Source organism: Calonectris borealis, chromosome 13 (genome assembly GCF_964195595.1).
Source record: "Calonectris borealis chromosome 13, bCalBor7.hap1.2, whole genome shotgun sequence".
Classification (NCBI taxonomy): Eukaryota; Metazoa; Chordata; class Aves; order Procellariiformes; family Procellariidae; genus Calonectris; species Calonectris borealis.
In genome coordinates, this window is record NC_134324.1 from 23,153,202 (window position 1) to 23,293,020 (window position 139,819).

General features: G+C 54.4%; 2 protein-coding genes across 5 annotated transcripts; both read left to right on the top strand.

Moving 5' to 3' along the window:
- Window positions 1-5,951: 5,951 nt before the first annotated feature.
- KLF8 (KLF transcription factor 8) lies at window positions 5,952-15,624 on the top strand. Of its 3 annotated transcripts, none has more exons than XM_075162562.1 (5): window positions 5,952-6,035; window positions 10,604-11,150; window positions 11,790-11,892; window positions 12,009-12,142; window positions 13,277-15,624. In XM_075162562.1, exons 1-5 carry the CDS (start codon window positions 6,009-6,011, stop codon window positions 13,456-13,458), a joined length of 993 nt encoding a protein of 330 aa, XP_075018663.1. In that variant the 5' UTR covers window positions 5,952-6,008; the 3' UTR covers window positions 13,459-15,624. The 3 variants fall into 3 exon arrangements, with proteins under 3 accessions (XP_075018663.1, XP_075018662.1, XP_075018664.1); XM_075162561.1 differs by having other exon boundaries at window positions 5,954-6,035; window positions 11,766-11,892; XM_075162563.1 differs by lacking the exon at window positions 5,952-6,035 and adding an exon at window positions 9,937-10,111 and having other exon boundaries at window positions 11,766-11,892.
- Window positions 15,625-24,770: 9,146 nt separating this feature from the next.
- LOC142087849 (Krueppel-like factor 5) lies at window positions 24,771-51,419 on the top strand. 2 transcript variants are annotated; one of them, XM_075162558.1, is made up of 5 exons: window positions 24,771-25,749; window positions 40,430-40,477; window positions 43,538-44,441; window positions 47,821-47,880; window positions 51,241-51,419. In XM_075162558.1, the coding sequence occupies exons 1-5, from the start codon at window positions 25,585-25,587 to the stop codon at window positions 51,417-51,419; spliced, it is 1,356 nt and encodes a 451-aa protein (XP_075018659.1). In that variant the 5' UTR covers window positions 24,771-25,584. The 2 variants fall into 2 exon arrangements, with proteins under 2 accessions (XP_075018659.1, XP_075018660.1); XM_075162559.1 differs by lacking the exon at window positions 40,430-40,477.
- Window positions 51,420-139,819: the final 88,400 nt, after the last annotated feature.

Below are 139,819 nucleotides of genomic sequence, written 5' to 3' on the forward strand. Positions count from 1 at the left end.
AACTGACCAAGCAGCGAGACAGTCCTGGCGCGCCGGGGCTTCGTCCTGGTGAGGCAGGAGGGGCTGGCGCGGGCACGGAGGAGCCCTGGAGCGTGGTGGTTGCGGGTGGTGCGTGAGCTATATTAGCTATGTTTGCGACGGGCCAGTCAGGCAGTGTTTGGCACCGATGTTACTTGATGTTACTGTCTATTTTTTAATGAATTTTTTGTGTGCATTTCCATTAAACATAGGAGGAACAAAAGCACTGTGAGTTAGGGGAATCTCTGGCTTGCTGGGTGGGAGCTGATGCTTGTCAGCATCTCTTTTCCCTTTTTCTCTCTTGCTGCATCAAATTACTGTATAAAAAAGGGTGTGGTGACTCTGAGCCTGGCTCTCTGCTTTGTATTCTCGAAATCATCCCTGTATCCCTGCCCAGACATGCACTGGGGGGGGAGGTCTGACAGGGTGGGTCTGTTATGTGAGATCGGGGAGCTGAAGGGCACATCTCGGCTGGAGAGCCGAGGGTGGGCTCCGCACAAAATCTTCCATCGATTCTCAATCTTTATGGGTGTTAAACACCCGCGTCTTGCACCGCCTGCTCGGCAGATGCGTTGGTGCTCTGTTGGGCTGGGTGCGTTTTCAGTGAGAATCAAGTCGGCATCCCTGTGGGAGAGGAACTTGGCGAGATTCCTATTGACAGCTCAGGTGTCTGAGTTTCTGGAGAGCTTGCGAATGGGCTGGAGATGCAGCGGAGGGTTTCCGTTTGTCTTCGGTGCTTGCAGGTGTGGAATACTGTGCCGGTCCTGGAGCGGGAACGGCAAATCTCATCCACAGTCGCTTTTGCCTGATGTCGGGCTGGAGCAAGCCGAAACGCGACTGCAGTTCCCTCTTGCGGGTGCTGCCCCACCGCTTGGACGAGGTCAGTCCCTGCTTTTGCTCCGGTCGGTGGAGAAACTTCACGGCTTTCTGCGCCAAACCCTGCCCTCAGCACTGTTCAGCAGAGCAAGAGGGTGAGTCGCGGCTGATCCGAACGTTGTCGGAGCCTCGGGAACATCACCTCCAAGGGATTACCGGGAAGGGCTCTGCTTGCAGGAGACAGGCAGCTGTCACGGCTTCAGGAGAGGAGAAGATGGCTTACGGCTGCAATTCCAGTGTAGATTGAAGCACCTTCTGCTGAGAGTTCCTTCTCATGGCAGGCAGCTCTTCCTGCTGGAGACGGAGGAAAGGACAGTGGGAAATGCTGCCTTATTTCCATGGTTACAAGGAGTTGCCGTTGGGTTTCCGTAGGGGATAAACTGTTCAGCATGTGAAAGTGGGATAACGTTAAGGGGGGGAAATGTAGGGTGGGGAAGCAGGTAACAAACGGCTCCGATAGCTGAGCAGGAGCAAACCCAGCGTGCAGGTACCCTGGCTTGCAGAAGCCTCTCCAGGGCCAGCGATATGGTGGTGGTAGCTAAAGTTCTGCTCTTCTCTTACTGCAAGTCTATTTTCCTAAAGTAGACGTATTTTGGGAGCTCTTCTGAAATCAACATTTTCCTTTTGCCCTCCGGCGGAGGCGCTGCTCTGTGTGCACGCTGTCCAGCGACCACCCGGCGTGGCTGAAAATACGCGGCTGCGTTTCAAGGCAACTGCCTTACCTTTTTTGACAGTACGCAGTTGTATTTTGTTTGTCTCTCTCCCAAACACAAACCTCGGGGCCTTTTTCGGAGCCCCGGGTCGGTCACTGCCTGCATTGGACCAGGCATGGATGACTCAAGTAGGGTTGACTTGAGGGTGAACAAGCGGCTGTTACCCCCGTGATGAGCTGTGTTCAGATCAGCTTAACTTTCGGAGCTCTCCCAAAGGGTGCTGCACTCCATTTTACCTCCGTAGCGGCACGTAGTAGCAGTAGCGTCACATCTCCAGGAGACGAGAAGTGGCTGGGTGGGAGGGACACAGGTCTGTGGTGCCCATCAGCAGCCAGGTACCGCTCTCCAGCTGGAGCCAGCTCCCGTCAGTGGGTGCCATGGCTTCTGCAGGGTGAGTTCAAGTTCCCTGACGACGGCCTTGCTCTGCTTCGTCGTAGCTTGTAGGCACCTCAGGAGTAGCATCCGCGCCATCCCCAAGGGCCTGGAGTTCAGAAGATCTTGTGTCCAAATCACGTACGGCCTCTGTGACCCTCTGGGCCAGATGAGGGATCTTCCCCGTACGTGGGATGGGGAAGGGATAATTTTGGATGGTTAAGATCATACGGTGCCACATCTCAAACAGTTGCAGCTTGGCAGAGAGTTATGTAGGCAAGGCCCCATCTCCATGTCTGTTGTCCTGCTCGTGGCTCAGGGACTGGCCTAGCTGAGACCCGAGCATCTCCAGGGACGGGGTTTCCTATCCAAGAGCCCTGTTCCATTGTGTGATCGCCCTTGTGATTTTAAAATTATTAATAAAAATCCATGTGTCAGAGCTTCCCATGTTGCACCTTGGGCTGTTGCCTCTTGTCCTATCACCACCCATCACCACGTCCCTGTACCTCCTGGTAGGCTCTTGCAGGCAGCGGCGAGAGGCCATGGGCTGACCCAGCGCCCTCGGCCTCTCCTTGCACCTCCTGGCCGTGCTCCAGTACCTCCTGCCGGCTTTCCTTGTGCGAGGGAGCCCCAAACTGGACACAGGGTCCAGCTGTGGTCTCAAAAGTGCTGAAGGGAGAGGAACAGTCACCTCCTCCATAAACAGTGGCCGTTGGGACTTCCTAATGCTCATCACAACCCTTTGAATCCAATAGTTCCTTCAGCTTTCCACCTTATCATCCATTTTTCCGTATGTTTCTCAAGACCTTGTTGATGTTTGGGGCTCCTCAAGTGTTCAGCACATGAAGAACAAAGTGGGGTGCACTTAGTCGGGCTGGAAGGGGTTGAGACCTGCGCTTGGAGGGACGCAACTGAGCCCACCCGAAGCATTTGATCAAACCACAGCTACGGGAAGCTGGTGCTGCGGCTGCGTTGGAGGGACTCGGCTCTCCCGGCAGAGCGGTGGGAATGGACCATCTCCCTACGGAGCCAAAGCCGTTTGTGTGAACAGCTCAGTACGGTTGGACCTCAAGATGCCAAGGGCGGTGGATCAGGCTCTTCGGGGAGGAGAGAGGCGGATGGTGCGTTGCCAAGGTCCTGCGGGTTTTACTTTGCGTGACCGATGATTGCATCTGTGGTTAACCTTGAAAGCGGAGGCATGGAGCTACTGCGCTGGGTTTAATGACTGAATGGAGGAGGGATCTGGTCTTATTCAACATACAGCTCCTCACCTCGGGGTGGCGGGTGAACAGCAAAACACACCCTTTTCTGGAGTGCTTTGATTTTTCGTCTGCTCCCAGGGTGGGCAAGAACAACACCCACCATTTCTGCAGCTGGGCAGATGTTTCTGGCCCGCGTTCTGCTGCATAAAAGACTTGAGGGCCGCTGGTGGCCTTTAGCACCCATCAGCACATCCATCACACCTCCTCGCTTGTTCTTTCGCTTTTCCTTCTCTGCGACCAGCCCTCCTCTTTCCTGGTGGGTTGCGGAGCGCGGTGTTAAAGCATCGAGCCGAGCTCGGCAGCGGAGGGCTACGTCCCCCGCCTCCAGCCCGGCCGGGGAGCCGTCCCCACGGACCTGGATTCAGTCTTGGTGCCGAAACCAAGGGTGCTGCTTCTTGGAGCCGAAAGGCCAGCGGTGTTGGACCTTCCCCCGGGGGCTTAATGTGCCAGTTGCTGCGGCAAAGCTCAAGGGACCACTGGGAGCGCGGACACGGGGGGGCTGTCCCCGTCCGTCCCTCCTCTGCTGAGAGAACCGCGCGCGCCTCCCCTGCGTCCTCCGGCCCGAGCTGGGGCGAGCGCGGATGAAAACTTTGGCTCTTCTCACGGCAGATAAATGATTTTTGGATCCAACGCCCTTCCTCTTCGAAGAAGAAAAGGACAGGCCCGTGCCCCGCGTCTCGCAGGTGCGGCGAAAGCGCGACTTCATTTTTTTGCCTTTTTATTCAACCGCCTGTGGAAACTTGGCGGGAGGCCGAGGAAAGGGGTCGACTCAGTAAATAAATGTGGGGTGGACCCCGGCCCCAGGGCCAGGGCGGGGGCAGAGCCGCCGGCGGAGGCACCGATGCTGTGGGGCCAGGACCCCCCAGGAGCTGCAGACCCCCCCCGGCACCAGCACGGCCCCCTGCCCGGGGCTCCTTGTCCGACCCCTCCTGCCTGAAGTCGTCCTCGCAGACACGGAGCTGCCAGGGAGAGTGGGAGGGGGTGCACCCCGGCCCCCTGCACCCCGAACCGCCGGCAGGCAGCTGCCTGCTCCCCACCCCGCACCGGGCTGGCGTTTTCCCGAGGGCCGTGTTTCGGCGTGGGCGGTGGGAGCGATGGGGAGGGGGACCCGCCGCCTTTTCCCCCCCTTTTTTCTGCCCTTTTTTGGGGGGGTTACCTGGCATTTCAGGAATTGCAGTGGATGATGTCGAGGTGGGGGTCAGAGTGGGGGTCCTTCCAGGCGAGCACCCGCTCGCACCGCCCAACTCCCCAAAAAGCTTTTTTGGTCCCCAAAAGCATCACAGCTTTGGGGAAGGCGAGAGGCGGAGGTTGGCCAAGGAGAGCCCGTACCCGTGGAGGCGGGGGGGGGGTCCCCATGCGGGCGCCTCCCCCCTCCACATTTTCTGGGGGGGCTGTTGCATTGTTTTTTGCAGAAAAGGGGTAGATCCGAGCGGTTGATGCGCGGCAGCTCCGCGTTGGCGTTGAGCAGCCGCAGCTTCTCCTCGTCGGCCGAGGTGGCTGTGACCGGCTCCTCCGAGTCGTGCCCGGAGGGGACAGCCGCGTGCCCGCTGTCCCCAGCCGTCCCACCCCACGGGGACACTGGTGGCGGTGCCCTCCGCGCGGGGTGGAATTGCTCAGAGGGGTTTGGCCGGGGAAGGGGGGTGGGTGGGCTGCAGACGGGGCACCAGGAGCCCAAACCGGGGGCGATGGGACCGCTGCACCCCCAAAAAGGGCAGGGAACGACACTACCGGGGCTGGACCCGCGGTGGGGTGGGGAGAAGCCATCACCTCAGGAGCAGGGGAATTTTGGGAGGGGATCACTGGGTGACGAACCCCAGCCTGGGTCTGGGGGTGGGCTTGGCAAACTCAGCGCAGGGTGGGGGACCCGTGGGGCCACCCCGAGGCTGGGGGCCACCCCGCCAGGAGCTGGACGAGAGGCCCGAAGGCCGGCGCTGAGGGCAGCCGTGCCCATCTCCGTCCCTGCCCCAGCAGCTCGGCCCCGGGGCTGGGGGGCTCACCGAGACCCCCAGGAAGGAGCTGGGGCTGCCCCAACCTCCCCCCCCCGGTGAACCCCTTGGAGGGGCTCCCCCAGCTCTGCCCCCAACCCCCCCAGCAGACCCAACCTGCTGCCCCCGAGCTGGAGGGCTGGGGCTGGGGGGGGGTGCTCCGGGGACCCCAAATATTTGGGGGGGGGACTTAGGTGGACCCTCGGGGGGCAGAGATGGGCATAGGCAGTGTCCGCCCCCCTGCGGGAACGTCCCGCGGGGGCCACGTCCTGCCTCTGCCCTCCCGTGGGTGCTCGGCCAGGGGTTTTAGGGGTGCTCCATGCCCCTGGGGGGGTGGGGAGGGCGTGGGTGCAGGGGGATGCTCCCCTTCCCGTCACCCGTGGGTGGGGAGGTGTGGCCCCCAAATGGGGGGCTTTGCCCCCGCCATCACTGACACGAGTTCGCCAGGTCTCAGCCCCTCCCGCCCCCCGCCCCGATTTGGGGGGGGCCCTGCGTGGGGTGGGGGGAGATGGGAGCAGGTAGGGGAGCCCCCCTCCCCAAAACCTGCATCCGTTTCCACGGCAACGCGGGATGCGAGGGGAGCCGCCCATTGGCTGCTGCTGATGTCACCGCAGGGCGGGGCACCCCTGGATGATTTTTTTTTTTTGGGGGGGGTGCCCCCACCCATTTTTGGGTGGGGGAGGGGAGCTCCGCCCAACACGGCCCCGCCCCTCCCCGCCCGTGGGGCCCCACCCGCCCCACCCGGCACCGCCCCGGGGGCAGCGGCGGCGGCGGCGGCGGGGATGCACTCGGAGGAGGTGCGGGGGAAAGTGAGTGGGGGCCTCGACCGGGACGAACACGGGTGGGGAGGGCGGCGGGCGCGGCCGCTTCCATCTTGCGTGGGTTCTTAAAGGGGCAGCGCTCACGGGTGGGAACCTGCTGGGCGAGGGGGGAGGGGGGAATTTTGGCAGTACGGGGCCCGGCGGGGGGGGGGGGAGGGGGAGGGAAGGGCGGGGGGGGCGGGAACCGCCCCCCCCGCCCTTCCCTCCCCCTCCCCCCCCCCCCGCCGGGCCCCGCGTGGGCCCCCCCCCGCCGTGGCCGCTTCCGGGGCGGGCGCATCCGCGCGCTTGGGAGGTCACGGCGGGGGGGGGTGGGGGTGGGGGGGGCGTGGGAGGAGGGAGGGGGGGCGAGGGGCGACGTCGCGGCGCGCCCCGCCCTTCCCTCCCTCCCCCACCTCCCACGCCCTTTGCTCTTAAAGGGCCCGGCCACCCCGGGCATGCGTGGGGCTGGGCACGGGCAGCAGGCGGGGGAGCAGGCAGGGCCTCCCCGCGGGCGGTGGCTGGGCGCGGTGGCCCCGGAGCAGATGGCGTTGGCGGGACACGGTGCCCTTCCCCCCCCCCCAACCTCCCCCCCCTTCCCGGGCTATAAAAAGATGGTATCGAGGTGACACGGCCGCGTCCCCGGTTCCCCATCGGCGCCCGGAGCCGGCTGCCCCGCACCGCCCTGCCCGCAGGCGGGCACCCTGCCCGCACCCAGGGCCGAGCTTCGGGACCAGACACGCTCCCAAATCCCCTCCCCCCTCCGCCTCGGAGGAGCCGCCCCGCACCCCCCAAAATGTGGGGCGAGGGGGTGATCCACGGGGAAACCTCCCCCCCCCCGGGGTTGGGCTGTACTTTTTTTTCGGGGGGGGGGGGTGTGTCCCAAAACTCACCCATTGCCGTGGAAAGCGGGGCTGAGCCCCCCCACGACCCCACGGGGATCCCCCGTGCTCGATCCCCACGAGCCCCCCCTCCCCAACCCCCCCCCCCCCCCCCCAGCATCCCGGGCGGCCGCTGCCAGAGGGTGGAGCGGGGAGGAAATTCCTCGGGGAGGTGTGACGGCGGCGGGGTGTGCCCCCCCCCACGCCCACGGGTGGGGGACACGGGGGGTTGGGGGGGGACACACACAGGGACCAGGCAGGAAGGGATAGAAGGCAGCTGCCTGCATTTTCCCACGCCTGTCCCCCCCCCCCATGGTTTGGGGGTGTCCCACGTCCCTCCCTGAGCTATTTTAGGGCAAGAAAAAAGGGGGGGGGTGTCGCTATTTATTCCCGGGGGGGGGTAAAATAGGGGGGGTGGGGAGGGGGGCACAGCGGCCCCCCCCGACATGGGGCTTTGCGGGGGGGCTGGTGGATCCCCCTCAGCCCCCCCCTCCCCACGCCTGGGTGGGTCTTGGGTGCGGCCGGGCTGAGGACGGAGGAATTCAGCTCACCGATGAAAGCCCGTTTGGGGTGCGGGGGGTCCCCGGGGGGACAGCGAGGCCCCCGGCCCACCCAGCTGCCACATCTCTCACCCTCCAGCCCCGTGGGGCTTTGGGGTGCAAGGCCCCCCCCCTCAAAAGCGAGGCTGGGGAGGGTGCCCAGAGCGGGGGTCGCCCCTTTGTGGCCCCCCCCTTCAAAATGAGTCTGGTTGTGGGGACCCTCCCCCCGGGGATGAGGGTGTGGGTGTGGGTCTGGGAGTCCTGGGGGGGCTCTGTGAGGGTGTGCTGGGATTGGGGGTCCCCAGCTGGTGGGTGGGTGGGGGGAGGCAGTTGTGTGGCCGTCTGGGGGGTGTCCCCCGGGGGGAGGGTACCTGGATGTGGGTGTGTTTGGGGGGGGCCTGGCTGGGGGGGGGTGTTTTGGGGGTCCTGGTGATGTGTGAGTGTGTGGGGGTGTGTTGCGGGGTCCCTGGCTGAGTGTGGGGGTCTTGGGGGGTCCCTGACTGAGAGTGGGGGTATTTGGGGGGTCCCTGGCTGAGTGTGGGGGTCTTGGGGGGTCGTTGACTGAGTGTGGGGGTGTTTTGGGGGTCCTGGTGATTTGTGAGTGGGGGTGTGTTTTGGGGGTCCCTGGCTTTGTGGGGGTGGGTATTGAGGGGGGGTTCTTGGCTGGGAGTGGGGGTATTTGGGGGGGGTCCCTGGCTGAGTGTGTGTGTGTTGGGGGGTCCCCAGTTGAATATGTGGGTACTGAGGGGGGGGTCTCTGGCTCTGTGTGTGGGTGTCTGGGGGTGTCCCTGGCTGAATGTGAGTGTTGGGGGGTCCCCAGCTGAGTCGGTGGGTACTGCGGGGGTCCCTGGCTGTGTATGGGGGAGTCTGGGGGGGGGTCCCTGGCTGAGTGTGAGTGTTGAGGGGTCCTCAGCTGAGTATGTGGGTACTGGAGGGGGTCCCTGGCTGAGCATGGGGGTGTCTGGGGGGGATCCCTGGCTGAGTGTGAGTGTTGGGGGGTCCCCAGCTGAGTATGTGAGTACTGGAGGGGGTCCCTGGCTGTGTATGAGTGTTGGGGGGTCCCCAGCTGAATATGTGGGTACTGGGGGGGTCCCTGGCTGAGCGTGGAGGTGCTTTGGGGATCCCTGGCTGAGTGTGAGTGTTGGGGGGCCCCAGCTGAATATGTGGGTACTGGGGGGGTCCCTGGCTGAGCGTGGAGGTGCTTTGGGGATCCCTGGCTGAGTGTGAGTGTTGGGGGGCCCCAGCTGAATATGTGGGTACTGGGGGGGGTCCCTGGCTGAGCGTGGAGGTGCTTTGGGGATCCCTGGCTGAGTGTGAGTGTTGGGGGGCCCCAGCTGAATATGTGGGTACTGGGGGGGTCCCTGGCTGAGCGTGGAGATGCTTTGGGGATCCCTGGCTGAGTGTGAGTGTTGGGGGGCCCCAGCTGAATATGTGGGTACTGGGGGGGTCCCTGGCTGAGCGTGGAGGTGCTTTGGGGATCCCTGGCTGAGTGTGAGTGTTGGGGGGCCCCAGCTGAATATGTGGGTACTGGGGGGGGTCCCTGGCTGAGCGTGGAGGTGCTTTGGGGATCCCTGGCTGAGTGTGAGTGTTGGGGGGCCCCAGCTGAATATGTGGGTACTGGGGGGGTCCCTGGCTGAGCGTGGAGGTGCTTTGGGGATCCCTGGCTGAGTGTGAGTGTTGGGGGGCCCCAGCTGAATATGTGGGTACTGGGGGGGGTCCCCGGCTGAGCGTGGAGGTGCTTTGGGGGTCCCGGTCATGTGAGTGTGGGACGCTGTGTGTTTTGGGGGTCCCTGGCTGACTGTGGGTCTGTCTTGATTTTGGAGGGGGGGTGTCCCCGGTCGTGCGTGTGTGTTTTAGCCCCCCCCCCCCCCCAAAATCTGCGTGAGAGGGCTGGGAGGCTCCCGGCTGCGTGTGTGTGTGCGGGGGGTGTGTGTGCAGGGTGTGTGCGCTGGGTGTGCCCCGGGGAGGGGCCGGGCCGGGCCGCGCGTGTGTCTGTGTGTGTGTGTGAGTGTGCGTGGGGGGCTCGGTGTGCCTGTCTCGGGGGGGGAAGGTCTCTGCTTGCAGTCAGGTACGTGCTGGGGGGCTCTGGCCGTGGGGGGGGGGTGTGGGGGGGTGCTGGGGAGGGGTGTCAGTGCTGGGGTGATGAAGTCAGTGCTGGGGTGACGAAGTGCTGCTTTGGGGGGGGTGGGTCCCCCCGCGGCGTCTGCGTGCTGGGCACCCCCACGCGTGCCCACGTACCGGAGGGACCCTAGCAAGGAGGGGTGGTGCTGGGGGTCCCTGTCGCCGCGTGTGTGTTTATGGGGGCGGGGGGGGGGGGGGTTCCGCGCGTGTTGGGGTACGGCGTGTGCGCAGCGTTTCGGGGTGAGGGGTGTCCCGGGTGGGGCCCTGCCCGGGTGCCTCCCGCGGGGGCCGGGCCGGGCCGTGCCCGCAGCCCCTCCCTGCCGCGGCCGGGCCCTTTTAAGGAGCTCCACCCCGGGCCGAGCCAGGGTGGAGCCGCGGGGCCGTTCACACCTCTCGCTCGGCTCGGCCCGGCTCGGCCCGGCCCGGCCCGGCTCGGCTCGGCTCGGCTCGGCCCGGCCCGGCCCGGCCCGGCCGGTGAAGCGCGGCGGGGAGCATGATCCTGCCCGCGGAGGGGATGAGGAGGAGCCCCCCCCGCGCCGCCTGGGCGGTGAGTGACCCGCCGCCGCCTTGGGGGGGGGGGGGGGGTTGCTCGCAGCGGTGGCGCGGCCCCTTTAAGGCGCGGGGGAGGGGAGCGTGGCGGGGCCCGCCACCGCCCCGCGGGGGCCCCGCCCACTCCTCCGCCCCGCCCGGCCCTGAGGGGCGCGCGGGGGGGGCGAGGGGGGCCTGGCGCCGCGGGGCGGGGCCGGACAGCGGCACAAAGGCGCGCGGGGCGGCTGTGGGCGGGGCGTGCGGGGTGGGGGGGGCGGGCTCTCCCCTTCCCGCCTTCGGCTCGCGCCGCAGCCGTCGTGAGGGGCGGCCGGCCCGGGGCTGGGGGGGAGGCGGCTCAGCCCGCCCCGCGCCCCGGCCCGGGGACCTCTGGGCTCCCCTCACCCAGCCGGAGGCTGCGTCCCCGCCCGCTGGTTGGGGGGAGGCCGGCAGAAGCCCTTCGCCCCCCTGCCTCAGTTTCCCCCTCTCCTCACGGGCTGTGGGTCTCCCGCAGGGCCAGGGGAAGGCGACGCCCGCCATGAGCTCGTCGGCGCTGCTGGCTGAGGGCCCCCTCGACCCGCCGGTGCTGCTGGCTGACATCAAGACGGAGCCCCCCGAGGAGCTGCTGGCCAGCGACTGCGGCCAGCCCCAGGCCGAGCCCGTTGATCTCTCCCTCAACAAGTCCAAGGCGGTGGCGACTTCGGCCCCACCGCCACCGCCCCCCGCCTCGGTCCAGTCCTCCCCCTTGCTGGTGGCTCCCCCCCTGCCTGCTCCCGCCACCGTCTCCATCTCACCCTCCGGCCTCAGCTCCACCTCGGCCATCCCGGCCGTCCTCTCGCCCGGCTCCATCCTGGCCTCCACGCAGGGCAGCGGCGGGCAGCAGATCCTCCACGTCATCCACACCATCCCCTCCGTCAACCTGCCCAGCAAGATGGGCAACCTCCAGACCATCCCCGTGGTGGTCCAGTCCCTCCCTGTCGTCTACACCACCATGCCCACCGATGGCGTCACCGCCATCACCGTACCCCTCATCGGGGGGGACGGCAAGAACGCCGGGTCTGGTAAGGGCGTGTGGGGGGAACCCTGAAATATTGGGAGCGAGGGGTCCCACCTCGTGGAGCAGCACCCCTGAAGGGGATCCCATTTTTCCACCCTGGGGTGTCGCCCCACGCACCATCGGCCTCCCCACATCTGCCACCTTCACCCAAAGGCCCCCTGGGGCCCTCAGCCCCCAGCCTCTGCCCCCAAGGGGACACGGAGAGGGCAGGGGACACACAGGGCATGGTGCTGCCTGCCTGCCACCCATCCTGCTGCCAGTGGCTCTGCTTTCAGTTCAGCTGCCCCCCCTCCGGATTCCCCCCCATCCCCTTCCCCAGGACTTTCCCAGCTTCCCACCTTATCCAGGGTGGGGGGCCTGGATCTCCCCTCCTCCAGGCGGGAGTAGGCAGCTGAAAGGGGTGTCCCCCCAAGTCATGCCAGCCCATCTCTGCGCTCTCCAGCACGGGGGCTTCTCCGTCTCCCCAGCTTGATTTTATTTTTTAGGGGGGGAGCAGCATTTGGGGTGCTGCGGGAGCAGGGGGAGGGTTGTCCCTCTGGTGCGGGGGTGTTTTTTTTGGGGGGGATGTCTCTGTTTCCTGCTCACGAGCCTCACCCCCTCCCTCCTTGTTTCTCAATAGCTTTTCTTTCCCGCCCCCCACCAGTGAAAATTGACCCGGGCTCCATGTACCCCATGGACATGAACAGCGACAGCGAGGACAGCGCCTCCGAGAGCGGCCCGGCCCCTTTCCAGGACCTCCAGAGAGAGTGAGTCTCCTCATATGTGTGTCCCCCTCCTTGCTGTCCCCTGCCGTGTCCCCGGGCGCCCTGTGGGGGCCGTAGGTGCGGGGGCCGTGCCCTCCATCCCTCCCTCCTCCCGGCAGGCCTGCAGCGCGGGGGCAGCGAGCCGATTCCCCCGACCTGAAGAAGCGACGCATCCACCAGTGCGACTTCGAAGGCTGCAATAAGGTCTACACCAAAAGCTCCCACCTCAAAGCTCACCGGCGGATACACACGGGTAGGGGCCAGCGCCGCACAGCCCCCTGCCCAGCAGGGTCAGGATCCGTGCCCCCAGCTCCCGATGGGTTGGGGGCACCCGTGGATGGGCTGGAAGGGCGATGATGGTCCGTCCCTGGGCTTGGGGCAGGGGGTCTTTGGGGGTGCCGGCACCCTATGCCAGGGCTGGGGGGCACTTTGGGGGCTCGGGGAGGCTCTTTGGGGGTGCTGGCACCCTCTGCAACAAACAGAGGGGGCCCTTTGCGGGCTCAGCAGTGTCCTTTGGGGTGCTGGCACCCTCTGCCAGAGACTGGGGAGTCCCTTTGGGGGCTCAGGGTGCTGGCATCATATGCCAGGGCTGGGGGGGCCCTTTGGGGCTGGGGGGCACTTTGGGGATGCTGGCACCCTCTGCCAGGGTTCGGGGCGGCCCCCTTTGGGGGGCATGTGAGCTCTGTGCTGGCCCTTTGGGGGTGCTGGTACCCAAGGCCATGCCCTGGGGACCCTCCTGACCTCATCCCCAGCTCTGGTTATGGGGTGCTCCCTTGGGGGGCCCTGCTGGGGCTCCCCCTTCCTCGCCACCCCCCAGCGCCCTGGGGTCCCTCTGCCAGGGAGGGCTCCCAGTGCCCCCATCGCGTGCTCGGCACCCCCCTGCGCTGGCACCCCAGGGCCCCACGGGACCCCAGGCTCTGCCGGGGGTGCCGCTGCGGCAGGCTCTGGGGAGGACGGCGGGGTGCTGCCTCTACAGGCGCACGCTACCTGTGGGAGGGTGCCACAGGCGGAGGGCACCCCCTCCCACCCACGCAGGGGGGTGCCGTAGTGAACCCAGTGGGGTGCCCTTCGCTGTCCCCTGAGGCGTGACCGGGCGACGCTGCAGGCAGGGGGGTGCGCACCCCAAAATACTGTCTCAGGTCTTGCTGGCAGCGTGGGCGCGGTGCTGCGTTACGCCTGAAAGCAACACTCGTGCAGCCGGTGGCGCCAGCGGACCGCGCTGGGTGAGCGCAGAGGTGGGCGAGGGCTTGCGCAGAGATGCCGAGGGGTTCGCGTGGCCGTGGCCACCCCGCTGCGGCCAAGAAACCCTGCCTTTTTTTTTTTTTGTTGTTTTTCTGTAAGGCGGTAGTTTTTGCGGTGCTGACCCCTCTCTGCTCCCCTCGCGCAGGCGAGAAGCCCTACAAATGCACCTGGGAAGGCTGCACCTGGAAGTTCGCCCGCTCCGACGAGCTGACCCGGCACTTCCGCAAGCACACGGGCATCAAGCCCTTCCGCTGCTCGGACTGCGACCGCAGCTTCTCCCGCTCCGATCACCTGGCCCTTCACCGCCGGCGGCACATCATGATGTGAGGAGCCGAAGTCCCTGGGGCACCTGGCTGGGATGGGGGGGACGGCGGTGGAAAACGGGGGGCGCGCCCCCCCCTCGCTCCTCCGGCTGCGGTGGAGGGACTGCGGGAGCGGAGAGGCTGAGCCCTGCCCGGCAGCGAGCGAACTGCGGCCGCTCCAGGAGCCCCACCGGCACAAGATGTAAACAGATGGTTTCCGGACTGGTCCTCCTTCTCCCTTGCTCCCCTTTCTTGTTTTTCCTGGGCTTTTTCGCCCCACTCGCACCATCCGGAGGCTCCTCCTCGACTCCTCACCCGGGATTCACCCACAGCAGCCTCCAGACCTGCGCGTCTGCCTCTTCAGCCTCTTGCCCATCTCGCTGTCCCCTGCCCCCCTCCCAGTCGGCAAAATCTGGGAGCCGTGGCAAGGACGGAGGCAGGGGTGCTCTGCCATCGCTGTCGGCCTCTTTCCTCTCCAGAAAGCCGCCGCCTCTCCGTCCCCAGCCCACGGCGTGTCCCCGTCCCCGCGGGAGAAGGGACCCTGGCACGTCACCTCTCTCTGCATCCCTCGGCATCGCGGGAGGTGCCGGGGGCACGCAGGAGGGCCAGGAAGAAAAGAAAAAGCAAGAAGCGGGGGGGGAAACAACAGCCCAACAGCAACCCACAAACAAGACCACCACCACCAAAAAAAAAGGGAAACTTTGCGGAACGTGGAACTGTGATTTTACGGAGTTTTAAGGGGGGTGGGACAGGGTGGGGGGGCCGGGGGCCGCCAGCTCTCCTTGTTTTTTGAAGACTATGGGACAGTTGAACCGTTTCTAAGTTAAAAAGGCAGACTGTGGCCGCCCGCTTTTCTTCTTAATTGTAATTATTATTTTTGTGGGGTGCCCCACCCCCAGCCAGACCCCCCCAATTTCTGTAGGGGCAGTCCTGCTCTCGTGCCAGGAGGGTGGCAGGATTCAGGGTGGGAGCCTTGGGGCTGTTGGGTGGTGGGAAGGGTGAGGGGGGCCTGTGACACCCCCCTCCTCCCCAACCAGTACCTGTCGGGGGGGAGCTTCCCGAAAGCTCTCTTTGAGCCCGTGCCTTTGGCTCAGGGGATGCTGGGCTGCTTGGGGAGGGGGGAACCGGTGTGGGGAAGGCCTGGGGGGGCGGGCAGAGACCCCCGTCCCCTGAAAATGACTCTGACAGAGTGTTGATCTGCTGGAGGGTAGGAAGGCTCTGCAGAGGGACCTGGACAGGCTGGATCGATGGCCGAGGCCAATGTATGAGGTTCAACAAGGCCAAGTGCCAGGTCCTGCACTTGGGCCACAACAACCCCAGGCAACGCTACAGGCTTGGGGAAGAGCGGCTGGAAAGGACCAGAGGAAAAGGACCTGGGGTGCTGGTTGACAGCTGAACATGAGCCGGCAGTGTGCCCAGGTGGCCAAGGAGGCCAACGGCATCCTGGCCTGTATCAGAAATGGTGTGGCCAGCAGGAGCAGGGAGGTGATTGTCCCCTGGCACTGGTGAGGCCGCACCTCAAATCCTGTGTTCGGTTCTGGGCCCCTCACGACAAGAAGGACATGGAGGGGCTGGAGCGTGTCCAGAGAAGGACAGCGAAGCTGGTGGAGCCCAAGTCTGATGGGGAGCGGCTGAGGGAGGACCTGGGATGTGGTGCTTTAGTGGTGGACTTGGCAGTGCTGGGTTAACGGTTGGACTCTGATCTTAAAGGTCTTTTCCAGCCTAAGTGATTCTATGATTTTGGCGTGTGTGTGTGCGTCCCCGTCCCGCCGCGTGTCCCCTCTCCCGAAGCCGTGCTCGCCAGCTGATTCGGCTTCTCCCGGGGCTGCACCCCCGTGTCCTTCCTTCACCCAGCACGGCCCCAAATCCTCCCGGGAAGCATTGGCCTAAACAAAGCGAGAAACCCCAAAAGGGGAGGCTGTGAAAACCCTCAGGGTTTGGGGGCCGCTCTCTTCCTCCGAGCCTTTGGGGTCCCCACGGGACCCCCGCAGCCAGGGACTCCATCTTGCCCCCCTGCTGTTTTCCAAGCCCTGGGGTGTGGGGGGGTGCGTTTCTGTTTTCCTTTTTGTTGTTAAAAAAAAAAAAAAACAAACAAAAACAACATGCAATTTTAAACTCTTGAGCTGTGATATTTATATAAAACTGTTTGACGTTTTTTCTACACAGGAATAATATTGAAAGTAGATGAGTTTCCTCCGTGTGTGTCTTGCTTTGCCGCAGCGGCGGGGCAGGGAGAGGGACCGGGACCAGGGCGAAGCGTGGGCAGCGGGAGCTCTCCTGCCTCCTCCATGCCAGGAGGAGAGGGGCTGAGCTGGGCAAAACGACATCGTTTGGTTTAATAAGAAAATAAGAAATTTCAGAGCTGTGGAAAAGCGTGGCTTTTCCTTCCTTTTAAACATCTCCAGCGGGATACTCGCCGGCACCTTGGCCTGCCTTCGGATGCAGCAGCGACCTGTGCGATGGAGGGGGGCTCCCCTCAAGGCGAGCCCCTCGTCCACCGCTGCGGCACCCCCAACCCGCCTGCCCGGACCCCCGAGGCGGAGAAGGGGGATGAAAAACTCCTCCGAGATCCCCCCCTCCGGGCGGGGAGAGGTGCTAAAACCCCCCTGATGTCCTCCCCTGCTGCCGTGGCTCCTGCTGCCACCCATTGGCTCAGTGGCTTGTTAAAATGACTTTTTAAAGGGAAAAATGACTTTAAAGGTGGAAATTACTTTTAAAGCAGCTTGGCCGAATATCCCCCAAGCGCAGGCGACGGTTTTCCCGGGAGACACGTTGCTCCAGAGCCGCCGTGGAAGCGGCTGGGGCAGACGAGCTGCTCTCCTGCCGGCTGCTTTGCGTTGGAGGAGCAAACTGCAAGCGGCCAGAAGAAGAGGCGCTTTCCCGGCCAAGAAAAAGCCCCAGGCGATGGTGTTGCATGAGGTTTTACCCTTCGCATACCGAATCCCGAGCTGTTTGTGCCCAAAACTTGAACTGGACCCCCGGGAGGAGGCTTTGCAAGGGGAGAGAAGGGAATCCTCGCACGCAGGCGGCAGAGCGCTGGCGGCCCCGCGGCGCTGTTTCCCCAGGGAAAGCGCCTTCGTCTGGGCAAAAACCCTCCGCCGAGAAGGCGGCCTGGAAGCGCTCGGCTTCGGCTCCGCAGCATCCGGCATGGCGAGACCACCGGGCTGAGAATGGCCCCCAGCCCCGGCAGGGCTCAGCCTCGGCGTCCCCTGAACCCATCCGCAAAAGCGCTTTGTTTTTTCTCCCAAATTAACAAGGAAAACCAGAGGAACCGCTGTGTCCCCGTGCCGGGGTGGTGACGGTGGCTGGGACAGAGCTGGGGTTGCACCCAGAAGGGTTGCTGAGACCTGGTCAGGGAGCAACTCGCTGCACCTATGACAGAGACACCTCCGGCTGCAACCGGGCGGCACGCAGCACCCGTGTGTCCCCATGTCACCCCTCCCGGCTGCCGGCCACGGCTTTGTCATTCCCCCAGAGAGGAAAACTGTCGGCCGCTTTTCTCAGGTGCCAGCATGCTGGCAAAGTGCCTTTTTCCCTGTTTTTCCCCTGCCGGCCCCGTTCCCCCTGTTTTCCCGACAGTGGGTGCGGTGCCAGGGGCCCCGTGGGGTGGTGGATGCTCGCTGGGGGCTGGGAGGAGGAGGAGGAGGAGGAGGAGGAGGGGGGGGGGGAGCCCAGACCTGCTACAGCTCCGCACGAACGTGCTCTGGGTTTTGCAACGTCCCCGTGCCGAGGAGCTGCCGCCGCAGGGCCCCGGCGGCTGTAAATATTTACCCTGGTGACGGGGGGGGCGCAGGATGGGATGGGGGTACCCGGTGTGTCTGGGCAGGCAGCACCCTCCGCCGCTCCCCAATTCACGCAGAGCCCCTTCCCCCAGCCCGTCGTGGCCCGGGGACACCCCGCAACATCTGGGGCGATGCTCTTGGGCCCCGCCAAGCCAGCCCTGCCCTTGCACCGCCAGCTGCCCGTCCGTCTGTCCGTCCGTCCCGCTTTGCCTCTCCCGCGTGTGGCCGGGGCCGGGCGGTCGGCTGGAGCGTGACGTCCCGAGTGTCATTATCGAGGCGAGGCAAACACTCCAGCCCCTGAGCAAACACCCCTCCTGCCCGGCCCCGCTCGCCTCGCCGCCGCTGAGGGATGAGCTCAGGAAGCCCTCGGACCACCCGCCCCCACGCTGGCACCCCTTCGTGGGACCCCCGTGCTCCGACCAGCTCCGATTTCACTCCCTTCATCCTTTCTCCTGCCTCTCGGAGACCTTTCGCAGCGCTGGACCTCGGTGTCCCCTGGTCCCGGGGGCAGGGCACAGCCGTGGGTGTAGGCTGGGGTGGGTGGTGGGAAGCTGGGGTGAAGCCCCCAGGTCTTGGGAGGAGGCACAGAGTCGTGGGGTCGTGCGTGTAGGGGCCACGCAGGGTCCTCTGGCAAAGGGACATCAGTCCTCTCTCCAGCACAGGCATCGCCCTGTGGTTGGAGAAGACACTGAGGTCCTGCCAAAAAGGCAGCAGGGTGCTAAGCCCTCCCCAGGCGTTGATAGAATCATCTCATGAGGTCCAGGCTCTGCTCTTCCTCTCTCTTCCTCCCAGCCTGCTCTCCTGTGTAAAGCCCTCAGGGCACTAATTGGCCTTAATTACTCTAAGCAGCCTCACCTGAGACCTCCACCCCACACCCGTGGGCCCAGGAGCCCATTTAGGCTCAGCCTGGGGCCTCCAGCTCCTCCCTGAGCTGTGTTGTAGCTGTCTCAGCTCCACCATGGCCATGGACCCTGCTGGCTCCCCAGCTTGACCTTGGACCTGCCTCATCCCTGTGAACCTGGCCACTGTCCTGTCCTGGGCTGGGCTGGGCTGTCACTCCCATGGGAGCTGCTGGTCCTCACCATGACCCACCCGTGGGGCCGTGCATCTCGTGACCTCCACGGTGAGGCTGCAGGCAGCAGTTGGCAAAGCTTCTTGACCCTGAAGCCATCCAGGACCTGTTTTGGAGACAGCAGGGCTGAATCTTGACCCTGTGACATCCCCAGATGACTTTCTTAGATGGCTGTGAGCCTCCGATACCTTCTTGATGTCCAACCAACACCATCAAGAAGTTTCCTTCAGCCTCTGCTTGTGCCCAGGCCAAGAGCAAGGTGAATCCCAGGAGAGTCTGTGCCACCCCCTCTCTTGGGTGGTCCTTGAGCTTCAGCCAAGCCTCTCAGTGGCCCCAGGCCCACAAGACCCCATGGCATGAGGGGGGCATCCAGCACCACGTCCTCTGGGTGGATTCTCCAGTGGCTGGGTGGGGTTGTGCCCATAGCTTGGCTTTTCCTCGGTGGGTGGGTGGGGGGGTTTCCCTGTGCTGTTGGGGCAGGCCTGGGCTTTGCTACAGCTCTTACCGTTGCCTTTATGTTTTGGGCACCGCTCTTCCAGGTGGGGCTCGGGGAGGGCGGGTGGTTAAAGCCCCTCTGTATATCGTGTCTCCCTCGATCTGGGTTTATTCGTGCTTTGGGTGGGGCTGGTGAGACAGACCCTGTTGCAGGACCCCCAGGTCCATCCCTGCAGCCCAGGTGGGAGCACGGAGAAACCCCCTTGGGTTGTTTCCTGGGTTTGGCAAAGGTCCAAGGCTGGGTTTTTGGGGGGAAGAAGGCAGATATCTTCCCCTTCCTTCCACCCTGCCATTTGTCCTGGAAACACAGTCTCAGGCCCTTCTGCTTCCTCACCGCCCTCCTCCTCTCCCAGGAAAGCCTGGGGTAGCTGCTGAATTTCCCTGCCTGGGGGTGTGATACCTCCCAGTGCTCCAGCACCGCCCGGCTGGGGACACTGGGGTCCTCCCCGGCTCCTCGGGGCTCTTTCCCCATCACCCAGCTGCCCTTTTCCCTGGCCTCTCCTTACATCACGGCCAAGCTAAAAATTTATCAAGCCTAAAATTGCTCCCCCCGCCCCCCTCCGCAGATGAGCAATGGCTGCGTGGGGGATTGCAGCCTGCTGGGGGGTCCCCGCTTGGCTGGTGGCATCCCCACCTCCCTGGGGTGTGCAATGGGGTGGTGATGCCTTCATCCCGTGGGGCACAATGCTCGTCCGTCTCCTTGCCCCGGGGTCACCCGAGGTCCCTCCGGCCGGTTTCTCGGCCCTTTCCCGGTCCCTGCTTGCGCCAGGCAGGGGGTGCCGGGGGCCTCTCCCGCCTGCCAGCCCGGCACTGCTCAGACTGGTTTAGCAAGTGGATGGGGCGGCCGCTTTTCCTTTGAAGGGCTCCCAGGAAGGATTTGATGGCTGGAAACCTCCCGAGGAGGAGAAAGGAAAAGACAAAAATAGGTGGTTTTGGGTTTCGGTGGGGGGACGGGGGAGGCTAGGCGACGGGTTGCTCCGGCAGCTTTGCAAAACCTTTGTCTCGTGGTGGTGGTGAAAGGCAAGCTGCGGGGGGGTGTCCCCCTTCCCTGGCCAGCCTGTGTCACCCACAAGGCTCCTGACCAGCACCGAGGCTGAACCAGGAGCTCCTGGCCCAAATCTGACGTGACCTCGCCCCAGGGAGGCAGATTCAGCGAGGACTTGGGGATGTCCGCCACGGCGCAGCGAGAGGTGGGTGCTCCAGCCACCGCTTTGGGGGTGGACGGATGAGTTTGGGGGCTGCAGCAGGATGAGGAGAAGCTGCTGCAGGAGGAAAGCAAGGCTCAGTGACCCCCAGCCAGGGTCTGGGCCCCCTTCCCCTGCCCCACGGACCTGCCACCGCCTCCTTGGTGGGATGTGCTGCAAGGCCCCGGGCAGGGATGGGACCAGGGCTGTGATGCTGGGCTGTCACCCATGCGGGGTGGCTCCTGGGGCTCCCTTGTGACCCAAGCTGGTCCCCACCAACGGGTGAGGTCTGAGGATGGGTGTGAGCCCCTGGGACTCAGCCAGTGCTGCTGGGGACCGGCCGGCGGCTGCCAGCAGTGCCAGGGATGGCTTGCGAGGTGGGAACCGAGATTTATTTCTCAACCTGATCCAGATTTCCTCCAAGTTTGGCGCCTTTCTTGCCTTTTAGCTCAAGTCTCTGTAACTCAGCCCAGGGCTTCACCTCCTGGCTCCTGCACCCTCTGCTCGCCGGTGAGAGGAGGATCCGGGTGTCCTTCCTCACCATTCCCGTGAACCCCGAGTGCTCGCTCCCCACCCAGTGCCGGAAGGGGGGATCGGGATCTGGCTCCCCAGTTCTCCCCCACCAACCACCAGCAAGCCCCATCCCCTCCTTTGCATTACAAAGAGGAGACTTCAGCTACGGCCCTGGCTTCGAGACCCCCTTTCAGCTCCACCCGGACCCTCCTTCACCGCCCTCACAGGGTCTCCCTTCCCCCTTCCGCATCTCGGTGTCGGCTTTCCCCCGCAGAAGGGGATTCCGCACCGCGGGAGGTGGGTTGCGTAGCCGGGTCACGGAGAGCTGCCGTTACCGCTGTACCTCGCTCAAGCTCAGACGTGCTGTCCTCGGTGTCGCCTGGCACGTGGGGACAAAACGGGACCTTAGACCAACGCCGGTCGGGGTACGCCTGGCTCGGCGGGTGCAGCGTGGCCGGGCCTCCTCGGAGCAAAGTGCCCGGCGGCGTTGATAGACTCAAGGCCATTTCCCCTCCGGCGGGGCCGGCGGCAGATAAGGGTGCTGCGGGTGGCTTTGGCCCATCCCTGAAACGAAAAGCTGCTCCGCCTTGGGAACTCGTTGCCGGGCTGATCTCCGCTGGGCAGGCGCAGCCCGGCGAGCGCCCGGGAGCGGGGTTCCTCCGGCCCCGCTGCTGCAAGCCCACGCTCTGCGATGGGGTGGAGAGGAAAGAAAAGTAACTCTTGATTTATACATTTTATCATCACTAGGTAAAATTTCAAAACTCCCCGCTTAGTAACCAAGAACATATAAATATTTGCCTGAAAATTTTCTTTTATCTTTATTTATGCTTACTCCCAGTGACAATAACCGATGAACAACATGATGGACCACTGCATGAAGATGGATGGGGTTTTTACACCCCACATCGTCCATGTAAGCAAAAATAAAAGTACGGTCAAATTGCTTCCTGTAATACTGAACAAGGAACGTAGATAACAAAGACGAGAAATGGGCGCAGGCCAGTCCCCACGGGAATATTCCTGAAGCCCATGGTTGTGGGGTGCAGCAACAACGCGAGTCGGTCCCCTTGTAGTTTTGTACAGCACAAGGTTTGCTGTTTGTACAACTCTGGGTTTTGCAGCGCTGGTTTGAGATGCAATTCCCTGGACAATCCCCATCTGGAAGAGAGGGACGCACAGGTGTATAACCCGTGTAATCCAGGTCCCCAACAGTAACCAAGCGGCCAGCATTGGGATTCAAAGGAATATGATAAAAAGCCACAGAGACATCCAACGGTGCCCAGGACAATCCGCGGGGCAATAACGGGGACAATGCCCTGAGGTTTGGGCAAGCAAACTTAGGCCAGGACTGTATGGGGTTTCCTTGAAAACTGAGAGAATTCTACCTCCAGTCTAGCTTCTGTGTTATTTCTAGGATTTTTGTCCACGAAAAGCAGCCCCCGGTAGCCCTGATAACAATACGACCAGCCACGGGGACGTTTCGATTTTACGCTGGTAGGTGTACGTTCTATACGTGCAGACCCTCTCTCCTGTGTGATACTGCTAAGGCTGTCCCCATGGTACCGTGGGATGCTCTTCCAGGGGCCGGTAAGGATAAACCATTCCTGGGTGTCACAACAGGCCTTACAAACCTGTTTTGTGACTGGAAACTCCTTGGGGGTGTCTGTTTTGCCTTTTCCCATTTGCTCTGTTGATCGCTGCTTGTAATTCTTCCTCGTTTCTTCCATCTCCCACTTCTCGCTTCAGCCTCTGGAATGCTGCCGGATCCAGCACCTGTAAAGAATCTTGAGACCCCGCTTCTTGTGCCAGAGCATCCTGGTGGATTTGCATTAGCACATCCACCCTGTTCCCGGGCAATTCCCTACGGATGGGGGTGGTTGCCCTGGAGGTACTTGCGGTTGAGGTGGTGCTGGAGAAGGTTCCTTCCTCTTTAGTCCAGCAAGGATCTTTGCTGCATCTTGTACCAGCTGGGTCCTTGCCCCAGTCAGGTCCAAGTTCATGGGATTTATCGGGTACCCGTGATCCCTGAGATACCATCTTCTGTCTTGTGCCCGTTCCTGAGATGGAATCTCGGGAATAGTTCCTTGGTATCCTTGTTGATGTTGATACCAATTTTCTGCTGTTTGAAATTGAGGGATAATAGCCCTGTTATGCCTCCCACCCGTAGGCGGTAAGCTGCACTCCAAAGTGTAGAATTTTCCCCAACTTTTCCCAGGACTTATTACCGCCTTTTCTATAAACAATACCAGCCTCAAAAAGATTATATAGGTAGTCAGCACACATGGCCAGATGAAGTAATGACGCCTCATATTTATTTTTGATGGCACAAAATAATGGCAAATAAGTTGCACTTGGCACATATAAGTGTGCAGGGAGCAGTAAGGGCCACCTTCTATCTGGTACGGCTAGTTTACAATTTTCCTCTAGATGACAAGAAGGAAATTGAGGCATTTTCCAGTCCTTATTAAATTTTGATTCAGGATTGTGATATAGTCCTCCAAAGTCCTCAAGGTGTGTAAGGTGGGCTGATCACTCTTTGGGAGATGGAGGTCTTTTTCTGCGTGGGGACTTTGAACGACTGCTTCTTTTAGGAGATCTAGGTGGAGCTCTTCTTCTCCTTGGTCTGTGACAGTCCTCAGGTAAGGATGAAGAAATGGGTGCATTCGGTGGTCTACATGCAGCAGGAGTTCTTAACTAGGTTCCACAGGATATTATGAATTCGATAACGCAATTGTCCCCAAATTCTAAGCAAGATAAATGGAACCAAAATTGTCTCCTGACCCTAATACCTAAATTTGCATTTGGATGTTGAATAAGTTCAGCAGCTAGACCTTCATCAGGTATTAACTCTAGTATTTTCTGCCCAAAGTTCTTATAATAACATACCAGAGCGTTCCTCAAGGCTGTATGATGAGGATTTGATGTTGATCATCTAGCTGCTTTCCAAGACGGGCTCCAGTTGTTGTTACCAACTCCTCCAAAGATGGAAAGATGGTGCTATAGAGCCAGCCCCACGCCTGCCTTCGCACGGTGCCCTGTGCCCCTCGCACCCCGGGACCCCCACCCTCGGCCGTGAGCATCAAGCTTTTGTTGCGTGGTGGGTTTCCATTTCCATGCGTGGTTCCGCGAGGCTTGGTGGAGATGTGCTCCATCTCCCTGGCATCACCTAGGAGCCCGTCTTGCCCCTGGTATCTGCTCCAGCAGCAGCATGGCTTTCCTGGAAAGCAAAGCCACGCGGGGAAGATGCTCCTGGCAAAGCCCGAGCTGTTCCCGCTTGTGTGCTTTTCCAAGGGCTCAACGTTTCTGACTGTCCCGTCCCCTGCCGCGAGAGCTGAACTTTCCCTTGTTCAGCACGAGCGGCTCCCCGGGAGGACCTGGACGTCGGTCCAAAGTCCCACATCGATAGAAACCGTTCGTATTTGTGGTGCGTTGATGCTGCCGGAAGCCGGGGGCTGTTAAAAGCCGCTGATCCCTACCCCACGCTGCTTTCCCCGTGTTTATTGAGGGCCTCATCCTGCTCAGGGCAAAGTTTTCTCACATGTTTTATGCCAACTCTGTAGACTTGGTGCCCTTGGGGAAGGTGTTTCCCAAGTGGCATTTTGGAGCCATCACCGCCCGCTGGGATGCTCAGCCCCCCCAGCTGGTGCTTTTCGGACGCTGGCTTGGATGCGGCATGGGGGAATGCCAGCTGCGAGGCACCAAAACTCACCGGCTGTGGCTCCCGGCATGGTTTGAACCATCACGGGCCTCGACCATGCGAGGGGTGGCGCGAGGGGTGGCAGCAGCCCCGTGGGAATAGGCTTTCCCCTTCCCTGGCAGGAGCTCAGCTCCCTTCCCTTTGGACGGCGGGGGTCGAGCAGCCTTAGCCCCCACCCACTCCACCCTGTTTCTGTGGTCCCCGAGTCCCCTGAAGGTGCCCGGGATGTCCCAGGAGGGGGGTGACAGCAGCAGCCCCCCTGTGTGGGATCCTGCCCAGGAGGCACCAGAAAGTGGGGAAGGGAGGTCTCGGGGCTGATTTGGGGTGGGAGGGGGAGAGAAGACCCTGCGACCGGGCTCCTACTTAGCCTGACACGGTACAGCTCCTGGGAAGGTGCTGGGGACAGTCGGGGCTGGATGCGTCTGGAGGAGAAATGGCTTTTTTCTGCCCCCCCGCCCCCCCGCAAAAGGTGATTTTTATTCCCTTGTTGCTCTGGCTTTTTACACTCCTTTCCCCCCCCCCGCTCTCAAAAAGAGAAACCCAAACACAGTTGCTTGGTTTCTCTGTAGGAGCCGAGCTGGAAAGCACGGTGCCCTCCTATCTGCACCTTTTAAACTTTTCCTTTGTTGTTGTGTTGTTGTTTTTTTTTCCCAAGGTTTATCCCTTTTGCCCTTCACTTAATCTATTTGTTTTTGATCCTTCCCTTTTTCTCCCCTGGGAATGAGAAGTGTGAGCAAGCAGGAATCTCCTTGTCTCTAAAAATCAGTTTTTGTGCAAAATTCAACCATTCATTGGAAAACGGCATTTTCTCATTAAAAAAAAGCCATTGCTTTTAAAAACTAAAATAAACCCCTTGTTTCAGCGCAGGGGATTCCATTTGGGAGACAGTTTCTCTGCTGTGGGTTGTTTCGGCCCTTCCCCAGCCCCGGCGGGGGGTCCGGGGTTGGGGTGGCACCGGCGGGCTGAGTCCCTCCGTCCCGGCGAGAGCCGATGCTCCGTGCCGGCGCTGCCCGGGCGCCGAGGCAGAGCATGGCTGACGGCGAGGCTCCCGGCCACCCGCTCGCTCCCGGCAGCCTTTTATCTGCCGGTGGCCCGGTGGAGCTGCCGGCGGGGCTATCGGCGGGAGCCTGATTGGCTCGGCACGGCCTCGCCGCCGCTTCCAGGTTGGCGTTCCTCCTCCCGCAGCCCAGGTAAAGCCTTCCTGCGACCCGGCTCCTGGCCTCCCAGGATTAGCAACTCGCTCCGGCTCGCCTCTGCCTTCAGGTTTTTTTTTTTTCACTTTCCCCTCCCCTTCCTTTTTTTTTTCCTCACCCCCCCCCTTTTTCTTTTTTTTTCCTTTTTTTTAATATTATTTTTAAATAAGATTTGTTTTCCCCCCGGGGGAGCGGGCGCGAGGGGCGTGGGAGGAATGAGCAGCGGGCTGGTGCTGCGCACCCCGTTCCCCGAGGACCCCTCGGCGTTTACGCCGCTGAAACCCGTCACCATGTCGGGGGAACCCGGCGAAGACACCCCCGTCTTTGAGGACATCAAACCCCCCGTCCGGCCCCTGGAAAACCCGCCCGACCTGGCGCAGGTAAGGCGGAGGCCGGCGGTTTGCCGTGGGGCAGCGGGAAGGGGCCAGCTTCGCCCGCTCAGGTGCACGGAGGCTGCTAATGCCTCCTGCAAAGGCAAGCGTGGATTTTGACTTAATTCTGCTTTGTTTTTCCGCTCTTTGCTAAAACACCTCCGTCGCTTTGTACGCTTGTGCTTCCCCCTCCGCCGGATTTTCTCTTGGGCGTGTTTGGTTTCATTTTTTTTTTTTTTTTTTCCTTCTCCTGCCTTTCTTCGAAACGCCCCGTCGCCCGTTTTGGAGGAGAGCCTGGGTTTTGCTTGCTCCCCGCAGCCGGGGCTCGGTCCCTCTCCCCCGGCGCCGGCAGGTGAGGGGGTGCCGAGGGGCTCTGCGCCGCCGCCGGCTCGCTGGGAAAGACGTGGGCGATGGGATGGCTGTGTCTGTGCGTGACGGGGGGAAAATGGGAGGTTATTCTCTATTTTATTGTATTATATTCATTTTTTCTGCCGCCACGGTGGGGAAGGAATGCTCCTTGAAATTCCCCGTTGGCGTCCCCCCCGCGTGCGCTGGAGATAAAGACCCGGATAAGCGGCTTCGGGGCTTTGCTGCACGCCCACCCCTCTTGCACGCCCACCCCTCTTGCACACCCACCCCTGTCCTGGGCCATGGCAGAAGCATGTTCAAGCCCTGCTGTCCATCCCAGGCAAAGGGACAAGGCCCCTCGCCGGTGTTTTGGGTGACGGACCCCTCGTCCCACCCTGAAGAGCCTTCAGCCGCTCTTCCTGGTGGGAAAGGGGGTGAGCCGGGCCTGCCCCCACCCCACTGCCGCTGCTTCGGCCCCTTTTCCCCCCGAGGAATGGGGCGAGCTAGGGCGCGGGGTGCTCGTCACCGCCAGCGGGTAATGATTAACCCCGCACCCCGTGTCCCCAGCGCCATTTTGATCGGGGCGGGAGGGCGGCTCCAGCCCCTCGCTCCACGGCCGCCCCGCAGGGACCCCCTTGGCCCGGCCGCCGTTCCTCTGGGGACCCCCGGGAGGGCGTCCCCATGGTGGGTGGCTACAGTTCGGCATGGGGCAGGGGTTGGGGCTGTGTCTCCGCTGCCCGATTCCCCCCTCCCAGCGGCGCTGATGCCAGTTTTGGGGCTCCGTCCTTCAGAGGGAGGTGGCGAGATGAAGGCAGCGTCTCCATTGCCGTATTTCTTAGGACACCCTGACGATCTGACATCCACAGCGGCCACGAGCGCTGGTCGTGGATGTGGGGGTCAAAACAGGGGGGGAGAGGGCCACGCAGCACCCCCCTCCTCCCCCTGCGGTGGTCCCGGCTCGGCGCCTCTCCCCATAACCCCGGGCTGTCGGAGCCCCTGCCCCTCCGCGCCGGCTTGGGGTGGGTTATCTGGAGTCGGAGGGTCGGGTGGTGGCTCTTCAGAAAGGTGTGGGTTATCTCTGGGGCCCGTCCCCGGTGCGAAAGGGCGACAGCTCCCTGTTTGCTCTGGGGGGAGGCCGAGGTTTGCTTTCTCTCCCCCTTCGTAACCCCGGCTGCTGGGTGGGATGAGGCGGCGGGGCTGGTGCTCGCCCCACACCTCGGCCGTGGCCGTGCGGGGTGGACGGGCAGCGGTGCCGCCTGGCTTTGGCTTGTGGGGGACACGGGGATGCAGAGCCCACCCGTGGTTGGAGACACCTTCATCCCACGACACCATCCTTGCTGCCCTTCAAAGGAAAGAGGGGTTTCTCACCCCAGTTTGGTCCCTGGGACAATGCCACCCCACCGCCGGTTTGCTCCGGGGTAGAGGCAGCCAAGGGTGGGCCTTGGGGGTGGCCGATCGGAGGTGTCATCCCTTTGCCATAAGACCATCCTGCGTCCCTTTAGGGACAATGGGGTCCTGGGGAAGGAGGCTGGAAAGCTGCAGAGCTGAGCACCGGTTCACCCGTGCTCCGTGCATCACCCGCTCAGCCCCCAACAGCCACGTCGGGACTTCTTTGCAAACCCACCCAGGGTGAAGCGTTATGGGTGGCAAAACCCTGACAGCCCAGGGCTGGACCCCACACCTCCCGGGGAGGAGTTTTCCGTGTGTTGGCCCCCTTTCTCCTAACGAATGCCAGAGGCTGTGGTCGTTGTAGAAGAGATACTGAAGAAGCTGCCGTAGCTGGAGGGTGGAAAAACTGGATGGCTGCACGTCTGGGAAACCCTTTGCTCCGGGAGGGTGTTTATCAAAGCAGTTTGACAAGACTTATGGAAAAGGCTGTGACCTGTCAGAGCTCCAGCACCGGCTATTGCCCGCGGGGCTGCTCCAGCTCTCCCGGCTTCTGTCTCGCTGATCTCCAGCAAAGAAAGGAGCAAACTTGCAGCTAATCTCTTTATCTGGCTGGTTGCAGAGTGCCCCCCCCTCCACAAATCGCGTTTCAAACAAGAGTGGAAGGTGGGAGCTATTGGCCGTCGAAAATTTTATTCGATCTGAGTCAGGTGGAAATAGATCCTTTGTGGAGTTTACGATTAGTTTTTCCCTTTTCTCTGCCTTTCCAGCCGCCCTGCCCCAAATTAAAAAACAAACAGAAGGATAAAAGAGGAGAGAAAAGGGCTTGTGAGAGAAAAGCACTTTTCCCTTCTGATTTGAGTCAGATCGGCCAGAAACAGAATTTTCTCCTTTAAATCTCAAGAGGCCGATGCTAAAAGGAAGGTAAAAAATAATAATAAATGAAACCAAAAGCAAGGCTTGTCCAGGGGAGCATTTCAGAAGAGGAGGAGACGTTCGCTTTGCGTGGCTGTCAGGTACCCCCCGATGAGCAGGGGGCCTGGGGGAGCACCGGGGCTCATCTGCTCCCACCTTGCTGCCCTTTGCTCTCCAGGTCTGATGAAGCCAAAGCAGCTCCCGGGCACCTTGTTGTTACCTGGGACTGGGGAACCCATTGGGATCGTCTGCCGCTTGTCACATGGGTGACTGTGTCCCTCTGGGCTGGGCTTGACCTCACGGTAGATGAGCCACCCCACTGCCAAGCCCTCTAAGCCACCCCATCCCTCTTGAGCCTCCTGGAGCCACCTGTGGCTTCATGCCATGGTCTCCCTCGGGTGTAAGTGTGGTCCTTGGTGGTGCAAGCCCAATCCCTGCTCTCTTGTGAGAGCTGTCCCTGGGCAGACAGCTGTGGTGGTGGAAAGTGAGATGGTGAGAACAGACCCAGGTTTCCACGATCCTGGAGATGTTTCTAGAAGGAAAGTTGCCAGCATGGTCGGGAAGGAGATGGCACTTACCCTGCTCCCTTGCTCAACACGTGCAGGACAGGAGCTGGCTCCTAATGGGCTTTCCTGCAGTTGTGAAGAGCATGAGGTGCTGGTGAGGTGGAAGGGGTGGCCCGCGCTCATCTCCATTGGGTTGGGTTTGCTATAATTAAGGGATGGGGAGAATGGGGGCTATCGGGGGTGTCAGCCCTGCCATCGCCTGTCCTCGAGGATTTGGGGAAGGCAGTGCCTGTCTCAATGGGTCGTACCGGCCATGAATTCAGAGCTGCTGTCTGATGTTGGAGGGTCACTTGGGTTTGCAGCTGTGTTGATTGAGGTCAGGACTTGGTGAAGAAGCTGCTGGGAAGAAAGATGGATAAAACCCACAGCCTGTCCCCTGGTTTAACCCCTTGCCTACCTGTATCAGGAGCCCCAAAGGCGGTTGTGTTGAGGCCAGTGAGCACCCAGTGGGGACAGAGGCTGTCATGGGTGACGAGGAAGATCCTGGTGAGTGTGGCTGGGCATAGTCCCAAGCCAGCTCGTCCTTCATTACCTCCCTTTCCTTGGGTGGGCGATGCTGCTGCAAGCTGAGAAACGGCAGCAAAGAGCTGCCCTTGTGTCCTCTAAGCCCCATTCTACCCCACAGGCAGCTTCTCACCCCTCTGCTTGGCGCACCTCCCTTCTGCCCTGCCCGAGGGCTGGGCGGGGGGCTCGCGTAGGGAGAAAACAGCTCCAGCATCCGGGAGGTGCTTGAACAGATTAGATGGTATCAGGATGGTGCTGTTCCCTGGCGCTTCAGATCCTCGGTACCGCGAACGGCATTTCCCAGACCCTTTCAACGGAGTGGACGTAGGTGCCGTGGTGTTCCTCTGACTTTATTCTGGCAGGGATTTTGCTTCTGGTGTCACAGGAGAAGCTGGGCCAAGCATTTTTAGGTGTGCTCCAGCTTTCTGGACAATGCAGGAGCTCTTCCAATCCTGCTCTGTCCCTGCAGGGCTCTGTGTGCTATGTCCTGCATGTCATGGGTCTGAGCCCCTTTGGCCACATCCTTGCCATGAATGTGGCTGCGCTGGGGTGATGACTAGATGGTGGCTCACTCTTGGACCAGGGTGATGACTAGATGCTGGCCCTCTCTTGGACAAGGGATGGGCTTTCCTGCTCCCCAGTGGCCCAGCATCTTGCACAGCCCAGTGGGAACCAGGGTGATGGGTCTTGCTCATACAGATGTGGTTTGCATCGGGGCTGGAAAGGAGTCCTGCTCCACTTTATTTATTACCAGAGATGCAGAAGTCGACAGCACAGCTGTCAAGGAGCAATTCATTTCCTTGGGCTGTCAGGAGTTGCATGCAATGAATGAATTCAGCTTTTCTGCAGGGAAAGGGGAGATGGTAGCTTTGGAGTTTTGCTCTGGACCTGTAATGAGATGTTGACTGCTTGTTGTGGCTAGGGGTAGCTGAGCCCAGGCAACTTTCTGCAGTTTAATGTCACTTCTTGGGTGCTCAGAAGGGACTGAAAATATTGTGTCCCCTCCTAGGGTCCTCCTTGTGCCCAGCACACTCAGGAGAAGAAGGTCATGCTGCTGAATGTGGCCCCAGGTATGGGGACACCACAGACACGAGCTCAACAGGGCAGTGCCTTTTTCAAAGCTGTGTCCATGTTTGAGGAGAGGCTTTGACCTTGCGGTGTTGCAATGTGAAGGTATTCCCCTGCCTATCTCTGCCGGATCGTGACGGTGGAAGGGGACTGCGCAGGCTTCACACCCCCACAAGCCGGGATTCACAACACTGGCAGGAGCCGGGTGCTGCCTTCAGTCCTCACCCATCCTTTCCTCCACCAGCTGAGCAAGGAGCTGAGCTCAGGCCTCTGCCAGGGCCCCACATTTACAACTGCGAGCAGGCGAGGAAATGGAGCAGACTGGCGTGATCTGCCATGATTCAGAGGCTCAGTCCCTTCTTCCTCTTTCTGAGCTGCTCGGTCCATGTAATGTGCTTTTGTGGGCAGTGTGAAGTCGTGGTTCTTCACTCCCTCTTGGGTGGCCGGGATGTTCTGCCCTCTGGGATCCTCCTGGCTTTGCAGAAGGGTTCAAAAATGTCCACACATTCTGCAAAGTGTGCAAAACGCTGTGCAAAATTCATTTTCAAAGGGTGCCAGCAGCCTGTGCAGGCTCAAGGGGTGTGCAGAAACAGACTGGTGATACAGAGATGTCAAGTTAAAGGCTGGGCAAGGAGGAACGGGGTCACTTGGTCCCTCTCAGCACAAGTCAAGATGGTGGTGGGCAGCTGGTGCGGCTGAGCCCTGCGTGGCCTCTGGCTAGAGGGATCTCAGGAAGGAGGGATCCTTTCAGGCTGTTTTGCTTTGGGATCGGTTGAAGCCTGATGCTTTCAGGACCAGCCCGCAGATCTGCAAGTCTGAAGGGCTTTCTGTCTGGTAGGTGTCTGCAGGGCCACGGGAAATTAAGCTGGAGTCCCCAGAAGGGATGAATTTGCCCCTCTGCTCTTGCAGGAAGACCCTCAGGAACAGTCCCCAGGCAGGACGCCTGCCTGCCGCAGCCCTGCGTCAGGGTGGTGGTGGTGGGCTCGTTGCAGATCCCATCCTGTTGTGGGAGTCAGCGGGGAGCTTGCCACTGCTCAGCAGGCTTTGGACAAAACCGGTGTTACCGGTGAGTCAAAGACCGGGAAATTTGGGGGATCTCAGCCACCGTGTTTGTTATTTTATTTTTCTTAATCCCCCAAACCCACAGAGTTCCCCGTGTGTGTGCGGGTGTGCACGCAAGCGCTGCTGGAAGCAGACAAGGTGTAGGATGAAACGGCTTGGCCGAACTCTGAGCTCGCTGGAGCACAATGGCTTTGTCCGGGTGGTACAAAGGCTGATTGTTCTGCCTGGGGGAAGTTTGGCTCGGCAAGGTGGGGAGCGAGAGAAAGGGACAGCGCCGAGAAAGAAAAAGATTACAGGTGTGCTGTTCCTTTTCCTCCTGCGCAGCCCTCGCTGGAACCTGTTTTCCACTTGCCGACCTGGGAGAGGTTGCAAATTAGCTAGAAAAGCATGTTGTTGGGTTGGTTTTTTTTTTTTTTGAACACTGAAAAGGCAGGTATTTAAGGGAGGAAATGAGCAGGGGACTCCGACTCCATAATAAATGCAACGGATTTCCCTTTATCGCTCTTCCTGAACGGTCTGTGGGAAGCAAACACAGTCATCTGAAATTACTCACGAAGGTCTACGGTAGTGCATTTCTGGCCGGTGCATCATCAACTGTGAATTTTCCCCTCTCAAACCTGTTTGGTCAGCTACCTACGCTATTTTGTTCTCGTTCCCTGGTCCAGTGAGTTCTTTTATCTAACCCATCCACTGCAAATAATCACACTTACGACCGTCTTGTTAGCTGAGCCCCTTGATTAGAATATTTGCTTTTCTTGTGCTCCATTGGTGAATTACATGAGTCACAGGGTACTGTTGGTGTTTGGGGATTGGATAACTAATGTTTACAATTCAGATGTTCTCAGAACTTGAGCTAGCATGAAAACTCTCAAAAAACCCCCATGGGCTGTTTACCACATCAAAGAGGTTCAGCCCCTTCCAAGCTCAGATTGAAACTCAAACAAAGAATCTTTCATTAAGTTCAGAAATGCTTGGAGTATTCTTTGAAAATTATTATTTTTTAATTTTTTTTTAATGTGATGGGGACCTTCAAGTTTCCACCAAGGACAGGATTTGCAAGTATTAAAATGCATTTAATGACCTTGCTCTTTGTAGTATTTCCAGTACAAGCAGGAGAAGAGAATGGCAAGAAATTGGTCCCAGGATAGCTGGTCCGAAAACACAGGTACTTATCACTTGCAGGAGAAATGAATATTACCCATCCGTTATCACGTCTATCACGTCTAAGGCAATTTGTTTCAAGAATCTGAACCCATCCTGGGGAGGGCAGAGATATGTGGGTACCTACTCACCAGCCAATCCAGGCCACCATCTTAACGCCGCCTATACAACATTATCATTTTCCATTTTGCTGCTCCTCAAGGACAGTTTAGGGAGCTGATCCTGGGGTGGCTGAATATATTCAAATGAAAATCCTTCTCGCAATGAATAGAAGATTTGAGGGTGTTCTCTAAAATGTGGAAATGACCCAAGTTTTTTAAATTGAATGGAAAATTGGGGCATCTCCCCTTCCCAACTGATCACTTGAAATAGTGTCATTTTAGAACATAACGTTTCATTCTGAGCAACTTTCAATATTTGTTTTTTTTGTGGTTCTGCGACGTGCTTTTGGGAGAACTCGAAATCATTAGCTGGGCCGACTGTTTGACATTACCTCTGGGACACGATGAGTGTCACAGCCCTCGCGTTTCCCAGGGGCTGGCAAACTCCAGGCTCCAAAATGCTCCGGCTGGAGCTTCTCCAGGGCTTGGCGCCTTCTCCACGGGAACCGTCAGTTCCACGGGAACTGTTCCTATTATCGGCCTGTGCCATAATCAGTCTCCCTTAATTAAGAGCAATTGGCAATTCATTTCTACACAGGGAAAAGGTGGAAAGAGACGGTTTAAGCTGAAGGGAATGGATCTTGAGGAAACTCTTTGAGGCTTTCTGCTCTCAGGCTAACAGAAGGACCCTTCTAGCAGCACAGATGCTAGGAAAGACATCGGGTAGCATGCATGGCAGAAGGGGCTGCAGCAGGCGGACCTGCTCCAACCTCCCCCTCGGTCCCTGATTCTGGCAGTATCTTCTTGGCCTTGTACTCTGCTAGATGCTGTGCAAGCTTGGAAAAAAGAAGTTGGCCCAAAGACCTACTTGTTCAAACACAATGTTTTCACCTGCCTTAGGGTTTGTTTTGTTTTGTTTTTGCTAACTGGTTTGGTGAGGAAGTTGAGGGCCACAAGGACGGTGGGATTTGCTGTCCGCACGTGAAACCTGACCTTGCTTTTCCCAGACGTGCATGAGGTATCGGGTCTGCCTTGCACGTTGTACTGGGAAGAACAGACTTTTTGGCCTGTTTTATCGCTTGCTGAATGCCAGGAGGACTTCACAAGCCCCAGCAAGCAGCGGATGACTCACTCCGCCTTTGTCAGACCCTGCCCTGGGAATGTGCTTCTTTTCTTCTGATCGGAGGAGGCGAGGTGATGAGTATGAGCTCTTAGATGGTTTGAGTGAGGCAGAATGAATCCCATCCATAATCCAGCTGGGGAAGCTCCCTATGAGCTCTGACAGCCTCTCCCATGTCGTGCTCGGTTCAGGACCCACGGCACAGATGTGTAACCAGAGGGGAGCTGGAAGGCTCAAGGACAAGCCCAGTGTCCTATGGCCGTGCAATAACTAGAAACAGGTGGATAAATTTGTCCAGGTCATCCTGGGCAATGGTGACATCTGAGAGCCTCCATCTTCTCAGATTCAGGGGAGAGGGTGTGCTGGAGCAGAGGCTGCAACTGAGAAGGAGAAATGGAGCTGCAGGTGGGCCTGCTTCTAGTTGATGGTACCAGCAGGGGCTGCATGGCTGTCCAAATTCAACTTTTGATTGTATGCATGCATAAACTGGGGGAACGCTTGAGTTCCTGCATGTTTTGGCTAGGGCTGAAGTAGCTCCAAGCCTCCTGATCTTCCAGGAGTTGAAATAAGACTAGATCGTTTCATCTTTCCAGAAGAACCATCCAAATGGCTGTACCAGCTCACACCTAAAGTCCACCCAGCTCAGCCTCCTGTCTCCAACAGTGGGTGCCCACTTAGCTTGATGGAAAACCTCCAGTTGGCTTTGATGGGCTTGACCCCAGCCTTTGCTGAGCAAGAGCAGCTCAGAAAGAGAAAGCTGTGTACGAAGGCACGACTCCCTTAAGTCCTCATGTCCTCCCCTCCCACATTTTAAGAGAGCTGCCCTCCTGCTGGGGCAGAGTGGGGAGCAATGGGCGAGGAGAGAGGGCTCTCCCTGTTTCCCTGCCTGCCTTCAAGCTCCAGCCAGTGCTGAGGTTGTGTGTGGTAGGTCTGCAAAAGATGAAACCACTGTGGAGATACTGTAATGTCAACCTGGGACCATCCACCCCAGTCTAGACCTGCCTAAGGCCAGATGTTCAGTAAGGCCTAGAGGTGGTGCATCTGGGCCAGAGCTTTCTCCAAGCTCAGTGTCTCCAAGGTCTGCCCTGCTAGTTATTTTTCAGTCCATTTATGGTTTATTTTTTGAAAGGTTTCTGCTTGCTCTCTTAAAGCCCGCTGGAGCCTGGCTGCTCCAAACTGCTCCTCTTCCAGGTACTTGACCTTGGAGTTGGATGAGGGTGTTTTTCCTGGTTTCTTTGGCCTTTGGGATTGCTGACTGTAGTGGCATGATTTCTGTGATAAATAACCAAAGCAGATTGCCTTTGAGTGAGTCTTTATCAGTTGTCGAAGGAAAGGAATAGCAAACAGTCAGCAAGTCTGCTGGAAATGTTGCTGCCTGCTGGCTCAGCCAGAGGCCGGCCAACCTCCCAGCTGCCCACATCTTCCTTGATGATGACCCTTGGCCTCAGGGAAATTCCTTGTTTCTGAGAGGTGATAATTACCTTGGGTAGCTCAAACACAAGGGCAGAAAAGGGTACCAGAATAACCCTCCAGGGCAGTGTGGCTCAGCTCCTGGGCCATCCACGAGCTCCTGGCAGAAACCTGGAGAAAGGGTTTATCTTTGTGGCCTTGTCCTGCTCCAGGAGCTGCTCTTGCAAGTGGAAAGGTGTGAAAGCTTCAAGATGGAAAGCTGGTGGGATAGATCGCCTCTGGCAGTCTTCTCCATGGACTCCAGAGAGAGCTTGCACAGAGACTTCAGCTTAGATGCTTGCTTTCCAGGTAGCCAAAGGTAGTGAAGATGCATCTTGCTCCACTGCATGTAATGCAGACACAGCTGAATGCTTCGAGGGCAGCACGAGTGTCTTGGAGTTGCTCCTAACCTCTTTAAGATAGAGCAAGCAGAGGAGTCCACCCAGGGCCTTCTGCAGCCCAGCACCCACCTAGGTAAGCACAGAGTTTGGCTCTGTTGCCTGCAATGGTGCTTTCTTATTTACAGCAGCTAAACATTTGGCCCTGTGTGTACTTGGAAGGACGAGACCCGGGGGTTTCTTTGCTAATCCCCTTTTGCAGAGAGTTCCAGAAGACTGGAGGAACAAACAGAAAATAACGTCGATCGAGGTCAATATCAAAACCAAATGATCAGAGAAACAAATATTTACTCAGGTCAATATTTAACTAGGAGACAATAAATGCTGATATTGAACCAAATCTGTATATAAATATGGTCTATTTATAACGTGTCCCTTTAAAGGGGTACTGCCAGGTGCTTGCCATGGGTTTTGATTGATGATTATCCTCCCCATTGTTTGCTGATTCCCTCGGAGGCTGGAGTTTCATGCAGGTGCATGTATGAGAAAGAGGCTGTACTGCGTAATCCTGGGGCCCGGACAACAGGCGCAACCGTTGTCCCCCGCATGCCTGTGCTCGGGGAGGGCCCCTCTCCCCGAGGAGGGGTCCCCTTTGCACCTGCAGCGGGTGCCGTGCCGTTCCCCCATCCCTTGAACCCCCATGTCACAGGGTTGTGCCGCTGGCTGACCTGCACGGGCGAAGCTGCCGTTTTGCTTGCACCGCTCTCCCGAAAGCTCTTTGCAGCAGTGAGCAGCACAGCATTGGGGCTGGGGCTGGCTGTGAGCAAGAGCCTGAGACCCAGCTGGGAAGGGGGGAAGCGGGCTTGATGCCTCCCAGCATTGCAGAGCAGGCTGGGGGGGCTGCGGCCAGGCAGGGGCTAGCGCCGGGCTCGCAGCTGCCAAGTACTGAAGAAACTCCCCTCCCCGAGCCCTTTCCCCCCCAGCCGCTCCCTCTGCCAACTTTACAAGCTCATTGCCTGTTTAGCAAACATTGATTTCTCTCCTTGTTCTCTGCTGCTGCCAGTGTGGTGACAACACCTGATGTTTCTATGGCAGTTTGTTATTTATCAACTTCAGATTAGAAAGCGTTTAATCATGGGAAAGACACATCCCGCCTCCTGCCTCGACAGCCTGCAGTGCCTAGCGCTCTTCTAACGATGCTCGTGGTTAATCGCTGGCAAAATGGCATGATTGGCTCAAGCGCCGTTTTTTTCTGCGTTCTCCCAAGAAATGTTCGTCTCGGACTCCGCGTGTATCGATCGATGTCCTGATAACACCTCACCCTGCCTTTGATGATATCTGAAAGAGGGATAGAGGTCTCCAAGGCAGGAGGTTCCTGCAGGATTTATGAAAATTGGCAGATGGTGGAGGGGGAAGACTCATGTCAGCGCCTATTAGCCACAGGAGAATCCACTCTGGAGGAAGCTGGGGGAAGCAGGGCTTCATTGCCTGCTTTTTTCATCAAGAAACTGGCTTGCAGGGCTGTTTTTTTGATGATTTCACAGTGCTGGGTGCTTCACAACATACAGCTCTTTCAAAGGCTGCTGAGGTTATCTTGCCCTCCAGGGAATTTCGGTCACCAGGTCCCGGGTTCGGACGTGCCAGTGCTGAGTGTAACATGGTCCTGCTGGTCCAGTGACACAAACTGGTGTCCGATGGCCTCGTCTGGAGTGGACAGAGTGCTCGTTCTAACCCCTTTCCTTTTCCTGCTTGGTTTTTTTTTTGCTTTCTTTTCTCTGGCAGGTTGAAAAGACCCTCTTCAATGGTCAGAAATAGGTGCTATGACTTTGAGGGGAAAATACCACAGGAGTTCAGTGCTTTTATTGTATGAAAGTCTATTCTTATTGGCTTTCCCTTCCTGGCCAAACCAAAGATCCCAGTTTGAACATCTCTAAACTCACCGAAATTTTGTTGATGTCTGCTTTGCTTGTATTTCCCCTTTGCTCACTTTTTGCCTGAGCTAGTCACCTATGACTCCTATGACGGCTGCTGGAGCGCTTGTCGATGTGGTTGGTGGAGTCTGGGGCATGCCCGCCTCCAGACCTTGTATCTCATCCTCGTCTCCAGTGATTGCAATGAAGGCATTGCTAGTGACTATAGGGGAAACTGGGCCACTGAACCCACTAAAGACCTAGTGGTTCTTCAGCTAGAAGGCCCTGGAGGCTTTCTCCATCAGGTCACGGTGGGTTGCTCTCTTGGGTATTGAGATGAACTGAGCTCCCTGGCTATGTGATAAGTCCCATCCTTCTCAAAAAGGCAAGAAAATGGTTAATTCCCCGCCTGTGGCTGGCAGACAGGGAGGAAGGGATGGGCTGATGATCGTTCCAGGTCATTGCTATCTCATGTGAGCTCACCGCAGCAGTATCCTCAGCTGCCCTCTCCGGAGCCACCCCAGGCAGGGCTGCAGCCTGCCACCAGGACCCACTTGGGCTGGCGGAGGAGTCTGCAGAGACCCAGCAGCTATGGGGTTTTCTCCTGGTGGGGCCCACTTTGCCCTCAATTGCTTCTTTTGTATTTGTGCTGCTTACCATGGCAGGTCTGGAATGCAGACGGCTGGCAGAGCAGAGGGTTTTCTTGGTCTCCTGGGGTGGTTGACCCCAAAATGAGGGATCCAGCAGCTGGACCACCACTTGCAGGCTCAAGCATTACCTGCGAAGGAGCTTGGCTGAAGTATGCAGAACCCACAGAAGGCAGATGAATATTGTTTTGGGATTTGGCGATAACTCTTCCCCTTAACTTGGTACTGGAAGACTGTGGCTTATTTTGGGCACTGACTTGGAGAAAGGGTCTGGGTCTGTGTGAGAGGTGTGAGAAGAGCCCTCAGCCCTCTGTGGAAAGCTGGGGGGAATCGAGGCAGGAACAGAGAGGCGTGCAGGACATTTGCAAGCACGCCGTAGTGCATACAGGGAATGATAAAGGAGATTTGAGTCCTGGCAAGGACTTAAGGTGGAAACCTCGGAGATTGCTAAGCACAGGAATGGGCTAGCTGAAGGCAAACTGCAGAAGGCGTCCCTGGGGACCCTGCTGCTAGGGGTGGCTGGGGTACCTGCTCCTGTGCCCGAGGAGGTAGGATTCCCCCAAGTCCTCTGTTTGTAGGAGCCTGGCAGTAGTGTGATGCTGAGAGCTTCACCTCGGGGGGGCTGAATCCAGCTTGCGGTGCTGCCACACTTCTGCCAGAAAGCACGGTCCAGCCGAGCACTGGTGGCATGGCTGAAGCTCTTCCTGGGGAAAGCTTTTCGTATCCTTGCTCTTGCAGATGCCGCAGCACAGGGAGCTTGTTAGATGTTGGGCAGAGGAGAGGAGTTGTGCCTGAGGCCCTGGGCATGCAGCTGAGCATGATGTCTCCTGGCTATGGCAGCACCTCGTGGTCGGTGCCCATTCCAGGGAGGGGATGTCGGGGCTTGGCACAGCCCCAGCCCCAGGCCTGCACCGAAAAAACCTCATGCATGGCTTGAGTGAGTGCGTGGTGCGGGCTCAACCCTTGATGCCTGCACCGGTGGTTTCCAGCCTGTTCGCAGGGCACAGCATGAACGTTTCTGCCTACCCTAAGGTAGCGTTTGTAGATGGGAACCCATGGGAACTGGGAGAACTTACTGGTTTGACTGGGCTGGAAATCTCTGAAGGTCTTTTCTCCATGCCCCAAATCCTCCTCTGGAAAGCTCTACTTCTCAGCTGTCTTCTCTTTCCCCGTGAGAAGCCCAGAGTTCACCAAACCTTGCAGCCAGGCCGAGCTGCTGCCAGATTCACCAAGAGGCCGTCCTCCTTGGGCAGGCTCCAGACGCCGCGGCAGATCCCGCTCTGCCTCTCGGCGAGGATTAAAACATAAAAACAGAGACTGGCCGTGCGAGCTGGGAACCGAGTCCCTGCTCATCCTCGCAGCGGGCTGCTCTGTCCCTCCTCCCACCCTCCCCCGGGACCGCTGATGTTAAACAGGAAAGAAAGACCAGGAAAAAAGAAAAAATCCCTGTTAATGAACAGAGAGAAGGTGATGTCGAGGCACAGCCGGCTCCGCTCCCACCTCCGGGCAGGAGGAAAATGGAGGTCATCCCTGCGCAGGCTGAGCCCTTGCCTGCTCTTCCTGCGGCCTCCGAACCCCCGTCCCTGTTTCTGCAGGCGAAGCCTGCGTTTGGGAGCCTGGGGGAGGTGGGCGGCGTCCCCTCGCGCCATGGCCCCGGGCCGGGGGGCCGAGGGGGTCCCCCCACCAGGCCGGGGCAGCCAGGGCATATGCCCGGGGCAAACATGGCTGCCGCCCAGCCCTGCCCACAGCGGGGCTGGCCACGCCCACAAAGGGGCATCGCTCCACCCACTTCAGGGTTGGCTCCACCCCCCTCACTGCTAGTCCTCCTAGCCTGCAGGGGGCGACGCAGAGGCAGGGTGTGCTGCCTGCCAACCGACGGCAGGCAACCGTCGTCCGCCTCCATGTCCGGGGGGTCCGGGCGGGAGGAGGCGCGAGATGGCGGCGGGGACCTGCCCGCGGACAGGGTGGGCAGCTAGAGGCCCTGGGGGCTGTGAGGGGCCGGGGAGAGGGGGCGGTGAGGCCCTCCATGGCCGGGGGTGGTTGGGGAGGCCTGCGGAGGGTGGCTGGGCCCCGTGGGAGGTCGCCTCACTAACCCAGCCCTGTCTGCCCCACAGCTGCACCCCATGAGGATGGAACAGCGGATGCCGCCGCTCATTCTCGAGGTGACGCGCTTTCCTCATTCCTCCCTCTGCATGCTTCTGACCCCGTTGGTGAGAGGTACCGCTAAAGCCCCTAAGAGATTGAGCTGGGACCCCACCCACCCAGCCCCAGTGCAGACCACCCAGATCCACTGGCGAGGACATGGCGGCACCTCCGCTCCCTCCTTCTGCCCCCGCCGCCAGCCGGGGTGCGTTCCTCCTGCTCGTGGTGTCTCTATCTGTGCAAGCCACCCGGGCGCCTGGGTAGCTACCTCCTTCGTGGCTTCTGTGTCTCCATTAACTGGATCCCCACCGCCTGTGAAAGGAGCCAGACAGAGACACCGGCACTCAGGACACTTGAGTTGGATCCCACCCAGGCATGTCAGCACTTAGTCATCCCAGTTGTGCTGATGGTGGGCTGAGGAGTTGGTTTTGGACAGAGCATCAGCTGGGAGGCGCTTAGGGAAATGGTCTGGTGTTGGGTGTCAGCACCGAGCAGGAGCAGTGCCGGAGCAGGCGAGGGTTGCTAGGTGTTTCTGGGCCACAAACAAGCAAAGTGCCCCTTTCTCCCTCTTTGAAGGATGCTGGGGCCCTTGGGGTCGTGTGGGACCTGTGACACAATCGGCAGCAGATTCTGGCCCTCACCATCCCGGTCCTGCACACACCAGTGGGGCTGCAGCTACGGACAGGGCTGGTATCCTCTCCTGTCTGGTGAAAGCCCATTGCTTTTGCTCTGCTGACCAGCTGCCCCTTAACACCCCCTTTCCCCAGGACCCTGGGGCTGCTCAGGATCAGAACTGGATTTATCAGGCTTTAACAGGATGACAGGAAGAAGACTGCTCTGCAGGTCGGGGTGGTTATGAGAGAAAAGGAGTCTGGGAGACACCGAACAGGGGGGCAGGCAGCGGACAGGGGGACTCTGGCTGAGAATGCAGGTTTTGGATCTGAAATTAGGGCCCTCCATGCCTTTCTACATTTAATATACCTGCCTGGTCACCTGCCGTATAAGGACCCACTGGAGCTGTGGGAGGGAGACCTTCCCTTGGGAACTGAAGGTGAGAAAGTTAAATGCCAGAGATAAGGGAAGTGTAGAAGTAAAAGGCATCCAACACCTTCCCCCTGCCCCCACTCCTGGCAAGTGGGTCATTTCATTGCTCAGGTATGTACGGCATTCGGAGCCTCTGGTACTACCTAGAGCAAGCTGACTCCCAAGGGTAACAGTAATACGCCAGTGTGGGTGCACAGGGCAGGAGCACGCGGGGTTCAGCTCCTAAGCTTTGGCGTGGTTCTCCCTCGGGCAGGAACCCAAGCTGGACACTGCAGGAGGGAGCGGAGAGGAAATCAGGGTTTTGGACCAGTCAGCAAGGACTGAGTTGAGGGTCTCCAATCCTCTTCCCTGCCTCCCGCTGACGCCTTAGCTTTAGGGTATGCCTGAACAAGGGTTTCCTCTCTGGAGCATGGCAGGGGGGTGTTGCTGGAGGCAGCGCTGCCTTGAGCAGAGGCAGTTAGGTAAGGATGTGACACAAAGTGAGCTTGTAGTGCCAACACGTAGCTTCCTTTAATGAGGGCAGGGACTTTTCAGGGCCTGCACGTTCAATGAGGACAGCTAGGATTTACAGCATGGTGTGTACACACACCAGTGCAGCGAGCACAGCGTAGAAAACACAGTCCCAGTGCAGTGTGCTCGCTTCCAGTGCAGCGTAGCACTTCCAAGTCCAGCTGCTCTGAGCTTCCAACCGTGTTGAAGAGGGTGTATTTGTGGCACGTACCTGTATTTGGGTGGAAGCCAGCTTACCCATGCGTTGCCAGTATGGCTTGCAGAGGTGCAAAGGCTCTTTGAATTGGCTGGAAGCACAGGTGATATGTTTTGCCGGAAAGGGCGAGGAAATCTCTTGGGTCCCGTCCAGCTTTGTTAAGAGCAATGAAGTTGCAGCAGGGATGACTTTGGCCCATTGCACTCCAGTGACATAGTTCAGAGCTGTAAAACCCTCGGCTCAAGCGTGCAGGGTGTGGGGCGAGATCAGCTTGCTCTCCTGAAGTGCGCTGTAGGCTCTGCCAGGGAAACCTGGTGGTTTTGCCAGCTCCTCTACATATGAATGAGTCTACGAGGGCTTTGCAATGAGCTTGACACATGGATAACCACATAATTAAAGGCTGTAGCTTTACAGAAGAGCATTAGCGCTGGTATCTTTAACCACAAAGAGCAGAACTTGAGTCATCGAATGCCAGGGGATGAATTTCCTAGCGGATTGCTCCATCAGGTTGCTGAATTATTGGGCCTGGATCCAGTGGGATGCCGCATCAGACATGAACCGGGAGGGGAATAAACCTGGCAAGTGGTGATTGTCTGAGCTAGAGGTCCTATGAGCTTGGAGGACCCAAACTTGTAAAAACAGCTCTACAAAACTAGAACTAAACCAAAGGTTAGGTGAGGGCTGAGTCACTTTACCAAGACAAGACAGTAATAGTATGCCTGGCAGTTTCCATTTTAGGCTCACGGTCCACTGAACTAGTGGCAACATCACTTAGATTTCTAGGGCTATAGCCCAAATTATTCTCAATTAATTAAAGATATTGTCCTAGAATATTCTCAGTTAATTAAAGATATTGTCCTAGAATAACATGCAATACATCTCAGGCTGTTGAGTTTGAAGGAAACCAGAGTCAGCATGTCTAAGGTGAGCTGCAGATCCAACATGCCCAAAGCGTAAGGCTGACTGGAGCAGAGTTTCTGATTTCATCCCCATTTCTAGTGTTTGTGTGACCAAAGCTTTGTATCTAAAGCTTGCCTCTTCTTTATCAGGCTGTATTTCTCTCATAACTGCATCCTCTGCCTAGCTTACCCTTTGTTATCAGTGCAGATAGGTAGGAGGAAAGTGGGACAGAGGACAGTGATTCACTCCTGGGGAGTCTGGGGCTGAGTCAGAAACTGAAGCTAAATCACTGCAGCCTGTGACTCCTGGGCCGTTCTTGCTGCTCTCTTGATTTTCTGCTAGCTTAAGTACTTGTTGAACGCTGGACTCCCACCACCGGTGTGTCAAGGTCACTCTTCACAGGTTCCCTTGTCTGTATTTTTTGCCGTAGGCACGGTCCGAAATGGATAAGTACCTTTCAAACGAGGTGCCACCCATCCCAATGATACCAGACAAGAAGTACCGCCGGGAGAGTGCCTCAGTGGTGGATGAGTTCTTCTCCACAGAGAAGCCCACTTCTACGCCGTACAGCGTGAACATCAATGTGATTCTGCCAGACACGACGCACCTGCGCACTGGACTTTACCGGCCACCCAAACCCATGACGCCATTCCCACAGATCAAAACAGAGCCTGGCACCAGCTTCGCCCAGCCCTGCTCTTCTGCCTCTGGCTCCACACAGACCCTGCCCGACTTCACCAGTGTCTTCAGCATGCCCCAGTCAGTGGCAGTGAACAACATCTTCATCAAGCAGGAGATGCCCTCTGAGATCCCCTTATCCACCAATCCACAGCAATCCCAGCTTTACCAGATGCCTCTTGGCAACGGAAGCCCTGACATTACCACTCTGACATCCTCCTCCAACAGCACCACAGCCATCAACAGCCTCAGTGGTGTCACCATGTCCACAGGTAACACCATGTCCAGTGTGGTCCACAGACCGGTCCAGCCAGGAGCGCCAGTTAAGCAGTACCCACATGTCTCCCAGGGACAGGGAAACTTCAACATCTCAGGGCAGTTCTATGCTGTTCCAGGGGTGAACCTGCCCCCGTCACCCCCCAACTCACAGCCTGGCAGCCCAGAAAATCAACCTGAGCTCATCAACACCATCTCTCCCCCACCATCCTATGAAGCCACTTTTGGACTGAAGTTGGTCCAGTCATCCCAGGTCCCCCCAGTCCCCAATGGCCTTGGGACCCTCTCCCAAGGGCACATTGTCATGCAGCCCCCCAAATACAACAGACGCAACAACCCTGAGCTGGAGAAAAGGAGAATCCATCACTGCGATTACCCAGGTATGCTCACAGGCTTGGCTTTGGCGGGGGGTCTCTTCTTGACACACTGCGGCTGGGGGCTGCCATGGGCCTCTGCAGGAGTTAAATCTGAAATCACTTTGTCTGAGTGCATGATGACAGACATCATCACTCCAAGAAGGATATTGAGGTGCTGGAGCGTGTCCAGAGAAGGACAGCGAAGCTGGTGAAGGGCCTGGAGCACAAGTCTGATGAGGAGTGGCTGAGGGAACGGGGGTTGTTTAGCCTGGAGAAGAGGAGGCTGAGGGGAGACCTCATCGCGCTCTACAACTACCTGAAAGGAGGTTGTCGCGAGGTGGGGGTCGGTCTCTTCTCCCAAGTAACAAGCGATGGGACAAGAGGAAATGGCCTCAAGTTGCGCCAGGGGAGGTTTAGATTGGACATTGGGAAAAATTTCTTCACTGAAAGGGTGGTCAAGCATTGGAACAGGCTGCCCGGGGAAGCAGTTGAGTCACCATCCTTGGAGGTATTTATGAGACGTGTAGATGTGGCACCTGGGGACATGGTTTAGTGGTAGACTTGGCAGTGCTGGGTTAACGGTTGGACTCGGTGATCTTAACCGAGTCTTTTCCAGCCTGAATGATTCTACGATTCTATGATTCTATGAAGGGAGCTATGGAGTGGGGTGGAGAACCTCAGAGAAGTGGGGAGCAGAAGGGGTCCCTCCCACCACCGAGGGAGTAGAAGAGGTCGATCCTGCCTGTGCTAGCTGATGTCTTTTTTCTCCCCTTCCCTTTCCCTCCACTCTGGCAAAAGCAAGCCTGACTCTGAGAGGCAGAGAGCTCCTGCAAAGCACAGGGGTGCTCCTGGAAATCTGCTGCCTCAGCTGCCCGTTCCGCTCTGGTCTTGCCCAACCCCGAGCAGCCGCATGCTCTCCACAGGTGAAGCCATGCTGGCTTTCTCACTGACCTTTCCTTTCCCACTCTCCCATAGCGGGCGGCAAACCATCGAGTAATTTCCATAAGCAGCCTTTACGGTCTCTCTCTCTGTAGCCCTGATTCCCTTCTTCCAAAGAGGCAATGAGCTGAATATCTCTGCGTCATATCCTTCAGTGGCTTCATGTACTGCATCAGGATGGTGTGGAAAGGCATTTCAGGGTAATGACCAGCCCAGAGCTGAAGCTGTTCCCCGTGTGTCACCTCATTGCAGGAGCATGTCCATCTAAAGACCTGTAGTGCCTTGGCAGGAGGAGGTTTGCAGGGTTTCCTGCACTGTGCACAGAGAGCTTGTGGGACCCTCAGCTGCAAACTCTCATTCATGCCGTGCGGGAGAGAAGCAGTCGTGTCCCTAGCGAGAAACCCCAGTGACACCAGCGTGAGGGCTTGAAAATCACCAGTCCTTGTGCAGGGACACACACCTCCCACTTCCTGGGCCGAGCCCCAGCCATCGAGCTGGTGGGGATTAGCAAACAGTTTTCCCATGGGGGTGTGTGGACTGGGGAAAGTCATTTCCTAACTGCCTCCTGCAAGATTTATGTGCTCTTTCCGTGGCACAAGAGTGGCTGTAGTAGGTCAGCCCAGAGGCCTGTCTAGCCCAGATCCTGTCTCCAGCAGTAACCCCAGGAAGTACCTAAGAATAGGACATGTTTAGAGAGATCTTTCTGTGTTTACACCGTCCCACCCTCTGGCGACCTGCAGATTAGGGACTTTCTGAGCCAGAAGCTGCACCCATGTTCTTGTGGTTAACAGCTTGTCCTGAATTTTTTACCTTCTGCTGGTCACGGTGGGAGACAGATTAAGGGTGTAAGTGGACCACTGCTCTGAGACAGACCCCTCCGCTCTTGTCAGAACTGGTCAGAGCAAGAGTCTCATCCTGCAGGATGCATTACCAAGGCAAAGCTCGCCTGTTTTCGGCAGGATTTTGGCCTGCATAGGAAGGCAGGAACACGTCTGTGGTGCAAAAAAAAAAGCCAGACAACCTGCGCGGAATAAACACTGGGTGGCTTGATAGCGTGTACGTGCAGAGATAGCGGAGGGCTGCTTCTAATCCTTCACACTGAGGTTCAGCTGGAGGTGAAACCAGTCAGGACGGACGGCAGGGGCAGCAAGTCTTACTGACGTGGTCTGCGTGAGGAAGTGACAGGAGGCATGCCGAATTCACGCCGGTAACTGGATGAACAGGGGAGACCTGTTTGCAAAGCCCCGATGCAAGTTTCCAGGTGGTGGCCCCAGCACTTCTTCCTCTGCGTGCTCATGGGGAAATGAAGCTCAGCCATGCTCTGCTCTGGCTTCTCTGTGCTGCTCCCTCTGGGTTTGGAACCTGCTCTGGGTGCTCGGCTGGCTTTGTTTCCATGCCCAGAAGGGAGGCAGTCCTTGGTCCCATGAATACTCATCTCTCTCCTGAGTGTGAGGGACCTCCGAGGCTTCAGAGCATCAGAAACAAAATTGAACTGGGTCACCAACCCTTATCCCTCCTTCCGCAGGGAGGGGAAAGGCAGCTAGCTGCTCCCGCACCACCTGAGCAGGACAGGGCGGAGAGCTGGTCTCGTGCAAGAGGCTTCTTTAGGTTGTGTTCTTTAGGCTTTAGGCTGGAACCAAAAATATAACTATGTTGCTTATGCAGGTCATAAAAATTCAAATTCATATTTTAATATACTTGTCAAAACACAATGAAGCAGGGCCATAAAGGCATCAGGAGAAGCTTTTCTAAACTTTATCCAACTGAAATGAGGAACTAGCAATGATTCATTTTGAGACGCCTGTTGTTGAAACATTTGCCAAAGTCACAGTGCTTCTGTTAAGAGCCTTTCTTTGATTAAACCTGTTGTTGCTGATCTTCTGAAAAAAACTTCCCACTGGCTTTATTCTGGATCCTGAAAGCTGAGCTGTGGCTCCACAGGGTACCTGGCGTTTCCTGCTTCCTGGAACATTTTCACCACATCTGCTGGGGCTGGGACTATTACAAAATACATCTCCCCTCCAGCCTTGCAGTAGTGATATCGGTTTCGTCTGGAATCCAGAAAGACAAACGGCAGCACAAAGCCAGCAGCTAACGGTGGTGAAATTAATGTTTTCATCCTGCCTGGAAGACCTGGTTGAAGAAGCGGGGATTCTAATTCCCAGCACAATGCTGGGATTCTAATTCCCTCCCGCCCCTAATTCCTAGCACAATGCCCACGGGTGTCAGGATTGTGTGGCAAAAGATGGAGTGTTGTAAAGGTCTGTCTGTGTTGGAGAACAAATGCTCTTTAGTTACTGCTGAAACAAAACGGGTATAGCCAGGCTTATTTGCATACTGTTACCCAGAGTGCTTTTCAGGCCCGCTCTGTCCCTAACCTCAAATATAAATGTTCTGGGTTTGTGTGAGCAAGGAAAGTTGTGTCCTTTCCAACAGGAAAGTTGTGTCTTTTCTGTTTTTGCAGGTTGCTCAAAAGTTTATACCAAGAGCTCGCACCTGAAGGCACATCAGAGGACTCACACAGGTAAGAGCACCACATCATCAGGAAACTGCCAGCCTACACTTCTTATGCTGTGCCTGTTAATGGCGGCGATAATGTAGCTGAGTTGATTACCTTAATCTAGGGTGGTTATCGGGGTAAGGAGCACCGTTAAGTCTGCCGATGTTAACGTTAAAAATAGTCCAATGGTTACATTGGTTTATAGTGACTGTGCACAGCTGTGTGCTCTTGTTTGCCTTCTGGAGGGATGGTCTAGAATTTAGGAAAACTCTTGGAGGCTCTCGAGTCGATGGGTTGGGAGGAGGTGCCCCGAAAACCTCTGTCACTCTGAGCTCTTCCTTTGAGACCTCCCAAATCCTAGCCGGGTCTGATCCTGCTTAGCCTACAGAAAGATTGCATAAAGGCATGTGGTGCATATATATGACCTCTGAGGAGACAAGGGCTGTCTCTTTTGTGTCAAGCACACCCATGGTTCCCAAGGAGAGGAAGGAACCCCTCGTATCTCCTTAGCGGCTGCCAGTGGTGTAACACTGGAGCTGCTGAATACGCGTACAGAAGGGCTCCGAATACGCGTACAGAAGGGCTGTGCCCTCATTCCCGAGGGCAAAAAGGTGCCGTGGGCTGCCCTTGCTGGTTTAAACAGGGTCACTAGCACAGAGGAGCTCCCACCTCTCCCACCGCAGCCAGCTTCCCCGGGGTAAACCTAGCTCGGTGGCACTTGTGCATTCAAGCACAGGTCTTCTCATTAAGGCATTTATTATACCTGAAACTTTATCAGATCCCCAGGTAGTCCAGGAACCATCAGTGCCCTCATAAATCTCTTTTATAGAAGGGCTGATCTTTACTGAAAGCAATTAAGCTGGCCCAGAGTTCACTTTTCTTTTTTATTAACAACGAACAAAACCCATCCTGAGGCTGGGAATCAGTTCTTGCACTTGGCTCTGTTCCGTTTTCGTCTTATCAGTCCTTCGAACAAGCCAGCAAAGAATTTTTCTTTGTGCATGAGGTACAATATTTTTTTGGCAGGGCCTGGGTAGGAGCGGGTTGCAGAACAACACGGAAGGGGTGGAAGGAAGGAACAGGAAAGACATTGTCCCGGCTCTGAGAGCTGGGTGGTGATAAGCATTTGTCACAACAGCAATCTGTATTCGGGGCTACGCTAGGGCTCTCGCTTTAAAGTTAAATATCTCTTTTTCCCTTCTGTTCGGAGCACGGGTCTTAGCTCTGTGCCCAGAGACGCAACCCATCTGAGACATGCACCGTCCTTACAAGTCACAATATAAAGATGTATCCAGGCAAACTTGGGTGGTTTTTGAACCCAATAAAATGCAGTCATTTTTCCAGGTTTCCCAGTAACTGGGCTGGAAATCCAAGCGCGTTTGCCTCCTTCCACTTCACTTGCTGTAAGAGGGAAGGGCAGAGAGGCAAAGGAGGATGTGACCTGAGTAGCCAAGAAAACTGGTGGTGTTGTGGGGCAGTAAAAAGAAGGGAATCCAAAACAGAGAGCCATACGCAGGCAGGCTCAGGGTGTCTGCGTCCAATTTTTGAAGCCTCACGTTTTGCTTTTGAGGCCTCAGCCTCGCTGAGCACAACACTGGAGTTGCAACGGCAGGGCCTGTCCCAACTCCTACCAGCTAAGTACGCTTGGTGCCGCCTCAGCTCCATCACTTGAAGGGTTAATAACGCCCTTTCCCTCGATTCCTTGCCTGATGGCAGCTGGGCTGAGAAGTACATGATCTCTAAGATCTTTTCTTGTGGTTTGCCCGTTGCTATGGGCTGGGCTGTATTCATCTCCTGGAGACACCATTCATTTCCTGGGTGCCATTGTGAGATTAAATATATAACCCGGTGGCTGCTCACCCGCCTCCCGGGGGCTGGGAATGCCAGTTTGGGTCCTTTGTTTGAGCTTGCCCTGCCGTGCTGTCCTGGGAGATGGAGCCAGCTCGTGGGACAATGGAAAGCATTTTGTTTCTTTCCTGGAGATCAACCTGTTATTGTTTGAAACTAAAAGGCCTTGGTAGGGTTGACCCAGCCAGGTGACCTGGCTGGGACAATGTCTGTGGCTGCACCGTGCAAATCCCGCCTTTGTCTTAGCGTGCTAACGCAAACCCCGAGATCCCCGGCGTGCCGTAAAACATCCACTGTGCCGCTTGTAAATTGACTTTAAGTTCTCTATTTACCTGTGCCATAAAAAATACTGCTCTCTCCTCCCCATGGTGGGGGCTTTTTGAGGTGCAGGGTGTAGTCTTGGTGCTGTCTCCTCCAGGTTCACGTGTCTGTGCTTTCATATTTTGTCCAGTGCGTGCAAGACGCTGTAGATCTTGCTGTGGCTGAATGTTTTCTGTTTCCCGGCCAAATCCACTGCCTGCCTAGCACACGGGCTGCGGGGAGGAACGGCCGTTCACTGGGAAACATGTCAGAGCACGACACACATGCCTGTGCATGCATGCTGCATGTGTACGTGCATTCATGCCGCGATGGTGTGCTCAGCAATTGGCCGATGAAACGGTAAATATTTGAGGTCGGGAAAGTCAGCACATTCCCTGAACTCTGCCTGCTTGTTCAGGCTGTTAAGAGCGAGGGCTAATATTTGAGAGCACCACACCCATGCGCGGAGAGGGCTGCAGCCAGGGTTCAGCTCTACAACCTGGGCACGCAGGGAGTTGGAAGCGGACACGGGCTTTTCCAGCCCAGTTCCCAGCTGGCTGAGAGGTGGCACAGTTTAATTGATTTCAGTTTGGGAATAGGTGTGTATGGGTGGGAGGGGGGGGAGGGCAGAGGCATTACGTCACCCAAACGCTTTGAAGAAAACACAATGTTTTGTGTACAGAGAGCTGCTGCAGGGCTGAACTTTGAGGCAGAGAGCGTTAGGTGGTGGTTTCAAAGGTGCGAGGCTTTGAGGAAAATTTATATGGCATAACCCCCTTCTTCCTCCTGATGCCCCCCACACCTGTATGAGCAGCAACACCTTCCATAGCAATTTTTGGCTTTTTAGTTAAAAAAAAAAAAAAAAGAACTCAGAAAATTTTTAGCCAGAAATGCTCCAAAATCCAACAGGAACTTGAACAGCACTAGAAACCAAGCCTAGAAAGCAAAGCTGGGGGAGCACACGGCCATGCCCTGGTTACTGCAGCTCAACAATTTATGGTCCCTTGGTGGCTATGGGCTGCGTACGGCAACTGAACCCTGGCAGTGTAAAGCATCAGCGTGGGCACGAGCCCTGTTCTGCAGCGGGGTAGCCCTGGGTGCCCTCCAGGCCCTCCCAAGGAGAGGACGGGCATCTCTGTGAGGACGGGGTGAGTGTTTGGGAGGCTGGGCAGATGCGTGTCCGCGTAGGCTCTTGCGTGGTGGGGCTGTGCCGTGACCTGTGGTTCTTCCCCGCAGGTGAGAAGCCCTATAAATGCACATGGGAAGGCTGCGACTGGCGCTTTGCCCGCTCCGACGAGCTGACCCGGCACTACCGGAAGCACACGGGCGCCAAGCCCTTCAAGTGCCTAGTCTGCGGCCGGTGCTTCTCCCGCTCCGACCATCTGGCTCTCCACATGAAGCGGCACCAGAACTAGGAGCCGCCTACGTTCGCCACTTCTCCAAGAGCAGCTGAAACTCTTTTCTTTTCCGAGGGGCCTCTCCTCTTCTCGTACGTAGGAACAAACCCATGCTGTGATCAACCGGCAGGGCAGGGGTGGCGGGCAAGCCCCCTCTGCAAGCCCTGTCCCCAACGGTTTTTGGTTTTAAAAGAAATCTCATTAAAAAAGAGTTATAATTACAGACTGATCTCATGACGAGGCTCCCGACGGCACTGGGGCGATGGACCTTGGATTCCAAAGGGCTTTCTTCCAGCAAACCTGCTATTTATTTGTCACTCAGGAGCGACTGTCCTTCGTGTCTCAAGCTCTTTAGGACTTTTTTCACCCCTTTCAGGGCGGTGCCTTTGGTGAGCCCAAGGAGGGCTGTGACGGGTTGGTAGCCTGGCTGTGCGTGAGAGGTCTCACGTCAAACTGTCGGAGCAATCCTCTTGGACTGCCCCGTGGCACCTCTGACGGGCGAGGACAGGAGCGTGTGCCCAGGGCTGTTTGGGTTGATAATCCCAGTCTCTGTGGGGGCATAGAAGAAAGGGCCTATGACATACTCACCTGACGTGCCTTCAAGCAAGGGACAGCACAAAAGCAGATGACAAAAGCCATCATATGGGTCCCGTTGAGCCCACCTGTGGTTTCCTGGAAGCCAGCTCACTCGGGGCTGCAAATATCTGCCCTGCTTGGCCAGGTTTTTTGGTTGTGTCCTTAGCATTTCTGCTTCCAAGATGAGTTTTGACTTCAGGTGTCTCTGGGAGGACCAACGTGGGTCTTGAAGCCACCCAGGGGACTGCAAAAAAGCCACCGATAAAGCTCTGGCTTCCCAGAATACACTGTGCCTTTCTCCAAAAAGCACTGGGCAGGCTCTGCTCATGCCTTGAACACACACAGAAGGAATCAGTCATCGCCAATCACACCAGTCTTTTGCTGTTGCCGTTTCATCACGTTCAGACAGAAAAGAAAAAAAGAAAAAAGCATCTTTGAAACAAATTCCAATAAATCCTGCTGTTCAGATTGTAATCATGTTACCTACCTCACAGGTTCACCGCCTTGGGCTCCGTAAGGCACCTTCCCTCTTCTTCTGTAGGGTGCTGTGACGCGTGGGGCACATCAACCATTCTTCAAAGTCTACCGGGGGTTAAACTTAGGCAGAACAAGAACCAGGCCATGCCAGTTTAAACAGCAGCCATGCAGGTAATGAATAAATCAGGAACAAATAATGGACCCGGCGCGTTCAACAGAATATTGATTTCCCCCACCTCGTCCTCCTCTTTTATTCTTCCTTGAACAAATTTAAGTAGCGCGCAGACTGATGCGCATCTGCAGTGAGAACTGAAAGGCCACGCTGAACCGCGGCACGGAAAATTGAAGGCCACCCCTCTCTGCTATTGCCCAACTGCACATTAGCTGAAAACCGCAGCTGGGTTCCTGGTTGTCCTTTGCCTTGGATAAATAGAACTGATCACACCTGCGGCACACGTGGCTGGTCTGGCGTGACAGGAGAGCAGGTTAGGAAGGGTTTTGGGGGGCTGCATGGTGCGGTGTAGGCTTTGGGATGGATGATGTGCCCTGGGCTGGTGGTGCAGTGCTGCAGCGAGTCCTTTGTGTGGCTCTTTGGCAAGAAGCCGCCTTTCTCCATGCCACCAGGGAGGGTGGGAATGGAGGGGTGAAGTCAGGCCACTGAACTGCTGGGAGCTGGCTTGGGTGACTTTCCCCGACGGTGCGTGGGAAGGGCTTTCCAGACCTCAGCACTAGGGCCTTTGCCTGGCTGGAGGGTTTGATGACGGCGTGTTGACACCGTGTTCAAGTGGGGATTGGAGAGCCTGGCTCATAAATCAGCTTTTGCTGACCACGTGTATGTCCTCCATGTCCTTTTTCCAATGCTTTCATTGCTTGTCATCACAAGCAATGGAGCAAATGGGCTCGTTTGCCATCTACCTTGTTGGCTGTGGGGTCTGGCTCCTCTTCAGGGCACAGAGCAGGACCTTGCCAATGCCACCACTGTGACCTGGGCTCCTTCTTTTTCCCACCTCACCTTGGAGGTTGGGTTGAGCCATATGAGCAAGTAGGGCATGCAGTGCCAAAAAATGGGGGGGTAGGAGTGGTGCGTGGCCTGAAGCCTCCATGCAGGGGACAGTTTTACCTCTTGCTTCTGCTTAGAGTTGAGTCTGGAGAGCCTCAGGGAAGGTCTCTGATTATGGAAAAAACCCTCGCAGAACGGCGGTGGTGCAGGGTGTAGGAGAGTGCGTGTCTGCCGGCGCGGGTGGGTTGAGCTCACGTCAAAGGAATTTCAGGGTAACGTGGAGATGCCTCAGCCAGTCCCCGCCGGTGTCTCCAGGAAGCTCAAGCTGGCTCGGTGGGGCTGGTGGGGACCCAACGCGGCCGTGCTGGGACCTGCTGGGCTCCACCCTGCTCCGCTGGCACCCGTTCAGCTCCTTGGCGGGTGAGCCCTGGCACGATGAGCCTGCAGCACCGTGGTCCCCGCGCCCCCCCGGGAGCCGGCAGCCCCCCCTTGGCTGTAACTGCAACCTCCATGTGGGAAGACTTTTTTTGGGGCATCTGTTATGATTGAACCTCCCAAACGTGTGAGCCAAACTAGAGGGCACAGGGTCAACCCAGCCACCGGGTGTGCCGTCAGGCTGGCCAGGGGTTAGCCCTCACCCGTGGCCCTCTCAGAGGGGTCTCATTGCCCCCCTCTTTTTTTTTGGAGAAGGAAACCTCTGCTCCCCCGCCCCTCCATTTCCATCTCTCCCTCCCCTGCTGTGCTGATGGGCCCCAAAACCTGTTTGCTGAAAACCAGTACAAAGCCAAAACAACCAACAGGCAGCTTTAAATAATAGGGGAATTTTAAATAATTTTCCTGATGATCTTGTTTTTTTTTCACTACAGAAAAAATGCATCTGCTCATCCTCATGTAGACTCTGTGTGTGTGTGTGTGTATATATATATATTTTCTTTTTTTAAATTTGATGGGGGGCAGAAGAATAAGTATTTTAAAAAAAACTACCGCAATCCAGTACTGCTTCCTAAACAGCACCACTGGTCTGCATGCAAAATGCTGACATGCAAATGTTTTATTAGTGCAAAGGCAACACTTTAAAGAAAAAAAACAGTCCAAAGGAAAACCACAGCAAGCCTCGGCTTTTATTTCTCTATTTTTATGTGTACAGAAGTAGACGGCCTCTAGCCTTGCATTTGATTGCAGCTCTCGGTGGCCGAGGCCGGCTGTTTTGTGGGAGAAAGCTGGGGGAGTCGGGGAGTGATGCTGACGGAGCAAAGCCCCTCTTTGCTACGGGAGGGACGGCTCGGAGCCGAGCGACGTAGCTGGGGGTGTGCGAACCCCGGCTGAATGAAGGTCCCTCCATCCCTGGTCCCCTGGGACACTTCGGTGACGGGGACATTGGAAAAGGTTTGCAAACCTGGGAGGATTTTGCAAGCCCGTGCTCGGTGCAGAACAAATGCCGGTCCGGCCGGGCGGCCTCATCTCTGCCGTGCCTGTATCATAGCGGGGAAAAAAATCGCTGTAAATAGGAAAAGCGCACTGTATCGCTTCACGGGTCTGCGTGGCTTGAAAGTGATCGTTTACTGTCCGAGATGAACACAATGTGAAAACAAAATTGGGACCTGGAAAACTTGGGTGGAAGGTTTATTTTTCCGGTGATGCTTTTGTTTGTTACATTACCCCTCTCCCCCTCCCCAAAACTCCCCTACAACTATTAATCTATCTCATATTTTGTAATAAAATTTTATCACGTGGAGATGTGGTCTTTCTTCTGTTCCCTCCCATTGCAAATGCTCTTTTTGCCTTTACCCGCTGCTGCCTGTGCCTGTGGTGATTTTACAGGCTTAAGAAAAGGAAAAAAAAAAAGCTTTTTTATTAGATTGGTTTAGGAAAATGGGTATCCGAGCAGGGGAAGGATCCGTGCATGGTATAAGCCTGGAGCACCAGGCAACGCTATCAGTGTCGCTACGTGGCCTAAGCTGACGCGTTGAAGGAATGGCGAGCCCTTTCTCAAACCGATGTTGCAATGCTGTGCAAAGAAAAAGGAGGGGCAGGACACTTTTTTCTCAACCCCCTCCACCTTTACTGCGTGCTCCCGTTTTTTGCCCTGTGAGAGGAGAAGGGGGCATCCGCAGGCCAAGCGGATCAGAGGGAGCCGGAGCGGAGCGGGATCCTTCTCCCTCCCCGGGCCAGGCAGAGGGGAAGAGAGAAGAGGCCGGGGGGGACACGAGGAAGTGCTGGGCTGGGGACGCGGCATTCAAAATCCCCGTCTGTGTACTTTTGTGTATATGTATACGCACATTTGTACATATGCAAACAGCCAGCAGGGCTTCAGGGAGGGCTGCTGAGCTCATGCCTTTTGCACGCACGCACCCGCGCACAGACACAACCACACACGTATCTATATATATATAGGCTGAACGAGACTCTTTATAAGCCGTTCCTGGCAGGATCCCGCCTGCTTTCTCCAGCACCTTCTTTGTGACCGCTTCCCGCCGTCGCCTCCTGGCCCGGCTACGCTTGCAGGATGATGAGTCTGATTCCACGTTGACATTAACAGCTCCCGGTTGCTTTCCCAAGGTCTCGCATTTCATGGAGAAAATCCTCTTTCCCTACTGGTGAGGTTCCCTCAGCCCGAACACCATTACGATGCTGAGACAAGTTGTTTTACATCCCTCTCCCGTGGGTTTCAGACCCTGTTGAAGGTCCCCAGGCATCTCACTTTCCAAGTCCTTCTCCTCCCTTGGTTGTTTCCAGATTTCACCATCCCTTGAAAAATAACTTGGGGGACCGAGATCTAATTAAGCTTAAGGGGACAGGGAGAGCAGGACATGGAGCCACTCACCTTCTTTTGCTGTCACCTCCCTGCAGTTGCAAAGTTTTGCTGCAGATTGCCTGTGCAGAGCTGGAGGGAGCGCCGGGCAGTGCTGCTGCCCGGGAAGGATCTGGCCGCAGCTCTCCACGGTGCGTTTGGTGCTGGGTGCCGCGGCAAACCTGTGCAGCCCATAGGCGGGGGGGCTGGGGGAGAAACCAGCACCGTGAACCGCTCCTTCGCTGCACAGGGAGGCAAAGGGGAGAAGAAACTGTAGTTATTTGCTGACTTCAACTCCTGAACAGCCTCAGTTTTACCTTTCCGATTTCTTCTGCCTGCAAATAATGTCAGAAGTGGGGGGGAGGAAGGAGACGCTGTCAGGAACCCCCATCCTCGCTCATGGGGATGCCAGAGCTACCTGTGCTGTAGGGAGGGAGGTGTGGGGCTGGAAAGGAGAAAGGAATTTCTCCGAAGCGAGGTGTTAGGAAGACATGGGCCAGTGGCTTCTGGAGAGGTCTGGAGCTTCTGGAGAGGTCTGGAGCTTCTGGGGAGGTCTGGAGGCCAAAGAGAGCCTTGTGGAGATGGCCATGGACCCATCACGGACTGACTGCTGGGTACAATACGCCTCCTTTGAAGCCATCTCCTGCTCTGCAAATATTTGTGGAAACTCCTTTTTTGATGTATGGTCTCATGCTGGCCAATATGGACGGAGCCGGGATGTTCATCTTTGCGAAATACATTCCCATGGAAAGAGGCATCACGTGCCTGAACACCTCCTTGAACCCTCTCCTTCCACCCTGCGTGTCCTTCGGCACGTTGCTGCGCTCCGGACTTTGCTCTGGCTGCACAGCCAAGCTGTTCCTGGCAAGATCACCAAGATAGGGAATAACGGGGAAGACCTGCCATGACGTCAGGAGAGTCCAGAGAGTGGCTATTTTATTGCATGCAAAACTGAAGTGACCTTCCTTGACGGAGCTGCAGCGGAAAAACCCAGGAGAGGACATCAGAGGAGAGTGTGGATGCAGCTGCCATGGCTTCTTCTCCTTGGTGGCACTGCTGTCACGTGGGACGGGGACCTCCTGTCCCAGAAAGGCTTCCCATAGCCATGGGCCACAACTCAGGGGAGGACAATGCAGGAGGTGGTGAGAGGGGCTCACCTTTTGGGTCACTCAAGCTAAAATGCCCCTGCAGGAAAGCCCCCCTCAGGTTTCCAAACCATCCTGCTTGGAAAACAGCCTGTCAAGCCCACCCGCAGCTGTCTCTGCTCGCTCATCTCCACCTCCATTGCCAAAAGCGATTTGTACCATCCCCAGTTTTGAGGGACAGGGCTGGCTGGAGCATGTCGGTGATGCTGAGGACAGCAGGCAGGCACCAAGGTGGCCACGGACTGTCCCTATTGGAGCACAGGGCTGCGTTTCCCCTGGTTCCCAATCCTGGCCCTTTCCCTGCCCAGGCCCCCACCCCTGGTCCTTTGCCCTGGGGGTGGTGATGCTCTGCTTCACCCCTATGGCATCACGGACCTGAGAAGGCCCTGCTCTGGTCTGGGGGTCAGCTGCTGACTCAGGGGTGGTGAGTCCATCTCGAAGTCAGGCTGGGATGTCCTGGGAGGACACAGTCCCTTTGGGTGCTGGGGAGCTGTTTTGGGTTGGGCATCCCCAAGGGAGAGACGCAAGACCCTGCTCAGGTCCCTTCGGGTCAACTCTCTTCCTGAAACACAGAGGAGAAGGCGGCAATTGTAAAAAAATCCTCTTTCTCCAAACAGTGGCAAATCTGGGATGCAGCTCAAAGTGGAGCTGGAAGTTCAGGCTCATCCCCGCAAGGGTCCTCAGCGGAGCAGGACCTCATCCTGCTGAAAGCCCTTCACCCTGCAGACCCAGCCAGGGAGAGGACCCCCCTTAACCACCCCGTGACTTTCACTGCCTGCAGCGTCCCCCCGCCCACCGGTACCGTCTTCGCCTTGTTTGTGCTCTGGTGATGAAGCAACACTGCTGTAAAACCCTGGTTCAATCACATCATTGACTGTTCCTGCGCAGTTATGGGGCTGTTAAAGTTGCAGGAATGCCAAGATCGCGGCTGGTCAAGGACAGGGAGGGAAGGAGGAAGCGGAGGGGGGGATAGAAACCAGGGGTGAAAGCCTGGAGGAGGGGGTGCGTGGCATGGCCAGGAGGTGAAGGCACCAACTGGAGAGCACCCAAGGGTGCTCTGGGTTGTTTTGCTTGGTTTCCAGAAGGAAGCAACACTGATGCCACCATGCTGTGCCTAGCACCTGGAAAGCAACGGGAGTCACCAAGGCAGGAGGGCCTGGTGGACTTGGTGGAGAGGGGCAGCTCGGTGGGGGAGGCTCAGCGAGGCTCTGGTCTCCCTCTGCCCCCCTGGGGTGATTTCGGAGGGGAAGGCTGGAAGGTCCCACCCCTACGGGATAGTGAAGCACCCTATGCCCAAGGCGTGGTGGGATGGGATGGGAGAAAACCTAACCCAGCTTCCCTTGGGATCTGGAGAAGACGCTGTGGATGCCCACCTCTGCCCGCCGGCGCCTGCCGCACGCGGCAGTGACTTTCAGGATGGTTTTATTTTTGAACTTTATTGTCCCTTCCCCCCCAAGTGACTAACCGGCGCGTCTCCCCCGTGGCAGATAGCTGTCTCCCCAAGGTTATTCTGTTTGATGTTTTCATGGCCCGGGCTGTAAAGTTATCCATTGACTTGGGAAAACACAATTAAGAGAGAAAGAGCTGCCGGGCGGGTTATTCAGGTATCTCTGCAGCTCAGCAAAGGATTGCAGCGTGGGCCAGAGATGTGGCTACCGGCGGGTACGGCAAAGCCTCCGACGGCACCCCGGGGCTGGGACGGTGCTGGGGGACAGGGGGACCAGCTCCTGTGGTGCTGCTGTCAGCCCTGTCGTCCGCTCGCCTGGAAAACACGAGGGCTGGGAAGGGGGTGCCAAAGGCTGGCTAAATTTTGGGGAGGGCGACAGAAAGGTGCGTGTGCCGGTGGCTGCTCCCAACCCGGTGGGAACGGCCACGCTTGCCGTGACAGCAGCCGCGAGTGCTGCCCTTCAAACCCAGACCTTATCTCCTTTATCCTGAGGACTATCAACCCCTCGAGTCTCCCTGTGGTGCCCTATCATGCAGCCGAAGCCAGGACTGAGCCATTAAAGTTAACTATTACCCAAAGTGAGTGTTTATCTGGGGTAATACAGGCCCGGGGGAAAGTGAGGGAGGGGAGGAGGAAGGCTCTTTTTTCTTTTCTACAAGATATCGCCAGCCCCGTAGCGCTAAAGTGGTGCTTAAACAAGATGAATGCTTAAATAACAGACGGCAAACAGCGCTGGTGGGAGGTGGGATGGGAGAGCCCCGGCCACCGCCGGCCGCTGAGCCGCAGCCAAGCAGCTGGGACGCCTCGGTGTCCCCCAGCCCACGGGGAGCCCTGTGCGGGGGGGGGTTGTCCTGTGCAGCTGGGAGGAAAGGCTCCTACAAGCTTTCCCCTGGCTTTTTGTCATCGGGCAACTTTGGGGAGAAATCCTCCCTTTCCAGCTGTTTCCTCCATCCGCCCGCACACCCACGCCGTATCTCTGACCACGTTGTATCTCCACCCGGACGGCTGCTCGTCCCGCTCCCTACCCCCATCAGCATACAAATATCAGGCAGAAGAAGGAGCCGGGGTAGGGAACATCCACATCCAGCCCTTTCCTTGGGTCCTAGCAGGGCATCACCCATCTTCAACTCTGAAGCTGAACATCCCCAAAGAAGAGGGATCCCCAGTCCCAACCCTGCCCCAGACAAGTTGCTACCCCAGAATAGAAGTCCTTTTTCTCCACTCCCGAGACCATTTCTTTCTCTCCCCTCTCCCCAGAGGGGACCCCGTGCGAGTCGCTGCTGTAGGGCAGAGGACCTGCTAACCGAGACGAGAAAGGGGCCATTCCCACAGCTGCTATGGCCCGCTGCTTTGGGATAAAAATGATCTCAGGTCCCCCTGTGGAAACTGTAATAGTGCACAGAGATGCAGATGCTGCGGTCTCGGTGTCACTGCTGTGGGGGTGGCTTTATGGACCAGTGGGGGTTTTGCAAGGAGACAGGGCAGTCTGCACAGCCTGAGCCCCGGGGGCAGGTTTGAAGGACGATCCCAGTAGCGAACCCACCGGCAGCTCTAGAAGGACCTTGGGAAAACCATGAAGAGCAGAAGAGCAAGGAGATTGTCCAGGGCCTTCAGGAAGGATGGCAAAGAGCGGTGATGGGATGCAGAAGGATGAAAGAAGTCCGTGAAAGCCTTCACCCGGTGAAGCAGGCAGCTTTTGATGCGATGCAAGGCTCAGGCGGTGGGAAAGCAGCAACACCCGGGCTGCAGGACCAGCACGGAGGCACTGGGGGACAGAGGCCAACTGGGAGAGCCACGCCAGGGCAGTGGGAAGGCATCGAAGGCACTGAGCTCGGCTGGTGTGTGACCCAACGCATGGAGCGCCCTGTCCCTGCCCAGAGACCCACAGCCCCATCCAGAGCCGCCAGCCGCGCAAACCCCCCGAACAGTGAGTCTGGGGGTGCAAAAACCCGCAGAGAGGGAGAGTCCAAGAGGTGCTTGGCCTGGATGGGAGCAACATCTCCAATGCGGGGAAGTGCTGGGAGCACTGATTTCACACTGATTTTGGCTTGCTGCGAGCAGCCGGTGCAGTGGGAAGGGAGCGACTGGGAAGCCCCAGCCTTGCTGGTGGCTTTTGCAGCCCCACGAGTGCATCCCGTTGGTCCCTGTCCTCCGTGGGGGCACGTCTGAGTGCTCCCGGGCGTGAGAGGTGGGGAAGGGCAGGCACATCCCCATGCTTTTCAGTTTCAGGACCCGACGTGACCTGAGCAGCGCCAGCACCCGTGACCACAGCATCGGGCAGTGGGATGGATCCTTCGCCCTCCTGCTCCTTCCCTCGGCTGGTGCAAGGTCCCTCCTGGGCACGTGGCAGCAGTGGGGAGGCTTCCCACAGCGTGCCGAAACGATGCCGTTCCCGGGAGTAACCGAATCGCGTGCAGGAGGGCTCACCTGAACCCTCTAATCCCGTAATCCGTCACCAAGGAGACCCGAGCATTACCTGGCACGGCGGGAAGCAGAGGGGCCCCGGAATGGGAGAATCAGTTCCCGACACCCTTGCTAAGTCCCGTTGCTTTTTGGCTCACCCCGATGCTCCTGCCGGACAGAGCAGGGCCGGGGGAAGGACCGGAGAGACGGCTGCTCTGCTCTGCTCCTCCGAGGAGCAGCCACTTCAGCAAACAGCTCCGGCCTTGCAACCCATCCCATCCTCCTGCTTTGCAACCCATTCCCATACTGGTTCCCCTGGCCTGGGCATCAGCAGCGTTTAACCATCCCCGCTTCCCAAAGCACCTTCCTCCGGGCTGTCTTCGTGGCACCATGAGGGTGGGAGATGTCCCCTGGCGCTGCTTTGGTTTGAAGAAAACGGGGACCTCAAACTGCTGGGGGTGGGTCTGCTCTGCCCAAACCCCATCGTGGGTGGGTTGGAGAGAGACACGGCTGGGTGCAATCAAACTGGGTATGATTTTGGTGAAAAAATCCCTGCTGGCAATGGAGGGAGAAGGTGAGGTCTCTAAACCAGCTGGAGAACTGCCCCGTTGAAGCTCAGATCTACCTCAAACAGCAGAAAGATGGTAAAGGGGGGACAAACCCTGAGCTGGAGAGCATCAGAGGGTGCAAAACACACAGGGGGGCGTTTGCTTCCCTACCTGGAGGGGCATATTGAGCCCAGGCTCCTCACCGAGGGTCCCCGCATGGCCAGGAGGGGACACGTGCCAGGAGAGGATGATACAACCCCCTTGCCACACCATTCACCATCTGAACATACCAGGCGTTCTCCTGCGACTGCGAAGGGTGCAGGGGGAGGAGGGCAAACTCGTAGATAGTTTATATGAGAAAGGATTAATCCCACTCTGCATGAGAACCTCCTTTCTGCTCCCACCATCTCCTCTGACTCGCCAGGGCCACCGGGCACTTCAGCCCCTGCAGCCCACCCTGGGCACCCGCAGGGATGTCCACTGAAATTCCCACCACCTCCCACTGGACACCAGTTCAGCTGAGCCAGCGCAGAGACCTTGCAACTCATTGCACTGGTGAACTGAATTTTCCCAGTGGTTACATTAATCTGTCTCTGCTGGTCCGTCCTTCTGTACTGGGGCCTCGGATCACCCGGGCTGATGTTTGGGGAAGGAACCTGCAAAAGAGACGGCGGCCGGGCGCGAGGGCAGGGACGCTGGTGCAGCTCCCGGGGCTGTCCCCGCCGTGAACCGAAACGCGGAGCGCCCGGGCCCAGCGGTGCCGGGGAGCTGCCGCGGAGGGGGAGGCCTGTGCAAACAGCACCGCGGCAGAGCCAGCACGCCTCGCCTCGCGGGAGGGGACGCGGAGCCAAATATGCCTTGATCAAACAAACCAGCCACGGGGCTGCACGTCCTCCAGCCCGTCCCGGCACGACGGAGCCCGGGAGCTGCGGTTGCACGACGCCGGAGGAAGGGGTGACATCCTCGCTCGACGGCTGTGAATTTTGGGAGGGGGTCTTCTTCCTGGGGGTGATGCCACCCCCTTTGCCCAGGACAGGTCTCCGTGCTCAGAAGGAGCCAACGCATCTGCCAGTAGCCCTGGTGTGAGGAAGAGCAGAGGCAATCTGCCTCCCTCCCACGTGTCCAGCCGGCCCAGGGCAAGGATGACCCAGAAGCCAGATCTTCACCTCCGGCTCGTTTGCCTTCCCCAAACTCACCCGCTTCATCTGTCGGCTCTGCCGGCTCAGGCTGCCGATGCCATTCGTCTGCGCAGCGCTTGGGGCAGCAGAGCCCTGCTCTTGGCTGGAGCTTCAGCCCTACGTCCTGGGCGCTGGGCCAGCCCGGGGTGAATTTTGGCAGTGGGGACAGCAGAGGCGATGCCTGCCCGAGGAGCTCCTCTTCCTCTCTGGCTCCGAGCGAGGGCGTGGAAAGCTGCAGGAAGGAGGGCAGCGTTTTCCACTTGGGTCCATTCGCAGCGGAGCTCTGCGGGAAGATGCTCAGGCGAGCGCCGGGGCAGCAGCGTCGCAGAAAGCAGTGTTAAGAGTTGCAGCCTGAGCAGGAAAGAAGACCCCCAGGAACATCAAGGACTCCACGTTCAAAGCCCATTGCTCGGGCTCCCACGGCTGCTCCGGTGGGAGAGCGGTCAGAAGTATAGATTGCATAAATATGCAATACTGCAAGAGAAGGAATACGAAGTGGAGAGAGATCCTGGCTGTGCCAGGGGCTCAAATCATAGTTGGAGCTGTCATTTAAAGCATCACCAAGGGGATGGGTGGCACCAGCAGTGCACGTCCACACCAGCACGTTTGCTCAGGCTCCTGGCAGGGTTAAGAACTTTATGCTGTTCCTTCGCTGTTTCCCAGCTAGGGAAACTGGAGGCCGGAGCAGTTAGGGGGGTCTGGAGGCTGCCGTGGCCTTGTGCCCCCAGCACTGCCTGGGGCTGGTGGCTGGGGAGGAGGTGGTGGCCCCGGCTGTCCTGCTGTGCCATCTAGTGGGGTGCTGGCCCTGCTCCCCGAGTGGGAAAATCCCTCTGGAGCTGGGACACCAGCACAGCCCCCTGCAATACCCCTGATTTTACATATCCCAGGAGAGCGGCAGAATAACCCCACTTATCTTTTGGCAATTTCTACCCCACAGCCCTTTCTGGCCGGAGGAAGGGGACACCAGGTCCGGTCCCCTCTGGCAGGACTAGACAGGACACTGCGAGTCCAGCCCTCCCTGTCCTGCGCTAGCACGGGCTATGCGTATTCACCCGGGAGGCCCAGGAAAACAAATTAAAAGCCTCTAATACCATTGCTTTGGCTGCTTCCAGCAGCTGTCTGGAGAGCAACACTTAATAAGGGAACATCATTGCTCTCTCACTAATTGAATCTGCTTTCAGAGTCCACTCCGAAGGTCTGCGGGGGCTGCATGCACCACCAGAAAACAGCCCGCGTGCATCCCCCCACCGCCGAGGACCAAAGCAGAACTCCCACCTCCAGCCAGACACCAGCAGCAAGTGCCAGGGCACAGGGTGCTTCTCACCCCTTTCCCCAGGGCGAATACGTTTGGGTACATGCAGACAAGCAAACCTGGGGCAAAACACAGCAGCATTTGGAGGAAAAAAAGTAGCGCAGAGGACCCCGGCTCAGGTGGGGAGCTGCGACTCCTTGCAACCCAGTTAGGATTTCAGCTGGAGGGAGGTTTTGCTTTCCTAGAGCCAGCAGCGTTCCTGTGGAAGGAAAAGCTGATTTATTGGTTTTCTTATCTACAGCAGATAGAGTTCGGCTTTGAAGAGTCGCTTTTTAAAGCGAGAAGAAAAAGTCTGTTGTGAGATCTCATCAAAGTGAGATGCTGCCACTCAAAATGCTTCGTTTCAGTGAGATGCTGTGAGGATGGATAAACTTTCTCAGGCGTTAGCAGCTGTGTCAAGTAGCAGGCTTCTAGGCAGAAGATGAATCTCTAGCCTCTTCCACCACATCAGGCATTTACAGCAGAGACACAGCAAACGTCCCCATTTCACCTGCGGGGACAAGACCTGCCTCACACTGGAAGCCTCAGAGCTGCAGCACGAAACAACCCAAAGTTGCCCATCAAGCAAGAGCTTGCCAAAAAGACCACACGTGGCTGCTGCGAGGGCAGCTCTTCCTGATGGCTTCAGCTTTTTTGGCAAGAAGCATTTATATCCTCGCTCAGCGGCTTGCTGAGTGCTCGGAGGACCCTTCCCCTGCTCCTGCAGGGCATGCTGCAATGAGCACCATCCATCACGAGCAGTGACAGGGCTCGGGGAGAAGTGCGATTAGGTTGCACCAGCTATTGCATTACTCCTAAGGGGGGGTGTCACTTTTGCAAAATGGCCCTGTCATTAGATCTGGGGCATTAATTGAACACTAAGCCCAAAGGATAATCCTTTCAGAGCTGATTGATCTTCTCTCCAGAGCTTTCACAAATTTGCTGGAAGAGAAAGAGATGCATTTTGCTTGGAGAAGAGCTTCCAGAGACCTCCCCAGACCACTGCACCAGCACCATCATCCCACAAGCAGATTCAGACCCCACCTGGATATGGTGGGGGGTCTCAGAAGCTTGTCAGCCTGGACATGCAGAAGGTCCAGCGAAGCTCTGCTCCAAGCCAGCTGGGTGTGCAGCACTCAAAGCTGATCAGAAAAGAGATGAACCAGGTAGATTGACACGCTTGTGACAGCCGCCTGGGTGACCCCGCTGCCTGATCCTCAGCCATTCCCAAGGTGCTGCTCAGTGCAGACTCAGCATGCCAAACCCAGCAAGCTCTGGGGTTGAGCAAGGGAGCTCTGCATGGGCACGGGGTCAGCAGACATCAGGGCGTTCTTGGCAGATCACATCTCTTGGTTAAGAGATGCATTTTACTTCTCTTTCAAAACAAGTAGCACTGACAGTTCTGCCAAGACCAGCACTAGTAAAAAGCAACAGCAGCTTGCTTGAGCTGTGCTGCTAGGGGAGGCTTTGAAGATAAGGTCACTCTCCGCAGCACGATGGGGAAAAGGACTCCACATGCACCCCATCTTTCAGATGCTTTAAAACCTCCTTTGCGCATGCAAAGCTTGCGTTCCCATCCCAGCCTAATCCTGCTGCTTTAAGGTTATGCCAAGGCTTATAGGAGGTTTTGCAAAACATCCTGAACTTTTCTTTGAAGCTCATTTGGTCTCATGGTCCTCCAGGGCTTTCCCATTCCTCCTCTAAGAAGATTCATGAGCTCTGCCGTGGAGTGAAGGGCACAGCTGTCCTCCCTGGATTATACCCACAGGGAGGGCAGGCTACAATTAATAACACTCATCAGCAAGGAACAAAAGAGGGGCCGGGGAAAGAATCAATTAGGCTGCATCTTAGCTGGGTGGCATTTGGGGGAGGACATGGACAGCTTTGAAATATGGGCAAGGAGCTGCTGGCAGCAGCTGGTTTCTCTTAACCCCTTCTGCAGCAAGCTGCGATGGTGGAGGGTGGGGGGGCATTGCCTGCAGAAGCCCCCAGTGCAAGTTTGGGAAGGTCAGTTTTGGAGCTCATGTGTCCACATTCCTCTTGAACAGCTCAGGAGGTGCCAGCTAACGTATTTAGGGACAAGGAATGCAAAAACCAGACTGCAGAAGGAATTGAAGGTGGAAGCAGCAGGAATAAGGAGTGGCTGGGGAATAGGTGGGCATCGGTCTGCAGCGAGACAGCCCGAAGGGCCGCAACGGCTCTGGGCAGCCTCTCACTGCAGAAATGCTGACCCAGGGTGGTCTTTCTCCACCGAGCATCAAGCTGCCCCTCAGCAACATGATCTCCAGAGCCACCAGCTGCTTCAGCAGGAGGTATTTAGCATTCAACACTGCTGTGCAGGCGCAGACTTCCACACAGCTCTGGTTCCAGCTTCTGTGGTGTTTACCAGAGACCAGCTCTTGCCAAGAGCTATACGCAGCCCGGAGCTATGCATTAAATGAACTGTTTTACTTGCAGCAGGTGACTGCCTCCAGCAGAGGAATTGGAGCTGCTCAGCAGAGCAGCCCTGCTGCTACGCTGCTGAAGAGAATCGCTGTGGGAATTCGCCAAGGACTTAGTGTTCAGTATTACTGGGTACAATTAAATTAGATTAACATATGCTTTGGGGAGGAAGGGGAGATCTTCAGAGTTTCTAAAGGAGGAATTTTTGGAGGAGGATGGGTTTATAGGCCTGGGTTCACAGGTGCCCTTATGTCCTCCGACCTCAGGGAGACAAACTCTGCTCGCATCAAAGGGAGCGCTGCGACTTGGCCGTGCACGCGTGGGAGCCGCACCTGGCTGTAGGACGGGAAAACACCGATCCCTCGGGTGCGGGGGGGCGAGCTGCGTTAGTGCACGAGTTCGCAGTGGCCAGAAGCCTCAGCTAATGGTTTTCAGTAACAGAGCACTGAAATATTAAAGTAATATGCTCTTTACTTCAGAGTTTTTATTACAGTTGCCAGGCTCAGAAAGACACTGTGAAAAACAAAAGTGACTGGCTGGTAGAATCCTATTAGGCCCATTAATCACCATCAAGGACTAATATCTGTGTACCACCTCCCGGTGATTCGTTACCGCAGCCATCGGGGAGAGCACAATCCAGCCCTGACCCCTGGGTGTCATGGAGCAGCTGCACCGCAGGCACAGCACTCAGCCCTTCCCCAGCGGGTGCTGGGACTGCTTTAAGCCCTCCTTGACTGCCAAAAAAGCTCCAGCCACCAGCCACGGCTGCTCCCATCATCTCTCTGAACCCACACTTGCTTGAGTGGGCTCCGCATTTCCCTCTCCAGCCTGAAATTCCCTTCACCCACCGCTCCTCTACAGCAGGAGCACACAATGACTGTAGCAAAGAAAAAACTAGACCTTGCAAACACTGGTCTAAAGTATCCTCCACTTTGGATAGCACCACCAAGACCAGTGCAGCAGGAGCAATGTCCATCCTGGTGCCTCTCCTCACCCGTGTTGGTGTCTCTGGAGGCAGCTCTAGGAGCTGGAGCAGATGGTGCATAGCCCCAGGGACCTGCCCTGCCTCCTGCAGCAGGGACAGGGTCTCCTGCAAGGAGAAGCCTCAGGCACTAAACCCTCTGGAACCCCCCAGGAGATCCACCCAAGGACACGGCCAGCAGGGCTGGAGATGGTCCCACCATCTCCAGGCAGGGCAGACATGGGGATGTCAGCTGAGCAGATCACCAGACAAGCTCATGATGATGAGGCAGGTCCAAGGTTGAGCTGGGAAGTCACTCCATGGGTCAAAGTCTGGATCAAGAGTATCAATGGCCAGGGACAGGCCTGGCTGCAGGTGAACTGGAGGCCAGCACCCCTACAGCACAGCCCAGGGAGGGAGTGATGGCCCTGAGCTGAGCTTAAATGGGCTCCTGGGACCATGGGTGCGGGTGGAGGCCCCAGGTGAGGCTACTCAGGACCATTAAGGCCAATTAGTGTCCTCAGGCCCCTGATAGTCAGCTGTGAGATCTGACCAGGTTGCTTAAGGCTTGATCCAGTTGGGTCCTGGAAACCTGCCAGGGAGGAGGTAGCACAGCCCCTTTGGGGACATGCTCCACTGCCCAACTGTCCCTGATGTGAAAAAGTCTTTTATATTCAGTGTCTCCCACTCTTGTTTCATAGAATCACAGAATCATTAAGGTTGGAAAAGACCTCTAAGATCATCGAGTCCAACCGTCAACCCAACACCACCATGCCCACTAAACCATGTCCCTAAGTGCCTCATCTACACGTCTTTTAAATACCTCCAGGGATGGTGACTCCACCACTTCCCTGGGCAGCCTGTTCCAAGGCCTGACCACTCTTTCAGTAAAGAAATTTCTCCTAATGTCCAAACTAAACCTCCCTTGGCGCGACTTGAGGCCATTTCCTCTCGTCCTATCATTTCTTTTCTGTTTGTTGTCTTTCACCCTCCCAGCCATGTGCTGCTGTGATAACCTGGCTCCATCTTCTTGAGCTCTTCTCCCAGGGGCTGTAAAGCTGCTGTCAGGTCCCCCAAAGCCATCTCCTCTCCAGCCTGGACAAGGGGGACAGTCCCACAGCCCCTTCACAGGACAAGGGCTCCAGTCCCTGACCGTCTCTCTGGTCCTCTGCTGAAGTTGCTCCTGTTTATCAATGTTTTGGGGGGCCCCAAACTGGACAAAATATTCCAGATGTGGTCAAATAAAAGAGAGATAATCTCATTCCTCAATGGTCATACTGCCCAGGATACTGCTTTTTCTGTAGAAGGGCCATTTTTGGGGCTCTCTCATCCATCCATCCATCCGTCCGTCCGACCGTCCGTCCGTCATTGATCTGTCCATTTTTACAACGCAGACCAGAACAGCACAGGTTTCAGAGTACATCCCTGCTGTGCGGTCCCGCTGAAACCAGCCTGGCAGGCTGCAGGTCTCTGCATGGAGGCTGGAGCGGGGACAACCTCAGGTCGGCAAGAGGAGGCTGAAGCAAGGCTTCTCCCACTAGAACTAACTCCCTAAAACTCTTCAAAGTCTTCAGTGCTCTCTTATGAAAACGTCAGTGTTTCTATCTGAGATGCTTAGAGGCTGGCTTTAAATGTTGTAGGTGTCAAAACATACAAAAAAGCCAAGTATTTCATGTGTCCTGAATGGATTTAGACTTTGGTTTTGGTTTTTTTTTTTTTTTATGTAGAACTGTAGTTAGCAACATCCCCAGCCCAGGCAGCTCTTCCCACAGTGCAGCAACAGACCCATCCTGCTCCCGGGAGCTGGCAGAAGCCTGGGGACTTTTTATAGCTGCGGGTCCCCAGGGAATGGGGATGAACGGTCCCCACGGTGCTCCCGTTGTCCCTGCATCCCATGGCCACACCCAGCTCCCTTGCACCCTGTCTGCGGGGGCTTAATGGGGTCAATCCGCAATGGGGCGTGCATGGGGCCCCCCCCAGCCTGCAGCAGAGCAAGCGACCCTCACTGCAGGCAGCGGTGGCTGGCCAAGCGACAGCAGAGACCTTTCCTCTTGAAACCCATGACTGCAAATGCGGCTTTGCAGCAGCAGTGCCGTCTGCTGCATGTCCTCCCTGCTACCGAAATGTAAAATACATTTTTTTTCCTTTTCTTTCCATCCTCTGCTGGTGGAGGAATCTTCAAGGTTGTATTTATATTTATTAGATTCCTCTTAATGGCTCCCAGGGAGTGCTGCACTGACACCCAGAACAAATCAGTGCTGGGGAAGAACAGGGAGAGTTTCCAGAGTTACTCAGGAGAGCAGGCGCTCAGTGACCACCGCGAGCAGGCGCGGTGAGCACCTTGCACCGGTGAGCGCTCCTGCTCCCCATGTTATGGGAAGGCAGAGAAGCCTCCGTGCTTGACCATCGGCTCAACCCAGGACTGCTGGCAATGGAAACCGAAAAGCAGAGCTTCCCACTTTGTCCCAGTTTAGTTTTCTCCATGGCACAAATCGCCGTGCTGGGACATCTCATCTGCAGCAAAAACCTGGAGGCTGCAAGAAAGTTTTGGGGCTCAGGCAAGGCAGCAGCTTTGAGACTCCTGAAGAAAGAGGGGGAACCTCTCTCCAAACAGATACTGGTTCCTCTTCCCAGAGGGGCTCCTGGCTGTGGGCCGAGTCCCTGGGCTTTGTGGGACTGCTGGCCGTGGACGGGTAGAAGCCAAAATCACTTCTGAAAATGGGGACGAACAATGAGAATCTTTTAGGGCTGTAGTGGGTGGAGGAGGGACACAACATCCGAATCTGCTGACTTGCTTCTGAGTCTGAAGCTCCTGCCATCCACATCGGTCAAGGGAATGAAGGGCCTAAATCTCTCAAGTCTGTTTTTAGGTGTTTATTCTGATTTGGAAAATAGGCTCCTGGACCGCTTCAGTCCTATCTTCAGCATCCCGATGAGTTCCTGCAGGCAGGCAGTGGTACAGGGCTGTGCAGCCACCCTGCCGTCCTACTGGGGCATCTTTGCCATCACCTCAGCCCCAAGGTCACCTTGGGGGAAGGAGGGTTTTACAGGAGCCTCGTAACTGACTGCAATTCCCCTACAAAAACCTAACAGTGTATTTAAGGCATGTAGTGAATTGGTATTTAAATGTCACACAGCTTTGGCATGAGGAGGACACTTAGCCCATCAGAAGATCTGTTGCTGTTTATAGAGGTGGCAATGGCCTTCTACAAAGAGAGCAAGTCCCCCTTTATCAGTGGGAAAGTGGCAGAAGGACTTTTAGCCACACTTGCCAGCAATTCAGCCTCAGATCTTGGACTAAACCCCAAGATTTTTCGTCTTCAAGGGCTTGTGCTGCCCCTAACGCTCTTCTCCTTGACCTTGCTGGAGGAGGCACCAGCGAAGCAGGGTTTGTCACACCACTGCCTGGAATCAGCTGTATGCCAGGGACCTGTGCTCAAAGGATCACATCCCTGGGTCCCCGTTTGACCAGGGGAAGAGAAACAACAGTACAGCCAATGCACTTTGCAAAGCCTTTTAGGAGCCAAGGGCAGAGGTACTAACCAGGATGCATTGTCCCATCAAAAGTGCAAATTCTTTTCCAAAGTCCCAGAAAAGTTCAGCTTTCAGTGAATGGCGCAAAATGCAAGGAAAAAAGACACTATTCTCACTTTCTCCTTTCCCTGGGCTCCAGATCCATCACAAGCCTTGCTGTAATGGGCCACGACTCACGGGTGAGTTTATCTCTGGGGGCTTTCCCTGAGGAGCTGGGTGGGAAGGGGGGGCTGGGGGCCCTTGGCATGCACCGAAGCAGCAAGTGCTCCAGCTCCTGGGGTGGCCACAGCACCAGGAACGGGTGAGACGATTTGGGAAAGGCCTGGGAATGATGTGGGCACCTCCCCATGACTGGGGCAGTGCTGGAAGGCCTGCAGGGGAGCCGATGGTGGCTTTGGGATGCTGCGATCTCCTGCACAAGGGTGCCCGCGGCAACTCTTTCCCCTAGAGGGGTTCACATCCGAGAGAAGACACTTGAGGTTTCAGCTTGCAGTGTTTAAAGATCAAAGCCTGCCTGCAAGCCTTCATCCCAGCAGGCAGGGAGAAGAGGGGTGGGCAGACAAAGAGGCAGCAGATGCGGTGACCTTTGCATCCCAGGCGAAAGGAAGTTGGAAGTAAAATGCCAGCCCCATCAGGCTGCTTTGCATCCAAATCTGCCGCTCGTTCCTGCTGCTGCTGCTCTTCAGAGGTGCTGGGAGTCTGCTTTGGCCTTGATCTGCTCCCGCTATTTGTTTCAGTTGATTTATTTTTAGATTTGTGGAAAGGAAGAAAGCGATAAATTAATAAATAAATAAATAACCTCCCATCCCCATCCCCAACATCTCAGATGCTGGCGAGCTTCTTGCAGACTGCCAGCTCTGCAGGGTGAGGGAAATCCTCTCCACCCTTCCTCCACCCCCTGCCTCTCCCCAGCAGCATCGGGAAAGCCATCCATCACTTGCTGCCCTCAGCCTTGGGGACAGAAGGTCTGTGGGGTTGGCGGCCATCCCCCTGCTTCGTCTCATCCTGCTAAACTCAGCCACCCTCGGGTTTGGCGGCCGTGCTGGGTGGGGAGCCCCATTCCATGGAGCTGTGCTGCTCTACGGACGGTGCTTCAGAAAGCAGCTAGCACGGAGGACCTGCTGGTTGAGATGGAGCGGGCAAGGTGGGCAAGGTGTCCACATATTCCCCCTGGCTGCCCCCGTCCTGCAGCCCTGAGAGCTGCCTGGCAGCCCTGCAGCAGGGTGGAGGGACCGGCGGCTGCCTGTGGTGGCCCTGGGAAGACCTGTGCTTCATGTGGTTGCACTGCAAGGAGAAGCATTTGCCTGGGATGACCGGAGGGATGCAACCAAGCCTCACCGGCAAGAGATATTTTTACGGTAAGCCTGTGAAAGGCACCCTGCATCACAGCTGGCGCCGTGTGGGTATCCCCTCCGATGCTGGCCAGCAGTCCTGCCTCTGCCTGCAACGTGTTACTGGTGCCCCGGCCCCTCTGACAGCTAAAGCGAGGAGCGTAGGTGGAGCTGAGGCACTGGGGGTGCACGGTTCCTCTTTGTGGGGCTGATATTGCAAATGAAAGGCTGGGTTTTTGAGGTCATTCTGCCTGTTCTCCACGTCTACTGGTACCCCCCCCGCCTGGCTGCGGCTGTGCAAAGCGGGAGAAGGTTGGCTGGTCTCCCTGCAGCTGGTCTAAGCTGTTGGTGGCAGAAGCCACCGCAAGGAAATGAAGCTAGGGTTACAGCCAGAGCCTGCCTTGGGATGATGTTGGCTGGAGGGACGTGCTAGAGCTCTCCCGAGGCAGCCGAGCAGCGACGTTGCTTCTCGGGAGGGTGTGCCTGGGATCCAGCTTCTGCTCCCATTCTCGCACACCCCAGTCGATGCACTGCCCCGACGCAGCCTGGCGTCTTCCCATGCAGACCTGCCACAAGAGCCCAAGGGGGTTTAATTGTATGGGAAGCCTGAAGAGGTGGTCTCCTGCCTCGGCTAACTGGAGCAGGAGAAAGGGGCAGGTGCTGTTTTTAAAGCAGCTTTACCTTGGGCTGATTCACAGCTTTTCTTGTGAATTCTCCCCACGTGATGCATCTTGTCATGCTGGTGGGCAAGACCAGGTGGTTTCTTCTCCCACGTGCCTGGTAAGGGAGCACCACTTCTCTGGGTCGGATGGGACTGCAGCCTTGGGAATACACTTTGTTTCTTCATCCTAATATTTCACCTGCATCAGCTCCAGCTCCCTCCTCCCCTTGCCCCTGCTGACACCAGGGTGCATCACATCTGCCATGAGAGGCCGCTGGCATCGCGCTGGGACCTGGGCAGCTCCCCGCAGAGCAGTTGTGTCCCCACAGGAGTGAGAAACCTTTGCTCTCTTTAAGTCAAATCACAGCCGCTGTCACCTGCCTGGTATTTATCAAGACCTAACTTCTTGCAGACTGCAGTTAAAAAAAAAAAAAAGGAAAAAAAGTCTGTCTCTGCTTGCTGGCCGTAGGAAATAAAGGGCAGAGTCCTCTGCACCAGCTCCCAGGTAGCTCTCTCTTATCTGCACTGCAGCTCGCTGTTGCATTACTCTCTGCACTCGCTCAGAAAAATGCCAAGGCAGGACAGCGTTTGCAGAGCCCAGCCAGCCTATCCGGCAGGGTTACTCAGCAAGAACAGCCCCGAAAGCAAGAGAGAGCCCAGGGTGATCTCTATTAAACAGGGACAAATTAAATGCCCCAGGAGCAGATTCCATTCAGCCTCACTGAATAAACGCACCTGGGAAGATTTCTATACGAAACAGAGCTTTGCGGTGCAATCTCAGTTGGCCTTCGGTCCAGAACAGAGCTGCAAGGTGTTGCTCACACATTTTAGGATGCTACTAGTGCAATAAATAATAAATGATTCGATACGAGCAATAATTAGGGCTCGTCCTCACTGGGGATGAGGTGGGGGGGTGGTCAGCTGCACCGGCAGCGTGCCCGAGGCTGGGAGGCGAGAGGGGTCGGTCTGGGAACCCGCTGGAGAGACTCTGCTCCATCCCCGTGGCCGGACAACGTCTGGGATGCAGCACAGAGCCAGACCCTGGCAGCACGAGGGGCAGGTGGGACCCGGCTTTGGGTGAGGCTCCCCTGGGTGGTGGCACCCAGACACCGCCTTCCCGGGCGGCCGGGTGCCTGCTTTCGTGAGCAGAAAGGAAAGTCGCTCGGAAGAAGGGAGGTGAGGTTCATAAATCAGGGTCTGCGGATCGCACGAGTGGCATTTATGGCTCCCCAGCACCAGTGCGCTGCTGGGGAATGATGCAGAGCCCTTGCCCAGCTTGGCTCTGCTCCTGGAGCATTTTGGCACCTCCTGACCCCTACCTGCTGCTGCTATTCATCCAAAACCTCAATTTCTCGATTGGGAAATGCCACCTCGTGCTGTGCCCTCACCTTCTGCCCGGCCCAGGGGGTCGTGCCCAGCACCCTTTCCCTGCTCACCTGCACCTCCACTTCTGGTGGAGCTGTTGGAGATGGCTCCTGCAGGTGAATCTATACATGGTTGCTTTAAACCGAAGCAGAAGCAGCTCTTGAATTTATAAATCTATAAGCACTTGACAGATCCCTATCTCCCCAAGAGGGCAGAGCTCTAATCAGAACAGGTGATTTTTCACCACCCAACAGTATTTTTTCAGATTTAATAACTTCAAGGAATACCGGTTAACCCCAGGCCATACCTGCGGTGGCCATATCTTTCCTAGATCTTTGACAGCATTGGACACATTGCAAGCCTTTCCCTCAGCCAATATTTCTCTAACTTATCGTGATATCAATGCTAAAATAACAGCGTTCTTCCCGTCATGCAGACAGAGCTGGGTAAGGGAAGTGCCACCTCCTCTGGGAATGTCTGGCCACAAAAGAGAAATTTAGGACAAGAAATCTGGGCAAACTCCGTGTATCTGCAGATGTCCTGGAGACTGAAACGTTCAAGCAGAGAGGTCAGGATCCTCAGGTTTAGGAGACCCTCCTCTCCCAGTTTGATTCAGTTTTGCTGAGCTGGGAAGGGTAGGCATGTTCTCTGAGGACCAAGAGCATCCATGTAGCATGTCCTGAAATGAGCCAGTCTTCTGTGACATGAATCATCTAATTGAGGCAGGAGAAAAGGCTCTCCCCTGCCCTGGTCCCTTGGCATCATCCAAGTACATGAAATACTTCTCCCTGCTAGCACCTTCCATAGCATCAGTGCTTGAAGCAGCTGCAGTAGCTTGTCTGCGCTTCTTCCACCTGGATGTGGCTGAGGGGGGTGTGTGTGTTCTTCTTGCTGTGCAGGGACCACCCGCCTGCCACGAACGCCCAGCCCGCTGTGTGAAAGCAGGCGTGCCGGGTACGTGCCGGCATTGCCGAGGATGTGCGCGCCCGATGCAGCCTCGCCTGTGAGATGCGGCGGCGTGCTCTGCTCTGCACGGCTGTCCGGCCACCAAGCCGTGCGTGCAGCGAGGGCAGCAGCATGCAGGTGCTCTCGGCCTGGGTCGCCTGTCCTGTCCTGCACGCCTTTTTACAAAGACGTGCTGAGAAATGGAGCTTTTCACACAGACCCATCCAGGCTGGAAACGGTAAATTCAGTTAAACAATAAACTGTGGTTTTTGCAGCAGTGTCTGCTGCATGGTACCTCATCCATCCGTGCTGCAGGAGCAGCAGGGCAGCTGTCCTGTGCGTAATTGAGCTCTATGGAGAGCAACCGAGAGAGGGAAAGGTTTTGATTTCCACTGTGCTGGCACCCTGCTGGAAAGGCCTCCTCGGAAAGCTGCCGGGGCTCCTGCTGCAATTAACCCCGCCGAGGGCACCCGCAGGCGGGAGGTCCCCAGAGACTCTGAGCGCGGAGGCTGAGTCTGCGGCATCATTAACGCGGCGTTTCTCGAGGTCTCTGTGCACAGGGGAGGGGGGTCAGCAGGCACCGGGGTGCTAACGAGGACGTTGGGGACCCTGGCAATGAGCGGTCACCGCCGATTGAAAGGCAGGATGGGGCTGTAGAAGGGAGCAAGGAGGGCAAAGCGCTTCCAGGCACAAACTCCTGCACTTCTGGGAGGGAAGATTTGGGTCAAATTTAGTGATCTGTTCTCAATTAAACAGGTAACAAGCAGAAGGGGAGAGCTGCCCACGGGGAGCAACCCAGCGCCCACGGGTGGGACCGTGGGAGGGGGATGTGTTCCTTTGGGGTTTCACCTCTCCTGCTTGCACCTACCCACCTCTGTCCGGGAGGATGGGGTATCCGGGGAAGCAACGTTATCTGGGGTATTTCCCCTTCTCCTGTTCTCCTCACTGCAAACACTGAGATGGTTTGTGTCTTCTCCTGACCCTGTGTCAGCAGGAAGGCTGGGAGGATCCTGCCTCTCCAGGGTCCCACCATTCACATCCCCCCTTTCCTTCCCTCTCCCTTTTTTTCCTCCTGCAGACTTCGAGCAGGCAATGCCCTGCCAGAGGAGACCTGCTGCACGCACCCCAAAGGAGAGGAGCTGCCGGGTTAGGGACCCTGGGCTCGTTCAGCCCCATGGGCCGTGCAAACGGTGACAAGCTGCTGGGACCAAACAAGCCTCCAGCTGTGCTTGGAGGCAGCACCGCGTTCCTAATTAAATTCCCAGGCTTGGCAAGCCAGGGCAAGGGAAAGCTGCCTGGAAAGCCCTGGCTGTGCCGTGATGGGAAGCAGTGCATCACTTCAGAGGGAAGGTGGTCCAGCTTCTCCCACCACTGCCCACCCCCTGGGAAGCCTCGGTTTGCAGTAGCATGACCCCTCAGCCAAGGCACAAGAAGAGAGAGGAGGTTTGGGCCGATCAAGCAGAATTTAAGGGCTGGTGTTGTTTGGAAACAGCAGCAGAAGGAAACCACTGCATCGTCCCAGAGCCCTTTGCATGACCCGAAGCGAAGCATCGTGTTGAGGTTCCTGGAGTCCTGCACTTTATGGGGCCCTTTAAAATGAAAAAAAGAGCAGATGTCATTTTAAAGGAAGGTATAGTTGCCCTGAAGGCAGGAAATCTGAAATATCATAAGAGAAGATCAAACGGAAACACTTAGTGAAATGTCAAAAGAAGATGTCCTGACACTTTCAGAAAGGTTCCCCTCATGTTTTGGACTAAAGCTACTTGTCAGGTTTGACCTCTGTTTGCAGTTACTGAGGTCTCTCTCCCCTCCCTTCCTTTTTGGGCAAAATTCCCAGCAGCCAGAGGTGTCACCCACCCCTGAGGACCAGCAAAGCCAGCTGGGGAGCCAGCTGTGCGTCCCCGGCTCCCGGTCCTGGGGCAGGCACGCAGCCCAGCTTCTGGCCCCCTTCACCAGGCTCCCGTCTCCAGATGGAGCTGGCAGGGCTTGGGGAGGGCTTCCAGCTCAGCCCTTTCTCCTACTACTCCAAAACATTTTGTAAACTCTCCCCAAGGTTTTTTCCTTTTGTTATTGCCTCTGGCTCAGAAAAGATGCTTCCTTTGACAGATGAAGCTAGTGGAGAATGAACAGCGCGGCCCAAACGTTGTTTGCTTCACAGTGCAGCAGGGGAAATTCAGATTGCTCTAGGAAGATGTTATTTTGCTCTCTAAACAGTTCCCGGTTCTGCTTTTGTCTGTGGAAATCACTTAACACACCTTGAAACACACAGCCATGAACGCTGCTGCTGCTGGCCATCCCTTCCCGACTGCCTCCCGAGGCTGAGCTGGTTTTGTTTGCTCTGGGGCAGAGCAGAGCTGTGCTGCCTTTCTGGGGACTGGTTCCCAAAAGGATATCCCAACAGCACACATTCCCAAAGGATAGCCCACGTCCCAACAGGGTGTGTTCCCAAAAGTCAGCGTGGCTGAGGATGCCCCGTCTGGGGGGAAGCCAGCGGAGGGGATATGAGCCGTCACAACCAAGGACCCCGGGGCTCAGGGATCAACCCTGGCTGATTTTACTTACAAGCAGAGGTGCAGACTATCAGCCCACTCTCGTGGTGGGTCCTTCCCACCTGGCACCCTGAGCTCCATCCTAGAAGACTATTTCTCTTGTGCCTTTCCCATCTCTGGGCGCAGGTCCACCTGCCTCTGGCGGAGTTTCTTGTTCCCTGGAGCTCCCAGTTTCTTGAAGCCTGCTGTAAAAAGGTGGCTAGAGCAGAGAGAGACCAAAAAGAGCAATCAGGCAGCAATAACCTCACAGAAGAGAGCATCACATCTACAGAGCAGAAGGCACATGGGTGAGAGCTGGTGGGTGATAACACCCATGCACTGGTGCAGGGCTAAGCCCCAAAGTAGGGAGAGAGAAAATTTGATACTCTCAGAACTCCTCAATGCCAAGATCGCTCAGCAACCCGTTAACCCTCCTTATCACTGACCTGCCACTAACCTGCACCTCCAGGATGCTGCATCTGCAGCCACCGCAAAAATGCAATTTCCTGAGCCCTGGAAAACCCAGGGGCTTGATCCCAGCTGAGAGAGCTGGCGGGGAAGAACATCGTGTCGTGCCACCACTGGCAACTTCCCCAGAGTACTTGGCACTTCACCCTGAACCACAGTGAATTGTAAATCCGTGAGTTTTCAGGAGGAGAAACACTGCAAGACCCCGGAGAGGTGGCTCCCCGCAGGGGATCGCTCCATCCAAACAAGCACTGCAAGATCAGCGTTTTGGGAACTGCTGGTTGCTTCTGCAACATTGGAGCATGTCACTGGCAGATAACTTGCATCTGCTTCTGAAAGCAAGAGATTAGTCTAATTTAATATGAGTTTAGATATCAGCAACAAAATCTAATTACAAGGATGCATCAGGCTCATTGATCACTTTAAATGGCAACGCAAAAGTTTGGCCCATTGCATCAGAACTGCAGCGTGTCTCCACTCTGCGCTGTTTCACCAGGGAAGTTGCTTCCCCCGTTAGTTTGTATTGATGGCAGCGCGTGGCTTGCGTTATATTAAAAATATAATTTCTGCTTACTGGAAATAATAAAAGGCAATTCCAGAAATGCTCAGTGGAAATGCACTAGATTCCAAGGATTTTTCACAGTAAATGGGATGCCTGCACCAGCCAGACCCCCGGCACTCCCAGTGTCTCTGGCTAAGGGAGGACGTGAAGCAAGGATGTCACAGCCCTCCGTGCCCCCCTTCCCAGTCCTCCCTCCAGCAGACAAAGTTCCAGGAGCTCTTCTGCCATCAGCAAATCCATCAGCCAGTTTCAACCCTTCCGTGCTCCGTGTGGCAGGCGATGCTCGTCTACATGAAGCCACAGCCCTGCCCCTGCCAGGGCAGCTTTCAGACTGGCAGTAACACGCCCGCAGCTTTCCTTGTGACGGTTCAATGCTTCTCCAGGCTTGGTGGCAAAAATGGGAGGAGGAGCGCAGAAAGTGACAACTGAACGGAGGCTTTCTGGACCTGAGAGCAGGGCCAGGCTCACGTGAAACATCTTATTTATTGCCTGCCTCTGCTCTGGAATATTGTCAGAGGTGCTTGGTGGGGTTTGCATGGACAGACTAGCTCATCCTGAGCAGCTGTGGGCTGGAGACCAAGCCAAAGCCTCTGAGGTCCATGCTCAGCTCTCAGACTGGTTCAACCTGTGACCTTGGGCAGACGCCAAATAGCCCAATGTGCCTCGATGCAAAGGGTTGCTAGCTCAGGGGGACAATAGTCCATTTTCTTTCATTTTTTGTGTACTCAGACATGCCCCAAGACCCCATTCCTTCCTGCAGACTCAGCATACCCAGTGTCACCTTGTGGCTGGAGCTACCAAATTAGGGTTGAAGGAAGCAAGGCACAAGGTTGTGCAGCTCCAGACAGCAGGACATTCAGCTGCTGGGGGATTAGAGCTGCAAATATCTCTGGGTGCCAAGAAGGGAGAAGAATGGGGACAGTAGAGGGCTGGATGGTCTGTCACCTTGCTGCCTGCTGCCCTCAAGAAACTCAGAGCTTTGAGCCTTGACCAGGGGTTGCCTCAGCTCTTTGCTCATACCTATGCTACAGACTATGATCTGTCATCTCCAGGAGAAGGGTGCACCCAGAAGAAGGGGTGCCAGGCTTTGGGCATGGGTCTGTCTCTCTTTCTATGGGCACAGAGACCTCCTCAGGACAAGGGGAAGGGCTGTGCAGCCTCTTGGCAAGGCTTGGGCACAGGGGTTTGGATGGAAGTTGTCCTGGTCTCCCTTCCTCCTTTCCCGCTGTGTCCCCTGCAGAGAGGTTCAGGGGGAAGGAAGAGCACCTGAAGAGATCTTATAGGACTGAGCCCAGCATCCCCACAGCTGCACCCAGGGAGGTGGGGAGCACCTTGCACCCCACTACACCCAGCACATGAGCCCCACTGGTTCCCGTAGGGTCTTTGTCCAAAGAAGCAGACTCAGCCCTTAAGGTCTCCCATCACAGCAGCACCCATGGGGAGAAGAGACTCAAAAAAACATCGTTTGCCAAAACTCCTGCCTGCTCCCCAACACAAAATGCTTAAGCAAGTCTAAAACCAGCTTGCCCTGCCCTGCCGCAATGTTGTCATAACAGATTTATAACCAGTCCCTTGCCTGCTTCTCAAGTGTTATTATACCCTGTTAACTGTCTCCAGGGTAGGCAGCCCCCAGCCGAGGGCATCGGGCACCTCTGTGGGGACAGGGCAGGTCTGGGGTCCAGCCAGGACCAAGCCCTTTCCTATAGAAACTCAGCCCTTCAACATATGCAAATCTACTCAGATTCAAAGTTTACATCCTCCAAAAAGAGATCATCACAGCCAGACAGAGGAAAAAAAAAAAAGTCTGTCAATGTTTACATAGCAGAAATTGGTTTTTTGGGGGATTTTTGCTCCCCTGGGGCAAGAAGATTTTATTGTTTTGTGCAATGCCTCTGCACAAGGAACAGTCCCCACACACAAAACCGTCGTTTCAGAGTTCCCACCGTCTTGCTTTGAGTGCAATATTTTCCAAGGGACACATTGTCACCCTGCAAAAAAAAGAGAAGCAGACAGGAAAACATTTTAAAAGACAAAAATAAAGCTTAGTCAGTCAGGGACCCTCTTGATACTGAGTCAAGATGCATTTTGGATGAAGAGTTGTTTTGCAGATGGGCTCATGTCTGTTCAAGACGAGTCCTGTAGCGCGAGGGAGACAACGAGGACAGAGCAGCTCAGTAATGGGTTTTAGTGTGTATCACCACAGCTCCCGCAATGTCCAACGAAGCAAATGATTGCATCTGCAGCATCAATCATTTAGTGGCGTTAGACAAGAAGCTCTGTCAGAAGATGAGCATCTCCCGCTTGGAAAATAAGTGTCTCAGCTTTACCTTGGTGCTGATGCACCAGCGGGGGACCCATTATCCTGTGACAAGGGTCTCCAGCTGGCATCATTCCTGCCTGGAGAAAACCAGAAACACAAGAACCCTCTTTGCCACCCAGATGTGCTTGTGCAATGGGTATTTAATCTTTGAATTTGAGATGTACAGAATGCCACATGGCCCAACAGTTTATCACCAAACTGCAGGAAAAGCCAAACGTCTCCTCTGCTCCGAGTCTGCTCGCAAGGCTGCCGCAGTGAGCTGGAGTCTGGGCAGAGTGGGTTCAGGGAGACAAATCTAAGTCTAAAATGGGCGCGAGGGGACGGACAACAGCAGAACACCCCTGATGGCACCTGGCATTCAGCAGGCTTACCTCTGGGCAGGGTGATTAAACTCTGTGTTTGTGAACAGCAAGCGATACACATTCCTTTATCCACTAACACGTGGTTGAGTCCCCAGAAAGCAACTTCTCTAGTTACATCGGTTGCCGAGTGAGGTTAGTAATTATTCACAGCCCTGAAATAATACATACCCCCGACCAGGCAGTCGCCATCCATAAAGGCATGGTCAAAGGCATGAGCTATTATCTGAACATTGCTCTCCTTGGGAAGCTCATTTCCATACAGAACTGCACCTTGTGCAATATATCTCCAGGAGCGATCACTTAATGCCTCAGCTCCAGGGAACGGGACCAAAAAAGTGAGTGAAAACTATTGATCTGGTTTTAAGTAGAGCTGTATCTATTAATCTGGGAACACTAATCACTGGGGGTTTGACAAGAACATGAGGTTTCCAGTGCCGCATTAACATTCTCCATCCTCTTGGGCAAAGCCTGAGGAAGACAGAGCTGCTTTCACAGCTTGGCCTAACGGCACGCAGAGCGGTCTTGGAGGCATCGGCAGGCAGGAAAGCCTTGCAAGAGATACCTCTCCCTGCACAGACACAAACATACATTATTCCTGGTGTCTGACAACTTCTTTGACCAGAAGGATAACATGGAAGAGATGATCCTGGGAAGCCCCAAGGACAATCTTTATCTTGGTGTTATCTCCATGAGCCTAGGCTGGATGTGGCATTATGAAGGTGGGAACACGGTGGCTTCTTGTCTCCCTCAGGGGCATTTATCACTTCATTATTTTCACCTTTCAATAAGCCAAAAATGACATAATGAAGCTCAAGACCAACCAAGCTGGGAGTTTTGCAGGGGTAAAAAAAAAGCAGCAAAGAAACTCCTTACTGGTTGAATTTATTTCTCAACTTTTTTAGATAGGGTGGGCTGTAAAACTCTTAGCAAGCAGCAAGGGGGTACAAATGAGGACACAGACTTAAACCGGAGCCCAGGTGAGCTGGGAAGAGAAGGAGGACCCATCCTCCTGCTGCTGCCAGAAAGAAGAAGGAAGCAGAGTTTACTGGAGGGTGTTTTTAACTGCTCTGAGACTCGGCTGTGATTTTCCAAGCCAGCACTGCTGCCTCCAGTAATAGTGGTGCCTGCATTGCTTGAGTACAGAAGCACAGCCTAAATTTCAATGCTTATTTTTACCCATTTTCCTCAGCTTTCTAGGGGATAACTGCCTGAGCAGGGCAGTTGAGGGTGGGGAGAGTCAATTCTCTAAGCGAAGAGAAAATCAAACCCAACCGAAGCAGAAATAAAGAGGCTAACACAAGCCATCGAGTGACCCTCCAAGAAAAACTCCTAGACATTTTTCCCTGCTACTCCTACCCCTGGCAGAAACCCATCTTTCAGAGCCATGACTTGTCACTGCTCTTCCACCTCTGCCAGCCTGGGTCACATCCTTCCTCTCTCGTCCCCAACCTCAGGTTCCCAGCCTTGAGAGCTGAGCTCGTGCTGATGGGGCTCCCATGGGCAGGCGGGTGTTCAGCCATCTCCAGGAAAGCAGGGCTCCATCCCGCCTAACGGTGACTTGGGAAGACAAACGCCATCACTCCGAACGTCCCCCATTCCTTCTTCCCCCAGCTTTATGTGCTGAGCATGACACCATATGGTATGGGATAGCCCTTTGGTCATTGGGGTCAGCTGTCCCAGCCATGTCCCCTCCCAGCTTCTTCTGCACCCCCAGCCTCCTCACTGGTGGGGTGGGGTGAGGAGCAGAAAAGGCCTTGACTCTGTGTAAGCACTGCTCAGCAGGAACTAAAACATCCCTGTGTTATCAATGCTGTTTCCAGCACAAATCCAAAACACAGCCCCATACGAGCTACTGTGAAGGAAAGTAACTCTATCCCAGCCAAAACCAGCACAGGCTCCCAGGACACGTGGCCTGAAAACAGGAGCGGGGGTGCCAGCAGCAAGGTGGAGGCTCTGTCCAGGCAGGGCACCCTGCCTGAGCTGTGCCTCACCACAAACATGAACACTGCCGGTTTTTGCAGCTCTGGTGAATTACAAACACAATCAGCGGCTGCAGGAGGTTGCTCTGCACTTCAGCGGAGGCCTTTTCAATGCTAATGCATGCAGCAGGCGGGGAGCAGACGTCTCCACTCACATGAGGGGCTCTCAAAGGCCTGATTTCATAAAGTCACCTTCCAGTTTCTCTGCCAGAGGTGGCTGTGGACTTTAGTGCTGCTGATTTGCAAAGAGGTGGAAGCAACCAGACCTCTGAAGCCTGTTGATCTTTATAGCCTACCCCACAAAGATGGAGGTTTTTCTTTTCCTTACTGTTTTGCTGTAGTTTTACTCTATTTTCCTGCCCAACAGGAAAACCACCCCACTGAAGCTGACTTGTGACCCCCAGCTTTGACCCTTCCCAGCTGGCTCACGCTTTGTCCAAAGACAAAGGTTGTTCTGGCAGGGTCCAAGGCAGGGTCCCTGGTTCCTGGGACTGCTGCTCCCAGAAGGGCAAAGGCTGTTGTAACTGCATCAGCAAGGGAAGAGTCCTTAAACCTCAGCTGGTTTCCCCTTCTGCTGGGTTAGTACAGCCAGCCTTCAAAATATTGCTTGGTTGCACGACATGAAAAGATCTCCTGTCCAAAATTCTCCATACGTTCTTCCTCTCTCTACCTACACTCCAACAGAAAAAAACAAGAGGGGGGTTAGCTGCTTCCTCCCCGGGCCCAAAATCATCGGTGCAGTCATTGCGCGCAGCAATCTCGTGCACGATGCACAAAGAGCTTGTTCCACATTTCTGTTGGCTGAAATAATCCATATCAGCCTGGAATTTCACATAATCCACCTTGAAGACTGTGAGGGATGAATGGATGGATGAAAATGTCAGCTGGGAGTTGTATTTCCTCAGCAGCCCATTCCTCTTGAGAGGGTTCCCTATGTGCAGCTCCAGATCAGGGGTGAAACCCCATCTCCTCTCACAGCCGTGGAAGTGGATAATGGTGATCTGGCACAAAAGCTCCTTGGAAAAACCTCCCCTTTCAGAGCAATATGAAATACAGCTGAGGCTGCAGAGGGTACACGTGCAGCCCTTAGTGCCATCACAGGGCAGTAGCACTTCTGAGATGGTAGCCCTGGTCCTATGAGCAGACCCAGCAGAAGTCCTGCCATCACCCAAGAGAAGCAAAACACCAAAATCCACACCATTCCTCAAGTCAGACAGCCAAAGCCACCACGAAGGTCATGCAGAAAGATGGTGCTCTCAGCCCAGACTGTGTCACAGCACCCTGCGTTAGGTGTCCGACACAGCCTGAACTGGATGTCGTGAAGACACCTCCATTGTCCACCTGCATCTCGGGATGTAAGCAGTAGTATTGCTGGTTTTGTGGCAGCAGTATTGAATTAGAGACAGTAAAGTAATAAATGCCCTGTTCTGGGCACAGACTGCACAAACCGTTAGAGATTATTAAAACACCCTGCCTTATGTCTTGCACTATAGACCTGCTCCAACTTTCAGAGGAAACAACAGAGCCAAGAACTGGAGCAGACCGCTACAGAAGGCTCTGAATGAAACTCATCTCCCACAAGGACAGGAACCACAGAGACAGCTTCATCCAAAGTCTCACGGCCAAGAAAATTACCCTTCTAGCTTGGGCTGCCAATGGATACGCGCTAGCTTTGCTGCTTTTCTCCTGGAGGTTATGAGATTCATTTCTCTCAGCAAAAGTGAGCAGGAAAACCCCTGAGATTTCCCAGTTTATTAATAACACTTCTAGCTAAGCCTGAGGCTTTAATTCTTTGTTATTTATTAGAGCTGGTGCAGAAATGGAAAATTTTTCTTAAACTTTTGCAGAAAAACAAACCCAACATATGACATTTTTGGCTATAGGAAACCTTCCCCCCCAGTAAAATCTGGAGGGGAAAAAACATGCTAAGATGACCAGGTGGAAAAAGCACTCTAACCTACTGTTCTTCATGAGGCCAGTAAGAGCCTGACTGTCCTTAAGTCTTCTGCACCTCTATTCAAACTGGGTGAAAGTGGTCATCTGGTTTGGGTGCTATTTGAGACCGGGAATGATTGACAGAGATACAGATGGCTAGTGCAGTGACACATCTTGTTGACTTAGCCAGGCAGGCAAAAAAAAAATTAGTTAGTTTTCTCGAGTTTTTCTTTTAATCTTTTAAAAAGTGAGAAATTTTTATATTTGCCAATAAAAAAAAAATCAGTTTGTAGGGTCTTCTGAATGACTTCCTTCTGGTGACTTCGTGCCCTGTGCAGGAGCAGCAATACACAAAGCAGTCTCAAGACCAAACAAAAGCCTAAATAAGAATATGGGAAGAGACTTGCCTGTTATCTTTCATGAGATAAGTGGCAATAGGAAGCCAAGACCATTCTTGATGTCCATACCAAGCTAACAAAGGTATTTAAGCAATCGGCTGTTCAAGTAATCCTTTGCAGGACAATTCTCGCTCCTAGGGGAAGTGCAAAAAGATGTGATGGGACAAGATCAGCCTGGCTCTGAACTGGTGATGTTAGGAAGGCATGCAGATGCTTGCTTACTGGGAGGATCCATGGGGAAAAGTCTTTTTCCAACAGATGGACTTCAGCTGAGGCCATCTGGCATGCTTGCTGTGATTCCAGGTAGTCTATTGAAATTCAGGATGGAGAGAAGACTGGGAGTAATTTGTGAGATTCCCGGTAAACAATGCCTCCTACAATCCAGTTAGATGCATTGTAAGTCAATTCAGCTGCAGGACAGAGGTCTTTAACAGCTCTGGGCAGCAGAGATGTGTGTTTGGCCCCAGTGTAGATCTAGGACAGAGGGGCGGCAGGGTGGCCTGAAGATGCTCCTGTGACAAAAAGACAACTGTCCTCTGCACACCTAAGTGCTCCAGCCCTGGAAGTGACTCTGCCTTTCCCACCACCATATTTATTATAGAAGGGCTCAGATGTGTCCCTGACATTAGAGATGTTAGCAAGACAACACTATGCATTTTAACCTCCTGACTCTGTGAGCCAGACGTGGCAAAGAGCACTCAAGTCCTTAGCAGTATGGGCAGAATAATTTCATCATATTTACAGAGTCCTTCAGGTGAACTTCAGGTACCTTTCTCAAGGTTCTGGTGCATTTCCAGGCTTGAAAGAGATGTACATTTCCTTTTCCGAGATGAGATGTACATTCATCATGCATTTTTCATAAAAATCTATCTATATTCATTAATCGGTTTATATGTCCTAGTCGCTGAAGAGAGCTCAAGGGATTCGGCAAGGACTCTGAAGTCTTTGGTTCCTCCCCTAGCTCAGCAATGGCTGGAAGAGGAGAGCAGTGGATAGCATGAAATGCTTCCTCTGATGTTAGCTGTTCATAAAAACGATCCTTCCTGCGAGAGATAAGAATCTAGATGGTCCATAGGAGGCCAACCCTTACCTCTTATGAGAGAAGAGGCCCCTGCCATAGCGGGGTTGATAAATATAAGCCATATCCTATATATTCTACAACAAAAAGAGGATTTCAGCTGTCCAGAAATCAAAGCATTTTAGCATATGGCTGGAAAAACAACAGTGTTTACAATATCCCAAAATAGATTTCCTTGGGTAGTGGCTGCAAGCTGGTACTTCCACCCAGCTAATCACACTAGTGGATAAGCATCTAGCCAAGGAGGGAGAGGTGTGATGAAGCTGGAAAGTTAATGAGAAAATAGGAGGTGTGGCTGGTTGCATATTTTTTCTTTCTGCCTTACTCTGAACAAAAAAATCTCATTTCACTTAAGAAAACATATTTTGTGTTTACAAAAGATGTGAAACAATTTCAAGAAAGAACATACTCCATGCATAAACCTACCTCATTTTGTTTCAGGTTTTTCTGCTTGTTTTATGCTCCCAGCAGAGGACTCCTGTATGCAGTAACAGCCACGTGCAGCTGAAGCTTTGCAACCACCCACTCGCTCCCAGTCATCATGGAGCAGCAAAAGCAGGGCTGCTCGCTTCAGGAAGGTGAGCTGAGGTGGATCACACAGCCATCAGGGCAGGGGCCAGCCAGGACCTAGTCCCACATCGCCCAAGCAAGGCAAGCAGGGCAGACACAGAGATGGTGGCCAGGTCCAACCAAGAGTCCAAATCATAAGGCAATACCATGGTGATGAGGAAGGTCCAGGGTCAAGCTGGCAAGTCAGTCCATGGGTCAGGAGCATCAGGCAGGTCCACAGTAACAAGGTAGAGACAAGGTCAACCCAGGAGGTCAGCCTGCAGATTGAGGTCCAGATCAAGGGACTCCATAGCCAGGCACAAGCTGGGGCTGAGCTGGAGACCAGCACTCCTCCAGCACAGCTCAGGGAGGGAGTGAAAGCCTGGGGCCAAGCTTAAATAGCTCTCCTGGCCCATGCGTGTGGGTGGAGGCCCCAGGTGAGGCTGCTCAGGGCCATTAAGGCTAATTGGTGTCCTCAGGGCTGTTTTGTTTCAGTTAGCAAGGCATGAACAAACCAGCCAAGGTGAATAACCAGAATTATCTCCCAACACCTCCTTGTTTCTGTGTGTGTGTCAGGAAAACCCAAACCTCATATTCCTTCTGACTAGGCAAGTCCTTGATATATCGGAAGTATGAGAAAAAATCCAAAAATCCAGTTAAGCAACCAGGAAGCCATGAGGCTGTGAATGGTTGAGCCTCCCGACACCTGGGGAGCTCCCTGCCTGGGGACAAGTCACCTTTGGGGGTCCTCCTGCGGCTCGTGTCGCGGGGCTGCTGCTTGGCCGCAGGCTCCTCACTCATGGGAAAATAATGATTATTTACCTAATCATTGCTTTATGCCCCAGGGAGTAAGGACATCCCCACCAGATGGGGTTAGAGGAGTGGGGGCCCTGTGGGATGGATGTGCCGGTGATTTTGTGCCTCCCCATCCCAGAGCCCCCCAGATGCAGTTTGCATCAGGGCCCATCCCGGCCATTAAGAGGTTAAAGAGCGTGAGTGCCTTTGCCATGGTTATCAAGGATGGCTTCAGGACCACCGGTCTTCACAGTGCCCTAGAGAAATGGTGTGACCCAGCTGAGCAGAGAGGACCCGTGCCCAATCCTCGGCGGCTGAGGCTGGTCTGCAGGCAATGCTCATTTCGGGTGGTCCCAGCAGCTCCTGGCTCCCGTTAAAAGCTTGGTCCCCAAAGCAGCTACATCAGGACAGCAGGATGGAAACCCCTGCCAGGAAGCATCTTCTGGTGTGGACGGGGTCAGCCACGCAGAGTCCGAAGGGACCCAGAGGTCAGAGCCAGACACATGCCCCAGTTCATCCCAGCAAACATCTCCAGCGGAGCCCGAGCGAGTCCTGTTTCTGCTCCCAGCATTTCCCTCGGTGGCTGGCACAGAAATACCTGCGGAGGCAGGGGCTGGAGTAAGAGGTTTCTGGCAGGGGCTGGGGATAGCTGAGTTATTCATGAGCAAAGCCCGGAGCCTCAGTCCTGCTGACTTGAATGGAATTTTGCCTACGGCGTGACTGGGGGGGTTGGTGCGCAGGCAGGGAGGCAGGTACAGATGGCTACTCGATGTGGGATCATATCGGCACTTTGTTACTAACTGATGTTTATTAATAAAAGGCACAGTTTACGGGCTGCTTCTGCGAATGTTATTTATTCACATGTGCTCAGAGATGCTCCTCGGAGATGGCAGAGGCATTCACACACTGATGGTGGGGAGGCGTGGGGGAGAATTCACATTCTCCCCACTCCTCCCCATCCACTGGCTGTCGCTGCAGCACTTGGACCAGTCTCCGGACAGAGATGGAGCGGAGAGCGAGGATGCCCGTGTGATGCCCGCCCTCCCATCCTCTCCGGCCACCGCCGAGTGGGGACATGGTGCCTGTCCTCAGCTGCTGCTGGGGAGCCGTTTGTCTCATGCTTTTGCAAGTGTGAAATCCAAGGTGGCAGCTTGACGTGCAGCAGCAGGAGAGCACAACCTCCCTCCCTCCCCCTCTCCCTCTGTGTGTCCTCTCTTCCAGGAGACCTGAAAAGCCATCGCGGCTGTGCCTCTGGTCCTTCTGCTCATGCCTGCGCTACATAGATGGCTTCTCCTGGCCCAAACCCAAATATCAGCCTTCAGGAGCCCCACACCTCTCACGTTAGCCCTTGCCATGGGATGTCTAAGGCCTGACCTGGGTCCAGTCCAAGGAGATCTGATCTTCCGTGGCTGGAGCTCTTTCAAAACACAATCAGTGCTTGATTTTCCAAGATGATGTTTGCCCCAAAGAGTCCCGAGGTCTTGCTCTTATTTGGCAATAATCGCTTGTTCTGTCCAGAAATGGATTTTTCCAAGAAAAGTCACTGAAATTCGCACCTCTCTGGCACAGGACACAACAGCAATATCACGGCCAGAGGCGACACCACACAGGAGCCGATCACACTGTAGGTGTGATGAGTGGCAGGAGAGGTCCTACACCAGCTTCCCGAGGGCCTCTGGAGCAGGGTGACGTTGCCCACCTCAGCCGCTGCTCAGAGCAGACTTGCAGGGGAAAGCACAAGTTGGCCGGGACCAGCAAACATCTCCATCTGCCTGGGCACGCCGCCTCTGCCCGTGGGATCAGCTCCCATCCCTGCTGGGTGGGAGGGGATGGAGGAGCGTGCAGGTGCTGTTTTATCTTCAGGAGCGGCTGGATTAAACCGACAGAAGAAACGTGCCATGAAAGCCTCTCTCTTCTTCATACGCTATTTAGGAAGCTAGGACTGCAAAGCATCAGCCGTTTGGGTTTTTTTTCCCCAGCTGCTGGTGGCTTTGTTCCTGGGAGAAAATGTGTGGGGAGCGGGAAGTCCGTGGTGAGCGTGCACCAGCACCAGCGCACCTGGGTCAGCACAGCCCCAATTTATTGGGGGTGCCAAGACCCTTTGCAGCTCCCATGGAGCCCCCATGCTAAAAGTTGGAAGGATTTGTGTCTTAGTGAGTGCACCAGTTTCCTGGGGGTCCAGACGTTGTCCTGAGCCCAGGCACAGCAGCATCTGGGTGATGCACAATGCCTTTTATAAAGAGTCCTCACAGGAGCATTTTTTTTGTTCACCAGAAAGCAAGGTCTCTACATTTTCTGAAAATCAAGCACCTCTAAGTATCCCAAGCTGGGTCCCGGGAAATCCCCAGCCCATCTGAAAATCACGGTCCTGTACTTTGCCCGACTTAGGTCTTTGGGCCAGACCCTGCTTCCACCTCCACCAGCACCAACCCTGTATTTCCCCAGCGGAGCTTGGCTTGAGGGTGGGGTGAAAGAGTTCGAGCGTGGTGTCTTACGGATCCTACTGTGTTGCTGCAAGGTGGGAAACGGCTCGTTTCTGTTTGCATCTATTAATCAAGTGATGAGCTGCACTGCTCTTTTCCTTTTCATGTTTTTCTCTGCTGCTCCCTAGCTAAAGTAGGAAGCTGTCTCCTTTGATTATACGTATCGTCTTTATTTGGGGCTGAGATCATGATTTGAGCAATCATTTACTCAAAGCCATCTATGCCTCATTTTCCTTTCGCCCACAGGTTGTGGTCAGTGTCTAAAAGGCCAGCAAGGAGAGACCTTCCACCACCCTGTGCTCTGCGCTGCAACTGCTCGGCAGGGCATCAATTAGCGTGAATCCTCAAGTTCAAAAACATATCAACACAATTTCCCAAGTGCAGCCTTTTCCGGAGGTTTTGGTTTCAAAGGCATTCCTCTGCGGTCAGAAGAAATACTATAAAAACATGAGACGCTTCTGGTTTGTGAACAGTCCCGCCTTGTTTGCTAGCATTTCTCTGTGCCTCCCTCGTCGCGAGGTCTCCAGGGAGTTGGTGGAAACATGAAAAGAGAGCAGCAAGCGTTTCTGGCAGACATGGCCCCAACAATGTTGTTTTTTCAGCATTATTTTTGTTTTTAATGCTTCTCCTCATCTAGTTTTGCTAGTGTTGCATGGGGCTTCTAGCTCTGTTTGTATTATTTTGTGCTGCAATGCTGTGCTGAGCATTGCCTGGGATTTGCTTGCTTGCTCGCATGCAGTAAGAGTTAAATCCTGTCTGAAACACTGAGCTGAAAGAGCCCCAGGGGAGCGCACAAGCCTGGCCTCGGTTGCCTACATGATGAGCAGCAGGTCCCTTGCTCCCAGAGGTCTCTCACGCCGGCCCGCGGTGCCCGTCCCCGAAGTGCCGTCGCTGGGGCTGTGTGCCCTGTTGCTGCTGTAACAGCCTGGGCTGCCGACAAGGGGCAGCTCAGGTGGTCTTTAATGTCCCAGCCCGAGAAAAGCTGCTGTGCTCATGCTTGAGAGGATGCTGGCTTGAAATTATCCTGCAGCGTTCCCTCATCCCCACTTGCCCTTCTCTTTGCAGATATTGGTCTAATTGAGAGGAGAGGAGAGGAGAGGAGAGGAGAGGAGAGGAGAGGAGAGGAGAGGAGAGGAGAGGAGAGGAGAGGAGGAAAGGAGAAGGTATGGTATGGTATGGTATGGTATGGGATGGGATGGGATGGGATGGGGAGGAGAGGAGAGGAGAGGAGGAAAGGAGAAGGGATGGGATGGGATGGGATGGGATGGGATGGGATGGGATGGAGAGGAGAGGAGAGGAGAGGAGGAAAGGAGAAGGTATGGTATGGTATGGTATGGTATGGTATGGTATGGGATGGGATGGGATGGGATGGGATGGGATGGGATGGGATGGGGAGGAGAGGAGAGGAGAGGAGGAAAGGAGAAGGGATGGTATGGTATGGTATGGTATGGTATGGTATGGTATGGGATGGGATGGGATGGGATGGGATGGAGAGGAGAGGAGAGGAGAGGAGAGGAGAGGAGAGGAGAAGATGCTTCTGGCCCACGATCTCAGCCTGCTGCCCACAAGAAGCTCTGTGTGTGTCGGGGCAGGCAGGGGAAGGCACCGTGCTGGGTGTGGGCTCCTGACGCTGCTTGCTTGATGCTTTCCTCAGTTGCACGGCTTCATTCACCCCAGCCCATACCCCCACAGCCTCTTCCGTATGGGGAACAGCCTGATCTCTCTCTCAGCCAGGTCCATTTGCTACCCGTGTTCCTACCCCTCCTCTCCTAAATAAGACTTTGGCATCATCTCGTATCTCCCCTGCGGGGAGCCTGGTCCCGTCCGTGGATATTCCCCAGGGTCTTGTGCAGCATTACAGACCTGAGCAGCGTCCCACACACGCTGGAGAGATCAGTAATATTTACAGTGAATGATTTCCCACGTGTGGCCTGTGAAGATTAATGACACTGATGTTTGCCTGCTCTGCGTGAGCGTTGCTGAAGGGCACCTATGGACTGAGTTGATAAAGATAGTTTAACGGGAGGAATTATATCTCTCCTGATGAAGTTTCCAGCTGGGCAGTGCGTTGTGCCCTTCCCACGCTATGGCTTTGCCCAAGACCTCTCGGTGGTGGGAGCCTCGGCTGTTTCAGCCCCAACGCTTGCCGTGCATCGGCTCCGCTGCCCTGGCTGGTGTTACGGTTCGGGCTGCTGCCCCGTGCCCCTGGGTCCCCCACAGCAGCGACCCGTCCTCTCCAGGTATCCCCCCTGCCTCTTTGCCATCGGTGGGAGTCTGCGATTGCATCTGCCGAGAGCATCCACATCGGTCCTCCTGAAGCTCAAGTTTGTCCCCACCCTGACCAGCTTTTTCTCTGGCTGGGCCAATCCTGCAGAGAAAAACACCTCTCTTCTCCTGCAAAAACCCCTCTGTGTCTTTTTCCTGTCTGCCCAAAGATTTCTCTGTGGGGCTCCTCTTTTGTTCCTGCTTCCACCATCTGCTCTGTCCCGTTGCCATTGTGTCTTCCCGCCAGAAAGCTGAAAGCAGACCCAGGGCTCTTGGCTCCCGACTACCTCCCTGGCACACTCGGGGTTTCTCTTAGCACAGCCTTTGTTCAGGACTCGAGGTCAGAGATTTTCCGTTTCAACATTTTCCAGAGAGGTTCAGAGTTTGTTTCACAAAAAGTTTTGATAATTCCTCTTTTCTCTTAAAAACCCCCCAAATTCAAAACATCATATTCGTATATCATATATATCATATTCAATATCATATATCATTTTCCCAGGAGACAGAAATTCCATCTTTCTACCCACCATTGAGTCCAGCGGTTTCAGGGCTAATACAGAGCTTGGTGGGTTTATTTTGAGAAAGGCTTGACTCCCGGTCTCACTTTTCCTGCCAAGCAGGCAGTTCTTTATTGCTTTTGTCTGCGTTTTGGTTTCTCTGGATGTTGGGTGAGCTGTCAACTTGGGAGGTTGCCACCGAGGCCTGAGTTACTTTATGGGTTCTTCTCCCATTAACATCTGTGTACAGCTGGAGCCCGAAGCCAAAGGAGTGACTCCAGGCTTGTGCCCGAGTGATTGAAAACAGAAATCAGAGGTACAAACACGAATAAATCCTGCTGTTCTTAATAAATAAGTAGAGTTACAATAAAGCCTAGTATCACTTTAAATGACTTTGTATAGGTCTAAATTCTTCTCAGTGTGAGTTCTCTAGGACTTTTTGCAAGTCATTCATCTCTGGAAACTGGCATCGTCCCTTGCTCTCCCTCATGTACTAGCAAATACTGGGTTTACTTCAGATCCCATCACTCCGTGAGAAATATTGAAACAGAACATCCTGGTCACCACATTTCAAAAGAAATTTTCATCCATCTATAAAAAAAGGTTCAAGAGAATATATGCATGTATCCTGGCTTTTCATGAAGTTTGGACATTAGTACTTGAGAGTGTCCTTTTAGTGCATTTCAGGAAGATTTTGAGGCTCTGTTAACTCACCACCATCCAACTCACTGGAACTAGGAACTTTTCCCCAAGAAAAAAGAAGGAAGTATAAATAGAAACAGAAGCTGAATGACACTGCCTTCACTTGAAGTGATTATCATGTTCTACTGACCCAAGAAGTAAATATTGATTGAGGTGGAGCTATGGCCAATATTTACTTGTAAGAAAAACAAATTTGTTTTCAGCAAACAAGAAGTTGATATACATGTGGTTTGTGACCTGCTTCCCTACCAGCACAACCTGTCCTGGCTTGAGATCTGGCATGAGGGCCAGCAGGCAGATGTGGAAGAGCCTTTCCAGACCACCAAATCCATCTCTGCTGATGCAAGGCTTGCATTCTGCAGAGCTTTTCCCACCATCTGCTTAATTTATCCGTGCATCCATCTTCTGGACAGTTGCACCATGGTTGGCTGCTGGGAGGTGAGTCCATAAACCACCTCTTGAATCTGAGGTGCTGGCGGCCAGCAGAGGTGATTTTGTGGGTCTGTTCAGCTTCAGCTGGCCTCGGCTGCTTCAGTAAATCAAGGACCACCAGCTCACATCAGGGTGCACAGAGCCCTGGGGTGAGCAGATGCTCTCCTCACTCATCAGATATCAGTCTGTGCATCTCAGACTCTTTTCTTTCTGCATCTTTTACTTGGTAGGGCTTTCAAAGAATGATGTTTAAAAATATATAACAAGGAGTGCCAAGGCAGAAAACGTGCAGAGAAGATAAAACCCCAAATCCATCTGACTGCAGTAATCCTCTGCCTGGAAAATCCAGAGATATTTGAGTCCAAATGTGCACTTGGCACAGGAGATACTGTTGTTTCTCATCATACCGTTCTTTCCTGCAAGGATCAAGCTGTCATGCCCAGGACACCCATTTCAGCACAGCTTCTGTCCATAATAAGGTTTTGAGGTGGATTGTGTCACTCCAACCCTGAGGCCAGGGCTGCTGTTAACATCTAGAAGAGGAGGGACCGAGAGCTCTGGTTCATTGGTCTTGGGCTGGGCTTAGGGAATGCTCCTTCCCCAGAAGAAAGGTCAAAGGGGCGACCACCTCCTCATGCTGCCAGCGACAGTCACATCACTGCGGTGGGCTGACGAGCAGACTCAATGGCACAAGGAAGCACTCGGAGCCCTTGGTTTACCACCTTTTTGTTCTTGCACTGGGTGTTTCTCTGCCTGATGACCAGGCTCAAAGCCAGGAAGGACACCTGACGGTGGCCTGGGCTGTCGGACGTTCAGCCTGCCCATGTCTGACCCATCCAAAGCCTGGAAACCTTGCTGACAATAAGGTGTAAAACATTCCTTGGTTCTTCTTTTTTTTGGGGTCTAGAAGAGTACCTAGCATCAAGCTGAAGATGTAGAAGGTGGGTAATGTGAGGATGGGTGTGTTGGGTGCTCAGTGAGACCTCATGTCCTGCTCTACACCTCAGCTACACAAGTCCTGCTGCAGAAACCCCTGCAGATCCACTCCTCTCACAGAAGAGAAGAAACCAGGCCAGCTCCCCACCTCCCGAGATGAGTTTTCCTTACAGTCCTTGAATTGTCCCTTGATCCCAGTTGCTTACTCGAGAAAATCAAGATAACGTTCCCTATGCAAAAAAAGGGGGAAAAAAGTGACAACCACCCCATTGTGCTCAACACCGAAATGTCAGCTGGCAGTAAAAGTATTCCCGTAAATACTCTTTATTAACAGGAGAGACATTTAATGTCTCTCACACACTGTGCTTCTCTGGGCCAGTTGTTAAAATGTTAAAGGGACAATGCTCTTTGGATTGATTGGATCCCATTTTTTTTTAACCTGCTTTCAAGGGGGATTTTTTGATTTCACAGTATTTGATGGATTCATGAAAGAAGTGGTGCAAGAGGGTCTGAGTTCCCATACAACCCCTGTCAGCCCCTCTGCACACACCAGGTACCTCCCTCCTCCCTCACCGGGCCCTGCCTTTTTAATCTGATTTTACAGGCAGGCTGGTCTGCTGAGATTTACAAGAGTCGGGCTTTCTCCTGGCTGCTCAGCGAAGAAAATGCCTGCACAATAAATTTTTAACACTCCCCACTCCCTTTCAAGCTCTAACGACCACTGCTAGGGCTGCACGGAGACGCTTTGATGGACAAACCCAAAAGCTTTGCTGCTTTTCACTCCTCTTTCTTCTTCTGAGAACGTGGGAGCAAGCCCATGGACCATAGTCAGGGGCAGAGAGTGACCATAAGAGGGGAACATAAAGCCCCAGCCCGAGGTTAGAGGAGAACAGTGCTGGGAGAAGGAGATGTGTGTCTCTAAGTAGTGTGGAGCTGCCTTAGCAGGTTCCCGTTCATCTGCTCTGCAGAGGAGGGAAGGGATTTTTATTGGGATACTACAAACAGACCCCTAGTAGACAGGGATTTTGCTCCCGTAAATCCTACAGTGGATGATTATTTATGAAACTCTGTGCGATGGATAGTGATGGTGCGGGTGAGGAGGGTGTCCCTGAAGGACACGCAACTCCGGAGTGTGGGAACCGCAGTGCAACGCTCATTGTGGGCTCATCTTCCCTCCCTTGGAAGGAAGCATCTGGAAGAAGCCTGCTGTCAGGAGAGGGACTCAGGCATTCAAGCAGACACCCAGCCCTGAAAGAGCATTTAATTTTAAATCTCTTTTGTGTTGGCCCCAAACAAAATTATTCTTGACTTCCCAACATGTCTGTGGTTTTCTCAGCTTAAAGCAATTTCCCCTTATAACCTTGCAGGTTGGCCCGAAAACCACCAAAAATACTTTTATATGTTTTGGAAGAGCTCTTGTCACCAGAGGAAAAGTACCAAATATTGCTGAGAGCCCTTCTCCACTGCGGCCCCACCTACACACATCTGCTTTTTATGTGCATTAAACTCTGCGCCTATAATACCTGCCAGCAAGATTGTGCCTGGCTTTTATAGGCACCATCATCAGCACGTGAGAAATATGCAGTAAATTCTAGCTATAAATCTTTCTCTGGGATGCTTGGAGAGTCCCTGTGCTGCTGCCAGCCTGACTTTGTGCAAGGGGTTTCGTGCTGTTGCCTTTTCCCCCCTCGCTGCTGGCTGTGACGGTCCAGACGCAGACCCCAATTTTACTGCCTGTGATTTTACCTTATGCTTCTGCCGCAGCAGCTGCCGGGGATTAAAGCTGGGGAGGGGCTGGCAGCTCCCAGACCACTTCTTCCCACCGGTCCTCAGCCTGGCTCCTCTTCCTCTCGGTCCTGCCCCTCACAGCTGGTCCATCCCCGTGAGAGCATCAGGCTCTGCCTGCCCAAGAGAGATTTCTCCTCCTGCCTCTGCCTGACTTCACGTTCCTCCTGCTTTGCTCCGCACGTCTCGCAGTGCTGCTGGCATTGAGGTACCTGGGAAGCTCAGAAAATTCACCAGAGGAACAAAGGAGACACCAAGCCCCTCGGGGAAAGCCAGACGACGCGCGAGGCGAGCTGGCAGAGGGATGGGAGTTTGCCAGCGCTGCTGGAGAAGCTCATCTGCAGGGCTGGGGCAGGAGCTCGTCCAGCCCCAAACCTGCTCCCCCACGAAGCTCCTCTCAGTGCCCAGCTTCTTTGCACCAAAGTGACTTGCGGGGTCACGTTTGGCACTTCAGGTTATGCTGTTGTAAAATGGGAGCAGAGTCCAAGGTGAAATCAAGAGTTCTGGAAAGTGTTTGAAGTCCCCTTGGTGGAAAGTAATAAACAAGTGATCAGCACCACCCGCACGCCGGCGTTTCCCAAGTATCGCTCTGATGCCAAGGCACAAGACATTGTGAACAGCAACGGAGACGTCCAAGGCAAGAGAGGGATACAGGCAGAACTGCCAGAGAAAAAGAGGATAGGAGGTGTGCTGGTCAGCTCAAAAAGCCCAGATGGTTTCCTTTTCATAACCAAAGTATTTTGTTTCAATAAGGTAAAGATGCTTCACTCCAGCAAGGGTGAAGCTTGATAAAAATTGCAAACCAGCTGTGTTAGATATTACCATGTCCATATGTTAACGTTGCATTAAGCTATATGTATGTTAATACCTAGCCAATAAATATTAAACTTCATGTTTCACTGCAACATAAAACTTCAAGCAAATTAAATGAAACAATAAGGTCAAAAGAGAACTATTTGATTTTATGTGTCGGAAGCCGTATTTGGCACCAGTGATCCAGAATGGGAGTGTCAGAAAACTTGCTTTGATTTTTGTCCCTTTCGGTGGATTTCTGCAAGATGTTTTAATTTTTTGTGCCTTCCTGCCTCTCCAGTGGATAACCCTTCTGCTGAAAACTTCTTGGCAAGTTTTTCTGAGGACCAAGTAGCTGCTCAATAAATGCTTTCTCATCTACTGAGCAAGTTTTATTTAATTACACAGCAGCTACAGTATGTGGCTGTTCCTGCATTTTAAACGGCAAGTGGGTCCCACTGCACCTCCTCATCTTAATTTGCTTTTTTTTTCCCTGTGGGTGATATATAATTGCTGAGAAATTACATAGCATTAGCTAGTAAAATAACGAGACTTAATTAGGAGCCAGGATCTTCGTCAGTCCTCAGCAACGTGTCCAGTACCCATGAGGTCTGTGGCCAAGCCTACTTTGCTCTGCAGCTCTTTTTCCTGCAGAGGTAGGAAGGGGACTCCGGAGGACCTGGCCTAAGAAATGTCCTCAGGGGAAACTTTGGGATGAGGCACCACGGCTGAGCACCAGCAGTGCCTCCACGCTGCACCAGTGCATCGCGCTCTGGTGATGCTTGTTCTGTGGGGAGACGGCGAGAGCGGGGAACAGCAAGAATAAGAGAGAGAATAAAATAGATAGAAATAGATAAAAGCATTGGCCTTGGCCTGGTGAGGCAAGTCCTGGGAGATCAGGGCTGTTTATCTCTAATAAGAGAGCATGGAAAAAGCATTAAACAAACAGCTTAATTTCCCTGCAGTGTTTAGACTGGCGCTGCCTGTAACTAATGGTGGTTAGTTATAGGCTATAATAAGTTTTCCTTATGTAGGCAAAGTCCCATTGGGTTTTCTGGGTGTTAATATAATAGGAACTAAGTGATTCAGTCTCTTCCAAGCAGAAGATGATATCTTTCTTTCCTCTCTACTTATAAGACTCAGCCATCATTCCTGAAGGCAGGCTGCTCTCGGCGGCACGGACCCCCCTCCTGCCTGCAAGGTGCCCACAGCTGGCATCAAAACCAAAGGAAACGTCATGCATGGGAAGGGAAAGAAACCTCTGTCCACCTTCCACCTCCTCGGCCCACTTTGGCCAAGCCCAGGATCCCCACCGAGCTCTCCTGTCTTGCAGCGGTCCTCTCGAAGACCCTCTCTTACGGCTTCAGCAGCCTCCCTGCCTGCCCATGTCGCCCACCAGTGGGTCAAATCTGGGCTTTTCATTTTAATACAAGATTCTTCTCTGACTGATTTATAGTTTCCAGAAAGTTCATTGATCCCAATTTTAATCTCCCAGTGCTTGGAAAATAGACGCAGACCATATTAATTGCAGAAGAGGAAAAACTGAGTTTATTTGACATAACTCAGGCTGCAACATTCCTTTAGTAGCACATTAGGATCACTGTATCAATTAAATCACTGTATGTGTTAAACGAAAGCAGGCTTCTTTTCTCCTTGCTGTCTGCACAATGAACTGTTTTGATCAGATACTCTGTTTTTTGAAATGAAAATAAGCAGTTTCAAGTTTCCCAAGTCCTAAACATTTCAGCTGTCCCCCTTAAAATATGCCTGCTGTGGTTGTGGCTCAGGTAGCACCGCTGGGGAGAGCATCGACGGTGGCTTTTCGGTACCCTTGGGATGGGAAAAAGATCTGGGAAGTTGCTGGCATGAACTTACTTACGGTATAGTCATACAAGTGTTTGCAACCACGTATGCCTGTCGACATTTCCTGGCTGCACTCAGCAGCTCGTTTCGTTATACCCATCTCTGCGGACAATACATATAATTTATTACATCCTCGGTGTGTATGAGGCTTATCGGGAAGCCTGGGAAGACTCCCGTGCCCTACTGCTGCGAAAAAGGCTGAAAGACGTGCCTAAATTTCTGAGACAGCCTGGAAAACCTCTGCATCGCTTTTGCAAAGCCAAGTGGTTCACTGCAACGTTTTCTAAAGGGCATGCCCAAGACTGCTGTGCTAAACCAAACCTAATTCTTACTTGGGAATCTCTCTGTCACCTGCAAGCAACTTGCTGGTGCAGCTAAAATCCCTTCTCAAACCCGGGAGGGCACCGCTGCCTTGGGCTAATGCCAGCCTGCCTGGGAAAAGCACCCGTGAGGAGGTGTCTGAGGTGGATAAAGCGCTGCAAACTAGAAATAGCTCTCCCTGAGTCCCATCCCCAACCCTTTACTGAAATGGGTTGATTTTCCTGCTGGCAGCAGGAGCTTTCTGATGCCTGAAGAAAGAGGCAGAGTGAGTTCATAAGTCGTCCTACAACGAAGATCTCCTTGCAAGATAAGAACGCAGTAGAGAGCGCAGGCACTTGGGTCAGATGAAAGATGTCTGATGATAACCTTTAGAAATAGAGATACTTATACAGGGGGGTACTTCTGGAAGGCTAGTTATTCCATTTTCTGCCTTTTGCATCCATGTGTGTGCCTTTGTTTCTCCTCTCTGGATCTGCTCCTGGCTTTACTGCTAGTTTAAAATAAAAATATAATCCATTTACAATCCTCCCTTACAGCCATTAAGCGCTCGTCTGAGAAAGGCTATTATCTCCGCTTGGCTGGCAGAGGATTCAGAGCCACGTAAGGCTTTAACTCCTGCGTGGCCGTGCAGGCAGGAGCGTGCCACTTGCCAGGCTCTTGGGGATGGGGGAGGCTGGCACGTGCCTGGCTTTGCTGCCTTTCCATGCGGCCAAGAGCTGCGAGACCTCGGGGACCTCTCCTGTCCCCTCCTCCAGGCTTTGTCCCATTGCTGCCAGGAGCGGAGGGGCTGCAAATCTGCAGTGCCCCCAGGGCGAATGCCATGGAGGCTGCTTGCCTTCTGCAGGGCGGAGGTTTTGTCCCTGCATGGCCAAGAAAGAAGCAAAGAAGTGGGTTTCATTGCACAGGGCACGGCTCCAGCCATAAAACCAGGGCTGCTAAAGGGAGCAGAGGACCCAGCCCACGGTGGCTGGGCGTTCCTTGCCCTAAGACAGCAAACTGGGTGGCAGAGCTCGAGGCTCAGATCTGCTCCTGCCCTGTGTGGCTTGGGGCAAGGAGCATAACCTTGATGGCTTCACCCTGGGAATGGCAATAACCCTGTGTCCCGTGTCCCCATGCACAGGGAGTGCTCTGGGGCAGGGCTATCCCCAGTGCTGCTGTGTGCAGAAACCCGTCCCGCAGGGTTACCACTGGAAATTCAATATTCCTCCTCCCTGGGGAAAAAAAAAAAGCTTCTGTTTGCTCCAGATTGGGAAAAAAAGCCAAAATTTTGCATTTTCCTATAATTCCGCTAAGTACAAATACTACACAACCAAGTGCGGCAACCGCCTATTTCACCATTGTGTGCCCATGAAATATTTCAATTCCTTTGACTCAACATCAGTGGCAGGAGACCTGAGCTACTGGGACATTTTGGACCAGCTTTGAATCCACAAGTGAGGCTGTGCCTGCCCGGGCTTCTGCCTGCTTGAAAAGCAAAAGCCCCTCCAGCTTTCCCGGGGGACGCGAGTCCGAAGGGGGGCTTTCCCCACACGCACCTCCCTCGAGGGAAATGGCACTCAGATCGTTAGTTTTCTTTGCCGGACAATTCCTGATCATTATCATTTGGGCCATGCTCACCGGTTTTTAAATTATTCTGTCTCAATAGCTGATGGCATTTGCTACATGTCATGCAATGTTCCCGGTAATTAATTGGCATTTAATTAATTAAGGGATAATGGCATTCAATTAAGGGATGCTTGTGGAACACTGTCACTGGGTAATTAATGGCTTCCTGCTGCTCAAGCAAAGCCGAGGCATTTGTGGAAAATAAATAGAGAGGAGAAGCTGAGATGTTTATTCCCTTGGCAGGAGACAGCGTTGTGTCCCGGTGATCTCCGATTCTCCTGCAGCGTCACCGAGACGGGGAGAGCGCCCACGGCTGCAGGCGAGAAGCGCTGGGTGACCTTGCAGCACTCAGGCACCCCTTCACACGCTTTCAGCTGGCAGCAAACACGGTGTGCAATCACCGGCGAGGAGGAGAAGCGCACGAACAGTGAGCGCCTGACGTTTCCAGCATCACACAGCAGGTCAACGGCAGAAACAAGACCTGATTTCCAGACCCCGTGGCCAGGGCTCTGCTCGGGACGAGTCAGGCTCTGCCCCTGGTGTGTGTAAACTTGAAATTGCTCCCACTGATGTCAAGGACCAAAGTATCCGGGAGAAAATGGGATGGATGTGTCCCATCGACTTTGGAGGAGAGCACAGAAAAAACACGAATTTCCTGGGACATGAAGATAAATGAAAATAAATTCCCCGGATCAAAGAGAACAGAGCAGCGATTTGAATAAAGAAGGACAAATATTGAAGGATAAACAGGAATGAGTCACTTTACCAGCTGTTCCCGGCTGGCTAGAAACACTCTGTGATGTTCAGTGAGCCCGGTGTGTGTTGAGTACAAATATTTCAGGCACCTCTGGCAGGACTCAGAGGGTTTGAACTCCTCTGGTCCCTGCTAGCCCAGCACCCTGTGCGCGGGGCCAGCCCCAGGCAGGGACTCCCGCTGCTACCGGAGAGCAGAGGACATTCCAAGAAGGGTGACAACCACGTCCGCCACTATGACTCCTGGTCTTCCCGGCTTCCCCAGCCTTTCCAAGGCGTGCCACTCAGCGCCGATCTCACCCTTTGGGAATTAGGTTATTTCTAGGCAGAATGAGAGAATGGTCCCTGGGCACTGAAGCCCTCTTGGTTTCCTCTTCCAGAGTGGCGGTGAAGACGAACAGCTCAACGCAACCCCCTCAGAGCAGATGTCCTCCTGCACCACAGAGAGCCCCGCCGTGCTTTCCCCGGGCGGCTCTGCCGGCAGCCCAGCAGCAGGCGTTAATGATGCAGGAGGCTCCGCTCCCACCGCCATAGACATGCATAAAGCATGTCTCGGCTCTTTGTGTGGCCTGCATTAGCATACTCTTTTCATTCCTAATCCCACCAGACTCAAGAGAAGGAGTTATTGCAGCCTAGGAAAGAAGCAGGGATAAATTACAACACATAGAATTTAAGATGATGCTGCTGTAGGCACCTAACTTCTTTATTTATAAGTGAGCCTTAACCCAGAAGTCCACATTGGAGCATTTCTGATGTCGGTTTGGGGCTCAAGCTTCTGCCTTTCCAGCACGTAACCAACGGACTGGTAAGGATCCTGACCACAGCTCAGGGCAGCCGGTCTGTCAGGGTGTCTTCCCAGTAATTTGTGGACACTTTGGTCCATCCTTGGGGACGTAGAGAGGATCAGAGCTGGGCTGGAGCGCCCGGATGGACAGCCCTTCAATGTTATTCAACGAGATGCAACAGGAAAAATTGTCAAAGACTGCGGTGCTTTTATTCCCCAGCAGCTTGCAATAGGTTTTCCCTAAAAAGCCCTCAGCCATTTTTGTTCCAAAATCACAGTTCCAGCTGGGAACTGCAGAACAATTGGGGGGGGAATGCAAATTGACCTTTCATAGCTTGATTGCTGATGCATCCTCTGAAGGAATTGCTTGCTGGATCTAATCATTTAGCCCAAGAATTTAATGATGCTATTAATAATTAACTGTTCCTTACACTTTACACTGGCTCCTTAGATGCATTGAATTTTTGTTATTTTCCAGCACTCCTGTATAAACAATTTTCCCCTCCTAATTCCTTCTCCTATTCCAGCTTTACTTGGCTGGAATTAGCACGACATGCAGAATACAGAAAGCCATCGCTGGTCGGCACCTTTGTTCCTACAGCAGACTTAAACCGTGACAGGTCCTTTCCGAGTGCACGGCAGCGCGTGGCAGCTTTCCCAGGGAAGGGGTGAGGATGCTGAGCTAAATAGCACATCAGTCACCTCCCGACTTCTCCAGTGGTCCTATGCAACAGGATAAAGATGCAAGGAAACTCCTGGGTGGAGGAAGGTCAAGGAAATTTCCACTGTGAAGTTACAGCCTAGAAACCATCAATGCTAAGCATTTCTTTGTTGTTCTGAGTGTGTCAGGAACACGCGTGTTTCTGAGTACGTGTGTGTATCCACGCCAGCGTGTGTGAGATGTCCCTGTAGTGGCTGCTCTTGCAAAGCTCCTTAGCATTTGTGTACCTTTGCAGGTGAACCCTGTTTTTTCCTGGTGTGGGTGTACGGGATGGACACGGTGGGGTATATACAATTTCCTGAGACCTTTGGGATGGAAGGTAATGTGGAAATGTAAACTCTAATTACAGCTCCAGTAAGCTCCAGTTTCTAATTAATTGCAGATTAAGTAAAAATAGAGTCGGTTATATAAAATATATCTCGAAAGCTCCAGCCTACCTGGTTACACAATACCCAGGACAATGATCTCTAATTAAGAGTGAAAAAGCTCCAGGTGCGATTTTTGAAAACACGCAAAGCAAAACGATTCGGAAACATCTCGTTCTCCTGCTGTGACCCACTCTTCACCTCCACGTGCATCCTCATGCCAGGCTGGGTTTTACCCCCTGCTCCATCCCCGGGGAAGAAGCTCCCCAAATGTTCCATCTCAATCTGTGCAGTAGGCAGAAAACTCACAGCTCGGTACCTGGTCACCACTTGCAAGCCTGGAGCTCCCAAAATGCTTTTAAAACCCAATTCCCCTGAAAGGCAAATCCCACCCCCGGGGTTGAGGACACGGCGTTTCCCTTCCAGCAGTTCAAGCAGGGCTGGTGGTTCTTCATGGCTGCTGTTGTGCCGCAGCCTGACAAACTCCTCTGCAAAGGTCATTTGTGTTGGCCAGTGCCCAGTTTGAGAGCAGTTCATTTATCTTTTGTGTGTGTGCAGAACTGGCTGGCTCTAAGGTGGGCAAAGTCTTTCACTATTTAGCATCTGCAATCAGAGCAATGTGTGATGGGTGCCGTCAAAGAGCACTGGGAAGGATGCAGAAGGACCTCCAAGGCCTTCTGCCAAGAGCAAGCCTCCCCTCCCTTCCCAAAAGCCGGTCTGCCCCTGCCACCGAGGAATCGGTTTTGGGGCAGGGCTGGCACTTCTTGTAGCTGGAGGCTGATCAAAGCACGTGGAAGAGCCTGGATGTCTTTGGGTGGGAGAAGCTGTGGTCCCCACGGCACAAGTCTTGGGCAAAATAGACTGAGATGGGGCTGCCTTCAACTGCCAGATCAGCTGCAGGGATGCTCGGCAGCTGGTTTTAGCACCAGCAATGTCTTCTGCAGCTCTTTCTGCTGAAGTGCCTCCAGCACAGCCGTGGACAGGCTCCAGATCTGATGGCCTCTGGCTCAGCCCCCTCCCATGACACTTTTGCTCTTATCAGCTCCGTGTTTTTCTGTCTCCTGGGAATTGAAGGTCCTGTGCAGGGCACGATGTGTTCCCCACCTTTATGGAGCCTTTTGCAGGCTGCCAGCTCTGCCCCGGCATTATCCAGCTCTCCACGTTCTTGTAAACACTTTCCTAGCGTGGCTGCATATAAAAGGAAGAAGAATGCGGATCCAGCCTCCCCATCCGCTCCCTGAGGGGCCAAGCAATTCTTCACTCCTGGCAGAGCCTCACCACAGCAAACACTCAGCGGGTTTTTTGTTTCATTCATTTTCATTTAATGTGAAAAAAAGATTATTTGCCATCTGAGGAGCTGCTTGGAGATCACAGTCAGAGCACGAGGTGGGTTCTCTATGACATGCAAGGATTTCCCTGAATCGTCCCAGAAGCCACAGCCAGGAATTGGGGGTGAGGAAAGTTGCTGTGTGCAGAGCAATGGCCTTCTCTGACCTGCTGGGGGACAAGGCAGGCGCTGGGGGTGGTGGGATGCAGGATGGGGGGGCTGTCTCATGGGGCTCCCATGGGTGACAGAGAACAGACGAGCGTGGTCACGGCTCAGGTCGGCCAAGGTCTGTACTCTGCTACTCACCTTCCTTGCTCCTCCCAGGACCTTGAAAAACACTATTTCTGGTTGCTGGGACAAAAGCTGCCATTGACTATCACAGTCCCAACTAGGTCTTCTCCATTATCCAGCTGTGCATCCCCCGGTTGACCCATCCAGCACCTCTACCACGACGTTTTCCATGAAAATCCTCAGAAATCTCTGGGACCGCATGCATCCTGACCTGTTGTCCTTCCAGCAGGTATCAGTGAGGTTGAAGTCTCCCATGAGAGCAGAGTTTGTCACTCAGAGCCTTCCTCGAGTTGTTTAAAGGCTTTGTGCCCTTCCTCACCCTGATGGGGTGGTCTGTAACATGCCCTAAAGTCGCCCTCCCACCCCCTCCCCTGATCCTGACCCACAGGCACACACCCAGAGGGTCACCCATCCTGCGGAGGAGCCCCATACCCCTGAGCTGCTCCCATTCTCCTTTCAAGGTGGGGCTCCTTGGTCATCGGGGGTGATGTTGACCAGCTCGGCCATGGCTTCCTGGGGCAGCACCCTCCCTCTCACCAGCTCATTTCTGGCTGGAGGCCCAAACGCAAGGTTGGGCAGTGTTCAAGTGTTTGTGTAAGAAAAGGAAAATTATCTGCAAAACGTCACGACCTCTCATGAAAAGAAGGATTTGCTGAATCCAGTTGCAAACATTACAGACAGAGAAGTTTTGGCAAGAGCGTGGGGGAGTCAGATGTACAACTTCCATTAATTTCAGGAAAACTGAATGTCTAAACCACTCGTACAGTTTTGAACAGCTGAGTTCAAACATCTGTACCAAAGAGATGAGGAGACTGGAATTAATTTTCGACACCAACTATATTTTATTACTTGAAACGCCAGGAAAATTCATTCTCATAAATGTGGGAACTTCTGCTGGATGGCAGCTCTGGCCCTGAGCATTCACCCTGGACCTCCTTCCTTTTTCTACGCCCCTCCACCTATGCTTATGCCACTTAGGGTACCAGGCATCCCTCCCGATGGCCGTGGCAAGGAGCACTCTGTCGTGGGCATAGGCTTGTAACCCTTTCGACTGCTGGATGGGCTTAATGAGCAACCTACACTCCTCTTTTTGGGAGCGTGGACAGCCTCTGCCACCTGCTACCCAGGGGACATTGGTGGAGACACTCAATGGGACAAGGTCTCCTCTCACAGCTGGTATTTTTTCAGCAGCTCGCTCTGCCACTGCCGCTTCTTGTTGGGAAAGGCGATGGGGATCTTGATCTTACGGAAGTCCTCGATGCACTTCCCCAGCTCGGTCTCCAGCGTCCGCCTCTCCTCGCTCACCGCCGCCACCGCCGCGGGGCTGACCTCCACCCCGTTCTCCTTCACTGCCTCGTGGTCACTGTTTCGCCTCTGCCCCGTCTGCTTCACCTCCTCTAGCTTCTTCAAGGACTTGGAGAAATCCAGGGTGTTGGGGCGGGCTGGACACTCCTCAGGGGCTTCTGGCCATGGCAAGGAGTTGGTGGGGCTGGGATCCCTCGCCTCCGACTGGGGGTCTCTACCTGGGAGGGTCTCATCTGCATCCGGAGCTGGGATGGGCTCACCGCGGCTGCTCGTGCCGGAGGTTGCAAAGTTGTCCCCACCGCGGGGGCTGGCTGCGTCCTGCCTCGTCTCATGGCTTTGCTTTGGCTCCTCTTGGTCGCCGTGGGCTGGGGAAAGAAAGCAGAGAGCTGCGTGAGGAGCGGGAGCCTGCACAGCCGCTGGTGACAGGCGGCATCTCGAGCAAGGCTGGGTGCAGCCGTGCGGGGGGTGCGGGTAGCTGGGCTCAGTTGGGCACGGGGCAATTACAGCTGGGTCCCTGTGGGGTGCTCGGCTGAGCAGGCAAAGCCGAGCCACAACATTGGTGAGCCCTTCCCCAAGCCAAGCCCTGGGGCCAGCCTCGGGTGGGCTTGGGTGGTCCCGGAAAGGTTATGGGCTTCCTGTGGTCTGGGGTTTGGTTTGCAGCGGTGCTGAGGGATGCTGAGCACAGGAACGGTGCGATCCAGAAACCTAAGATGCAAGGAGGTCTGGCATGGAAAAGAAATGGCAGAGTCTCCCGCAGACCTCGGGCAGGGCTTGCGCACGCTTCTGTTTGTTAACAACAGTGGAAAACAAGCAGTGACTCTGCATGGGAAATGGCCACTCTGTTTCAATTACCAGCTGCCAGGGAAAATCAGTCGGGGAGAAAAGTTAATGGAAACTGCTAAGAAAGCATTTAGCAGAGGGCCTCCCTGCTCCCCCTCCTCAGGTTTGCAAAGAGCAGCATACGCATTTACAGCCAAACATCGGGGAGTGTTTGCTGCTACCCATGCCTAGCACGGACGAGAAGGTGAGAGGGGTCTTCACCCAGTCCAGCGGACCTTTCCCACATGTCCTCCCTCATCCCTGATGCCAGCCAAGGCACGACGTTCACCTCGGGTGCTATCCCACCAACAGTGACTACCAGGCTGCTCTCGGGAGGAAACACCCGAGCAATGGGAGGATGCTGGAGGATGCTGGAGACGGCTCGTGGGGCTCTGGAGGTGCCGTGGGCATTGACAGACTCGGTGGTGGGACAGCAGAGGGGTCCTCGGGTGGCTGAGGGCTCTGAGCACATGGTGGGCTCAGGTCTGTGCCTGCCTGGGGCCAGACCCTGCTCCACAGCCGGCGGAGATGTTCTCACAATTTGGCTGTTTTAGCAGAGATTTGTTTTGAGAGTTGGTTCCCTCCACCCCCCACTTATAGTTCCTGTTTTTCTAAATATCTTTGGCAGAAACATCGCCTTCCTGCTCTTTGAAAGCTTTGGGACAGGGGGGTGTTTCTTGTCATTGTTTTCATTTGCGCGTCTGTTTTTTTGGTCGGATCAGACACACGGAGACTTTCTTCCCCTCACAATAACAAGATTTGTTTTTCTGAGAGTGGTATAGCCTGGCAGCGGTTTTCATTGCTTCCTCTCAAAGCACTTAAAAAACCTTGCTGTTGTACAGCTTTAACCTGAGCAGCGCCTCTCATTCGCCGCTCTCGAGGTTTTCGCTCGTAGTACCTCTGCCTGCCTTTCAGGTTCCAACCCTCCGCCTATACCCACCTATGTACTTCTGGGGCTATACGTTTACCGATGCATTACAAATGCTCTGGCCGTCACAGCAGAAGTGGATTGTGAAAATGCTGTTGTGTGGGGTTGCCATTGGTGCATGAATTACCCTCACCCTTTTCCCCTCCTCACGTTGTAGTTTTCCATGTAGGACTTCATACGAGGGAGCGCGCCGGGCTCAGCAGCTGCCATTAGCAGCTGACGTTTAGGCAGTCGATAAGCATTACCCAGTAATGCACCTACCCAAAGATGAACAGCAATTAGTGCTGCAACATCTGCCCTGACCAGATGTGCTCCAATCTTTGCTATTAACAAGTAAAAGCAATCAAAAGGGAGTTTGAGTCCTGATCAAAAGTATAGATCTACTATAGGAAAAGCAGCGCAGCCTGGGAGAGGCCGTCCTGGTGAGACCCCCCTTGCTTCTCCTGGGGGAGTTTTCCCTGTCCCTTTTCTCTCTTGGCTTGTTCTTCTCCTTTCCTTATCCCTTTTCACTATCAGAGCAGATGGATGCCCTCGGCGGTAACTCCACGAGCAGGTCTCCGTGCAGAAAGTCTCACAGGGGAGCTGACGCAGGGAGGACCCCAGAGCAGCTGAGGTTGGCTTCAGGGTGGACCCACCAAACTCCCATGGAAAGCCAACTGCCCCCTTTCTCAAAACCAAAGAGCTCTGAAAACCAAGCAAAGATTTTTGTCTAAAACATCTAAATTCCTGACCTGCTGGGATTTTTTTTAAAGTACATCTGCTAGCAGAGATATAAAGCAGGGTATAAAGTATTTCTATTTTAAATTCCTTATCCTACACTTTGCCCCCTATGGAAGCTGAGAATGACAAGGTGGATTTTCTTTTTCCCTGAAAACTTTTTGTTCGGACAAAGTTTGGTTTTTTCCCCCTCTTCTTTCCTCTTCTTTTTTTATTTTGACATTTACTTGAACAGCTCCAGCACTGAAATTACTAGAGGTGGAAAGCAGAAACGTCATCCATCACTGAGCAGAAACCTTGAAGGCTGGATTTTCTTTGTCGAATCTCTCCAGGAAGTTACAAGGATGTATCTTTGCCCCAAATTCTTTGAGTGATGGAATAAAGTCTCTAAGTTCTTATACTGATTTAATTATCTTATCTGCGAGCCTCACAACTGTGTATGTGAAATGGGGAGCTGAGGCACAGGGAACATAAGCTGATGCACCCAAATACGTACAAGAAGCCTATGGTTTAGCCAGAGACTGAATTAAAATCTTTTCAGTTCTTCTCTAGCATCTTAGCTCCCAGAGCATCCAATGACTCTAGCTAGCTAGCTTGGTATAGCAATTTTTTTCTAAAGCTTTCAACACATTCTACATCACATTATTCCCATTTGAGGCACAGAGAAGTGAAATAACTTGTTAAGGTCACCAGGCTGAGAACAAAACCCAAGTCCCCTGGATACTGCTCCTGCACACTCTCCATACCAGACCATCCTGATTTCCTTTGCATGGTCTGGCAAGGCTGGCTGCCAGGCTACAAACCTGCAACCTCCAGACTCTTGCAATCTCTGCCCTTGCTATGTTCCCATTGTATCTGGGTCTGCCTGAGACGCATGGCGGGCTGCCGAGCTTGGGGAGAGCAGCACTGGGGTGTAGAGCCGTACTGAAAAATCCCTTGCTAGATGCAGGTTTGCTAAGGCATCATTTCTTTGCTTTGAAACTGCTGAGAAGGTGATCTTCAGTGCACTCCCGTGCCTCTCCAGTGCACCGTCCCCTGTGTCAGTGCACAGCTTGGTCTAGATGTTTTGCAGGTACCAGCAGTGTAATTCTGCAAATTTAGGGATGATGAGGTAGTTTAGGCCATCTCTAGGTAGCCAAGGGCCTTTGCATAAGGGAGCTAGTGAGTCCTAATGACTTGTCTTTGGAAATATTCATTAATTGCTCATAACAATTTACTTACCTTTGTTCTATCTCGTTCACCAAGGGCATGTTATCTCAGCCTGTTCTGGCTGGTTCTCACACTAACATCTGTAGAAATGATCTTGCACTCACTGAGAAACGCAGACCTCAGCAGGTTTTTATTTTCTCCCCATACGGTGCTGAAACACGCGGTTCCTCCTGGCCAAACATCCTGGCCAAGCATCACAGCCCACGAGTTCACCTGCACGGGCACACGTGTTTCCAAACAGCAAAGGACTGGAGGGGAGCCAAAAGCAATGTGGATTTGCAGAAGTTTTCCAAGGAAAGTCAGCTCCATGCTGGAATTTGCAGGATCCAGCATCAGACAGATGTCAAGGGGTGGATGTTCATCTTGGCCACTCTTCTACACTGGCCACCAGTAGATATCCCATGACTGGTACAAGATACCTAGGTCTAGGGATCTGTGCTTAACCCTGCCTATGAGACCAGAGTCCTTCTGAGCCCAGTTAAAAGGCTGGGGTGTGCTATTAGGATGAGCGTATGTTTTCTTTCTGTGTGCTAGTGATTTAAAGAGTGTGGGGGTCACTTTGACTAGAGTCTGACCTCTACCAAACCTGACACTGCATGCCCTGGACTCTGAGGCAGTCTAGGTCTTCCAGGGTATTTCCTTGCCGTTGTTCTTCTCTGCAGCTTTGGACAAATAACTTCATTTTTCCTTGGGCAAGCTCCCCTCACATTTGTGTGTCTTGTCAGTGAGAGTCTCTGTGGGGCCAGCCCATGTCTGGCAGCATGGGAGTATCGCTCCTAAGATGACCCTAGGACACCTCGCAACTCCTCTTCTCAGTGCATCTCACAGCTACTGAACTGCAAAAAGAGATCTGTTTTGTAGACTGATTTTCTCATAGTTTTCCAATTTTCTTAGACTTTGCTTCCTATGTGACACTTTTGTCTGCTTTAGAGCACCAATTAGAGTGCAGAAGTGACACTTCCGACGCAGCCCCACGGTGCTGATAGAAGTCCTGCTGAGTGCAATTAACTGGCTCCTGCACGCAGTGAGCTGGTGCCTTGCAGGGGGAAGCACACACTGTCCCAACCCCTTGCTGCTTTTCTGGATAGCGTTTTATTTTTCCAGAGTGCTTGATGGGGAGATGAACTCGCCATGTGCCGGGACCCCAGGGCCCAGGCTCGTGCTGCTGGGTTGGCTTCTCTGTGCTTCCAGATGAAGGGGGTTGACGTAAGGTCCCGACACACACAGGTGAAGAGCGGCTCATTCCTGGGGTGCTTCCCCAGCCAAATGGGGGATCTTCAGCTCAGACTGCGTTGACCTTAAAGACTGCTTTTCCTTTCCCACCATTTGCTGCAGAGACCCAAATTCCCCCAAAATAGAAAAGGAGATTCTTCTCTTCTTTTCTGTCCCAAACAAAAGCACCCTCTGAGCCCGTACCAGGCAGCCAAGCAGAGCGCTGGGTATCAGAGGGAAGCCCCCACCATGGGCAGAAGCAGAGCTTTGTGCATCTCAGACTGTTTCTATTCCATGGCTTTATTTCAACTGCTCTTTTCCTTCCAGTTTTTAAATGAAAAAACAGCAACAGCACATCACTAGGGGTCAAACAGGAATGTCTCAGTTCCTTTACAAGCTTATTAAACTCCGTTCTAGCCTCTTAAACTTAGGGTGTTGTGGCACAAAGATGGGTAAAAGTTTCAAAACAAGAGCTGGAAAAGCATGTTTAGTTTGTGTATGTGTGTGTGCTTGGAGAAGGGGGGCAGGGACCTAAACATTTCACTTCAACCAAAGTTTTGCTTGCCCTAAAAGTGCGTTCAGAAAACAGATTTACTCTTCATCCAAAACGTTTCTCATTAACTCTTACTTGAGAGCCTGGTAGTGATGAGGACCTTAGACTGTGTCCAGGTGGTGATGAAAACAATTGCGGATTTTATATGTAAGAGCACATAAAATTGGGTTAACCGGTGGCTGGCGGTGACCAGGACAGGCTGGATGTTCCCCGGGATGCACAGGGTGTATCTGCATCTTACTGATGCCCGATGCAAAACACCCGCTTCTGTGCAAGCTCCTAGAGCCCATCAGTCTCAGGTCTGGCCTCTGCCTGAATTGTTTATTGAAAAGTTAAGCTGAGCCCAAAAACTGGTGTCTGCTCTCCTGGTTGGCTCTAATCCCCCTTATTTTATCAAAGAAGGACAAGACTCGGCACAAATAAATGTCTTTGACCCTATCTGCCCGCAGCAGTGGCCTCTGCATTCCCAAGAGCCTCAGTTACACGGTTGTACCAGCGAAGGCTGTTGCTAAATCTGCAGCACTGGTGACTGTCGTGAATGGATTAACTGCTATGGCAACCCCGGCAGGACCCGGGGGTGCCAGGACCAGGACAGACAAACAGCCTTTGGTTTTAAACTTTCCTGCTAAAACCCAGGTCCTTTCGATGCCCTGTGGAGCAATATATATATATTTATCAGCACAGGCGCTGCTTTTGCTTTGCATATTCTAAAAACGTCTGTTTAATGGCGTTAATCCAGCTGGCGGATAGCACTGGGAGCTTCACATGCAGTCGTGCCAACGCGCTTTGCTCTCAGGCTGGTACCCAGGCCCTGCCTCGCAGCTCTGGTAATGCCCGTGAGCGCTGCGCTGGCTCTCCAGGGAGGCCTGGATCCCCTGGCAGAAGGTACCAAGCTCAGCAGAAAGCACCGGCTGGGCTGGTTATCTGTGATGTGCAGGTGCAGAGAGTGGCTTGAGCCCAAAACTCATTGCATGGGTGGCAGAAAACCTAGCTTGCCTCTCCCTTGCTGCTGTTTTTATAATCAATTCCTGCTGTTGCAAAATCTCAGCAAGAACCAAAAAAAAAAAGTCTAAACGGCAAGGGGCACCTCTTGAAAAACCCAACCTTGCAGCCTTAAAAAAATCCAGATTTTTTTCGGTCGTTCAGCTTGTCCTTTGCTGTCAGGAGGAGGCACGGCGGGTTCAGGAATCTGGGATTTCAGGTTTGTTTCTGAGGGCTGACTGAAGCATGAGCTACTGTCCTTGGAGGGAAGGTCCAGCTCTCAAAGGTGGAGGGACGCTGGTCAGTGGTGTCTGCTGGCGTTGGTACCCTGTCTGCCATGGATGCTCAATGCCCTGCAGTACCCCTTGGTGGCAGTGGCTCTGTTCCCCCATTCCTCCCAGGCCCTCTGTGATAAAGACATTACGAACTGCTTGGGAAGTGTATAAATGATGGAGATGGGCTCATAAACATCACCCTTTTCACCTCCTGTGGCCATGAAGGTCACAACTTCACCTCTCATAAGGATGTTTAGCTTGCAGGGTCATGGTACCAGGCAGTGTGGTTGTAGGAAACAAAATACTCTCAAGAGCGTTGCTCTAAATAAAATAAGTATTTGCTGAGTGCTTGTGAATGTATACACACACTGCAGGAATGGGTGCGATGGGGAAACGCCTCCATGCTGCAAACGTGCGCAGGGGAGAAATGCAGCAGGGAAGAAATGCAGCAGCCCGGGAGCGCGTGCTCTGCGGGAGGGCGCGTATGAATGCTGTGTAATTCGGACCTTTTTTGCATTTAAATCAGTGTGCCTGTCACAAATGACAGAGGGATATCTAACTCAAGCCACCTTTTGTTACCCATGACTTCTGTCAGTACCCCGGGTCTGTCTGGAGATGGAACAAATGCCCTAAAGGGTGTGTTTCTGCAGTTAATTCCGGGCCAAGCCCCCTCCGTGATCTAAATCAGCGCTCGCCACTCTCTAAACCCCTCAGTGAACGCTGACACGATTTCCATCAGCAGGCTAATTGCTGTTCTGAGTTCATCCCGTGATGGTTTTAATCTTTAACTTCCTCCTCATTTCCTCTTCCCCCCGGAGCCGGCGGGAGCTGACGCCGCAGAAGCGAGGGGAGCGGTGAGGGCTGGAGACTGCCCGCTGAGGAAGGGGAGACGTGTCCCTGCGGGGAGCCTGGGGCCGGGACTGCACGCTCTTCGGCTGCCTTCATCACACAGCTTACTGCTGCAATGCAAATCCGTCCCTCTGAAATGGTTTATATTCCCCAAACAGATATTTTTTGTTGTTGTTTTGGAAGGGTACGAGCTCTGCTGTCAGTTTTAGACTACGTTTCCTGCTCAGTGTGGATCTGTGCAGTCCAAATATTCTTTCTCCCTTATCCATAAGCGGTGGGTATTCGCCCAAGTGATGATGTCACTGGTTAATTTAACATCTGCACTAATCTGCTTCAGTTCTGGCACTCCTGGGGAGAAGCAGCAGCAAACCCCCCCCCTCCAAGGGTCTCCCAGCTCCCGCTGCCTTCTCTGGCATGGGTAGGCAGAAGTTTCGCTTTCCCCCGATGCTGGGATGTCCCAGGTCCTTGCAAATTCCTTTCTGAGAATAATGTATGCATGTAATCCGCTGGAGGAGTTGCTTTGGAGGAACTGTGAGATGCCTCCTAAAGTATGGCCAGCTGAGGGGTGGTGAATATGTACATGATGGACAGCAGCTTTATTGGACCAAGACTTTGCATGATTGCTTCATTTGGTCGTGCTTTTTGAGTGCAGTGACTCCAGCTTTATGGCAGGGACGGGAACTATAACACGTTTCGTTTTGGCAAAGCAGAACGTATTCAGACACGAGAGGTCAAATTCCGGTGATGGTGCAGAGCCAGGCCCTCAGATGTCGTAAGCTGCTGTAACTGGAGCCAACGGAGCCATGCCGATTTACATCAGCAAAACATCTGGCCCAGGGTAGACGTTTCAACACCACGTGAAGCAAAAGCAGTTTTCACTAGGCACTTCTTGACAAGCCGATCAATTTGGGTAAGACGTGCCTATTTCTTGGCAGGAATTAGTCATCAATACTGTGTAGGGCAAGCCCTTGTCAAGAAGAGCAGCTCCTGGTCAGCCTGAGCTGCTGAGGCCACAGGGCACAAGAGCAGCTGGGGAGCAGCCACCCCTGTGCTGAGCCCTTCAAGCTGGAAGAGGCCAGGAGGTTTTTCCAAGGGCATGGAGTAGTCTTGGGAATGTCTACCTGGAGCAAACCACCGCTAAACTACAAATGGATGTTGCAGTGTGAGTTATCGCATCAGCTGTTGCCACTCCTTTTGGTGCCCTTAAAGAATTGCCAGGTTTCTTGCCCTAGCAACCATAAAGATGCTTCAGCAGGTACCTAAAAGCGGGGTCAATTTGCTCCTGACGCTCACTGGCAGACTTTGAGGATTTGTACTCTTCTCAGGCCACCCATTTCTGTCCCCAGGATTTGTCCCCAGCCACAGAAGATCAGCACTGGATGTGTCCCCGAGGAGGGATGACAGCGTTCTGCCTGCATCCACAGCTTTGAAAAAACTATAGAGGAAATAAACTGTGCAAATGAAAAATGAAGCACAGAAATTGTTTGGCATTGATATTTGGGGGAGAAGAGGGATTCCCAGGCTCTCCCAGTCATTGGCTGTAACGTCATGAAAGGACATTAAGTCTTATATGGTTAGAAGCCCCAGAAATGAATGCCTACCGGTTGGGTTTCTGCTTCATTGGGTTCCCTCTAAATAAGCAAATGAAGGACAGGTGAATCCAGCAAAGCAGCAGGTCCCCACACTGGTATTTGCATCTTCACGTCTCTTGTTGGGAACTTCCAAAAAATAGGTATTTTTACTTTCTCCAGTGTCAGGAAACAGCAGAGGTTGTTTTGCAGTTTCTCAGGAGGAGGTCAAGGGTGCTCATGTGTGAACGGGAGATCGGTGATCGCTTGCCATCCTGTTTTTGGAAAGGGCTGAATGCTTGCAGCCCAGGAGATGCGATTCAGCCTTTTCATCTGCTCTCTGCCATGGCACGCGCAGTGGGAAACTGGTTTCTGGAAGCAGCTCAGCATGGGAAATTTGTTGGGCGTGGGAGAGCCTATAGTGCCCCGATGTTATGTGTGTATGTATGTATGACTTATTTAAATGCACAGCAGGTACGCAACGGGTCAGGTATGTCTGGGGAGAGGGGTGACTTGGAGGGCCCACCTTGCCCAGGATTGATGAGTGGAGGCCTCGCACTGCCTGGCCCAGAAGATGCCCTGCCACCCTCCAGGGATGAAGCTGAGCGTTAGGGTCATGGGGGCTAGACCAGAGCACCCCAAATTGCACAGCGGGGTGAAAGCAGGCGTTGAAGAAACCCATGAAGCCTGCATACAGGAAGCCTCAATCTTCCCAGCTGATGGAAAGAGGCTTTATCAGCAGTGCAGACCCAGTCACAGCTCCTCCAGAAGAGACAGCCCTTACTGTGCCATCTGCCTCTCACCAGCCGGTTCCCCGGTCTGGGGTGTCCTCCCTGAACTGACTGCAAGCCAACGTGCCTTTGACTCCAAGCCTGAGCCCCACTCGGCATTGGCATAACCAAAACTGGGAGCAAATATGGCCATTTGGGGTGAAGGAATGGGATACCACAGGAAGAGGGGGAGACCGTGACACGGGGCTGGCAGGAACACGCATCCCATGCGAAGCTAAGTGCAGGTCCACCAAGACAACCAGTGCGTGGCTCTGCATGCTGTGACTGCAGGCACCCGGGGAGCAAACTGGCACGTTTCTCACCTGGAAGTGCTTCTGCCGTGTCTGTCTTGAGATCCAGGACGGGCTCAGAAGAAGACATGTGGTTTTTTGGGCTGTGCTCTGTTTCTGAAGGCTGGGGAATGGGCAGGCTAAGCCAGGAACTACCTAAAAAATCAAGACCCAGAGAAGAAACTCTTAGAAGGCAAGTGATGCACAGGGAGTGCGAGAAGGGGCCAGGGTGGTGTGTGGTGGCCACACTCCACATCTGGTTGTCCCCAGAGTCTAAAGCACCTCCCAGAGCACCATGCTGGGTGCCAGGGGTGGGGAGCGGTCTGGACAGCATTGGCTGTGGTCCTCCCCAGTGCCTCCCCAGTGCCTCTCAGACCCCTTCTTAGGGTGACAGTTCAGCTTTGGGCAGCACCTGTAACCACCTCCCACAGCCCCCCACCATGTATCACTATTCTTCCTCCTTCTTTGAAGCTCTTCTTCTGCCTGTTCCCTAACCCTTCATATCACTGGCTTTCAAGATATTGCTTCATTTACACTGAATTTGCAAAAAGTGAGGAAATACCAAAGTGTTTATCCTAGATTAGCGCTCCAGCTCTTCCGTCTTTTTCTTTCCTGACATTTCTATGCAGACACTGTTAAGTTTGCTGTATAGCACAGATACAGCTTCGGACCTAACTGTAGTTCCTGCCTCATACAAGGATTTTCCTCTCCGTGACCAAGCCTCAGAGCTGGATTATCCCGTTGGCATGCAGTGCAGTAAATCCGGGCTGCTTCATTTCCGCTTGCTCTGCCCACAACAGTGGCTGCTGCCTCTGCGGGACATGCTTGTGTGGGGCAGATCTGCTAGAAATCCCCCCCCGATCATTTGGGATTGGCACCTCTGGGCTGCGCATGGTCCAGAGGCTGCACTGTGGGTGTGAGGTCAGAGTGGGACACACGTATGTGCTTACGTACGTGGCCCGGTGCATGGTCCATGACATCCTCCTAGGTCCCCTTTTTACTCTACAAACACACATAGCGTGCTGGAAAAATAGGTTGGGTCTGGCAGAAAAGGTGTCGGGGTGCTGGCATCGGTGCTTGCCTGCACCCCACTGCCCGCAGCTGCACAGGCCAGAGGCACACGCCTTGTAAGCACACTCATGTCCCTGCTTTCTCCCCCGGCTCCCACGCGTCCCCATGCTGCATGCTGACACTGTGTGACACGCGGACACACTCTGATTTAAATATTTCACTGCTAAATACTCCACTGAAGAGTTCTTGCACCGCTGCGTATCCAGCACAGGGCACGACACAGCCGTGACCCAGCCAGGTCCCCCAGGTACAGCCGCCGTGTCCACCGGTCCCCACCGATGCCCTTCCTAACTCCATTTTCACACACTTTAAGCTGCTGCTCATCTTCAGGGCAGGTATCTCTGCTCTCCCAAACCCACACGCTAAGAATCACTGTCAAACAGCTGATAACCAGGTTTAGACCAGAACATAGGCTTCCCACTCATCTGAGATGGTGACTTCATGTGCCACATGGGAGCAAAGCCTGAGCTCTCCCTTTCCAAAAGCTGGACCACTGCTTGCCTCACTGACAGGGCAAGCGGACAACTGCTGGGTCTGCCGTGCAGGTAAAACCTTTCATGCACAAAACCCTCCGTGAGCCGCCCTGCAGCCCAGCCACCTCTGCTCTTGCTGAGAAAGAAGCAGCGTTTGGCCAAGGTCACCATGATTTGGCGTGCAACAAAAACATGGTCCACCTCACCATGGGAAGCAAGGGGTGGAACTGGGTGCCCCAGTCTCCAAAAGACCGATAGCTGAGTAGCTTTCTATGGCTTGTGGTTGCCAGAAGCCAGGACGTCAGGGACCTGCCTTGCAGACAACCTGGCCGTGCTCAACCTCCACGATCCAGCACTCATGGGCCAGAATAAGATGCTGCATCCAGGAGAGGGCAGCAGAATCCCAGCATGCTCCATGCCTATTGCCACCGTCATTAATTCTGGTTCCTGAGAGTCAATTCCTGACTCTTTCCTAAGCTGTAAACATGGCCTTCTACTTCCCATAGCAATGATCTTCACCCAGAGACTCTGGCAAAGTCTTTGTGGTCACCGTCTGCCAGTGTGTCTATAAAGGTTTCTAATTAATGTCCCAGAGTAGCTATTTTGCACCCCAGGAGGGACTGTCTGCAGTCCCAAATTGAAATCTGGAGGAGGAAGTTTGAGCCAAATTCAATGCCACGGGGCCCTTGCAAACCCTTTTGGGAGCTGCGTGGGATGAACGGTGCAGAACTCGGCCACCCAGCAGTCGTGGTGAGTGATCCCCTTTGCTGGCAGACCTGTCCCCGCTCTTCTGCGGTTCCAGATGCCCTCGATCGCAGGGCAGGGGAACAGCAGCCGTCACCTCCGTATGGGACAAGGGAACATGGTCTTGAATTGAGGTCCTGGCACACAAGTGGAGGAGGAAAGAGTTTTTGATGGAGTGAGCACTGCAACGCTGAGGCTCTATCATTGCATTTTAATGGCTGAGGTTCCCCAGGTACCTTCCACACACCCATCCAGCATCCAGCAGACCTTCAGCAGGGGCCAGGCCACTGGCTTTCTGCTTCCACATGCTGTCAGGCAGCAGATGCAAGTGGCTGTGCAAGCCAGTGCTTATTAAAGATTTAAAAGGCAAGCTGTCAGCTGCGCTGCTGAGAGATGGGCTTTTCCTCTTATAGCTCTATCCCTCTCTAATACTAATAGGATTGGAAGGAGGAGGAGAAACGGCGGTGTGCTGAGGGTGAGTGTTTTTTCCCTGCGGTTTGCTCGTCTTCCAGTACCCCTCCTTGGTTCTGTGGGATTTTGGGTTAATCCCTCAGGCTCTGCAAGGGGAGGTGGTGCAGCCTGGGAGCAGAGGCACAGGGGAGAAACCGCTGTCTCCTGGCTGCCCTTCCTCCTGACACCTCCGCCAAGGGAAAATGAAATGCCCCCCCCCGCCTCCCCTGCGAGCTGGCAGAGGGGTCTGTGCTCTGCTCTGCATCCTCCGCCAGAAGAACTGCATTAATCCCCATTTTGTTTAAAATTACAGCTGGGCAACGGGTGAAGTTTCCATTTTTGCAAGGACTTTTTCGGATTGGAAGCCAGGATTTGGAGCAGGCTGAAACAAACACAAAGAGCCTCATCCTTCTCTGCAAAGGAAGATGCTAAAATCAAAATCCAAGCCAGCACCACTTCTTGAGCTTTTAAACTTTCTTTTTTAGTGATGCATCTTATAAAAAAAATTTCGAAAGGCATTTTGACATGATGTAAACTGCTTGAATGTGTGATTTCCTTCTAAATTTGAGCAAAACCAGACCAATTTCAGGATATAATGGCAATAGAGGCCTGTTCATCCCAGTTTTTCTTTCCAGTTCTACTTAATATTTCACTCTCGTTCTCCCCTTTGGTTAAATTAATTAAGTTTGTGAATCACTCAGATCAATTGATGTTGAAGGACATAATATAAATAGTTTTGCTTAATTGCCTGGAGCCAAAGGTGAGTTAGCAAACTCCGTGTCTTCTTCACAAATAGGGTTGGGGTTTTTTTTGCAAGGAATCAGCAGGGAGCATCACCAGCAAACCCTCCACCCCGTGTCCCTGGAATCAGCCTGGAATCTTTCAGGGGATTCCTCTGCTCTCTGCGTCTCCTCCTGACTTGCAGGACTTCTCCCATTTCCACGGTCACTCTGAACACCGCATACACCTGGACCTGCTTCAGCTGCCCAGCAAGAGCTACCGAGAGCACCCATGGTATCAGCTCAGCGGGGTAAAATTCCCCGCTGCGTTGGCCTGCAGGAGGAATTACTGCCGAGAGAGCTGCCCAGTTTGCAGCATCCAGGATTTCACCCGCTGATGGGGGAGAGAACCAAATGCCCATAATGCCCGTGGTCACATAGGGAGGAAAAAGCAGAGTCAGGACTGAACCCAGATCTCATGATACAACCCCCCCCCCCCGCAGTCATAATAATGCCATACAACACAGTATTTGGGGACTTTTTGTGCTGCGGAGTGCTCCAGGCATAAGAGGGATTGCATGTGTTCATAGCAATGACTTCAACACCATTAGCTCAGCTCGCTCTTTAATCAGCGCCATATGTGCAACATATAGGCAGGCTGTACATCACATCCAGTTCATGGTTTGATTGGAAGTGATAGCCTTGAAACCATAAAATGGTAGTTAAAGTCATTGTAATTCATTTGCTGCCTAAACTCAGGACATTGCAAGTGGCTGGGTCTCTTAGTCCTGGGTTAAATCCTTCTTTGATGATGGGGAAAGCAGGAGAGGAGAGGAGAGGAGAGGAGAGGAGAGGAGAGGAGAGGAGAGGAGAGGAGAGGAGAGGAGAGGAGAGGAGAGGAGAGGAGAGGAGAGGAGAGGAGAGGAGAGGAGAGGAGAGGAGAGGAGAGGAGAGGGAAGGGGAGGGGAGGGGAGGGGAGGGGAGGGGAGGAGAAGGGATGGGGTGGGATGGGATGGGATGGGATGGGATGGGATGGGATGGGGAGGAAAGCCAGGAAATGAACTCTCCGTTGGAGTCAGCCAGAGCAGGGCTTGAGGAAATCCAGACCCTGGCTTGTCCATCTGGCAGGACTGATTCATGAGGAGGCAGTTATTAAAGAAATACAGATTTTTGTTGGTCACTTGCCAATCTCTTTCCACAAGGAGGCAAACGACGCTAGCAAATAAGACAGAAGCCTCCCTGGTTTCACTGACACCATGTGAGGAATGAGGCCATCAGAGCAGGGGGACCTGTGCCTGCTGGTGCCAAAAGTCTTGGGTCTGTCCATCCCACAGTGAGAGGGTCAATGCTTCCCCCACCTCACAAGCAGGGAAACGAAGGTCAGGAGGCACCAAGACCTGTCCAGGGTTGAGAGGCAACCCCCTCTCCCGAGCTAGAACATTATACCCTAACCTTCTGGGGTCATACAGACCCCTTCCCTGGGCTGTTTTCCCTCATCAAGGCATAGCCTCAGCCATAATACCTGAAAAGTCCATTTCAGCAATGAGGAGATGGCAGAAAGGACAGCGTTGTCTTGGCTCAACATTTCCACCTATCCAGGTTCCTTGCTATCTCTAGGGAAAGCTGTTCAGCTTGTCTGACCTTGCTGTTTTCTGCTAAAACTCAGCCATACTTTGCCCTTTTTGTATGGAAGACAAAAGTGCTTGTTCTTTGGGCTCACCAGTTTACAAAAAACCAGCTAATTCCTGCCCACAACCCCGGTGTGCAAAGTGGAAGGTTCCTTCAAGAGCATCAGGGCAGCACTCGTATGGGAGTCAATGAGGAAAGGTGGGAAGGTGTTCCCCAGGTCACAATTTCCAGGAGGACTGTACGTATGAACATGCTGTTCCCAGCGATCGCTCCTTGGCAGTGTCTGCTGCACAGAAACGGCTCCAGCTGTCTTTCCTTACACAGGAATCTGCTTTTCTCTGAATTTTCCAGGAGTCACTTTCAGAAAGCAGGCCCATCAGCGGTTTCCACGCGGATGTAACTGCGCTCGCTTCCAATCTAGATATTTCTGCCAAGCAGAAAATCCACAAACTAATGGCCTCGTGGGGAGATCCCAGGCAGGGCTGGGAGGTTGCTCAGTTTGCTGGCCAAGCTGGGAGTGTCAGCGGCAGGAAGGCAGAAGGGAAAGATAAGAATCATTGCAACTCGTAATATATTGGGGGAAAGAGCAAACTGGAATCTTTTCTTCATGCTAAACGAAATTTTTTGCTGAACACCAAAGGGAAGAATTGCATTTTGCATTTGGTGAAGAAAAGCAAAGGGCTTAAATTCCCCACAGCAAGAAGGCTGCCCAGGAAGGGCACTGCCTGTCCATACAGAGCAGGGGATGTCCGTACATGTAGCATGGACCCACATTTCCTTCATCCAAGCACAGTCTTAGCTTCTGCATGAGAAGAAAGGGGGAGATGGCCTCTCCTCTTTCTCCTCCTTCCAGAAGTTCTTGTCCTATTTTGCAAAAACTCTGTCCAGTTTGACCCAGTTCTGTGAGTTCTTTGGGGTCAGAGAACACAGCAACGTGGCCTGGTGTGCTCTGTGTGTTGGTGCTCCTGGTGAGCCTCTTCCTCTTGGAGACTCACACCAGACTTCCTGGCTTTCCCTTCTCTTTTGATGTCAGTTTGGGGAGCTAAGGTCTGCCAAAATCACTGCAACTACCTCAATTTCATCAGCTGAAGCCTGTCCCAATACATAGAGATGCACTTGGTAGACCCTTGGGTCCAACTGAGCATCCTTATGCCAGGGGTCCAGCCCATATATGCAAACAAATACTCCTTCTCCAGCCAGAGTAGACAGCAGAAGAATCATTATCTCTTTCTAGCAGTGAGCCATAGAGAGATGAAACAATTTGCAGAGAACTAAACCCATATCACCCCAAAAAAGAGACAAAGCCTACAGCCTGCAAAGTCTTCCTCCCACTTCACCTTTCTCCCACTCTTTGTGCCTTTTCCTACTCAAAGAGAGTTTGAGGCCAAGATATCACTCATTGGAAAATCTGCCAGAGTCTAATCCAGCCCTGGGAAGCCTCCCTTCCATGTCACAGCTGCAGTTTTCCCCTTTCCATTTCCTTTTTGGAGCATTAAGTCCTTTGGGCAATAACTATTTGTGGTTCTGGGCTATGGCCTTTCCCAAAAGCTGAGGAATGCGCAGAATAAAATCTGCCTGTGTAGCGTCGGGAGCCAAGCACAAGCTGCGCAGTGCAAGAGGGAGGCTGTTCTACCAAGTGAGATACAGCGTCGTTCAAACCGCCCTGTTGGCCAGCAGCTCCACGCATGCAGATGCTCACTGGAATGTCTTATTAAATGTCCCCGCTCAAATGTTAAAGGCTTGTATGAGAGGTGGCTGTCTGTCCTTCCTGCCTCCTCTGCAGCTAGCCCAGCCCTGATCACCTTAAGAGATTAAACCCCAGGATTTGGGAAGACTTCAAAATCCCCACTGAAATGTGTTGGCTCCACCTCTGATCTCCAACCCAGTTTTTCCAAAAAATGCAACAGCTTAGACGATATCCTATGGGTGGGGTGAAGGGACTGAAGCCACCGAGGAGGCTCTCATGGCCAGTGAGACCAAGCACTGGGCCACCTGGAAACCATGAGTAGCACAAAGCCGCTACTGAATCTCAAATCCCCTAGACGCCTCCTTGCCCAGACAGACCTGCCTCCCCACCCTCATCGGCACCCTCACCCACTCCCAGGCTTGCCCTGGGACATCCCTTGCGGTGCTTTTACCTGGAAGGCTGCGGTGCCTGGACAGCTGCCTGGAGAATTGGCCTCGCTCTACAGGACCTAGAAACAAAGGAGAAGGTGTGGGTCTGGTTCTCCACTCCACCGTGACTGCTTTCTGGTGACCTCTCTTCACACAAGCACACCCATTTGGGAGGGATACAAGGAAAGAAAAAGAGCGCTGTGATCCCATCCCAAGAAAAATTATTTCCAGGAAATTTCCCTTGGATGTGCACCATGGACCCAGCCAGGTTTTACAGTGCATGACACATGGCCTTCTTTCGAAATGTCTCTGGTAGGTACCCTGCTGCACCCCTCCGGAGCATTTCATGCCTTTTTGAAGTAGAAAGTAAGCTGTCACCCCCCTTAATCCAGGAAAAAGTTCACCAGCTCAAACCCATCTTACTATTTCAGTTAGAGATGCCCCTGCACCAGCAGAAACCAGCAATTTTTTGAAGGGAAGATTTTTTTCAAAGATGTCCCATAGGTGCAGGGACAAGGCAATGGGCTAGTGCAGCCCTTCCCCTGAGATGAGGAAGACTTCTGAGCAGACCAACTGAGTCCCCTTGGGTTTGAAGGTCTCCCTTGGTGCTCTAGAGGGGCTCACAAGCCTGGGCATCACAACAACCGTGACCCTACTCATGCCTTTTCCACCCGGAGGAGCGAAGGAGCTGCCCTCTTGCTCCTTGGAGGCCTGGAGGACAGCCCCTGGTTTTCATCCCTGAAAGCCTGAGCTGTAGAAAGGTATAAATAACCTGTTTTCTACTTGCAGGGGAGGAGGGGAAGGTCTGGAGGACAGCCCCAAATGGTTTATTCATTCATTTGGTTTTGTTGCGGAAGAATAGTGGGCTGAAACGAGACATCTCTGCCTCTCTGGTTTTAGCCAGTTGCTATTGAAAAGAAATTTTCCCTAGAAACCCATTAATACAATGTGGAGAGGCAGGTTAAAATTACACTTAATCTTGAAATATTGTTTGAAAAGGGGGAATTAGAATATTTGGTTTAAAAGCTGCAGAAGAAAACGCATTTTTCATATGCCAGAAAAGGGTTTTTCAGCACTATTTCCTGTACTTTTTGATGAATTTGCAGCTAGTCTTAATTAACCCCAAACTTGCATTTTTCAGCAAATGAATGGTTCACCTGAGCATGTTTGCAAAGATCCATTTAGGAATTGTAACTCCTTCTGTACATAGCAAGCAAATTGAAATAATAATTAAAGGCAGAATTTAAAACCGCCTGTGTGCTTCTAATACACAGGGAAAAAAAATCCGTTCGTCTTATGTTAAGTCAACAAAATAGTGGATAATGGAGAACAGTTAATACATTTTCCTGAGTGCTTTTTGATAAAGGCCATCAAAGAGGCTTTTAAGGAAACTCAATAGCCAAAGGGGGATTGTGTAACTTCCACAGTGTATTAAAAGCTTATTAAGACAGAGAAAAGAAGAAATGGAATCAAGAGTTCATTCTCAACATGGAAATAATATAATAATAGGACATCCCCGAGAGTCCATCTTAGGATGAAAGTCTTTTATTAATGATGCAGGGGAAAAGGGCGAACAGTCAAGTGGAAAAATTTTGCAGGGAATAGAAAATCATATCAGCTGGCCGAGGCTAGTATAAGCTGCAAGGGGACCTCATGAAGGTACGCTAATGAAGAGCCTGCCAGCGGGTTAAATGAAATGGCGAGCAGTGAAAAGCAACGCACATTAGAAAACATCACTTGAACTTTTCATACGCCTTGGTGGGTTTTAAATCAGCCTTAGTGACTCAGGAGAGAGACAAAAAAGGAGAAGACCCTGGTGTAATGATGAGCAGATGAAGAAATGCTGGCTCAGCAGTCAGAGGCGGCACAGATGGTAGACTGCATTGGGCAGGGGGATAAGAAACCACAGAATATATAAAAAATACCTTTAGGGGATAGAGTAGTGCTCTAAGTTTAGTCCTGGCCACTTCTCAGGACAGACGGGCAGGATTAAAGTCTGCCTGAAGCCATTCAATAAAACTGAAAGGCATGAAGGGAGTTTTACAATGAAGAGGGTGAGATCAGGATAGTCAAGGCTAAAGAGGAAAGAAGTAAGGAAAAAGCTGATGGGAGCATTGGCATAATCATAAAACCACATGTTTTTAATGGAAAGCCCCCTTTAAGGAAGCCCTCCTTCCAAAATCAGTTTAGATACGATTGAACTTGATAAGAGACAGAAGCCGTGATGCTGCAGGGTGTTGGGCATCGCCCCCAAGCTGAGGTTAAGAAGAAATTCTCCTGGAGTGGGACGAAAGCAAACCAGACCAGGGGTTTCTTCCACCTTGGTCTGAAATCTCTCTGCCAGGCACTGTCAAAGGCAGGACACGGAGCTGGACACGCACTCTGCCCACTCCTGCCTGATAAATCCTCTCCTCCCGATCTTGTCTTCTAATGTAATAGTTTGCATTTTCAGTCCGCCCATGTATCATTTCTAGATGGGCCAGGGCACTTAATCCCCGTTGGTTTGTTCATTATTAGAAAGCTTTTCGGTTTTCTTTTAACATCATTCAGGTCTGATTTGATTACAGAATACGCCCAGTGCTGAGTTCATATTTCTGAGAAAGGAGTGATAATTAGATGATGGTCATGCAGCCTGGAGGGAGACGGGCAGGAGGAGACGCCTGGGGAAGAGAAAGGGCAGGTGATGGGTGGAAAGGCTCCGGTGTCAGCACAACCACGAGCGGCCGAGCCCCACGGTCCAGCCTCTCCTGCCTCTGCCCGTCCTCAGAGGCTCGCTCTCTGCAACGCGTCTTTAGCAGGAGCAAGGTCAAGGCCGTGATGTTTTTTACTCCTGACTTTGTGGAAGAATCAATCAGAAAATTGCAGCCCACCAGGCTTTAAGGTTGGAGCTAAATCCCTTTAAATCGGTGTCACTGAGCTCCCATCCACCGATTATTTAAATAATGGCTTGATTTTTTTATTTTATTTGATTCTAGTCTTCAGAAGAAAAAAAAAGAAAAAAAGCCCCAGATTTTGTTTCAGATCAGATGTAAAATGGCATGAAACATAAAACACAGCTTTGCTGGATTACATCTCCTTGCCAGCTACGCGGGTAGGTGAGAGCAGGCACTGCCCTGCCTGCTGGGAAAAGCCAGCCTGGTAAACACATGCGGGATCACCAGGAGGAAAGACAAGGGAGGAAGACAAGCCTGTCGCTCTCTCTTCCCTGTTAAAATTCACATCAAGGCTGATTTCAGTCTCGTTGTGGCAGGTGAAGGGCAAAAAGATACTGCTGGCCGTAGAGGGGTACCTTCAGATGGTCTGGTTTTGGTGGCCCTATGGTGAGTCATAGCTTCTCCTGAGAAATAAGGGTCTAGGCGGAGAAAACCAACGGTATTTTGTGAAGACATGAAGGAGAAAGCGCCTGGACTCCTCCTTCGCTGCTCTTTCCCACCGCATCCCATGGGCAGGAGAGGCTGTGGCTGCCTGGCAGCTGGGCGGTGGTGGGGTTGCAGAAGATGCTAAGCAGAGGGGACACCAGCACGGTCACATGCAGTTCAGTGCTTGCAGACCTCCTTGAAGAGCTCATGAGCAGAGGCAACCCCACAAGCTACTGAGCTGCATGAGTTCACCGGTAGGCACCAAGAGCCTTATTTGGGTGCTTTCAGTTGCCTGCTAGAGGCCTCTGCCCTCTGTTTATTATACGGCAAGGTGTTTAAATTTAGGTGCTGTGCATGTGCCTCCCCACCAGCTCATTTCCTGCAGGAAGCCAAAAGAGATGCCAGTTCAGATAGGGCTGTGGGCGGAGGTGCGGGCTAATAAGACCTCCTAGGCAGCAGCAGCAGAGGGGTGTGCAGGTAGGCACTGGCAGAGAAGAGGAAGAGAAGGTAAGGTAAAACAGCAAGATCAGAGATAAGGCTGAGACAGAAATGAGAGAGCAGCATCCTCTCCTCGGTCACACTGGCGGGGCTCCAAGGTGGTCTAACCCAGCAGGGTGGTGGATGCAGGCAAAGAGCATCCCCGTGTACGCTGCGTTTGGTGAGAAAGCATTTGCATTTAAACCGTTGGACCTATTGCTTCTCCTCTCTCGGGGCTTACGCACAGCAGGGTATTTATTCCAGGCTGATTTCAGTGGCATCCCTTGTTAAAATATTGGTGATGCTTCTTGCCTTGGGACACAAAGATCTGGCCCCTAGTTTTATAGTCAATAATTTCAGGGGCCTGCCCAGGCAATGGGAATAGATGGATGTATTAATCCTCCCGTTCTCAGCTCATAGATGCGGGATCCTAGGGGATCATCTCTGATGGATGTTTGTCTAACCTTAAATTTTCCAGGAAGGAGATACCGGGTCCTTCCCCAGAGACCTGCCTCAGTGGTGCTGCACGTTACTACTGTAGCTGATGGAAAGCTTTTAGTAATGTCCAGCCCAAATCTTCGCTCAGTGAATTAAGTGTTTCTATTCTCATCCTTTCCCCAGTGGCCTTACAGTGCAATTGATTACCATCCATTTTATAATTAAACTTGGCCTGATGATGGACTGTTTTTACGTCTTCTACTTTCCAGACTAAACAAACCCCGCTCCTTTAACATTTCCTAATAAGCTATGGTTACTGAACCTCATCTTATTATTCGTGCTTCTCCTCTGGACATCCTCCAGTTCATCAACATCTCTCTTAACCCATCGTCCCAAAGCGGGCAGGGCGTTCCAGTCCCAGCATCAGGCTGAGAAGAACAACATACCCCGTGTCTCCCACGGCTCAGGCTCCGGCAAACACATCATTATCTGACACACATCTTTCTGCAAAGGTCCCCACCCTTTTGAACTTGCGCCCTTAAGCGCTGGCAAGCCCTCCCAGCTCAGAGCCACCCATGTGTTTTACACGGGTGCTGCCTCTTCCAGCAGCAGAGTCGTTAATGAAGATATCGACTGCAGCCCCTCTGCAGAGAGACTCCTGCAGCGCCCGCTTGCTGTGTTTTCCTGCTCCGATAGTGAACTGGTGATAATTGCTCCGAGAGCAATTTAAGAGCTGGCTGTGCATTTGCTTTCCGCTGAATTCATCTAAACAGTGTTTCTCAGTGCTCCGCTGCAAAATCTTGCTTAGGAGACCATCAGTGTGTTGTTCCTGTCCTGCTGCGGGAAGTTCTTGCTGCCTGCCCAGCCCAGTTAGCTACAGCCAGGGACTATTTTGGGCAGGAAACCTCAGAACTGCAAGGGGACTGCCGAGGAGAAGTGGTGAAAAGTGAGCGGTCAGGGAATATTTGTGTGAATAAGGCTGCAGAGCTGGGGTCACGCTCTTGGGTTCATGGGTTCGTGTTATCGGTTCGGTTTTTATCCAGCTGTTTGCTGTGTGTGCTCCTGAGCTCAGCAGGTTCCCAGCTTGACACTGGGATGCCTTGGCTGAAATGCCACCTGTGGGGCTGAAAACAATGTGTTTTCAGCTGGCACATTGGGAGGTAGATAACCGTGGTGAGGAGGAGTATGGAGCAGTGCAGCAACAAGGCAAAACCCGTACCCTGGACTAGGAGAGAGCACAGCCTGCTCCAGCTCTGGACATGGCTTGTGGAAGCATCCTGGCAAGAACAAATCACACCCAGCACCAGGGAGAGGCTGAGGATCCAGAAGATCTTTGCAGCGTGTTTCTCTCACCCGAGTTAAACCAGAGTCCAACAGGTCTCTGGTGAACAGGGAGTGAGGGGGTATTAACAAATACCTTTATTTTGCAGGAGCTGTATGTCGACAACCTCCTGCATCCACTGCAGCTTGGGGTGGCTGGATAAAGAGCCGCTGGCTCTATTTTTACTAATAAAAACTGCCCAAACCGGACAGCATGTCATGCACTTAGCTAGTGGTCACAAGTTTTAAAATATCTCTGCCAAATAGTTTTGTGGGCATTTGCACAGCTCCAAACCAACGGTTTTTAATTTGTGTTGCGGTTCAGGACGGCTGCAGGCTGCAGGGGCAGCAACGGGGAGGGGGTGGCAGCAACTTCTGCCAGATCGCCCCGGGGAGCCGGCCCCCTCTCTGTGCGATTTTATGTTTAATGTATAAATTTAGCTCTGCTTTGCCTCTTGTGTAATTCAGTTTGGCTGGCAGCAGGCTGGCAGGCTGCCCGGGCGTCGTGAACCATGCACGCCGCAGGATGAGAAACACCTTAGGCAGATGGCAGGTCTGGAGCAGCCACCCCATCCCATCCCACCCCACCCCATCCCACCCCATCCCATCCCACCCTCCTTGTTGATGGGGAGGAAGGAACCGGCAACACTACGGCTCTGCAACCTTTTTTCCTAAGTGAGGTGAGCACTGTGGGCTCCCGAAGGGCAGGTGAGGAAGCTCATGTGCTGGGGACACAGGGAAGCAAGACCCTGCTCCGGGTGGGATGGGATGTCCAGGGCAGACCACCTGCTTCCATTCCTGCTTGCAACGTGGCTGTGTCTCTCTGCCTCCTCCTGTCCTGCTGCGCAAGCCCTTGGACATGTGAGGGGACACGGGGCAGGTAGCACGTGGCAGAAAGACAGGATGGGGAGGTGGCCCTCTGCCCACCCTGCCCACGGAGGGAGAACAGGAAAGCATCTTCCCCAAGGGCTTCTGAGAGGCTCCAGGACAGGAGAGGTCTGAGGTGTGCAGGGGTTTGGGCTGCCGTGGGTAAGGAAGCTGCTTCCCACCCCACTCTGGGTGCTCGACACCCCACAGGGTGCTGCCAGCCCCAAGTCTCCAAGGGGCCATGGGGACTGATCTTCCCGTGTGAATACCAGGGTTGGTGATGGGCACGGAGGAAACCCAGGGTGCTTCTGCTCTCCTCACAACAAAAAATACTGAAGAAGTCCATGAGGATGCACAAATCTCATATACTTGTGTTTACGAACCAGATCTGAACGCCAGTACCCACATCCTCGTGGCGTCCAGCATAGCTGACCGGAGCCCATCGAGGATCCAACCCCTGGATGCTGCCCGGGGCTACATCAGGTGGACCCAGACCTGCCTGCCCAGACCTCACTCAAAAGCATTAGTGCCCCAGCCATACAGAGATTAGAGCTGCAGGCCCAGTCTTAAATCTAAAATCATTTATTCTGGATTATTTTCTGTTTTTCCTTCATCTCCCCTGTGTTTTCAAGGTTTGCTCCCCCGCCAGCGAGGCTCAGGTTCAGTTAGATGCAAGGTTCCTGCAACCTCCGCGGTGGGGATGGGCCCCACAAACTCATTTCACAAGTGGCTCACCCGCTGACCCGGGGTCTCCAGATTACCAAGGGCTGAGCTAATGCCGAAAGCTCCCAGACAAGCGGCTTTCCTGGGAAGTGCCGAACTGGAAAGCGCAGCCTGAGAGAAAATAAACTCCCCCGAGCCACAGAAAAAGACCCAAGCCTGCAATTTCTTCCTTGCTGTCTGGAAAGGGCTGGGGCTGTGTTTTCCAAAAGGTTAAAACATAGGGTAGGGATGTTATTTTAGGGAATGGCTGAGCCCCTTCAAACCTCCCGACAAATGGATACGTCCCCGAGTCCTGTTTGTGCAGATGCAGTGCTGGGCTCCAGGCCACGGCCTCCCCCCGCGGGGATGGCTTCAGGCTTTGGAAAAATTACGCACAGGGAGAGTGGAAAAGAAGCTGTTTTGCAGGTGGTGCTGAGTTATTCCAGACATGGAGCGCAAATGCAATTGCAAGTGAATGAAATCCTCTCCTCTCCCCCACCGCAAAAAGCTGGTCTGTGCTGGTAATTAAGGCTGGGGATTACTGGTGGGGAGCAGTACAGCAGGAGGCTGTGGATTTTGGCTGTCTGCGGTGAGGGGATGCTCCGTGGAGGATGGGACCCTCCATCACGGTGGGCACCTTCACAGCGATGGAGCTGGGCTGTCTTCTGAAGCTCCATGGAGCTCCAGGAGCTGATTCAGGGCAACAAACCTGCCTGAGGCTGTGCTTCGTCCTTTGCTTGGCTTCCCGCAGCTCAGCCTCCCCTTGCTCCAAGCCCCAGTCTTGGCCAGCATCAGCCCTTCCCCCTGCAGTCCATCCCCAGCGGCACCCCAGGGTCCGGCCACTCACCTATTTTTGACAAATTCCCTTTAAAAAAAGACATCCTCGGTGGCTGTGGCTGGACTTGCCCCATCAGCCACAGACCTGAGGGTACAACCGGTGGGTACCAGCCCAGGCTGCCAAAAAGGGAGGAAAGTCGAACGTGGAGTCTCTCTAGAAATGTACAGTGAGTAATTGCTAACGGCTCAGCCTTGTGAGAAACAGCTTTAAAAGTAAATAATCGCTTGCTCCGGGTACTAAGGCAGGATGAGGAGACCTCACTGTTTGACACAGTCATTCAGGAACCGTATGCATGAAGCATCAGGGCTCTGCTCGCTGCCTTGTCTTGTTCAGCGGCTGACAAAGGCATCCGTCGGGTCATTAACTCGAATTTCCCAATCAGTTTTGCTACCAGAAGGACCATCTATTATTATTACACAGGAAATCTTGCACACAGGTCGCTCCAGCACACCAGTATTTTATTGTGTGTAATCAGGCCTCCCACGAGAGAGCTTCGCTCTCTTGGTTTGGTGCCTGGAGTGTGCGTTTGCTTAATGGTCCTCTTTCAACACCGGGTCACTTTCCTGTTGTGTCTTCCCTGGCACAGGACTAATGATACCGGCTTTGTACGGCATTACGTGAGAGCCGCAGCCTTTCTGGGTAACCTGGTGGTCGCTGGGGAGGTGTCGTCACTGCTGACACAAGTGGGGAACCTGAGATACACCATAAACAGCTTCCCCAACCCCACAGAGGGTCTTGGTATGGCATCTCAAAGGGGACCCTGACTCCCAGCTGGACTGTCCTCCCGGGTTGGCAGGTCCCTCCTGGGTCAGAGGAAGGTTTGTCAATGGTCTGTCACCCTGAGATCCCTTCAGTCTCTTTGTGGCCAATGTGTGACATGCCTGTGGCTAATCTACCTCCCCAAGTCTATATTTAAACGCACACTGACAAGGAGGTCTTTGCCTTCAGGCTCTCTCCACAGCTCTGTACTTCTCATCCACATGGCCACCACCTGGCTCCATCACGACAGAAGAGTGGGCTGGTTACTGGCCCATGCAGCTGATTCCCAAGCCCTTTCTGTCCAGCCAGGCAGAGCAGGCCGGGTCCAACTGATGGGTACAGAAGCCCAAAGCAGAGTGTCCAGGACAGTGGTGGATGTCGAGCAGAGAAGCTGGTTTTGGATTGATTGGCTTATTGCACTGCTTGTACCTCTCATGGGGATGAGTGTCAGCAGGGGTACCTGGCTCTACAGCTTAGGTGTCTCTGGGGGCTCCTGTTGGAGTCCATGGAGAGACATCTGCACCTCTAATGCCCCTGTGTTAGGTGTCATCTCCAGACAGGCGTCTGACCCTCCAGCACTGATTGCTTCTCCTGCTGGATAACTACTACTAACAGCAGAGGTGCTGGGGACAACCAGCTCAGACTTTCACATTCACCTTGAGGATGGTGAAGTTAGAGCAGATCAATCATCTACTTGATTACATGAACTGCCAGCTTCAGGCAACTGAATAATCACTTTTGGCAACGGGTCCATTTTGAAGCTGCAACCTCCCTACTGATGCTGGCCTCGCACCGATAGTCCCCTTTCTGCTGGAGCATTGATGTACGAAGAAGGGGGTGACTGAGCTCCTGGGGGACACTGTCTGCTGCTGCTTTCCCACCTCTCCAGGCCAGCTGTTGACTTCAAAGGAGGTGGTCCATGCTTTGGCATCGCAGGACCAGAGCTCGGCCTGAGCACGTGTCAGCTACAGCTGTCCTTAGCCCCCTCCAAGTTTTTCATCCAAGATCTTGCTAATTATCTGAGAGTACACAGAGCTGCTGATCTTATCATTGGTGGGACGTGCGTCTGCGCAGAAGGTCGCAGTGACCACTGCTAGCCGGGGGATGTCTGTAATTTTGACCATGAGCACACGGGGAAGCCTCCTTTGCCCTGGGTGGGCTGGGGAGCCGTGCGCATCTCTCCTCTAGGAAACCTGCAGCCACTTCTTGGAGACTTGTACAGAAAATACTCCTTTCTTCATGTCGTAACGCTCCCTCCTGCCTTTTTATCAAAAGATAATTTGGGGAGGAATAATTGTTTTCGATGGAATTTTTAGTGGATTTTTAATGATTAACTAAACAAAGACACCCGAAGTTTCTGGAATAAAAAAGTGAGTAGGTTTGAAGATGGGAAGGGAAGGGAAGGGAAGGGAAGGGAAGGGAAGGGAAGGGAAGGGAAGGGAAGGGAAGGGAAAGGACAGGACAATCCTGGCTAGAGCTGCTGGTGAGTAGATCAAAGCTTTTTAGTTCATGGAGACTTCAAGTGTTCCTGCATCTCCTGCAGGCTCTGCCTGTTTCCTTATAAGCCTCCTTAAAGCCTTGCTTCCAGCAAGACCAGTGTTAGAGAGCGCCAGGGCTGGGATTTCTGGACCCCAGTACTGACTGATTAACCTCTGAAACAGGACAGCAGATGTTGGTTAGAGATTGCGTGTGACCATGCACCACAGGAGCCTTCTGGCAACTTCTGGAGCAGCTTCAAAGCAGAAGAAGGTGCTGCTGCAGGATTCAGTGACCGTGGGGAGCACGGCCAGAAGAGCAGGGGAGGTGCAGGTCAGCCCTCGGGGCAGTGGCAGAGCCCACGCGGGGAGGAGGGGATGCCCAGCCAGAAAACGGCGCTCCCCAAAAGGAACCAGCATCGCTGGGGTGTCTCCAGCAAACCTAAGAACAAGGGAAGGTTTCCTGACTCCTGCCAACCCTCTGCTTGACAGGAGACAGGACGGTTTGTCCTTCATTTACGTGACACTGAGGGATGACCTCAGGTCCCGCAGAGGGAGGGAGGAGAGCTGCCTAGGGTGAAGGTCCCTGGTGCCAAGACCTCACCACGCCGGGCAAATTCAATTATATCCCGTCACAAGGAAACTCCTTTGCTTTCCAGAGTCTGCTAAAGCACGGTTTGCTGGGAGGTGGAGTTAGCAACCACACTAAATTGAGGTGGGGGGGAGGGACATGAGCATGGAGGTATTTGGCGTAAGGCAACAAGCCCTTATCGTAACCCCGACGTGCTTGGTGTGTGTTCAGCTTTCCGGCGTGCTGAGAAGTACTTTCCTGGCCTGTTTTGCTAGTGTGACTTCTAGAAGACTGGGAATCCTTCCAAACTAGGACCTGGGGACTTCAGTTCCCCTGGAGCAAAATGATAGTTAAAAGGCTGCAGCATAGGGCGTCTTGTTGATTTTTTTGTTCCCCGGGGGTATTGTGTTAAACCCTCTCCAGGCACGCAAAGAACAATAATATTTTGGGAACGCCCATAGGGAAACATTGGCTGTACTCTCGATTTCTTCAGGTTTGGAGTTGCTCCATTAAAGTGACTGAAGTCAAACGAGATGTTTCCACTTACACAGATGAGAAGTTGGAAACCCAGCTGCGTTGTACGTGAATTTAAAAAATGCAAGTTCTACAGAAAAAAAAAGAAGGTACAGATATCAGGGCGGCTCTGTCTCTCTGCCTGCTCCAAAATCACTGGTAGAGATCCAGGAGCTCCTGCTTTTGGATCCTGGGGGATCCCTGGGCAGCTCCCCTTCCCATGCAAAGCCTGCTGTGAGATATCGGGGGGGCAAGCTGGCTCCCCCTCTGCAGCGTGCGGCCAGCTGAGCTATGGCCCTGCTTTTTAGGGTGCCAGACTCGCTGCCGCAATGTCCGCGTGAACAACTTGTGCAGAACAGATCCCGTGCGACCCGAGGCAGCCCAGGAGCCAGCAGAGACATCCCATCCCTGGGGAGACTTTGGGACAGGCAGCGTCCATGGCAGAGGGCTGCGGAACTGAGCCGACCTGGGGGAAGCTCTGGTGACTGCAGGGTTGCGAAACAGTTTCCTGTTTACTTGTCTCTTACTTTTTTCTCCGTTAACTACGGATTCTACCTACTAAACTGTTGCTTTTACCAGCAATGCAGGGGAAAGCCCTGGCCCCTGCCTTCCCATTACCCTCATTCCTCTTCCCTCGAACCAGCCCAGCCCCGAGAGGAACACACAGGCCTGTCCTCAGCATCCCTGCACTGTCCCTCAGCATCCCTGCACTCTCCCTCAGCATCCCTGCACCATCCGCTTGCAGCTGGAAAAGACTGTCCTCCTGGGTCCTTAATGGCATTTAATCCTTTGAGTTGGTTAAAATAGTATATTAACCAGAAGGCTCGGGCATAATGGGAATAATAGATATACGCAGGGCGTAATTGGATGGCGAGTGGGACTTCACTAAATGAGCTGTAATCCGTTGTTCTGCTGTAGAGGGGAAGGATTAGAGATTATTCTTTTTTTTTGGTTGAAAGCCTCAGCTCTGAGGAAGTGATCCCGAGCTGGGGCAAGACAGTGTAACTTGGTGGGTTTCTTATTTATACTGCAGGGACTGGAGGCTATTTTAAAACAGGTTGGCTTACAAGGGTGAAGTGCCTCTCCGTGCTTGCCAGCTTCAGGTTCCAGGTGGAGAGCAGATGTGGACACTCTGCGCCCTGCGTTGCACTGGACCAGGCGTTTCGTGACGGCTCAGAGGGGAGGGAGGTGCTGGGGTATCCATTTCATCGCCCCCAGGAGAGCTTGGCTCTGCAGAGCCTCCCCATAAGGACCAAAAAGGACTGGTTTGCCTTATGATGTGGGCTGGGGAAACTGAGGCAGGGTGAGCTGGGTGAGGCTGCAGCGCCCGGGGCCCGTGCCCATCCCTGCAGCATCCCTGTTCCACGTCAGGATGAGACTCCAGCACTCACCGTGCTGCTGCTCCCGGCACTGGAAGGAACCATTGCCACCTCCGCCGGGTCCCTAAACGACAGGAGAAGCAGAGCCTGGTGTATCCAGCAAAGCACAGACCCGCCTGGCTGGGTCTTGCAGGGACATGCAAAGAGGATCCTTGCTCTTTTCCCTTGCTCCTGTTGCTTTTTCCTCTGCAATATGCCCCGTGGATCAGTGAAGAGCTGGCAGAAGCCCTGCTTTGGGTCCGCTAGACCTCGTCTCTTTGGGTCATGAAAGCCATCAGCTTCTCTGGCTACAAGTATCTCTAATCCGGTACTGATAAACACTGGCTGGCTGGCCAACCCCGAAGCACAGGACCGGGTTAAGGAAAACTTGACATTTTTTTTTTACAGTTTCCTCTATTTACTTTTTTTTGTCTTTCAGCCTTAAACATTGATGCCTTTGTTTGGTTTTTGGTTCTGAGCCCTCCCTTGTCACGGAAAAGGCCCCCAAACTAAAAACCAAACAAACTCAAAAGCTGAACGTCTAGCGAAATCGCAGCTTCCAGCAAAGCCAGGAGGGCCGAGGCAGCCACGCGGTGGCTAGCGGAGGTCCACGAACGTGGCATCAAGGGTGGGCAGCACAAGTGCTTGTGAACATGACACATATGCCCTGTTGTATTTGTGCATGGTTTTTGGGGTCGGTGGGACGGGATCACGCTCTGGTACCAGCTCCGAGGAGTCCCAAGCCGGGGCACAGCAGCAGCGGTGTCTTTGCAGATGCTAGAAGGCAGCTCCCCCCAGGAGGCTGAGCTGCACCCCCAGGCACTGTCCCCCCGTTTAGGGAGTCTCTGTCTTTTGGGACACTGGCAGGGAAGGAGAATCCTGGCAGTGCCACCTCTGCCTTGTCCCTGTCCCTCAGGGAGAGCTTTGGAGGGGCAGCCACTCCTCTCCAGGGGCCCTGGGAGCAGGAGAAACGAGGGTGCAGGCTGTGCGGGTGAGGGGAAAAGCTAGCTGCGAGGGACTTTTTGGAGAGGCGGCGGTTCCCCCGCCCTCAGTGCCCATTCATGGGATGCAGTAAGGGGAGGGCGGTGGTAGCCCCTGCTAGCGCCGGCTGGCATCTCTTCCCAGGGACAAGGATGTTCCTCTGCTCCTAAAGGGTATAAGCAGCCCTGCAGCACCCAAAACTGCTCCTTGTCACGTGCCCAGCCCTGGTTTTGAGTGGGGATGCTGGGGATGAGAGAGTGGTGTGGCAGAGATGTCCACCAGCCCCTCCAGAGGAAGGACATCAGCCATACCCCAGCCATGCCGAGCCCCCCGCGGTCCTGCTCTGGGGCATGGGCTGTAGCCAGGAGCTGATGCTGAGGAGTGCGGAGGGGGAATAGCAAAACCTCAAGCTGGTTGTTTTTATTGCTTCTTTATATGGCAATGTTCCCTCGTCCTCCGCTGGGAGCTCCCAGGGCTGTTCCTGCCCATCCCTCCTTCGTGTCCCGCTCTGCTAGGAGCACCGAGGTTTTACAGCCTCCTCTGTGGAGCACGGAGCATGAGGGCTCCTCTGGAAGCCCCAGCTGGAGGGCGATCCCCGCTCCCAGGCTCTGGTGGCCCTCGTGGCCGGGCTGCGTGGTGGCTCTGTGGCTGCGTGCCCTGGAGCTGAGTCTTTGGGATGGCTCTGCAGCAATGGGAGGTGCAGAAATCCCCAAGATTGCTCACAAGACTCCCATGCCCTCCCATTGAGCTTTACTCTGGATTTTATGTTCCCTTTCCTTAAATAAAGAAAAAGTTCTTGTTTTTAGAAACCCACTCGTTTGTCCCAGTAATTCTCCTGCTGCCTCTCCATTAGGGACTTCTCCTTCTGCCAAAGGTACCAGTGCCTCCCTCCAGATCCAAGCGAAAGGCAGAGACTTGCTGCAGAGTTTTGTGGATGGAGCAGCTCTTTTGCAGGTCTCTGGCTATCCTCCGTTAACAACCCCGTGCGCTCACCTCTGCCAGACGCCTGCCTGTCTCAAGGTGCATCCCTGGCTCGGATGCCTTGCCAAGCTCTAGGGATTGCCCTCAACCTCTCTAATCTCGGTGGCTATT

Bases quoted from the DNA above. Each gene is read 5' to 3' on its own strand.
- KLF8 (XM_075162563.1), top strand. From the start codon at position 10,058: ATGATCCTGCCCGCGGAGGGGATGAGGAGGAGCCCCCCCCGCGCCGCC. The intron at 10,112-10,603 runs GTGAGTGACCCG...GGTCTCCCGCAG, and splicing joins CCCCCCGCGCCGCCTGGGCG to GGCCAGGGGAAGGCGACGCC. The intron at 12,143-13,276 runs GTAGGGGCCAGC...CCCCTCGCGCAG, and splicing joins TCACCGGCGGATACACACGG to GCGAGAAGCCCTACAAATGC.
- LOC142087849 (XM_075162558.1), top strand. From the start codon at position 25,585: ATGAGCAGCGGGCTGGTGCTGCGCACCCCGTTCCCCGAGGACCCCTCG. The intron at 25,750-40,429 runs GTAAGGCGGAGG...TCTGCCCCACAG, and splicing joins ACCCGCCCGACCTGGCGCAG to CTGCACCCCATGAGGATGGA. The intron at 44,442-47,820 runs GTATGCTCACAG...CTGTTTTTGCAG, and splicing joins CCATCACTGCGATTACCCAG to GTTGCTCAAAAGTTTATACC.